General features: G+C 45.1%; 6 protein-coding genes and 1 long non-coding RNA gene across 15 annotated transcripts; 3 read left to right on the forward strand and 4 right to left on the reverse strand.

The window, feature by feature from the left end:
- The first annotated feature begins 1057 nt into the window (after nucleotides 1-1057).
- Nucleotides 1058-1519, forward strand: RNASE13 (ribonuclease A family member 13 (inactive)). Its single transcript, XM_068534892.1, has one exon. The coding sequence runs from the start codon at nucleotides 1058-1060 to the stop codon at nucleotides 1517-1519; it is 462 nt and encodes a 153-aa protein (XP_068390993.1).
- A 1688-nt stretch (nucleotides 1520-3207) lies between these two features.
- On the reverse strand, nucleotides 3208-11495 carry TPPP2 (tubulin polymerization promoting protein family member 2). 4 transcript variants are annotated; one of them, XM_068548388.1, is made up of 5 exons: nucleotides 10159-10190; nucleotides 8773-8876; nucleotides 4680-4921; nucleotides 4277-4430; nucleotides 3208-3472 (listed from the first exon to the last, which is right to left on the reverse strand). In XM_068548388.1, the coding sequence occupies exons 3-5, from the start codon at nucleotides 4850-4852 to the stop codon at nucleotides 3284-3286; spliced, it is 516 nt and encodes a 171-aa protein (XP_068404489.1). In that variant the 5' UTR covers nucleotides 4853-4921; nucleotides 8773-8876; nucleotides 10159-10190; the 3' UTR covers nucleotides 3208-3283. The 4 variants fall into 4 exon arrangements, with proteins under 4 accessions (XP_068404489.1, XP_068404480.1, XP_068404508.1 ...); XM_068548379.1 differs by having other exon boundaries at nucleotides 10104-10165; XM_068548407.1 differs by lacking the exons at nucleotides 8773-8876; nucleotides 10159-10190 and adding an exon at nucleotides 11431-11495 and having other exon boundaries at nucleotides 4680-4858.
- On the forward strand, nucleotides 9933-18683 carry NDRG2 (NDRG family member 2). 6 transcript variants are annotated; one of them, XM_068548339.1, is made up of 16 exons: nucleotides 9933-10011; nucleotides 11649-11715; nucleotides 12440-12520; nucleotides 13294-13399; nucleotides 13630-13750; nucleotides 13933-13995; nucleotides 14927-14987; nucleotides 15190-15276; nucleotides 15470-15526; nucleotides 15702-15805; nucleotides 16279-16323; nucleotides 16629-16680; nucleotides 16921-16968; nucleotides 17218-17253; nucleotides 17407-17458; nucleotides 17689-18683. In XM_068548339.1, the coding sequence occupies exons 3-16, from the start codon at nucleotides 12446-12448 to the stop codon at nucleotides 17853-17855; spliced, it is 1074 nt and encodes a 357-aa protein (XP_068404440.1). In that variant the 5' UTR covers nucleotides 9933-10011; nucleotides 11649-11715; nucleotides 12440-12445; the 3' UTR covers nucleotides 17856-18683. The 6 variants fall into 6 exon arrangements, with proteins under 6 accessions (XP_068404440.1, XP_068404458.1, XP_068404424.1 ...); XM_068548357.1 differs by lacking the exon at nucleotides 9933-10011 and adding an exon at nucleotides 10038-10161; XM_068548323.1 differs by lacking the exon at nucleotides 9933-10011 and adding an exon at nucleotides 10050-10259.
- Nucleotides 18684-24715: 6032 nt separating this feature from the next.
- SLC39A2 (solute carrier family 39 member 2) lies at nucleotides 24716-27026 on the reverse strand. The gene is made up of 4 exons (XM_068534904.1): nucleotides 26696-27026; nucleotides 26377-26507; nucleotides 26082-26129; nucleotides 24716-25634 (listed from the first exon to the last, which is right to left on the reverse strand). The coding sequence occupies exons 1-4, from the start codon at nucleotides 26808-26810 to the stop codon at nucleotides 25002-25004; spliced, it is 927 nt and encodes a 308-aa protein (XP_068391005.1). The 5' UTR covers nucleotides 26811-27026; the 3' UTR covers nucleotides 24716-25001.
- A 1014-nt stretch (nucleotides 27027-28040) lies between these two features.
- METTL17 (methyltransferase like 17) lies at nucleotides 28041-34333 on the reverse strand. The gene is made up of 14 exons (XM_068548421.1): nucleotides 34241-34333; nucleotides 33935-34088; nucleotides 33712-33846; nucleotides 32748-32826; nucleotides 32430-32511; nucleotides 32056-32129; nucleotides 31494-31588; nucleotides 31055-31125; nucleotides 30757-30864; nucleotides 30417-30485; nucleotides 29666-29716; nucleotides 29317-29409; nucleotides 28908-29092; nucleotides 28041-28832 (listed from the first exon to the last, which is right to left on the reverse strand). Exons 1-14 carry the CDS (start codon nucleotides 34319-34321, stop codon nucleotides 28727-28729), a joined length of 1383 nt encoding a protein of 460 aa, XP_068404522.1. The 5' UTR covers nucleotides 34322-34333; the 3' UTR covers nucleotides 28041-28726.
- A 170-nt stretch (nucleotides 34334-34503) lies between these two features.
- On the forward strand, nucleotides 34504-86659 carry LOC137758973 (uncharacterized). Its single transcript, XR_011073035.1, has 6 exons — nucleotides 34504-34590; nucleotides 34691-34802; nucleotides 39111-39283; nucleotides 66326-66424; nucleotides 68419-68571; nucleotides 84818-86659. It is a non-coding gene; the product is annotated as an uncharacterized lncRNA (long non-coding RNA).
- On the reverse strand, nucleotides 78684-79451 carry LOC137758963 (non-secretory ribonuclease-like). The gene is made up of 2 exons (XM_068534911.1): nucleotides 79409-79451; nucleotides 78684-79189 (listed from the first exon to the last, which is right to left on the reverse strand). The coding sequence occupies exon 2, from the start codon at nucleotides 79182-79184 to the stop codon at nucleotides 78684-78686; it is 501 nt and encodes a 166-aa protein (XP_068391012.1). The 5' UTR covers nucleotides 79185-79189; nucleotides 79409-79451.
- Nucleotides 86660-130014: the final 43355 nt, after the last annotated feature.

Here is a 130014-nt window from a genome sequence, read left to right on the forward strand (position 1 = left end):
CCAGGCTATGCTGTCTAATCCCACCTGACAAATTTGAGGCTTCGGGGTCAGCATGCATAGATTTCCAGGAGTGCTGTGACTCTGAGAGGGCCTGAGGTTACAGGTGAGAGTGTCCGTGTGATCACGATTGGAGTGAAGTTGATGGTGGGGATGGTGGGGGAGGTCCACACTGAGGTCTTTGATTCTCAGGCCAGCACTCAGGCGGGAGGCCCTTGCGTACGTGGCCTCCGGGGATCCAGTGAGTGGGATGAGAGAGCGGAAGACCCTCTGTTCTCTGAGGGTCAGGAATAAGCAGCACCTTGTTCCTCAAGAACATGACGGTGCTTTCCTTGTCACCTTTCCACAGGAGCATGGCCTATGAACCAGAGAAGACATCAAAGGAAACCCAAGAACTTCGGGACTTCTCGCAAGGAGGCTGGAACTAAGTGTTCTGATGACACCAGAGAGGAGGAGACCAGAAAGCAATGTCTCTTTCCTCCCCCTCATCCACCCCCCTCAGCACAGGGGCTCCTCAAACCCAGGGGACACTCCTTCCTCCCAGACTGGTCTTCATCCAGAAACCTTTCTAGCCTCTTCTTACCTTTGGGCTGTCCTTGGCCTCAGGAAGGAAGAATCCCACCCCTGCCCTGCTGCCCTCCAGCTCCTGTCCTTCCACTTCAGTCAGAGAAGTGTAGCTGAGCCTGTCCCTTCTGGACCCTCCGCATTTTTACCAGAAGGATTAACTGGGCCAGGGATAGAGGGGAAGCATCTCTCACCCAAGGACCAGTTGGACCTCGTATTTCGTAAGTGTTACAGCTCCCGGACTGGGTGAGGCTGAGACCCTAAGGTAGACCAAGCTAGAGGTGGCTGACCAGATGGGTGACCTTGGGCAAACGTCTCCTGTCTCTGAGGCATGAGGACTTGGGCCGGATGATCTCTGAAGGACAGTCCGGCTTTGAGGGCATAGGGGAAGGCACATGGGGAAGGCTGGGGGCACACTGGAAGCTCTGGGAAGGGGCGGACAGCCACTCGAGACCCACCTCTGCTTCCAACCACCTTAACTCTGCCAGCAGGAAGAATGGCACCACCTGTGGTCCAGCTCCTGTTCCTCCAGCTTGTTCTAGGGCCAGCTTTGGTCGAAAACATCCAGCTACAGCTTGCCATCAAGAACTTCCGTATCTTACATATCGACTATCCCAAGGTTAACTACGCAAAGGGTTTCCGGGGCTACTGTAATGGTCTGATGTCCTATGTACGGGGCAGACAACAAAGCTGGTATTGCCCAAAGATCCATTATGTCTTACATGCCCCGTGGACAGCCATCAAGAAGTTCTGCAAGTACAGCGAGAGCTTCTGTGAGAATTACAATGAATATTGTACAGTCACCCAGGACTCCTTCCCCCTCACAATCTGCTCCCTGAGCTCCAAGCAGCCACCCACCAGCTGCCACTACACCAGCACCCTAACCAACCAAAGGCTCTATCTGCTCTGCTCCCAAAAGTATGATGCTGAACCGATAGATATCATTGGCCTCTACTAGGGATGGGAGGTGTTAAGTCTGAACCAGCCCCCCTACTGCTGCTACGGACCAGCCTGTCCCCACTCCTGAAGCTCTGATCCCTGGTACAAGGCTTCCTTCCTGGCTTCAAAGGTAGGCAGGATCCCCTCCCAAGAGACCAGGGAGATAGGAAACATGTCCAGAGCTTTGGTCACCATGCAAAGTTGTACTGTCTTCTAGGCTCTTTCTAACTTGTTTATCTCCCCCCATCACTCCTGCCACATCCTCCCTCTCCCACAGACAGTTTCACCCACCCAAGAAGCTGACTGTGTCCAGTTGGCAGTGACTGTTCATCTACTGGGCCAGATCCTGTATCGTGGCTGGAGGCCCAGAGCCTCAGCTCACACCATGGTACCAGTTCCGAGTCTCAAATCCCCATCCCTGCCACCCTTCCCTTCTCAGTCTTCCCCATTTCCCTTATGATTCCCTCTACTCACTCACCCACATGGTAGGTATCTCTAGCTATAGGGACCTCCCTGAGAGTCTTAGACTCATAGTAGCTTCATTTCTCCAGGCCACGTCCCCCCTCTCCCAAGCTCTCAGTCTGCTCCTCTCTACGGAATCACTGATTTCCTCTTCATGTAACCTGTCCTTTCCATCCTCCTTCCACCATGGAGCCCAGTGCAGTCTCTCCCCTACACACCCAACCTCTTTAGTCACCCTTTATTCTTTTCTGACCTCTTTTCCTTCCATCCGTCTCAGCTTGGCTCACTGGAGTTCCAAGTTATCTTCTCTGACCTATTCCCCCCAGATTCCTGCATCCTTTTACTTCCCAACCTCCTCCTAACATCCCCCAAACTCCAGAACCTGCCTCTGACAAGGCAGGGGTGAAGTGGGCTCAGCTGTAGTCACAGAAGGTTTTAAAACCATATCTGAATTACGTAAGATATACCCATTGGATGAAACTGGGTGAAGGGTACATGGGACCTCTCTGTACTTTTTGCATCTGCCTGTGAATCACTGCAAAATAAAAAGATAAAAAAACACATCTGAATTAGTTCTGATTTCATTCCTTTTTCCTCAGTGCACCAGAACTCCTACTCTCAGAGTCCTGGAGGCCACCCACCTCTGGCCATCTTACTGGGCTACCCTTGGCAGTCAGTAGGATCTTCCATTCCATGTCTACCATGATGGAGGTGGGGTGGGGTAAAGCTCAGTTCCAGGCTGGGTGTTGAAAATGGATTCTCCCTCCCCGTCAGCTCTAGAATAAACTCATAACAGCAGTTAGGCTAAGTAGATCTTTGGCCCACCCTCTCTGGTTTCTATTTCTCCTCAACAAAACATGGATTGCAACAGATGAGGAAGGTGGAGGGGCCGGGAAGGGTCTAGTTGCTAATATCTGGGTCCTACTAGCTCAAATCAGGAATTTCTACTCCCCTTTGGCAGGTCGAAGGGGATGGATATCAGTATTATGTGAACACAAGTAGCAAATACTTTTGCCTCCACATCTAGCTTCTCTCTTATCTCCAAATATATTCCTCAGCCGTGTTCTTAGAAGCAGCTGTTGAAGGCGTTGCTACCTAATGGCGGGAGGCCAAGTAGAGTAAAGGGTGTGGTGCTGAGAACCCCCATCCTTGGGTTTCTCGGCTCCTCTCTCTGTCTCTGCACCAAGGGGCCCCTCTTCCCTCACCCTGGTGGAAGATAGAGCCCATGAGCTGCTGCACACACAGATGTTTATTGGCCCCCAAGCTCCCCGGTGTTAAAGATGCAGGGTCGAGGGCCGGCAGGCTAAGGTGAGGCTACTCCCTAGTTGCTGCCCTTCTTATCATAGGTGCCAGCACCCTTGTAGCCACTCACGTAGCCTGAGTTGTCAGTCATGTCCTCTCGTCCCGCGATGCCTTTACCCTTGCCACTCTGGTCAAAGCGCTCCTTGTGGGTGCCCGTGTACTTGCTGGTGTCCGTCAGCCGGCTCACCCCTCCCACCGTCATTGCTTTCTGCAAGCCAGAGGATGAGGCGTCTGAGCCCTCTCCCTTCCCCTCCACCATCACGCCCCTTCTCTAGAGATGGCCTTCAAGTAGTTCGACTAGTTCTCAGAGCTCTTGTTCAACCCTTGGCATGGTGCTGCTTGCTTAGGGCCCAGGTGCAGTTGTAGGCAGGAACTATAATAAGAACCATCCACTTGTGAGGAAGAAATCTGGTGTATGGGAATGAGTGGGGTGTGTGTGTGTGTGTGTGTGTGGATTTTTCTGCTTCCAGAGGAGCTATTTTGACTAGGCTGCAGCCAGAGGACTTCAACCCCAGACCTAAAACACAAAGTCTGTCCTGTTGGAAAGGCCCTATTTGAAACCTAGAATAGGAAGAACTTTTAGTAGAGAGGGGACAAGTAGGGAACAGAGGGCGGGTGAGAGGGAGGAAGTCAGATATTTCACCTTACATAAGAGCGGGAAGAGGAGCGAGGCTCAGGTACCAAGTCGTCCGCACTCAGTGTCCCCCAAAAGCCAGCAGGCCCTAGTTGCCTGGCCCAGATCCTGGACGCTTGGGAATGAGTCTAAGTTTTACTATTAACATAGCTGTGGACCTTGGGTAAGTCATTTCCTCTCACAGTTTCCTCACCTCTGAAATGACTCAATGATCTCTAAAGTCTGTTTCAATACCAACAGTGCCCAGAGGCCTCCGCCCTGTCTCCCTGCAGTGCTGCTATTGGCAGGGGTTAGGGACATCGGCATGGAGGAAGGGACACAGGAGCAGCAGGGACTCAGGGAAGTAGGGTCAGGGGTCAGGAATGAAGACTCACTCACAGTAACACCGGTGGTAGCTGGGTCTTTGCCTTCCATGAGTCTATAAATGTTCTCCAGGGCTTCATCTGGGCTTTTCCCCTTGAACTGCTTCTGGCCCAGTTCTTTCATTGCTTCCTGGAACTGTTGGAAAGTGACGGTTCGGGCATTCTTGGCTCTGATCAGTCAGACAGAAATCCAGGAACTCAGGAACATGAACTCATCACCTTCCAAGGTCTAACCCTCCCCTTACTCAGACAGGGCCTCTACACACTGAGCGCCTTGACGACAGGGACTAGCACAGTGCCAGGCACCCAGTAGGTGCTCAGGAGACACATTACAAATGTTCCACCACAGAAACCCTCCCACATCCCACCACCTTGTTAGTTCTACTCACCACCCCCCGCTCCCGTCTCTGGTCTCTTACTTGACTTTGCTGAACACGATGTCCACGTCAGTGGAGGTGACCGTCTTGTCATCCATTATGCCACAGTCTTTGCACAGCTTGGAGAAGTTCTTGTTGTTCATTTCAGTGCCACTGCTTGACGATTCTCCAAAGACAGCAAACCGCTGGAATGTTCTTTCTGCTTCTGATGCCATGGTCAACTGGAGATGGGGGAGGACAGTATGGGGGGAGACTTGCGGGTGAGGGAGGAGGGGAAGGGAGGACTGAGGAGTAATAATGATGAAGGTTAAAGTAAAATCAGAATCAGCAACAGGAACAAACCCCCTTTTCCCTCTCCCTCTCTCCCCCCTTCCCTCTGATTCCCATCTGACCTACTGTTCCCAGTACGAGGGATACTAGTGTGGATCCTACATACTGAATAATCACCACCACCACCCACTGCCCCATCACTTCTGTGTACCTGAGAGTACCCAGATGGTGTCTGACCCTTCCCAGCCTTTGTAAGTAAGTGTGTGCAGATCTGTGGGAGCCAGCTGGCTGGTGAGACTGTGTGGCAGTGGGAAGACTGGGGAGAAGAGGGAAGCTTCTATGACCTCAGCAGTGTTTATGTGACATCATTTTCAGCCCTTGTTACAGCCTTAATCTTTGGGGGTGGGGTCCTTAGGTCCCTACCTTGCATGCTGCTTTGAGCATGTTGCCAACCTCCTGATCTCTGCAGGTGATCAAGCTTCCCTCATGGTTTCAACCCTGCTTGACCCAGTCTTCTGGGTCTTTATCAAATTGCCTTATGCTCTGTCCCTCAACAAAAGCTGAGGAGAGGGCTTCCCTGGTGGCGCAGTGGTTGAGAATCTGCCTGCCAATGCAGGGGACACGGGTTCGAGCCCTGGTCTGGGAGGATCCCACATGCCGCGGAGCAACTAGGCCCGTGAGCCACAATTACTGAGCCTGTGTGTCTGGAGCCTGTGCTCCGCAACAAGAGGGGCCGCGATAGTGAGAGGCCCGCGCACCATGATGAAGAGTGGCCCCCACTTGCCGCAACTAGAGAAAGCCCTCGCACAGAAACGAAGACTTAACACAGCCATAAATAAATAAATAAATAAATAAATAAAATTAAAAAAAAAAAAAGGTGAGGAGAGCTCAGGGAAGGAGTTAATGGAAACAGGTTGACATCAGTCCAACATTGTCCTTTTTTCTAGTCTCCAGGTCCAGGTTCATAACCAACATGGAAAATCCCACTGGCTTTGGCAGACCAGGTGTAATAGGAGCTTTAAATGGCTTCCAAAGTTGGGCCCCATGTGGAAAGAGCATGGGCCTTGGAGGGTCGCACATCTGGGTGGGTCAGGGTGAGGTTGAGCCTCAGACTCTAGATAATTTTCTGTGCAGGTCAAGGATGTTCTTTGTTTGTATGTTTGTTTGTTTGTTGTTTTGGGCTGCGCCGCATGGCTTGTGGGAACTCAGTTCCCGGACCAGGGATTGAACCTGGCCCCGGCAGTGAAGGCACTGAGTAACCACTGGACCGCCAGTGAATTCCACCCCCCCCGCCCCTTTTTTTTAAAAGTAATGCTATAATTTTATTCAGTTTTTTCTAAATGTGTTGTTTCTTCTTTCAGAAGGGGTTTCTCTTTGGCCTTTTCTCTGGCTAGAAACCATACAGATGAATGAACTTCAGGGCCCCTAAAAGAGAGCAACTAGGTTGGTGACTTTCCTCTCCTTCCCATCTAATCATTCACCAATTCCTATAATTTCCCTTGTCTTACAAATCCACTCCTTTCTTTCCATTGCTATTACTCCCACACTTTATTCAAGTCCCTGTCATCTCATATCCAGTTGATTATCCTGACTTCTAAACGACCTCTTTCCTAAGTCAAATGCTTCACCCCTATCCACCCCATAATCCACCTCTTCTAAACCCCCCATCAGATTAATTTTCACAGAACAGTTATTTATCCATTGCTGCTACTCAAGAACACTCTACGGATCTTCAAACCTTTCTGAAATGCCAAACCTTTTTGCCTGTCATTCAAGGACCTTCACACTTGGCTCCAATCTACCTTACCAAACATCACCTACCTTTCATCAACATTACTCTTCATCTGCGGCCATAATGGCCTAATCATTATATGCTTCAGAAGCTACCTGAAGCCTAGTGGAGAGAGAATAACCTTGGAGTGGAATGAATCTGGGGATTTCAGTCTTAGATAAGTCATCTACTAGCTGAGTGGCCTTGGGCAAGTCACTGAACATCTCTGAGCTTTAATTTCTTCATCTGTATAGTGAGGACAATAGTACTTACCTTACATAGTATTAGGGGATAATATATGGGAATTACCTTGCACATAGTAGCTACTATTCAATTCATCAAAGTAACTTGTGTATTTCTGTCCCAAAACTTTCCTTCATGATCTCTCTCTGCCTGGATAGAATGCCCCTCCTTACCACTCAAGTACTCCATTGTTGTACTCTTCATAGGGTTTACCCTAGGAACAAAACCCTTTTCCTGGGACTTCCCTGGTGGCACAGAGGTTAAGAATCTGCTTGCCATTGCAGGGGACACAGGTTCGAGCCCTGGTCTGGGAAAATCCCACATGCCGCAGAACAGCTAAGCCCTTGCGCCACAACTACTGAGCCTGTGCTCTGGTGCCCGTGAGCCACAACTATTGAGTTCGCGAGCCACAACTACTGAAGCCCGCACGCCTAGAGCCCGTGCTCTGCAACAAGAGAAGCCACCACAATGATAAGCCCGCGCACCGCAAGAAAGAGTAGCCCCCACTCGCCACAACTAGAGAAAGCCCGTGCGCAGCAACAAAGACCCAACGCAGCCAAAAATAAATAAGTAAAAAATAAATTCATAAAAAAAGCCCAAAATGAAACAGCTTGAGCACTAGTTGCTTTAGAAGAAAACCAACCCTTTTCCTCCTCTGAATTATACTAAGATAATGGTTCCTAGCCTGTGGGCTGCAGCCTCCTGGGGCAAGGGTTTCTGAGTTATTGCAAGGACCTCTGCAATCTGTATGTACACAGAAGACTGGTCGTTGAGTAAATAATAAGCTTTGCACATGTAGGTGCATAGATGCATAGATGTTGCGATTATCAGAAGACTGAACAAATTTATTTGAAAGTATTGCTGAATTCACGGTTTGTCCCCATCAGGGGAATCTAAAACCATCATTTGGAAATGGAAATCTCTGATCTCCCATTTGAAAAGGGTGGGAAACTATTGCTATAGGACTTATTGTCTAAACAATTAATTTATATATACATCACTTCTTAATTTTTTCTATCTTTATACCTTCACTCAACTGGATCCTACGCTCTAGAGAGGGTATGACTAGACATCACACTTCTTTGAATTCCATCTATACAGTGGCTTGTATGGAGCAGGTACTTAAAACTGTGGCTTAGGGGCTTCCCTGGTGGCGCAGTGGTTAAGAATCTGCCTGCCAATGCAGGGAACACGGGTTCGAGCCCTGGTCTGGGAAGATCCCACATGCCGCGGAGCGACTAAGCCCGTGAGCCACAACTACTGAGCCTGCGCGTCTGGAGCCTGTGCTCCGCAACGGGAGAGGCCGCGACGGGGAGAGGCCTGCGCACCGCGATGAAGAGTGGCCCCCGCTCGCCGCAACTGCCGCAACTGGAGAAAGCCCTCGCACAGAAACGAAGACCCAACACAGCCAAAAATAAATATAAATTAAAAAAAAAAAACAAAAAAAACCCAAAAAACAAAAAACTGTGGCTTACTGGAAGGTATAGTTTGAAGCTGCTTCTGGCCCAAGAGAAGGAAATTAGAGACAGAAAGTATTCTTGTTGGGCCACTGACACTGGGCCAGGCTGAGACCTGCCCTGACAAGGAGGAACCCCATCTTAGATCAGAAGCAGCCTCATTACTGCCTGCGGCAGGCTGAGACCCCAAGCCTAGGAAGCAAACAGATCCCAGTGGAAATTTCCCAACTCCTGTCTGCCCTACGCCCCTGCGTCGGCCCCTTATCAGGTTCCCCCTGAGTCATCCTGACCCAGAGACGAATTTAGATGCTGGAACCTCCAGGTCCTTCCCTCCCCCACTCCAAGTAAGACTACTTTAGACACATCAGAGGAGGCTGCCGGCAGAAGCTCTCACCCTAGGCTCTCTTTCTCCCCCAGTTGCAGTCAGGCTGGGGAAATCTCTCTTCTGTCTTATGCATCTTTATCTACAGTCCCAATTCCAGCAGGCTTTTCCTTGTCCTGGAGAGTGTTAAAATGACATCAGAGGGGAGAGGGGACTAGGAGAGGAGCCAGGGTGCCCACCTGCTGTGCCAGTTTCTGGGTAAATAGTTATGAAGGGAGTGGGGGAAGGGAATGGAGGAAAACTTGGGTGCTCCAAATTGGGGGATCTAGGGAGATCCTTTAGATGTGGGGCTGCTAAAAGCTGGGCTTGATCCTGACCGGTTCTACTGTGGGTCACCTCCTCCCTCTTGGGCCCTCCTTTCCAATAGACCCTGCCAAGTGGGGATGAAAGGGGCATTGATGTTCCTTGGATGGGATTGGGTTGTGAGTGGTGAGGGTGGTGGTGGTGGGCAGTTCCCAGGCAGGAGGGGGCAGGCACTTTGGGGGTCTTGGGGGGGCAGTCTGAGCTGGTGTTGCAGTTGGCAGCTCCAGTTCCATTGGCCATTGTTCCCAACTGGCCTGGTGCCCAGCCCCCCAAATGGCAACTCGGGAGCCAGGCTGAAGGAGGATAGGGTGGGGACCTCAGCGGGGGAGGGGGCCTGGAAGGGGTGCAGGTGGGGAGAAATTCAGTCTGGTGTCCTTTTGTCTAAGACAACTTTGAATCCCTTTAGCCACATAACGATCCCCTTCTGGGTGGCATTCCTCTTAGGGGCACAGGGAGGGTGCATGTAAGTGGGGGGAGGGCAGGGCGAGTGAGGGGTCCAGGACATCAAACCCAGCCAGGCCCAGAGAGACGCAGCAGTGCCTGAGAAACCAGCGTCTGGGCAATGCGATTCTGCCGGGCCGAGCTGGCCTCACCGTCCTTCTCTGGGCCAGACTAGAAGGGGTTAGCACTGAAGCCACAGGGTCTCTTGGGTCCCAGCCCAGGACACTGCGTCCTCCCCAAGCCCCCACTCCACCTCCACAGAGTTAACTCCACCCCTGCGCCTGTTTACCCAAGAGTCAGAACCCCTGGGGGTCCCTGGCCCCTCCTCCGCCCCCCCTTGGGGCCTTGACCCGGGAGTCCCCGTTGGCCATCCTCTTCCCCCCCTCCCGCGATCTCCCTCTATTTATAGCGGCCCCCGCAATCCCCGTCCCCCCTCCCCGCCTTGTTTTCCAACTCCTCAGGGAGCGGCCGGAGAGCAGGCGTCGGGACACTGCGGAGAGAGAGGAGGTACCAAGGACCCTGGGAGCCCCGGAGCTGGAACTCCTGCGCCCTCGACGCTCCCACCTCCAGCCCCCACCGCCCAGTCCGCGCAGGCACACCTTCCCCTCCCAGCGGGCGAGACCCCCGCCTCCTCAGCAGCGATCCTCCCTTAACCTAGTAACTGTTTCCGGGCGGGTGGAGTCAAATTCGTGGGATGCCAGCGCCCTGGATTCGCCTCCCTTTTATCCGTCCCCACCTCGGAGTCTGGGGGTGAAGTAAGGAGCCCGAGTGCGACAGGCAGAGCCAGGTCACGGGTGGCGGCAGTGCTGCGGGCGGGCGTGGGGATCCCCCGCGGGACTAAGGGATCCCCGCGTACCCCACAGCCGCCCCGTTGCGGGTAGCCGGGGCCGGAGCCTGGAAGCACCCAGCAGTTTGTTTTCCTTAGAGCTCCCTTCGGGCCCCCAGCACAGCCCCTCCCAAAGCGGCAGGCAGCCTGGGGCTGGGGGAAGGGGGGCGTGTTTACAGGGGGTCTGGGGCGGATCTGCGGGGATCCGGCGGCCCGTGGGCGGGCGGGGGCGGGCCGGGGGCGGGTCTGTGGGGAGCCTGAGCCGGGGCGGGCCGGGGAGTCAAAGGCAAGTGAAGGTGGAAGTGGCCGCGGCGGCAGCAGGTAGGGGGAAGGGCGGGCGAGGGGCCGCGGGGCCTGGCTGGCGCCGGCGGGGCCGGGGTGGGGGCGGGGCCGGCTTGATCCCGCTCGCTCGGAGTTGACGGCTCGCGGGAAGGGGCCCGCCGGGAGGGCCGCTGGGCCGCCGCGCACAAAGGCGGAGGCTCCGCGGGCTGCAGGGCGTGTTTGGGGCGTGCGCGAGGTTGTGCCCGGGGTCCAGGGCGCTCCGCGCCAGTTGCGTGCGTGTCAGTCCCCACGCGGAGGCGCAGCGAAGGGACTCGTAGGGACAGGTCCCGGGGGCTGGGCCCAGTCAGTCCCTTCTGTCCTACTCATCCCTTCCCAGCCGGCGCTCGGCCTTTGCAGGTCGCCGGGGCAGGCTGGGAAGAGATTGTGGGACCAACCCCTCACTCCCCGCTCCACACCCCCCCCCCTTCCACTCGCGGGACCCACACCGAGACTGGGTGGAGGAGAGAAGAGATGGCACGAGGCTTAAAAAAAAAATTTTTTTTTAATAGTGGAGAGAAAAAGTCGTGCTCTGCTACCCCGTCTCACTCGAGGGCTGTCAAAAATCTTGGGGATCCCCTAGTCCCCACTTGTAGTTTGCAAATGAGAAATTGAGGGCAAGAGTAGTGACAGGCTGAGCCAAGGTCGCACTAGTAGCTGCAGAACCCCGGACTAGAATCCAGAGGTTCTGACACAAGCCACGCTCTCTCCTCCACATCAGCACTTCCTTCTCTCCTCTCCCCGCCCCGCCACCGCCCCCCCACCCCCGCCTGGACTGATACCTGCTGTGTTGCCCCGCAGACCCCTCCAGCCTGTACTGATTCTAGTTGAGGCCTAGAGAAGACTTGTTCACTGGACTCGGGGGTACAAATTGGGGAGAGTTAGTGACCTGGCAAGGGTTGGTGACCCAGGTAGTCCAGGTCTTGGCTTAGGCTTTCTGTCCCTAAAAGACCCAGGGTCTGTCTCCCATGTCATTCACCTCATTGCCTTGTTTTCTCAGACCCCAGAGCCAGGAGGAGTGAGAACCCTGACCCTTAACCCCACTGCATCCAGCCAATAGGAGCCCAGTAAGTGACCCCACCCCCGGGGCTGGGGGCCCTTTACTGTGCTGGTCTGCACAGGTGCTCTGCTCCTCGCCCCCGTTTCAAAGATTGAATATATGCTAATTTATTCACAGTCAGGAGGAAGAGTCTTGAGAGGAAGGGAGGCACTGAGTCAGTTGGACACAGATGTCCCTTGTGCTTCTTTTCTTGTTTCCCCCTCCCCCTCTTGGTCATGTTACTCAGGTCATTTTTAGCCCCTTTCCCTTTGCGCTGCTGACCTTGGGGCTTTAGTTGAAGGTCACAGTCCACAGTGAACTCTCATTACCCATCCTTAGTATCTTTAGAGTACCCAGTCACTGAGCCACGAGTTTCACCCCCTACCTAACTAGGAGTGTGGGGTGGCCCATAAATATAGCCTGGGACACCCGAGCTGCACTGCTGCCCCACCCTGGTATTTCCATCCAGGACAGGGGAGAGGGGTCCGGAGGTGTGGGTGTTGAGGGGTGTTGGGGATGGCCAGGCTAAAAGGAAGTGGTGTCCTGAGCCCTCCTCCACAAGCCCTCCTACCCCGCTGCCTGGATCTGGAGCTGGGGGCAGGAAAGGCCCTCTCTGTGTCCCGGAGTAGTCCTCAGCTCCTGGGGCCCTCTGCGCCCTATTGTCCAGGGCTGAGAGAGGAAGCCAGCTGTTCGAGGAGGTGCGGGGGTATGGAGCCAGCCTCCCCAGTCTCCGTGTTTCCTCACCCTGCCAGGCCACCATGGCGGAGCTGCAGGAGGTGCAGATCACGGAGGAGAAGCCGCTGTTGCCAGGGCAGACACCTGAGGTGGCCAAGGTTATCAGAGACCCTCTGACTCCCAGGCCCGAATTCCAGACCTTCAGGCAACCCCCTCACTCCTTACCTTCCCAAATTCATGATCTCCGTCTAACCACACCCCTGCTTTCTCCATGTCTACCCGCGTTTCTCTCCCCATACACCACAACTGAGAGTCCAGGCTTCTGTCCTGTAACTACGCTAACCTTCATCCTCTCCGTGTCTCTTTTTGTCAATCTCTTTCTGTCTTTGGTCTCTGTTGGTCTCTTTACCTACCTTTCTTTATCTGTATCTGTCTCTCCATCTGACTCTGCGTGGCTGTGTGTTTCCGTGTGTATCTGTCCGTGTGTGTCTTTCTCCAGGAGGCTGAGTTAGCTGCCCGAATCCTCCTGGACCAGGGACAGGTAACAGCTTGGGGCAGCCGCAGGTGGGAGGAGGGGCTGTCCTCTCCCCAGGAAGGAAAGGGCCGCTACCTGGCTCTCTCTCCTCTCTGCTTCCTCTCCTTCTAGTCCAGTCCTTTCCTGTCCCCATCTCTCCCCTTTCGTTCCTTCTCCTCCCTTCTCAGAGTTCCCTGATGCTCTGCGATCTTTCATTATTCTTTTCCACCCTCAAAATCATCTTGCAGTGTCATTTTTACATAAACTGAATTCTTGCCGATCCTGTTTCTATTTTTTGGTTCCCGTCTCCTCTCTTTGCCCCTCTCCCCTCAACTCCGTGACTTTTGTGGAGATTCCTCTCCTGCCTCTTTTCCTCTTAGCCCAACTCCTACCTGATGGTGACCTGTTTTCCTGCAGACTCACTCTGTGGAGACACCTTATGGCTCCGTCACTTTTACTGTCTATGGCACCCCCAAACCCAAACGCCCAGCGATACTCACCTACCATGATGTGGGACTCAACTGTAAGGACCTTCACTTCCCCTCCCATTTCTTTCTGGGAAGAGGCTGCGGGGAAGGGTAAAACCCTGGTCAGTGTGAGGGGAGGGGTCAGTATGGGAAGGGAGCCATGTGGCATGTCAAGGAAAAGTTCTCTCCTAGCCTGACTGTGGCATGAAAGAAAGAGGGTGGGTTGTGACTTGGGGACATTTTCCCTGTCTAATTCTACTATTGGGGTGATGGGGATTCTCTTTAGATAAATCCTGCTTCAAGCCGCTGTTTCAATTTGCGGATATGCAGGAAATCATTCAGAACTTCGTGCGGGTTCATGTGGATGCCCCTGGAATGGAAGAGGGGGCTCCCGTGTTCCCTTTGGGGTGAGAATTAGCTCCTTTCCTCCTCATCAGACTGTGAGGCACGTGGCAGGTATGGAGAAGATTGGACCGGGGAAGAAGGAAGGGAGGGCGAGTGGTGATTCTGGGAGAGGAAGAGTAGGACACTTGAGGTGGGGGCCGTAAGGGCAGGTTGCTGTTTTCCTCAACATTCCTTTCTTCCCCAGATATCAGTACCCATCTCTGGACCAGCTTGCGGACATGATCCCTTGCATCCTGCAGTACTTAAAGTGAGAGGCCTGGGGACCCCTACAAGCCAGAGTTCTCTTTCCAGCACAAGGTGGCCCTTAGAACGCCTGTGTCCACGGCTTCTGGGCGAGTTCTGTCTGGACTAGAAGTATCCTCCCTTCTCCATGCTCCAATCTGATTGCCGAGAGGAAGTGGGTGGGTGTGGAAAACTGGCTTGAGTCAGCAGAGTAGCCCTAAGGGATAGAGGAGAAGAAAAGGAAGCTGTGTGCCTGGCCCTGCCTCAGGCTGAGGAGGGGCTTCTCTGATCTGGAAGCTAGAGAAGAAAGAGGAGGGGGTGACACAGTCCCCGAGGAACCAGACAGACCTGTCTTTCCCTCCCACCCCCTCTGCCTCCTCCAGACACACACCTGGTGCCCTGGGCACCGTGTGTGTGAGGGGAGTGGGAGAAGGAAAAGAAAGCCGGGCAAGGCCTCCTTGATGCTCTGTCCTTGGCTTGGCTTTTCCTGGGCACCAGGGCCCTGGGCAGCTCTGGTTCACCCTTTGGCTCTCTTTCTCCCCATTCTTCCTGTTGTTCACTAAAGTTGTATCTTTTTTTTTAACATCTTGCTTCAAGTTCCCTTCTTCCCAGTTCCTCTAGAGGAACCAGGAACTAAAACAGAACAAGTTGAACTAGCTCCTGAAAGTTGAGAATGGACAAACAGCTACATAGGAAACAGTGTCTGGTTGGTTGGCGAACAGGTGTTTCTTTTCAAGACACTCACTCTCCCAGAGGGAGCTGGGGGAGGACTTCAGGGACTGACGCTGACCACCAGTGTCCATTTTTAGCTCCTTGGCACCTTCTTTTTCAGCATCCCCCAAAGGAAGGTCCCTTTCTGTCCTTTGTGCCCGTGGCCTTGGGAAGGAGGGTGAGGAGTTTGGAGAGTCAAAGTTTTGGACACCAGGACCCATTAGACCTACATTTCCCTTTCACAGTTTCTCCACGATAATTGGAGTCGGTGTTGGAGCTGGGGCCTACGTCCTGTCGCGATATGCCGTAAGAAATAAAAAACCCCAGACGAGGGAAAGGCAGGTCCAAGGCTCAGGCAGAGTATTGTTTATTAGTGTGTGCTTAGGGGGAGGACGTGGGTAAGAGGGTGGGGAGACAGGCCCTGTGGAGCCTGGGGTGGATGGAGCTCACTGGGGAGGGGGTAAGGCCATGTATGCCTCTGATTTCCATTCCTTCTACTGCCCCTCAGCTTACCCACCCGGATACTGTCGAGGGTCTTGTCCTCATCAACATCGATCCCAATGCCAAGGGCTGGATGGATTGGGCAGCCCACAAGGTTTGGAGGGGCCTGTGCGCTGAGATCTAGGGCGGGCTTCCCCCGTATGGGTCCATTCAGGCTCTAACAACATAACTGATTGGCCTGTGAGCTTCAAGGAGGGAGGATGGAGCAGGAAAGAAGCCATGTCACTTTGCCTAGGTCTCTTCTCCACCTAATGTCCTGAGCTTTCTTACCTGCCCTTTCCACGTAGCTAACAGGCCTCACCTCTTCCATTCCGGAGATGATCCTTGGACATCTTTTCAGCCAGGTAAGTGGTTGTGGAAGTTGGAAGAAGTAGAGGGGACCAGCAGGGACTGGAATGCTTGGGGTGACTTCCTTACTTGGAATATGATCTGGGGAGGGAAGAGGGCTTGCCTCTTCGCATCCAGTAACTGTTGACTTCCCTTCCCAGCCCTAATTATTCTCCCTCTTCTTTCCTTCAGGAAGAGCTGTCTGGAAATTCTGAGTTGATACAGAAGTATAGAAATATCATTACACATGCCCCCAACCTGGAGAACATTGAACTGTACTGGAACAGCTACAACAAGTGAGTGGGCATGTAAGAGAAATGTAGAAGCAGTAACAGGGGTCATGGGAGGCACAGAGAAGGGGAGGGGAGACTGGGAAGTAGGCCATGCAAGGCGGGCAGGATTCGGTGGTCAGCTGGGGGCAGCTGGGGCAGCTGCAGGACAGACCCAAGGGGGAGAATTATGAGGAGCCGGCCCCCTCTCTCCTGTTACTGCCTTAGATTTTTGGATTCCCAGAAGTTAGATGATCTCGTATCCTTGTGCCCTTCATCCCCTTCACTGCCCTCTGACCAGGGACCTTGGGCACAAATGACCACAGGGCTCATGCTTGAGGCCTGTCTGCCACCTTCTCCTTCAGATCCCACCTGTAATCACCAATATTTGACTCTAATCTTGGGGAGGAAGATAACTTCCTCACGGGGGAGCTGGCTTATGTCTGGATGGATAGCACTACTTGCCTAAAATTCCTACTCTTCTTTTGCACCCTCTTCAGTCGCCGAGACCTGAACTTTGAGCGTGGAAGCGATATCACCCTCAAGTAAGACTTTAAGGGATAAAGCTTTGCCTCTCTCCCTGGATCTTCCCTAGGTGCCTCCATCCTTTAGAAGGAGAGTCGTTTGCCAGGGAATTTTCTTGTCACCTGCCCCACCCCCCACCCCCCCATCCTGTTTAGCAAATCACGACCCTCTAGGTCTTACCACTTTGAACCCTGTTAGTGGGGTCAGCAAGGTTCAGAAGGATGTTTCCTCTTTGGAGCCAACATCTTCCAGCTGCTCTTCTGGGAAAAGACGGGGGAGGGAGTGCCAGGGGCTCACCGCCTACTCCCCGACACTATGCCTCTAGGTGCCCTGTGATGCTGGTGGTAGGAGACCAAGCACCCCATGAAGATGCAGTGGTCAGTAGGGAATCTTGGTGTGGGTGAGGGAGGGTGGCAGTCAGAGGGCTGTCTTGCCAAGAGGCAAGCTCTGTTTGGGACAGGGAGAGCAACTTTGGGGCGTAAGAATTTGATTCCTGGTAAGAAGGAAATGGGTAGGGGGCTGATAAGAAAGAAACTGGGTCTGGGTCCCTGGGTCCCTTGGTTGGGAGGGGCCACAGGGAGTGTGACCTCATTCATTCAGCCTCTTCCTTACTCCAGGTGGAATGTAACTCGAAACTGGACCCCACCCAGACTTCTTTCCTCAAGGTCCGTAACCCCGCGCCCAGCCTGACTCCTGGCCCCCTGTCCAGAGCCATAGCTCCTCTCTAGATTCAGCTGCTAGGCTCCCAGGGTCCTCCATGGGAGCAAGTGGGTGGGTGGAGTAAAAAAAAAAATAAAAAACACCCTAAAGGCCTGGAGCGGGGAACCTGGGGAAGAGAGACCCTCTTCTACCTCTCGGCATGGCTTTTTATTTATGTGTGTATCACTTTTTCTGGATGGCTCTCTCCTGAACAGATGGCTGACTCCGGAGGTCAGCCCCAGCTGACTCAGGTGAGTACCCCTGCCATCTGTGGGGTGGGATATTAGTGGCCCTGAACTATACCCTTCGCCACACACCCCATCTCTAACGTGCCACGGCCGTAAGCTCTAGCTCAGCTTCTAACCTCCCCTCCCTGTCTCCCTCTCCTCGTTTTACCTTTACAGCCAGGCAAGCTGACCGAGGCCTTCAAGTACTTCCTGCAAGGCATGGGCTATAGTGAGTATGTGGGTCAGAGGCTGTCATGAGGACAGGGGGTGTTGGCACAGGAGGAGGGAGGGGCACTGAGGGGAGCAACCCTTTCAGGCTAATTCGTGGATTTACCACCATCTGCCAAATCAAGCTCATTGACCCCCCGGCCCCATCTGTAATTCTCGTCTCCAGCCAAGCATCCCAGCCTCTCTTCCCCTCTCCTCTCTGACTGCCTGCTTCTCCTTCTGTCTCCACAGTGGCCTCGTCCTGCATGACTCGCCTGTCCCGGTCTCGCACAGCCTCCCTGACCAGTGCCGCATCCCTGGATGGCAACCGATCCCGCTCTCGCACCCTGTCCCAGAGCAGCGAGTCTGGGCATCTCCCTTCAGGGCCCCCAGGGCACACCATGGAGGTCTCCTGTTGAATGACCCCTGTTGCCCTGGTGTGGGACCCAGCCCTCATCTCCCCCAGCACTAACCTGGGAGGTGTGTAGGGCACTGGGCCAGAGTGAGCAAGGGAAGCGGGGCAGATCGTGTGCGGAGAGGAACTTGATCTTTGATTGCTACCCTAACCTTGACCTCTAACCTGTGATTCCCCTCAGCTCCTGGGAGAGATGTCCTAATATCTCTTAGGGACCCAGACCCCTAAATGACCCCCCTCCTTCATCATGGTGTTAAGGCAGAGAAGGCACGTATCCCCCCCTCCCCACTCTGGGTGTCTGTAGCTAAGGGATAAGAGGTTGTTGTAGTTGTCCGTGGCGCCTCCTCCGGATTCTGCCTCCTTATGCCATATTGCAAGAGTCGGGGGCTCGGGGCTGGGGCACCACACTCACCAAAGCTGATATGGCTTCTCATGAACCCTTCAGACTGCTGAAGGGTATGGGCCTAAATGAATGTGTGTCGGGAGAACTGCTGGTAGGTTAGTGGTCCTCAGGATGTGACAGAAACATTCAGTGTGGAAATGGAAGCTGGAATGGGAAGTGGTGGGCAGTGAACAAGTGTGACAGAAGGATTGGAGCTGGGCAATAGGAAGGGGGCTGGGGCCATTGGCTGCTCTAACTTTGGTAGCTGTCTAGACAGTGTGTGTCTAGAGTGGGAGGGGGGAGGGAGCCAAGCTGGGCAGGGCTGCTTGGGGCTTGGCATTGCGGTGGGAAGGGCTGCCTTGGGGCTCTGACCACGGTGCGTTATGTGTGGGGGCCACCCTCCTGTCTCCCACAACTTCTGCTGTAACAATAAACTGTAGAGGAATCCGAGTTCCATTATTCTTCCTTGTCTGAGTATGCCTGCCTCATGCCCCTTTCCTGCCCTCTCCCTGCCCAGCTCTCACATTCTCTTCTCAAAGTGACAGAAACCATGGGAGAGGGCTTATATAGCATAGACACGCCACAAAATGTGACCTCATAGTTACTGGTCCCTATTCCAATAGAATGGTATTGTCCTCGATATTGATAGTATTTTCAAGTTTGGGGTGGGAGGAGCTACTCAGATCTTAGGATACTTCATATCTGTGGAATGGACCATTGAGAAATGCCACAGGATTTCAGAGACGTCACCAACATCGTGATCTTAAAGAAGGAAGCGTAGAAAGCTGACTGAAATGTTCAAGGACATCTTGTGACTCATTTTCCAGCAGGATCCTCCCTAGGGTCACGTAGATTCTATTTTAGATGGTTCGATACAATCAGTAGACCAGGCCTCATGCAGTTGCTAGAGGGGTTGGGTTGCTCATAGTTGATCCCAATAGGAAGACTCCTTCAGGAGAGTCACAGCAAAAAAGACTTCCTCTCAGAAATCTCTCCTTTGAATCAGGGAGTTAATTAGACTATGTTTGTGATTCTCTGAGAAGTTTTCAAGTATGAACAATCATCAAGAGGACTTCAGATATTTTGTGGCTGATGCAAGCTGATTCTTGGGCTCTTGGGGCACAGGAAGTAAAAATGAGGGCTTCCCTTGTGGTGCAGTGGTTAAGAATCCACCTGCCAATGCAGGGGACACGGGTTCGAGCCTTGGTCCGGGAAGATCCCACATGCCGCGGAGCAACTAAGCCCGTGTGCCACAACTACTGAGCCCGCGCTCTAGAGCCCGTGAACCACAACTACTGAGCCCACGTGCCACAACTACTGAAGCCCGCGTGCCTAGATCCCGTGCTCCGCAACAAGAGAAGCCACCGCGATGAGAAGCCTGCGCACCACAACGAAGAGTAGCCCCCGCTCACCGCAACTAGAGAAAGCCCGTGCACAGCAACGAACACCCAACACAGCCAAAAATAAATAAAAATGAAGATAAACTTAAAAAAATAATAAAGAAGTAAAAATGAGAAGGAACCATATAGCATTATTGGCAAGAAGATTGTGGATAGACTATTACAAGGTCATTTGCCAGATTACCTTATAGAAACCCCACAGGCAATTACAGTTTCCTCAGCGGAACCGAGCTGAGGACTAATGCAGCTTGGTGTCTGGTGCCAACACACTGGCATAAAAGTGGAGCATGGAATATGTTCTTGAATCTTGAGCTTTTCCTCACTCTCTCTCACAGGACCAAGTCTATTTTAAATACAGTAGGCCAGGACCAGAAGGGGGCAGTATTAGGTGACCAGCAGAGTTATACAAGTTATAGAGCTAGTTATTGATGGTGAGGGTGTTGGCTAACCACGCACAGGGCAGGCAGCCAGCAGTGCTTAAATGCCACACTAAAGAAAAGAAACAGCATAACTGGAGTCAGTGGACCAACCAGCTCCTAGATAAACATGAGGAAAAGGCAAAGAACTCACAGCCTTGACTGGCAATAGCTGCTGTTGCTCGTTATGGAAGGGAAGGCAGGTCTTCTCAGTACCTTTGCCTAAAAAGATAACACTGTTAGCAGGGTAATCTTCGGAAGAGGGAGTAAATTACAGTTGTGTGTACATAGGAGAGAGCGTGTGTGTGTGTGTATCTGTCATGGAGGTGGTGTGTGAAATGGGTGGTGACTCTGTGTGTCTCTCTCCTACAGATGCCTCTGCATCTATAAGGAACCCGAGAGTTAGGTAGAGGGAGAGATGCTGTCTGCTGGGAGCAAGGGAGAAGGGCTTTGCTGTCCTTGACTGACCTCTCTGCTTTGTGGGTCCTGCACACTCCAGGCTAGCCCATGGGGATTCAGTGCCCCCCTGTGGTTGGCATGGTTCTTCCTAACTTTCCCCAGCTCCCAGGTCCCTTCCTGAGTCCCCCACTGTTCTTTGTGATTCTAGCAGTAGCTATGGTGGGAGGGCCTGATACCATGGTCAGCAGTGGTCTGTGGCTCCTGCCCATTCTCAAGATCGGCGCTCAGAGGCTCAGAGGAGAGGTGGGGCGACTTCACAGATGTTGAACCGCAAACTACCACCCTTTTGTCTCGGCTTCAGGCTTAGGACTCTGTTTCTCCCTTCCTCTCATTTTCAAGGAATGTTTCCCTGACTTTAGGAACAGAAGCCCAAGATAGCTAAGCAAGGGTGCTATGGGAAGGAGATTAAAACTAGAAGAACACGGTCATGAGAGCCTTGGGTTGTCAGCTTGAAAATTCTGGAACTCGTAAAGAGGTATTAAAGGGTGATTCTCTAAAGGAACACACAAAGCAGTGAAACTACAGCAGGAGGGATAGATGTTAAGCTTTAAAGAGTACTCCTCTAATAGGGAAAAGCCAGAGTGGGAGACGTGACCTTTCTAGAGATTTTAGGACTAACTGGAAAGTGAGAGTCTATTCTGACCAGAGGCCAGGGGTGTGGTCAGGGTAAACCATGCCCAGAACAAAGTAGTCATTTGCACACTCTCTCCTCACCAACATCAGAATTTTTGGCCAGTTGGATAAATATACAGTAAAAGTAGAATGCTTTCTGTTTTTGACATTCAATGAGTCTAAAGACAGTAACTCAGAATAAAACTGAAATAAAAAGGAAAGCATTGACAACTGGTGTCTTTAGATTTAGTCCTTAAGCATCCCCACAGACTGGGGATGGGCATAACCCCTGTCTGCACCCCTTTGGCTTCACCTTTGCTAGTAACCATGGGCTCTTCCTCAGGTCAGCGGGGGGAATGTGAGGGTATCTGGCCAGTCGGCACACTCACATGTACCAACCCACTCCAAATCTGGCAGCTGTTTCTTGTACTCTGTCACCCAGAGCCAGGAGCAAGGGACCGTTTCCTCTGGTGAGGGAGGCAAGACACTGGAAAGCTGTCCTTCAGGGGAGGGCGAAGTGGCATGAATTGTCTCCTAAGAATTAGTCTGGAGCTCTTTGGTTTTTGTTCCTGGGTGTATCTTGTTGACGTGTGTTCTCTAACTGGCCTCCCTCCTGGCTCTGGGGTATTCACAAAACTCTGGTTTCCCTTTGATGCTGTTCCCCGGCTCCCTTTCTTCACAAATTCTTATCTTACAACAGCAATATCCAAGCCTGATTCTCAACTTGTAAGCAAGGGAAAGGTGGAAAGCTCCAGGGGGTTGCTTCAGAAAATCATTTATTGGTGCAAAAATGGAAAGCTGGCTCAAAGCGGGAGGGCAATTGGAGGTCTCATTCTTTTGTTTTTGTTTCTGTTTAAATGTATAAAAATAGATGGGGTGGAGAACGAGGGGTGGGGAAGGGACACAGGAGTTGAGAAGACTTGAAAACTGATTCACATAAACTCTCTTGTGACTATTCCAACTAGCTTCTCCTCTTATCTACTTTCCTAACCTGTATATCTTCACTCCTATTTTTATCTTTCAACTCTCATGATTCTAATTTTCTTCAGTTACAACCTATCTCTCAAGGCTGAGAGAATCAAGGTTCACTCCTGAATCTCGCTTCTAGTCACCATGCCCCAGCTAACTCAGTTGTCCCTCCTGTCCTATGGTTCTCATGCCTGTTCTTATTCCATTCTTCCTCATTTCCAGCTCATTCAGAAATCACGTTCATCTTCTGCTCCCTTAGAGCTCTCTCTGGCTCCTTGCTGGAGATTCAGAGCTTTTGAAAATGATCACGATTTTTCCTTTTCCTGATCCCAATGTTCTCTCTCTGCAGCATTCCCTAGCTCTATTCTAGCTCTTGATACAATAGGGTTCAAACTAAAGATGATTCCAGTCCTGGTTGGTAAGGATCTTGGGAAAGGAAAAGGAAATGGTCATTGGAAGGATGGCTGAAAGCAGAGGAGGCTAAAGGGGAATCTAAAGTCTCCTGGGATGGGAGGAGGCAAGAAAATGCATGACCCACCCATGCTTGAAATCTCCAGCCTCTGTTCATTGACCTCAAATGCTGAGAGCATCAGTGACACAGAAACATGTGAAGAGCCTCGGAATCTAATGTGCTTCTCCTCAAGCCTCCTTTCTATAGCCATACAAATCCTCTGTACCAGAAATAGCTCTCTAACTTCCATATAATCATGTCCTTTCCAATTTCTCCTTCCAAAGTCTGGGCAAGATCACTGGAGCTGAAAGCAGCAGAGAATCAATGGTGTGTGGGACGTCTTCTGTTTGCCTCTCCAGACTTCTTTAGGACCTGTACCTCACAAGGCTGACCTATCTGCAGTGCATCAACAGACATTTTCGTCCTTGGCTTCTTTGGTTTGGCTTCTTTCGTTCTTCGTTTGGGTATGGCCAACAGGAGACACTGGCAGTAGGTCAAAGAGTAGAAGGAGAGTGAGGGTATTCCTCTGGTTTCCTCCTGGTCGAGTCCCTGCAGGTTGGTTGCATCCCTGCACCGAGGCCACACCTCTTATTGGATGGCCCTCTAGTTTTTGGTAACTGCTCCCTCTGTTCAGCCTAGGTAACAGCATTGTTATTATTCAGCCCCAGGGAATTACACCATCCCTTGTTGCTCTGTCTAAACCCTGCCCACACCTTTCTATATACTCCCTTTATTAAACTTGCCTCACTTATCCAATGTGTTCTCTGCTTTCTTATGAGACCCTAACAAAGAAGATGGGGAGGGAAAGGTAAGGAAGAAGAGAATCTACATCTTGAGCTTTTCTTAGAATCACAGAAACACGGGTTTGAACCCCAGCTAGCTATCAAGTTATTTCACTTTTCTAAATGCACTTCCCTAGACTTAACATAGGGATAAGATCTACCTGGCAGGGTTGGGAAGGGGAGATAATGTATGTGAAAGCAATAGCACAGTGTCAGGTGCTCAATGTAGAAATTCTATTATTACTACCTGTGAGTGTATTCCACGTGAGAACATTTAATACTGAAGGGAAAACGGAATAGGATGGTGCTTCAGGGAGATTATTTCCCATGTCAGACATTTTAATTTAGCTTTGCCTGAAGCTTGCCTTCTCGCTGACCCCTGTGTGTGTAAGCTGGGCTGCTGAGGAGGTGTGTGTATCTTAATTTATGGGGAGGGGGATGGGACGGACAGAGGACAGACTGAGACAAGAATGAAACTCGGGAGACCTGGTCCATGTTAAGGCCACTTGGGCTTCCACACCGAAAATGTGAGAAGGGGCAAAGTGGTAAGCTGTTGAGCTCAAAGGGCACACCTTCTCTTTCCCAGTTTCTCCACTAAGTCTGATATATTCCTCCATCTCGTGGGTCAGGGGCTGGGCAACAGCCATCCTGCTCCTCCTCAGTTGCACATAATGTACATGTCCTTAGCAGCTTCTAAGAGAAGCAACACATTGTGGGAGTTACTCAAACTGAAAGGCAAATTGTCCAGCAGGGAGGGGCTGGAGCCCTAGCGGCAGGTCAGGCATGCAGAAGGAAAACCGCTAAGTCGTGGCAGAGCCAAGTAATCACCCCAGGCATTTCTCTGGTGCCTTTCTCCCTCTCCAAACACACTGCTTCTTAATCCCTCAGCACAAGGCAGCTGGAGGGAGACAGAGACTCAAAGAAGAGCAAGAGTGGCCCTGAAGCCACACAGGGCTCAGCGTGAAACATAGCAACCAGATGGAAATAGGCTCCATTTAGCCTCATCTCAAGAGTCTGTTGGACACTTTGTGGGAGACTGATAATAGGCACTGGGAGTGGGGTGGGTGTGGTTAGCATAGGAAAAAAATCTAGATCCCTGTGGTTTCTGTTTTTAAACCTCTTCTCTCTAAATTCTGGGAACTCTGGCTCAGTTTCTCAACACCTGTGCATAAGGTGGTAGTAGGTCGTTGGAATTTCAGCAATGCTCCCATGTCTCGAGAGGCATGGCCTGCAACTGACAGAATGGCTGGGGGCCCAATTCCAGAAAATAAGACTGCATCCCACACTCACCCTTCCCGCTCTCCACTCCACCACACCTCCTGTACCAGGTGCCTCCTAGGCAACCCGGAGAAATGAAGTATAGCATGGCTGAAGGGGAAGGATAAAATGGACATTTTATTACACAACAGTAGGATAAACGGGACAAGAGTCAAATCTGGAGTGATGGTCTTTATATCAATCCTCCAGTTTATAGGCACTCAACTGAAACATCCTTTTCTCAGTTCTGCATAAGAAATGGCATCTCGCGTAGCGAAAAGCTGGGGTCCAGGTTACGGAATGATGCCTAGTGAATGTCACTTTGTCTCAGTGAAGAAATGTCAGAGGGCTAAGGTCATTTGGGAGGCATCTCTTGGGGGTAGGGAGGTCATCTTAGATCCATCAGAAAAGTCAGGTATCTCTCAGGCCCACAAGGCAATAAAGGCCATGAAAGCAAAACCGGCGGCAACACAGCCCCACTTGGCCAGAGGGGCTTCAGGACCTGCGAGCTCCCGGGGCAGAATTTCCAGGAAGGTGACATACAGGAAGGTGCCAGCTGCCATGCCTTCTAACACAGCCTGGGCCAAGCCTTGTCCCCCTTCAGAGACTCCCTGAGGCACAGCCAGCCCTAGGGCTAGGCCCACGGGGGACGTGAGAGCTAACGACAGTATGGAGAGCATGGCCCAATGTGATCCAGTGCCTACCTGCACCAGCCGCAGTCCTACACCAAACACTACGAGCCCCTTGTGAGCCAGGATGGCAAGACAGAGCTGCACGGTAGCTGCGACTGTTGGCTGCAGTCCCACAGCTAGACCTTCAAACACGGAGTGAAAGGAGAGAGAGAGCAAGAGGACGAGGGCTCGCAGGGGACCTCGTGATGGTGAGGGTAGAGGTCCATGGCTATGGGGTTCAAGGACATTAGCCATACCCCATTCTTGCTCCTGCACTTTTGATCTTCCAGCAGCCCCAGGACAGCACTGCAATGCCAGCGACTCCAAAAGGAAGACAAAGAAGAAGCCCAGGGAGATGATGAGCTCTCCATAGGGATACTCCATCTAGGAACAGAAAGAAGGGTTGTGAGATGGGAAAGGAAGGCAAGAAATTGCATTGGATGGACATGGGATTGGGAGACTGAAGAGAATGGGAAGTGTGGTAATAGAACGAAAAAAAGGGAAATGAAGCCAAGAGTAGACACGGACGTTCGACAACAAGAATACCAGAGGAACTAAGGGAAACAGTATCAACAGGTTTAAAAAATGGGAAAATGATATGAAGCATGTCAAAGGGTCCAGAGAAAGAATGGAAGGCTAAACAAGAGTTCTTTCTGGGGTTTCATAAGCCCAAAAGGATTGGGGGCTCCTCTTTTCCTCCGCAATGCCAGAGCTGAGGAGCAGAAGGAATTCCTGGAATTCCACACATAAATCCTCTCCAAAAGGTCTGGGCATGAAAGGCATCTCTGGCTCTCCTTACTCTCCAGGTAGGGGCTGGTGGGAGATACTTACATAAGGTGAATCAGCATCATCAGAATTCCCCTCACTGTTTGTGCTGTTCTAGGGAGAAAAAAAAGCACAAATTAGACGAGGGAAAGAGCAGCTCAGCTTCCCGTCCTGTGCCTTCGGCTCCATCACTTTCCTTCAAGGCCAGTCTGACCTGTTTCCATCATTCCGCGCAAGAGCTGTCATCTTCCCTGCTGTTCCTCCTGTGTCCTTGGCTTCATTACTTTCCCCCCTTTCTACTCCTGGTTCTGTTCATCTTTCTGGCCTCACAGCCCTGCAGCTCAGCAACTCTGCTGCTCACCTGTATCACCAACTTCTGGATCTCTGATTCAATTCCCTCCAAGGCTTCAGCAGTCATGTGCATGAAACCCGCTCCCAGGAAAATGCCAGCAGAAGTGCAACTCAGGAGGCTGAGGACCCGGCGATGACGACCTAATAAAAAGCAGGAGTTACAATCCAGCTGGCAAAGAGGAGATAGACAACGATGACTAAAGAGCCACAGGCAGCACCCCATGTCCCAAGCTTGGGGATGATGAGAGAATCAGAGCAAGATATCAGGATAGGGTGACAAGGCTGAGTCAGACTTAGGTTATGGGGACAAAGACGTGGTCGGGCTGTACCTGTGGCTGTAGCAGTCTGGAACCATTTGAAGCAGACGGGGAAAAGGCCACAGACCAGAGTGAGAACCAGCAGGGAAAACAGGCAGCCAATTTTTACTCCTAGTAGTGGCTCCATCCTTGTGGTACAGGGTAAGCAGAGGCCTCAGAAGAACAAATGGAGTTACAATCTTGGCAGCAGGAGTGGTGTCTCAGGTGGTCAAAGCTGGAGCGTCCACTCTTCTGAGTTTCAGAAGGCTATTGGGTCTTCTTTCTGGTCTGTGTGGCCTCTTCTTGCGCAGCCTTGCATAGAAAACTTGCCCAGCCCCAGCTTCCCGCCCTTCCCCTACATGGAGGCCCCTCCCCTGGCTGACGCCTTCCTGAATTTAGAAATCAGAAACTCCAAACTCCCTGCCAGGCACAGCCTGGTGCTGTGTCTTCTCCTCCTCTTCAATGCTCCAACTAACCCAAGGGCTGTGCAGTCTTAGTTCTAGCCTAGGGCTGTTCTAATCCAAAACGGGAGTCTATGGTAGCTCTCCCCAGCTGTTTTGTGTTGGGGACAATCTGGTCCTGCCTCACTCAGGACATTTGATCTAAGCCTTCTATACCCTCTCTACCCCACCTCAAGTCTTATAGGTTGCTATGCTGATACCTGAACTGCACCCTTTCAGAGGGGATTTGGGGCCACTTGGGGTAAGGAGGAGGGCCTGGGAAGTGGAGCTGCCACCATTCTGTGGGAACTAGCAGAGGAGGGGGACTCCCCTATCTTGTAACCCCAGAAAAACAGCTCCAGGCATGGAAATGTCTAGAAGGAAGATTTCTAGTACTACAACATCAATACTGCTATAACTTTTGACTATGCCTGTTTCCTGATATAAATTATAGGAGAGGGACTGAGAGTTTTAAGACAAAGAAAGTTGCTCTAGCTCTGAAACAGCAAGGCCTAAGGGAAAACTGAAGGCTCCTGCCTGGATATATGAGGGTGGAGATAGATTCAGGCCTGAGGGGAATCAACTCTTGAGAGAAATGTATGAAGTGAACTCTGAGGGGGCTGAGAAAGTTGAAAGGGAAGGAGGAAGAAAAAAATAGAAGCCAAGCAGCTGCTGATTCCCCTATTCAGGTGGCCTGCCTAACAACCCTGAGACCTGTTGAGCCAGTTCTCAGGGAGTTGGGGGTGGCTTTCCCCACTACTCCAGATTATCTCAGGACTCCCTGGGAAGTCCTGGAATCTGGTGGAAGCAGCAGGGTTCTTCCAGGACAGGGTGAGCTGGAGATTTGTGTGGGAAGCGTTGAAAATCTGAGGATTCTCTTCATTATAGGACAGGCCATGACAACAGACTTATACACCTTTTAAGAATCACAAGATCCATTTCCATTCTTTGAAAACTTTTAATTATTATTAAAACCCAAGCGAACACAGCTATATAGGGGTACTGTTGCTGAAACTCAGCCTCTGTTCACCGGTGCTGAACAGAGACGCAGAGATAGAGTTTTCGGTGAAGTATAAAAGAGTAGCTTTTATTGCTTTGCCAGGCAAAGGAGGCCACAGCAGGCTAATGCCCTAAAGACTGTGCCCTCCCTTAAGAGAGAACAGCAAGGGGTCTTATAGTTTGGAAGTGGAAAATAGGGCCATAGATAAGGATCAGGGTAGATGCAAGCTTGCATTCTTCACTTCTGGAAAATTTCAAAGCTCGTGTTAGCTGCTCTCCAGACTGGTTCTGGTGGTCCTTGAGATTACTGCACGGTGACCTTCCTTCTGGAATGAACAATGCTCACAAGGGAAGGGAGTGTTAGGGAGTGTTTCCTTGGAGGAGTAAACACCAGGTGCATAGTACAATTCTAGCTAGAAGGCAATCATCTGCAAAGTGCAATTAAACAAGAAAGAAAAGCATCTGTGAGAGGATGGCCGAGTGAGCTAAAAGAATAAGGCCTACTATAATGGAGGCTATTTTAACTAGTTTTTTGCTGTAAAAGTACCAGCACTCCCATCCTGGATACCAGGTAGCTTCAGCCTTGGCAGTCATGATAGAAGAAAACACTCGTTACACATCCTTGTCAACTCTCAGGGGGATCTTGAGCAGGTGATGGAGGAAGCTCAGATGGCGTGATCACAGGTAAACGATCTCCCCAGGAGCTGACACGGGCACAGCGATACAAATCCCTATATAAAACAGAGGGTCAATGTGGGCTGCAGGTTCTTGCTACCTTCCACTAATTTTGGTCACACCCTCTATACCTGCCATGTCTGCGGGCTGTGATCACAGCATGCTGCATATGCCCATCTGGACAGCACAGGTGACAATGCACATGGCGTGGCCGTTTAAGAACAGGCTGAGTGATTCGGGGCCAGCGATTAGCCTCCTCCAGAGACCCTCGGGCAAGGATTACCATCGAGAACTTTTCCTCCTTTGGCTTCTTGTTCTAAGTTAAGGATATAGAGATGGCTTAGAGGTAAAAGACAAGGGAAAAAAAAATTTTGAACCCCATTCCTGCAGCCCTTTTCATATTCTATAAGTCATGCACATTCAGGGCCTAAAATCTCCAAGCTATTCTCTGAATTTTCCAAATCCTCCTGCCTCTGAGTCTTTTTCATTGTGCTCTCCCAGGCTATTTTCTCCCTACCACAGCATTCCCAGAGTACATACCCAGCTGAAGGGGATGGCATGGTAGGCCTGGGAAAAGCTACAGGCCAGGGGCTTAGAGGCTGTCAACTGGGGACACGGAAGTTCATGGGGACACTGTGAACACAAACAAAAGACATGAAGTAAGACAAAAGAACAGATCATAAAACTGAAAACCTAAGAGTGAGAGTCAAGAAGGGCTAGGGATAAGGGAGCACAGGAGCAGAGGGTAGGAAAGCCAGAGGAATCACTAAGAAAGAAACTGGATAGGGACACAAAGTAGTGGAGGTGGCTTAGCTTTACTCTCTTACTTTTCCTGGCCACAGCTGAGTTCAGATCTTTGCGTGCTGGGAAAGGGAGAAGTAATACTCACCGGGGCAAAGACAAAACCAGGTCGAGGGTCCAAAGGTGACTTCTCTTTTCCCTGAAATCAAAGGAAATCAAAAAAATTAGGTTGGGCCTGAGGGATCTATTCTCATAACTCAATCTCTGCACTCAGTAAATTGAGGACTCCTCTAACATTCAATTCTGGTAATTATTAACTATGTTCTTTGAATTAAGCTGGCTGCTTCTTTAATCCTCCAAACAAAGAACTTTCTCTTTGCAGCAGGAGAAAGGCAGAAACTTGGCACATAGTATGGTGCTCTCCCTTGTCAGCAACCTCCACTCTCAAAAAGATCCCACTCTAAGACAATTAAGTTTATGATTATACACTGGCTCATACTGTCCCAAAGAGATAAGGTTCTTGGCTCAGAAATGCCCTGGATCAGGGGTCGGCAAACATGTTTTTTATAAAAGGCCCAGTGAGTAGGCAAAATCTGTTTCTTTCCTAACTATTCAACTGCTGTTTGTACTGTGAAAACAGCCACAGACAACAGACATACAGCCACAGACACACAAACAAGCACGGCTCTTATAAAAACAGGTGGCAGGCCGGATCTGACCCACAGGCCCAAGTTTGCCAACCACTACCCCATATCATAATGACTTCATATGTCTACTATCTTGAGAGTCATCCTCACCATTGTATGACAGAGTCCCTTCAGTTTTCACAGGCGTGCCAGTAACTGGTGAGAATAGGTGGGGTATGGAGGGTAAGGTGAAAAAAGGAGAAAGAACCTTACGTTAAGGACCAGGTCCCTGGCGTCCATGAGAAGGGAGTGTCCAGCTTTTGTTCCATTCTCCACCAATACCTGATTACAAAAGGGGAAAATAAGAAGCCCCAAATTACACGAAAACATAAATGTCAGTAGCTCTGTAAGAACATTCCCAGATGGAATAGGGATCCTAAAAGAAATGGGCATTATATATAAGACGTGGATGGAGACCCTAAAAGAAGGACAAAGGGATCTATGTAAGAGAAAAATGGTCAAGAATGAAGACAAGCTCCAACGGGGAGAAGGAAAGGCATGAAACCCATGAAGCTGCTTTAAAACTTGAAGGGAAAAAGGGGTTTCTACTCACCAGAAAATGACCTGTCTTGCGCCACAAGGTTTGGACTACGTCAGTCCGGTTGGCCTTGCTGGGCAGTTCACTGAGAGAAAAGGCTGATACCACCACATCGAATTGTACCTGGTGCACAGGACAAGGAACATGACAGACCTGACATCTCCCTCTTCTAAGAGTACAACAAAGGTCTATCCCACTAAATTTCTTCTGCTTTCTTTTATTTTCTAACACTTAATGCTAGGTTGCAAAGCCAAGGCCACAGTTTTCCATGTGCACACTCCACATTTAGCATACTTTAAACATCGCCACTTGCCTTGGGTGATACAGGTAGAAACTGTCTGAAAAAGACACCTGGCACATAAGGCATCCCAGATCCTGAACCACCTGTAGAGGAAAATAGAGATGTGGCAACTATGAGTGTACAGGTGTAAACTGAAGTGACATTCCGATAAGAAACATGGCCCCGAGAACAAAGAAAAACGCTAGCTGAGGGTGAGATGCAATAGAGTAAGCAACTATAAAAAAGGGCAGAGAGAATACTGGGTCACCTGTCCTGTTATTCTTACCCTGCCCATTCACAGTCCAACAAAGGTCTCCAGCATCTTCTGCTGGACTATTGTATTGGAAGATCAGACTCATTTTTAACTTTTAGCCCTCTCCTCTACTCCCCAATAAAAGACCGTCTCTTGTACTCCTTTGCTTTTTTAACTCCTTCAGCTTTGGAAAAGCCCTTCCTTATACTTTGTCCTCACCTTTCAGTAGCTTTTCTGCCAATTCCAACATGGCTGCTGAGCTGTCCACACACATATATTCACGTAGGCTCTGGCCCCAAGTACTATGAGCAGCCCTAAAATGGCAAAAAGTAAATCACCAGTTCTCATGACAGAGTCATCCCTACAAGAGACCCCTCTGTTCCCAACCCACCCTTGGAGAAACAGAGTGCTATGTTAAAATAGTTGGAAAAACTAATAGTGTTATTTTCTTATTTCATTTACAACTCCTTAAAAAAAGGCAGACTCAAAAACTATTTGTGCACAAAACAATCTTGATAATACGTAAAACCTCTACCCTAGACTAAATTCCTTTCCTTTTTTATCCTTCTAATCATGGATTTTTTTTTCACTTGACATTTCTTTATGTTCTGGCCCTAATCCATATACCTTCTCATGCCTTGTCTAATCTGAGGGAAGAAACAAAACATTCCAGTCCCCAACTTTCCTATTCTCCCTCTGGTTCTGCAGGCTCTTGATATTGACGTGGTGTAAGCATGGCTCTCTAGAGCTAGAATTGACAGAGAAAGAGAAAGATACTCACCAGGTGACAGAGCCAGTACCTGTGCCAAAGTCCATCAAGGTTTGTGGCTGGAACTCTGGAAGTCGAGCTTGGATCTAAAGAAATATACAACACCCCACAGTGGGGAAAGTAGATGCTTGGTCAACATGAATTAGGGGACCACAACAGAGAAAATGAGATACGAATGCCTTTTAAGATTCAATGTAAATGCTTTATAGAATAGAAAGCTCTTAAAACAGTGCTTCTAAACCTTTCTTGGGTCAAAAATTCCTTTCAGAGAATAGAGAACCTCCTAAAAAAAAAAAAATATGCACATGCAACGTCCCAAGTATCCTACCCCAGAAGACTACTTTATGAATAAGGGAACTGACGGTAGGAAACTGAGCGAATTTCACCTCATGGAATGCCCTGGAGACTGCTGCAAAGCCACCATCCAGTCTTGCTGCCATATACACCAGGCTCAGTCCCTCATTGTAGCTGCCAGAAAAACCAGAGAGTCATACCACTGGGAAATAACCTCTATCCCGTAGCTACCCTCTAGACTTTTAGGAAATGAAATCTTTGGAAAGGGCTCTTCCAGCTCAACACTTTCACTTCTCAACACAGAAGAGTCCTAGGGAGGCTTACAAGCCAGGTCGCTTTTTCAAACACAAAATTGTGTAACTGTACTTCCCCAAGTCTCCTTCTTCTGCAGCCCTTCTAGTCTCCCTTACCTCAACTCTTGCCAATGATAGGTAGTTGTACGCAGAGCATGCAGCACTTCTCCACAAAGTTTTTCCACCTGACATGAGTCTGGGGTGAGAACAAGGACTGGAAGTAAGGACCTAGGAAGAACAGGGCTCAGATCCAATATCTGAATAGACTGCCTGCCCATTCATCCCCAATTCCCACCTGGGAAAAGCCTCAAAGCTTAAGAGAGAAGTCAAACCTAGAGAAAAGTTTCAGGTAAGAATAACAATGACCACCACCACCACCAAAGTGTAACAGATAGTATATTTCCTCTAACAGCAGTTTATTCAACTCAACCAACTCTATCCCACAGGTGTGTTCTATATTAAAAGGAGGTGTAACAAAAATTTAAAGGCTAGGATAAACACAGTATTTTGTGGATTTCTTCACTTCCCCAAAACTTAATATTGTGACGTCTCCCATGCTCCTATAGGGAGGAAAGGGGCTTGAAAAACTAAAGTCTCATGATTGTGTTTTGTTCAATACTATCTTATCTACCGAGCACCTACTATGAACCAGATGCTATGAGAAGTTCGGGGAATACAAGATGAATAAAAGGCAGGTTCCTTAATAAGAGACAACTCATAACCATAAAAATAACCCGATAAATTATTCTCCTTTCCCTGTAGTGGGTTTTAGTACTGGAGACGAACTTTATTTTACTTGAACAAAAACTTAGATGGTCTTAATCCAGTGGACTTGGAGGACAAAACCAAAGATCTAAGTTTTGACAGGATACTGAAGCACTCACTGACCTTTACTCAAGCCCCAAGCGCAATCTCTTAAATAATCTGTCTTCTCTTAGTAAGGGATCATTGTAATAACTGCTCTCGTGAGAAAGTCAAATAAGAAATTGCAGTATCTATTTAAGAGACTGCGAAATTATTTCTTGCTCTTCATTTCCCTCTGTTTTTTCAATTTGGCCTACTCTTTATTCTTAAGCCCTACCTGCGTTTTCCAGGAATTTTTTCTCAAGATGGACAGCCCGTCTTTGCAACTCCTCTGGCTCTACAGGTAAATGCCGGCTCCAGAGATAATTGGTCAGTGCTTGCACCTTCTTCTCCATATTGGGCATCGAGCTCTCTAAGGACCAAAAATGAAAAGTGGCATCACTTGCACGCAGGCCCAGTTTCCGCTTCTTCTCGAGCCTCCATTTCTCACCGTTACTCACCCAGCAGCAGTAACTGCGCGGCGTCAACCAATACTTGCGGCAGCCGCACGCGCGACAGCTGCAGGATGCCGGGGTGCCGGCGATGGGGCCTCTTCCCCAGGAAATCAGACTTGTTATCCACCTGGGATACGCCGGGCACGAGGGCAGCGAGAGCCTGCAGGCCGGGAAAGAAAAGCTGATTGGGGGGCAGAAAGCATGGCTGCGGACGGTGGCTAAGGAAGGGGCGGCCGAGAACGCTCCTCCTCGGAGCGGAGCTGTTTCTGAGATCCACAGCCTCTTCGACAGCAGGGAAAGTAAGCCACTCACTCGGGACTGGGGAGCTATTCCAAGGCCGCGGCGCCATCTGCCTAATGTCAGCAGATACCCTGGTCCTCTAGCGGTCGCCATGGAGCCAGAGGTGAACCGGAACCGGAAATTTAGGTGCAGTGACCCTCTCACTCGCCGCGGCGAACATCCTCCGCGGAAAGTCGGCGCGGGGCAGAATCAGCCAATGAGGAGAAGGAGTGCTTGCTAGTAGCCAATAAGCAATCGATATGTAAGTCTCCTTGAAGACCGTACGTGCGCCTCAGTTCCGACGGAGCGAGCCGGAAGCGAGGTGGCCTCGACTCTGTGTTGGGATTTGTCTCCGCCTCCAGAAATCGAGAGGGCGGGAGGAGGTAGGAGCGGGCCCTTTGCTGCGGTCTCTAGAAACGCGTCAGAGACAGGCAGCGTTTCTGTTTGTATTAACTACCTGTGTTCTTTTTTTCTCTTCTGGAGAACGCTGAAGTCTTGGGATTTTTACCTCCTGTGTGAAACGGAGAGAATGCAGTATCGGAAAGGTGAAATAAGGAAAGCCAGATTTAGGCGTCCGAATTTAACAGAATAATAGGTAATACTAGATTTAATGGTTTTTTTTTTAAACATCTATTGAAGAACAATTGCTTTACAATGGTTTGCTAGCTTCTGCCCCATAACAAAGTGAATCAGTTATACATATGTTCCCATATCTCTTCCCTCTTGCATCTCTCTCCCTCCCACCCCTCTAGGTGGTCACAAAGCACCGAGCTGATCTCCCTGTGCCATGCGGCTGCTTCCCACTAGCTATCCATTTTACATTTGGTAGTGTATATATGTCCATGACACTCTCTCACCCTGTCACATCTCACCCCTCCCCCTTCCCATATCCTCAAGTCCATTCTCCAGTAGGTCTGTGTCTTTATTCCCGTCTTGCCACTAGGTTCTTCATGGCCTTTTCTTTTTTCCCCTTAGATTCCATATATATGTGTTAGCATACGGTATTTGTTTTTCTCTTTCTGACTTACTTCACTCTGTATGACAGACTCTGACTCCATCCACCTCATTACAAATACCTCCATTTCATTTCTTTTTATGAGATTTAATGTTTTTTGCATGTTAGTTTCTCTTAATATTAAACCAGTACTCTTAGGTAAATAGCCACCATGAGAACATTATGTGCCAGATAGTGTGGCAAGCACTTTTATATGGTACTACCTCATTTAGTCCCCACAATTCTATATGGTAGGTTACTTTAACCCCATTTTGCACCCAAGGAAGGTGAGTGTTCAGGTGGCTATTACGCCCAAGATCACAGAGCTTGTTAGGTGAAAACAAGATTTAAACCTTGGCAGTCTAAGTCTGATCGTCACCTTTAAACATATGCTCTACTGCATAATGTTGGCACTTAGAATGCAAGTTACCGAGTGCCAACTACAAATTGGCACTTGCCATCTACCTCTACAAGGATTAAATCATGAGCTGCTGCAGGTGCTGAACTTTAACACTCTCTGAAAGGAGTTAAGGGTGGAGATCAAGAATGAGGCACTCTGTGCTCTGGGAAGAACTGGCGGAGAAGACCTTCAGAGAGTTAGATATTTTCAGGAGATGATTTTTATGAGCCCAATTCTTGCATCTCCGCATATCTAGAAAAGCACTAAAATCTTTCATGGTGAAGTCTGCTCCTCATGACTAGAAGTAACCTTCACGAGAGTAGCAGCAACCTTCTGCAAAACTGTGTGCTTGGGACCTCCCTGGCGGTCCAGTGGTTAAGACTCTGCGCTTCCACTGTAGGTGACACGGGTTTGATCCCTGGTTGGGGAACTAAGATCCCACATGCCATGTGGCTTGGCCAAAAAAATAAATAAATAAAAAAATTTTTTTAAATGTGTGCTTGATTGCAGGTATCCCCCGCACCCCTCACCAAAATCACATATATACTGACCTAACCCCCTGCCTCTTTGGAGCAGAGCTATCTGAAATGCTGTCTCCCGGGCTATAGTCCTCATTTTGCCCCTAAATAAAACTTAATTCACAACGCTCACATTGTGCGTTTTTTTTCAGTCGACACAAGTTAACTAAGAACAATAAGCTAAATGTTCTGAAGTATTAAATTAACATGTAGCATTAAAAAGAACTTACCCACTCTAACCTCTTGATTCCTATAGCAAACACATTAGTTAGCTATGGTGTATTTGAACCTTTTGGGATAGAAATCTGGTGGCTGGATGGGTAGCAGTATTGTCTTTGGTGTAACTGCAAGCGTCCAAATATGAAAATTATGTGATAAAGTATGGGGAACTATATCAGTTGGAGAGTTAAATGTCTGGTTTGCATTTGGGTTATTAAACTTTGCTTCTAATAAAGGAGGCCTTTTCATAATCTGAATGCTCCGGAAGGAGACTTAGGGGCGCTTAAGACCGCTGTTGTAAATGCCCCACTCACTGCTCTTCTCCCTTTCAGGTTCACCTTCTCTCCTCACCACCCCACCACTTTGATTCATGCTGCCACACTTAGTCTCATTTCTTGTGACACTTTGTTTTACTTTATATTGCTGGCTCAAGTGTTAGCAAGATAAACTATATCACTGTAGGTTAGCTATAGCATAAGATTGGCTATGTTATTTTTTGACATAAGGAGGTAGCAGAACATAGGGATAAAGTGCTTGGCATCTGGAGTCTGGCAGTCTGAATTCTAGAGCAGCAAGACAATAATAGTTGCTACCTCACAGGGTTATTGGAGTGAGGATTTAATAAGATAATGTCTGGCCCAAAGTAAATGCTCAATGTGTTTATGCTATTATTATTATCATATGTATTTTGGGAACTTAAAGGGACATGATCACATTTTAATTTTTATTATGAATTCATGTCTTATTTCCAAGACAGACTTGAAAATGGGGATATTTGGGACCAAGTAAGACAAAGCACTGGAGACTGAGAAGTAATGAGCAGGAGAGCTTGGTGGTGCCTCTGAATGTCCCTCCTGCTTTTCCTTTAGAACTACCAACATAGATGTGGCTTCATGTATTTTGACACTGGCCTAATTAGGATTGTTCCCTTCCTTCGATAATACAACATCTCAAAAGCTGACATAGTTCTGAATTTATGTGTCTTTGTTCTTAAGCCAAAGTGTTGTTCATAAAAACAAAATAAAACAGAAACCTCCACAGGAGCCTCCTCAGGGATCAAGGATGTCCTTAACACATCTAAAACAGTGCACATAACTTTTTGTACATTGATAATGCTTAATCAATATTTGTTGATGATGTTAATAAAGTGACATATTTGTTTCCATGCTTGGAAAATCTCAGCAGGATAGACTAGGTTGAGGAGCTGAGTCTAGTCATTTAACCAGGTCACAATCCCATAAAGCATAGATGAGCCCATTTCATACCTAATCCATGAATTCTACCAACTTAACACTGATCATACTTTGACCTGTGTAATATTTCCAATTAGTGGCTCTACATTTAAAAAGCAGATAAAAGTGTGGAGAAACTAGACAATATTAAAGAGAAATACCACCACCACCCCCCCAATTAAGTAAAGGAAAATAAGAAAGATTCTTTGAGGAAGGTTTGGATAAGTTGGTTAGAGATGGATAATGACCAATGGAAAGAGCTAATAATTAGATCTGAGAAAGTCTCAGTAATGAAGATGTGAAGCAACTGGAATAATATCTTGGGAAGTTAAAGAAATTCTACCATCAAAGATCCCAAGTAGTACCCTTTTTATCACTTTCTTCATTTCTTTTTGTTGTTTTCCTTTTTAAAATCTTCTCTTAAGGCATTATTTGTTGAGTTTATTTGCATTTGTGTGTCTTCTAGATTAGTCTTTATCTTTTAAACAATTTTCACTTTTATTTGTAACTTTCCTGAATATGTCACCCTTTTCTCTGAATTTTTTCTAATTTTGACACATGTTCTTTCATGTCTTGTATTATTTTCTTAGCTTGTTTTGAAATCATGGATTACAGTTTTAATCTGTTTTGTGGACAGGTCTATGTTGGTTTACGTTCTTAAAGAAGCAGACATTAAGATGGAATTAGATTTATGTGAGATTTATTGGGAGAATGCCTGTGAGGGAAAGAGAGAGGAAGCCAGAAGAGGCAGGAGGAGCTGTCAGACTGTGATGCAGGTCTGACCTCTGTGAAAGAGGGAGGGAAGGAAAACAGGTTGGATAGGCACACTTCTAAAAGTTTCAGCTAGGTTACTGGATGTTAAGGTGACCATCAGAGGAGTCTTGCATCCTGAGAAATGGATCTGACTTAGTATCCCTGCTACACTCAGTCATTGTCTGAGACAGCCCACGGGAAGCGTAGCAGATTCAGAGGGTGGCAGTTGGGGCCATCGGTTAATTATGATCCCCACAGCAGGAGATCTGAGTAGTTCATTTCCACAGCTGCCCTACAGCCACACAGATCTAGTTCTCCAGATAGGTTCAAGAGACAATTCCTTCAAGCTTTGTATGGGACTCTGTTTTGGAAGAGAAACTTGGAAGATGGAGGTTAGTGGGGAAAATTATAGTCACTGTTACTGCAGTTGATCTCAGGGCTGCAACTGGCACCCATCCTCTCCCTCCTTTACTATCCATTCTCATTTCCCTTCGCCTTCAGCTATTATGTCTCATTGGCTTGTCTGGTGTTATGACCCAAACCCTTGTTCCTGAGTGGTCCAAACTCTTGATAGTCATATCTTTCTCTGGCTGACGTTGCTGCACATATACACTCACAGCTACAATGGAGCATGGGAATGCTGGGAAGCACCCAAGTGGAACACTTGGGTTCCATATGAATTCTTCTCTACTCCCATTGTGTAAAAACAGCCCTACCTCTTCCTGCTAATTAGTGTTATTTAGTCCTGATAGTATGGTAACTCCTCTTCTCATCTGCTGCTCCCTAGACCCAAGAAATCCAAAGTGTCGTGGCAGCAGCTGTAGCTTGCAGTTCAGTTAGACTCTTGATATATCCCCTGGCAAGAGTGCATCCTCTTTGGGGACCTGGACCTTCGACCCTGCAGAGCCCAGAGTTACAGAGATGAAAGCATGAAATTTCTGTGGGTCAGTAGGAGTGATGGTAAGTGAAGCCATTCCTGCTTCTACTTCTTGATTACCAGATCTGTGTATTCTTCCTTTTAGGGACACAGTATCATTTAGAGGTTTCTGGTTCAATAAATACACTGCATCCTGAAGGACCGTACCCCATCCTTTCAGAATGTTGCCTCCAAACTGTTGCTTCAGCTGTGCCTTTAGAAAGCCAGCCTGTTACCCTCCCCTCTCCTCCCCTTCCTTTCCCTTCCTTCCCCTTTTCTTCCTCTCCCTTCCTCCCTCCTTTCCTCCTTTTCTCTTATCTATCTATCTGTCTTTTTTGGACCTGGAGTGACCTTCACTTTCTCTTTTGTTTTGAAGTAAATACCAATTAACTCTTCCCATTAGTCCCTTACTTTCCTCTAGAGGTAAGTGATATTGTTGAAGTAACTTCAACAGAAGTTAGGGGAGCTCTTATGAACTGTGATTAAATAGAATGTGGTAGTTTAGCTAATTCTCCTTGGTTATAGCCCTCTGTATCTTTGATTTTACTTATCAAGCCAGCAGAGCCACCTGGTGATGACTGCACTACCTTTTCCTCTTATGATATTTGACTTCTGTCTTTCCCAGATTGGATAAATAATTTATCCTCACCTGATTCACTGATGCAGGCCACATAGGAGGTCCCAAGCAATAGTCTTGATGCCAAAGGCAGGGTCATTCTTCCCCTGGCAGTGTCTGTGGTTATGATGGTAATGAAAGTGGGCTCTCACTGTGGGTATTTAATTGCTGCAACAGAAGGATTTTCTCTTCTTAGTTCAAATATACCCCACTGAACTAGTTTGAGAAATATCCAAGGTATGTGGGTGAAACCAAGCGATGCCCTGTGGGGCTCCTGGGCACTGAGGCCTTTTTTTTTTTTTTTTTTAAATTTATTTTTGGCTGTGTTGGGTCTTCGTTGCTGCGCGTGGGCTTTCTCTAGTGTGGCGAGCGGGGGCTACTTTTTGTTGCAGTGCGAGGGCTTCTCATTGCGGTGGCTTCTCTTGTTGCGGAGTACGGGCCCTAGGCTTGCGGGCTCAGTAGTCGTGGCACACGGACTTAGTTACTCTGCGGCATGTGGGATCTTCCCGGACCAGGGCTTGAACCCGTGTCCCCTGCATTGGCAGGCGAATTCTTAACCGCTGCGCCACCAGAGAAGTCCCACGGAGGCCTTTTTTGTCCCCTGTTTCTTGTAGGCAAGACTCCAGCCTCCATGACCTTCCCTCAGTTCCAAAGGGCAGATTCGAACAGTTGCTAATCAAGGGAGGAGCAGCCAAGAAACCACCTGAAGCCAGATTAAAGGGACCAGAGGAGCTCATCCAGATTAGGGGACCGACCACCTGAGACGAGATGAAGGGAGCACAGGCCCTGCTCACCCCTGACCTTGTCAGAGACCCCGCCCTTGAACCGTTGCTATAAAACTTCTCCTCCAATCCTCCCGGGTTGGGACATAGTTTTCAAGGACAGGAGCCCACTGTGTCCCCCTTTGCCTGGCAAAGTGATAAAGCTATCCTTTTCTACTTCACCCAAAACTCTGTCTCCAAGATTTGATTCGGCACCGGCGTACAGAGCCGTTGAGCTTTTGGCATCATGGGGACAAAATTTCTAAAATGCAGGCACCTGTCTGTTTTGCTCACTATACGCACAGCACTTAGAATAGTGCTTGTCACATCAAAGACCCTCAGAAAGAAATGTCAGGGGCTTCCCTGGTGGTGCAGTGGTTAAGAATCTGCCTGCCAATGCAGCGGACAAGGGTTCAAGCCCTGGTTTGGGAAGATCCCACATGCTGCGGAGCAACTAAGCCCGTGTGCCACAACTACTGAGCCTGTGCTCTAGAGCCTGCAAACCTAGAGCCCATGCTCCGCAACAAGAAAAGCCACCGCAGTGAGAAGCCCACGCACCGCAACGAAGAGCAGCCCCCGCTCACCGCAACTAGAGAAAGCCCGCACGCAGCAAGGAAGATCCAACGCAGCCAAAAATAGATAAATTAAAAAAAAAAAAAGAAATGTCAGTTAAATAAATGTTAGTAATCTAAGAATGACTCTCTGTTGTCTTCACGTAAGAATACATAGTTAACTAAAGTATCCTTTGTTTCTTGGTGTCCACATGGTAGTTTTTATTTTTTCAGTGGAATGCCATGGATTATTATTATCTGTATTGCTCTGTTAGTGGTCTGCTTTTCCTACTTAGCAACTTTCAGAAAGTCTTTCTTTTGTTATGTTTTAGACATTCTTTTTAAAGGCAATGGTATTGTGTTGCTTCTGCCTGTGGTGGGAATCTATGAGGTCTACCTATTTCTAAAACCAGATCCCTACCTCCCGCCAAAGAATATTTCTTCTATCTTTGATTATTGATTCTGTGTCTTGTGTTTTATGTTCATTTTTGGAATCTCAGTATATTTTAAGTTAGCTCTCTGGGAATCAAGTGAGATGCATTATCATTTTTCTCCCCCCTGTGGTTAAGGACAGTATCAATATCAACTGAATTAGCACCTCATTCTAATGTTTAGATGTTTAGGTTTCTGGCATTTGACTGAGATTTGTAAACTGTACTTTCTACAGCATGGGAAGGGGGAGTTATAGAAAAAAATTAAAATACATATTTTAAAGTAGAGATTTGGGGCCCTTTCAGGTTAGTAGGTCCTGTTAATAGGTTTGGGAAGCAAGTTAGATATTCAACAAGTAGGCATGGTACATTTCTACTGGTTCGACTTCTGTGTTGCTGGAATGCAATTTAAACATGACTCTGTGCTCAGAGTGACAGTTGTCCCAGGGAGGGAAGGTGAGGCCAGGAAAATTCTCTTGCAGTGATAAAGTCTCACTAGATCGACCAAGTTGAGTCAGAATGGGTGGCTATACATCTCTCTTATGGCTTTCAAGAATTCAGCAGGCCAAGAACTACAAGAAGAAAGGATATGTGTTTTATTTTGAGTAATAAGGTTAAATGTGAAGCCCCTAGGTTCAGGATTTCAAAGTATAGGCAATCCTGAGAGAAAATATTTATGACACATACACACTCACTTGATTAATGCAGCATTTACATTTATTTCTGTCAATTAGCTAAGCAAGCAAATGTGTAGTGTAGGAAAATAGGGACAGACACACATACCAACTTGGAAACCATTAGTGTCTCCATGCCAAGCTGCTGCTGCTGCCTAGTGACTGCTGCCCATCAGTGACCTCCATCTGCAAGATTTTCTCCACAAGGAGACTGGAGTCCCTTCAAAGACTGGTGGTAATGGTCTGCAGGAAACCTGATTCAACCTTCTCCATTAGAAGTGCAGGGATATTGGTGCTCGGTGCTCAATGTTCAGAGATGGTGTGGCTGCCCAAGCTTTTATGCTAAAACGCACACCAGGGATTGAGGGCTTCTGCAGGCAGCCAGGAACCTGACCCCAGGTCCTCACCAGTTCTTCCACAAAAACAAACAAGATGGTTACATTACTTATTTCAGATACAAACACATTTTCTGCTTTAAAAAATTTCTCTCGAAGACAGGTTTAAAAGTAAGATTTACATAAACATGTTTATGAAATTTTAAAATAACAATATGTTTATAATTTGACAAAGTGAAGTGAAAACCCTTTGTCAAAACAATTCACTTCAGTGGGAAGTGAGGCATCCTTTTAAAAATACCTAAACAAATCGCACAAATCACCATATGTGTCCAGTATTAGTTGGCTGGCTTCTGTCTGATTTGTCCCATGTGCTGTAGAGCTATAAGCAGTCTCCTATTGCTACTCAATCTTTCCACCAACTTAGGACCACAGCCTGGGCTGGCCGGATTCATTCAAGGGAACTGAGTGACCATCCCCTGCTCCCTGTCATCAACCTAAAGGAAAACTTTTTTTTGTTTGTTTTGTTTCTAAATACTGTATTTTTAAAAAAATTTCTTTAAAATAATTATGACAGTAAAGATCGTACTATGTGAAAGGGGACAGGTGTGAGTGGCTTAGAGCAGAGCCTCACCAATAGGAGAAAAATAGTGCAAGGAGTGTTTCCTTCCTATGTGGGGGGATGGGGGAGAGCTGCAACATCTCTACACTGGGGGACACCACTCACTGAATCAAGCTGTGCTGTCATCTCTGAAATCTGGCAGAAAGTGGAAAAAAATGACCATTTTTATAAAATAGGTAAAGAAAAATTCTGGAACAGTACATTCATTTTGTTTTTTGCTCACCTCGAGAAAAGTTTTAGTAGAATGAAACTGTAAGTAGGCGAAGTCAAGCAAGCACATGGTAAGTCTGGGGTTGCTTTGGTCCATCCATCCTGAATTTTCAGTGTTTCATCTGTGAAATACCAACAGCCATTGAGGCTGGCCCAGATATCCCTTTTGTTTCACCAGCACTGAGGTATGTTGTTAACACTCTAAACTGAAACAAAAACCAAGGACTTTAAGGAGAACAAGTCCCCACCCTGGTGATCACGAGCACTTGAAAGAGCTCATGAGGAAAGGCCACCACCACTGAGGGCCACATTTCAGTTATCAGCTCTCAGGCTGCTGTCCTGAGTAGGGAAAATAACTGAAATACTCAGCAATAGGAGAAAGGTTAAACAAGTGATGGCACCAACGTAGGATGGCGAACTAAGCTGCCATAAATTCCTCCCTAGGAGAAAGTTTATGGGAGTGGAAAAACATTCCTTTTATATTGCTGAGCAAAAAAGCAGAACATGACACGTGCCGCAACTACTGAAGCCCGTGAGCCTAGAGCCTGTGCTCCGCAACAGAAGAAGCCTGTGCCCTGCAACGAAGAGTAACCCCCGCTCACTGCAGCTAGAGAAAGTCCGCGAGCAGCAACGAAGACCCAAAGCAGCCAAAAAAAAATTAAAAATAAAATTAAAAAGCAGAACATGAAATAATATGTATCATATCACACATTTTAGTTTTGAATATAATCAGAAAAAAATACTGGTTGGAAATTTGCAAATACAGAGAGTGGTTGGTGAGATTACAGCTGACTAGGTTTTTGTTTTTTTTTTTAAGATTTGTAACTTTTCCAAATTTCCTAACAATTCTTTATTGAATACATGTTACTTCTCTAATTAGAAACATTTTAAAAAATCTTATTTAAAATATTTGCCCCTTAAATCAGACATTCTGAGGTCTTTTCCAGCCTCACAAGATCCTCTTCTTGCTGCAGTGGGGACTGCACATTTGTCTAGAATTTTGTACTCTTCCTCCCAGTAAGTGATATTGATAGAGGGATGTTTAAAATCCCAGGGCTGCTCAGAGAATTTCTGACTACTTTTGAGGGGGTCAGTCCACTTCTTTTCCCGAGGCGCCCCTCAGAATAAATGCTTTACTCTCTTCATAACTGAAATTTTCTATTTGTTGTCTTTCAGAAGGCTGATTGGGAACACATGCCATCCAAAGACCCTCTCCTCTTTTTTTTTTTTTTTTTTTCTTCTGTGATGAGGACTTTTAAGATCTACTCTCTTAGAAACTTTCAATTATGCAATACGGCATTAACTATAGTCACCATGCTGTCATTACTTATTCATTTCATTGAATACGTAATGAAGTTTGTACCTTTTGACCCCCTGCACCCATTTTGCCCACCCCTACCCCCTGAAACCTCTACTTTTGATCCAAGAATATTTTTTCCAAGATGAATCATCATTCACTTCTCCCTTGGTCTCCTGCCATTCTATCTTATGAGGCAAAGCTTGGTGTCAGGAAGAACATACAAGCTTAGTATGAGCACACACAGAGTACCATTAAAAGCCCTGATATTTTTAAGCTGTGGTAGAACATGAGGAAAAGGCAAAGAACTCCAACCAGCAGCAGCCTTGACTGGCAACAGCTGTTATTGGGGTAATCTTCCGAAGAGGGAGTAAATTACAGCTATGTGTATATATGTGAGGGTGTTATCAGGCCCTTTCCATATTTTTGGACAGCAATACCACAGAAATGAATAATTGCTTCCACAAGACTCTTAGGCAACCAACAAGGACCTACTGTATAGCACAGGGAACTATACTCAATACTCTGTAATAACTATAAGGGAAACGAATCTGAACCTAACATGATATTATAAATCAACTATGCTTCAATTAAAAACATAGGACTTCCCTGGTGGCGCAGTGGTTAAGAATCCGCCTGACAATGCAGGGGACACAGGCTCGAGCCCTGGTCTGGGAAGATCCCACATACCGCAGAGCAACGAAACCCGTGCGCCACAACTACTGAGCCTGCGCTTCAGAGCCGGTGAGCCACAACTACTGAGCCCGCGTGCTGCAACTACCGAAGCCAGTGTGCCTAGAGCCCGTGCTCCACAACAAAAGAAGCCACCGCAATGAGAAGCCCGCACACCGCAACAAAGAGTAGCCCCCGCTCGCCACAACTAGAGAAAGCCCGAGTGCAGCAATGAAGACCCCATGCAGCCAAAAATAAATAAAATAAATAAATAAATTTATATATATATAAAAAAAGATAGCTTGTGCACAAGGGAGAAGATGGGGAAAAAAGTGCTAGCTCCCTGAGTAGAAGGGGCAAGTTGCTTTTATAACAAAATGGAGGGTTTGTCTCATGATTACCAATAATTTCCAGAAATCATCAAACTTCTTTGATCAGCAGCAGGTGGCTCCATGATGGCCAGGAATGGGGAGGCTAACGACGCACAGGGCAGGCAGCCAGCAGTGCTTAAATGCCACACTAAAGAAAAGAAACAGCATAACTGGAGTCAGTGGACCAACCAGCTCCTAGATAAACATGAGGAAAAGGCAAAGAACTCACAGCCTTGACTGGCAATAGCTGCTGTTGCTCGTTATGGAAGGGAAGGCAGGTCTTCTCAGTACCTTTGCCTAAAAAGATAACACTGTTAGCAGGGTAATCTTCGGAAGAGGGAGTAAATTACAGTTGTGTGTACATAGGAGAGAGCGTGTGTGTGTGTGTATCTGTCATGGAGGTGGTGTGTGAAATGGGTGGTGACTCTGTGTGTCTCTCTCCTACAGATGCCTCTGCATCTATAAGGAACCCGAGAGTTAGGTAGAGGGAGAGATGCTGTCTGCTGGGAGCAAGGGAGAAGGGCTTTGCTGTCCTTGACTGACCTCTCTGCTTTGTGGGTCCTGCACACTCCAGGCTAGCCCATGGGGATTCAGTGCCCCCCTGTGGTTGGCATGGTTCTTCCTAACTTTCCCCAGCTCCCAGGTCCCTTCCTAAGTCAATCCTGAATTTGGTTTCTAGTTACCACGCCCCAACTAACTCAGCTCTCCCTCCTGTCCTATGGTTCTTATTCCATTCTTCCTCATTTCCAGCTCATTCAGAAATCACTTCTGTTCATCTTCTGTTTCCTTAGGGCCCTCTCTGGCTCCTTGCTGGGGATTCAGAGCTTTCGAAAATGATCAAGATTGTTCCTTTTTCTGATCCTGATGTTCTCTCTATGAAGCATTCTCTAGCTCTGCTCCAGCTCTTGATACAATATGGTTCAAACTAAAGATGATTCCAGTCCTGGTTGGTAAGGATCTTGGCAAAAGAAAAGGAAATGGTCATTGAAAGTATGGCTGAAAGCAGAGGAGGCTAAAGGGGAATCTACAGGCCGCTGGGATGGGAGGGGGCAAAAAATGCATGACCCACCCATGCTTGAAATCTCCAGCCTCTGCTCACTGACCTCAAATGCTGATAGCATCAGTGACCCAGAAACATGTGAAGAGCCTCGGAATCTAACGTGCTTCTCCTCAAGCCTCCTTTCTATAGTCACACAAATCCTCTGTACCAGAAATAGCTCTCTAACTTCCATATAATCATGTCCCTTCCAATTTCTCCTTCCAAAGTCTGGGCAAGATCACTGGAGTTGAAAGCAGCAGAGAATTGATGGTGTGTGGGACGTCTTCTGTTTAAAGGAAGCAGGGCAGACAGATCGACCTTCTAAAGGCACAGCTGAAAAATTTTTTTGGCCCTCATTTCAGCAAAATCACTGTGTTGTTCCAGTCCAGATTTCTACATAATTTATGTTCTTTGGACAGCAATTGATGTCAAATTAGCCAGTCTTTCTTGAATCATTGTAGTTATTAGTTTTTAAAAATTAATGTAATTTGAAAATATTTTGCTCTGTTAAGTCCATAGCAACTGGTATTGTTAATACAGTTCTTAAAGCAATACTTAGATTTGGAAATGAATTGGTAGTTTTATATACCATGTTCTCACACTGTAATGGGGTTGCATATGTTGAATTAACATGATCACATTAAATGTTAAGGACTATTTTATTATATAAAGTACTATAACTTACATTGTGATTTTTACCATTTCTTAAAGCATTATCTAGATACATAGATAGTTATAAAGAATTTGTATCAAGTTCACACATATTGTCCAAGCCTACATATACAAATTTAAGAGTAAAGACATTGTTGTCTATTGCAAACTGTGCCTCAGCTGCTAAGTACAACTATTGGGGATATTGTGCTAATTTTTGAGTACCTTCAGAACTGTGCATTGGAACATGAAGGGAAAAAAGAAATAGGTGCTTTGTACCATGTTACATCATAACATAAAAATGCACTGCAGTCATGCTCTCTGAGAGGAAGAATTTGACAAATTTGTCTTTTTTTTGCTATATGCTTCTGCTGCCTAGTCCTTCCTGTATTTGGAAGCAGTGCCTGTCTCCTATCCTGGAAGAGGCACAATCTATAAGGAGTCTTGTCACTCGACATAGTCACCTTTAAGGATTTGGGCAAGAGATGTGGAAAAGTGTTTCCCCTGGATTAGAGCCATGTCAGTCCGAAAGCAGAAGCTTAGGATGATAGGTTGCACTGGATCCCAAGTAACAGAGGCACATCTGTTGTTTAGTAAATTTATTATTTATATGTCTACATTAGTTACTTGTGGGGCTTCCTCAAATGTGAGGCCCAGGGAAGGGGCTCTCCTTTCTTGGGCCTAAGGGTAGTTCTGGCTGTATCTTCAGCACTTAGGCAAAGTCAGGCATATAGTCAGAGCAGATTCCTAGTAAGCATCCGATCAAAAAAATTTTTGAGTGAGTTGGATGAGTTCCTGAAAGAGATGGTTGCTGGCTCTCTGGATGCTCTATAGTTGGTGAACTTTTAAACAAGAAGAGAATGTTTTCAGGGCAGGAAAAGGTTAGAATTGTCGGCCAGGAAGAGACTAGTTTAGAAATGTTCTCTAAACAGAATACAGATGAGCTCTCAAGTTGACTTTGTATGGACCTAAGGAGGGTAGTTTCTACTTGAGCCATGAAGGCTGGACCCAGAGTTCAGACTGAAAGAACCCTGCTTCTTCAGAGATCAAGGGATAAAGAGCTCTGGCCTAAAATGGGGACTAGCTGTACATGTGAACTTTGAAGTGCACTGCAGCAGGCTTCACAGCCTGAATGGTGGCTGAGAGTGTGGCAAGCACGTTGTGTGGCTTGAGACAGTACCCAGAAATGTTCCCTAATGCTCTCTAGTTAGCATGTACTGTGAAAAGCCATTGTCACCATGGTGACAACGCGCTTTACGTAACTATCTATCAGAGGAAACGGGAGAGGCCTCCCTCATGCCGGAGAGGTATAGGGATAGAATAGGATCTCTCAGGCCACACTTTTTGGAGAAAAAGACTTTGTCTTTCAAATTTATATCGCAACAACTTAACCAGCTGACTGCAAAGCTGGCTAAGAAGTTTTCAGTGTGGGCATGTCCTTGACCTGTGCTCTGGCAAAACCACATGCTGCCTACTCCTGCTTTCCCTCTCCATCGAGAGGTTTAAGGGAAGAAGTTCTAGAGAACAGACTTGACAAATTTCAAGGGATAGATGGGATAGATCTTTTTTTTTGCAGACTTGCACGTTTCCATAAATTTTAGGCATCTGCTGAAAACTGTCAGACTGTATTTCTTATCTGTAGCTCCCACCAAGAAAATAAAGTCTGTAACGTGGAGAATCTTACCTGTGTTGGGCCTTGTAGCAAACTTAGGTTGTACGCTGCCCTTCTGGGGCATGTTGATATGGATCTACAGAGCTTAGGAAACAAGTCCTTCATTCAACTGCAAGGTTGGGCCTGTGGCTCCTTGCTTAAGCGGAGAAAGAAATTTGGCTGTAGCCTTGGCAAGCTGTCAGAAAATGATTACTAAGATATAAAGAGACAGTTCACAGTAGAGGATTATGATTAGTGAAATAAAAATTGGGGAAACTATTTAACCTCACTAGTAAAGAAATACATGTTGAAACATTAGGATAGGGACTTCCCTGGTGGGCCAGTGGTTAAGACTCCGCACTTCCACTGCAGGGGGCACGGGTCTGATCCCTGGTCAGGGAGCTAAGAGCCCCGCACGCCGCGTGGCACAGCCAAAAATACAGCCCCCCCACCCCCCCCACCCCCCCAAAAAAAGCATTAGGACACAGTTTCTCCCATTAAAATAGCAAGGTTGCAGTGAAACTTATATTCCACAGCAGATGGCATTATAAATAGGTGTTAACGTTTTGGAGGGCAGTTTTGCAATATATCAAGAGCCGAAAGGATTGTTTGTGTTCTTTGATCCATTGATCCCAATTTTGTTATTCTGTGCACATTTATAGGGTCCCTTCCAAATGACAGATAACATTCTAGGCAGAGACATCAGAGACTGGTGTTGCATACTGTGCCCTTCAGGAACTGACGGACGGCTGGGGGAAAACATACCAATAATCAGATAATAATAATACAGAGGTGAATGGGGAAGATGGGGGCCTACCTGCAGGTCTGGTGAGGGTGCGGCAGGGGACAGGGAAGGTTTCCTGCAGGAGATGACACCACGCTGAATCTGGGAGGATAAATAATTACCCTGGAAAACCACGTGGGGAAGGATGTTCCAGGCAGAGCCAGAATAAGACCTGGAGGTGGCTGTCCATGGTTCAGCTGGGCTGGAGGAGAGGCCTGGAAGTGATTTCAGCAAGTTAGTCAACCATTCTCAAGGCTGACATTAGAAAAACTTTTTACACGTTTAGTTTCTTTCCCTTGACTCTGGTTTTTTTTTTTTTTTTAAATTTATTTTTATTTATTTATTTATTTTTGGCTGTGTTGGGTCTTCGTTTCTGTGCGAGGGCTTTCTGTAGTTGCGGCGAGCGGGGGCCACTCTTCATCGCGGTGCGCGGGCCTCTCACTATCGCAGACTCTCTCGTTGCGGAGCACAGGCTCCAGACGCGCAGGCTCAGTAATTGCGGCTCACGGGCCCAGCTGCTCCGGGCCCCGCAGCACGTGGGATCCTCCCAGACCAGGGCTCGAACCCGTGTCCCCTGCATTAGCAGGCAGATTCTCAACCACTGCGCCACCAGGGAAGCGCGACTCTGGTTTTTATTTTCTGCCTAGAGGTACATATTCATCCCTTCACTTCCCTGGGACAGACATAGGCAAATCATGCCACCTTGGCTACAAACTCCCGTGTAGTAGCAGCTGGCAAGCATGAGCTGCATTCCCTGGGTCTCTTTAACACAATGCAGGACTTCAGTGATCCCTGAGCCCCTAATAAGAAGCAGAGATGACTTCTTGGGTAGGAGAGACTGGCAGCTGGAGCCACAGGGCACAAGACAGGCAAGACCTACATGATCCTTTCCCTTTCCCATGGCAGCTCCATCTGGCATGGGGCCCCTGGTGCCTTGGCAGAGCAGAGAGTCAGGCCACAGTATAGGAGAAAGTGATGGGAACATACACTAACTGTCTCCAGAGAAGAATGGACTTAATCCTGCTCACCAGCATTGCCAAGAGTGAGATGGGAAGATTGAAAGCCTGAGAATTATAACCTAAAGGAAAAGTTAAAGGAGAGGGCCTGGGGAAGAAAAAGTTTTGCAACACTAAGAAGAGTCAACATGTAGTTTGTTTTTATATTCCATCTCCTCCAAAACAAGAACAAGCTGAATGGGGTCACAATTGCAGTACATTGGTCCCAAAGGCATTTAGACATATGAGAAAGCACTCTCTAGCAGTGATCATGTAGATGCCAGCATAGGGATCTGGGAGACCCTGGAGAGCTCTATGGATAGGAGAAGCCCTGTTATCACCCCACCATGCTGTGAATGGCTAGATGGCTGAGATGCCGGGTTTAGGGACTCAGGCACCCTCCTTTCGCCTAGGGGGTGGCTCCATTTCATTCGGTAAAGATCTGCTTAGCAAGTGCTGTGGACCATGCATCATAAGTGAACGTGTATCTATCTTTTACTTCAATTTTCCAGATGAGGGATAATGATTCTTGTCTAAGGGCCTGTGGCAGATCAGAATAGGGTCTGAAGCACAGGGCAAGCCCTGAATCCAGGAGGAAGAAGGCCAATCAGGGCTGAGTGGTCAGGCTGAAGCTGAAAGAACCAACTAATAGAAAAGCAAAGACTTGGCTGAGCAAGAGGGTGACCCAGTCTGCAGTGCATGAAGTTGATGAGGCATTTAGAGAGCTGTCCCCAAGTGTGGAGTGTGACCAAAAAAGTCTTGAGACCAAAGTTCTGGCTCTCATGATGGAAGGAGGAGAGGACTAGGGGGTTAGGATTTTTCTTCATGGAACCTGGGAGGGCATTAGAGGAGCAGCGTTACTTACACGGTCAGCACCAATTCTTTTCCTCAGATCTCAGCTCCTGCTCTTCCTGCCTTCCGTCCTCAGGTCCTCTTCCCTTCCTTCCAGCTGACTCTGAGGGACCCTTCTTCACTGGGAACCTATGAATATTCTCTTCCCCAGGCCCTTTGATTTCCTGGCTTCAAATGAGAGAGCCCCAGGGCTACTTAGGGGAGAGGACAGTCAGGGTGGAGGCTGGCTTGTTGCTCAGACTGGGTTGCATTTGGTGAAAGGATTTACGCTTTCTAGTTAGACTCTCTTCTTCCTTACCACTGCTCTTCCAGATGAAATGGAACAATTGGATTCCTTCCCCTTACAACCTGTGGCAAAAAAAGAGGCTCAAGGAGAGGAGACAATTATCTGGGGAGTCCGGGAGTTGGGGCTGCCTTCTATTTGCTTCTTTTCACCCTCCAGGCCATGCCTGGGTCTGATTTCCCCAAGGACCACTGGGCTCCTGCTATGCAGTCTCGTCACATATTGCTTGAGGTCCTATTTGAGTGTCAAGACTGAAAGTCTCAACTTTCATCCCTGGAAGATAATGGGACAGTACTCCTTACTCAGCCCCACCACACGCAGTCCCTCCCTCCCTGGGCAATAGAACAATACACCTTGGGAGGGAAAGACCCTCAACACTTCTCCAGCCACAGAATCCTCAACTCTAACTCTGCGAGATCCTCAGCCCCAGGGCCTATTAAAGGGGGCTGGGCACATGAGGTCAAGACTGTGGGAGTGAGGATTCTCACTGGAGGGGTAGCAATAGCTGTGGCGACCCTTCTGTGGTCCTGGGCAGAAGAGTGGGTAAGGGGCTGAGTGAGGTAGTTATAAATAAGGCAAAGTGAGCATGAGAGGAAGAGGAGGCTGGGGAGGCTTTCTTAGTTTGCAGCATGAGGCAGGTTTCTAATGGTGGAGAACTTTGCTTTTATTGAATTTGAAGGGCTCACCATTATTCTAGCCTGCCTCTCACTTTTTAGCTGTCTGACTTCGGGCAGGTCGCTGAAACTTTCTGAGAGTCAGTTATCTCTTTATAAAATGGGATTGTAAAAATGCTTGCCTTAACTCATAAGGCTGTGGTGAGGCTCAGATGGGAAGAAAAAAGAAAAAAAAAAAAAGCTCTGTAATCCGTAAACCACTTCACAAATGTAAGTTATGGCAATTACTGAGGAGCGGTTAGGTGAGGATCATAGATCCTTTGGGATAAGATGGGATCTCTGCACCACGTTTAGAAGGAGGTGGGATGTGGCCTCTTCTTGTGTGACAGCTCCCTCTACCTCAGTTCCTTGAAGAAATCTAGACCCCAGCACTGTGATCAGGAATGTGCTGGGCCAGTGCAGAGGGATGGGGAATAAAGGAAGGGGAAGCCCTAGAGAAGAAAAAGAAGGAGATGCGTCAAGTAGAAGAGGGTGTGGCCAAGTGAGTGTCCGGAACTGGTGCAGAAGAGGGAGTGTCAGCAAATTCCAACAGAGTGGCGAGAACTTGCAGTACTACATTTCCTGACTAGGAGGGGGGAAGATACTGCGTCTCGGGGAAGAGACATTCTCACTGCGTGCCTTTCACAGAAAACACGGTTATGACGTGGACCCTCCTCCAGTTTCTGCTGCTAGATCAGACTGTTTTTCTCCCAGGCCCAGGACTGCCACAGCGTCATCATGACTACCCCAGGTCCAGGATCCCGCGTGGGTCCAGTCAGTACCACCACGTGATGACGCAGCACAGGGGAAGGGTCTCTAGGGTCTGCAAGTCCCTCAATACCTTCCTTCGCCAGAGCTTGCAAAGGGTAAATGACGTGCAGCGCCATACCTACCAGGTGCCGGAATGAATGAGTTTTCCGCCTCTGAAAGCTCACCACCAAGTGGTATCTCTGGGGTCCTAGCCCTCTGACTGTCCTTACAGGTCGAGGATCTGGTCCTGGCACATCCGAGTGGCCTGTGTGCGGGATCAGCAGGTTCATCTGGAGGGCTGGACTCCCGGGTCACCGGGTCCTCCGTGGGCCGTCTGAGGATCTCAGCGCCCCAGCGCCTTAATTGGACCGCCTTTTGTGGTGCTTCCCCCTCGTTAGACTTCTTCCCCGAATCTGCACAGCTCACTGACCCCAGCCCACCTTCTGTCTCAGGGCGCCTCAAGTGACAGGGAGTGGGGTGAGGAGACATGGGTGTACGACGGGAGAATGGCTATGCTGTCTCCTCCGCGCGTGATTGCCCTTCCTGCCAGATGAGTGCAGGGCCCCCGTGACATCCTAGGCTGAGACTTGCCACTTGGCCGGCTTTTCCCTGGTCACCCTTTCGCCTGGGGAATCTTCGCAGGGTTCGCAGTGCGTGGGGTGGGAGCAGGGCAGCATCTACTTCGGGAAGCCTTGATCCCGCCCTAGGGTTATGCTCTCTGAGTCATGGAGGCAATTTGCTCACGAGCTGTTCTCATAAAACTGATCCTGGCTGACAGCGTTTCCTCTGGCGGCTCTACCCTCTTCTCTGGCGGAGGCGCCGCGCACCGCACCGGCAGGCAGGGGGCGCTATGCTGCTGGCTCCCCACGAGCCGAGAGCAACAGGTCGAAATTTCCCTCTTGGCTCTGCTTAGCAAGGCTGAGACCGGCTTTATTTTTTAAAAGCCTTTTTGAGCCCTGAGAGGAACAACAGAGAAACAGACACATAGGTTTAAATATCCTAAAACAGATCAGCTGCCAAAGTACAAGATTTTTACCCTTCCGCGGCGAACTGGCCCCCTGCCTTATTCTACCTGCTGCCTTGGGATAGTCACACTTTTTCAAAGACAGAAGAGCAGCAGCAGACACATCTACTGAGCATCCATTGTGTACCATGAGCCGCCAACAGTAGAGTGAAGATGGAGGAGGACCAGGGGAGGAGGGAGAGAGTATCAGCAGAGCGCTTCTCTTTTCTGCTCCAAGAGCAGGCGCTCTCTGTGAGCGTGTCTCTCTCTCTCTGTCTCTCTCACTATCATCATTTGTATCTCTGTCTCTGATAGTACGGGCATATGGTAAAAATATAACCTCAAACATTAGCGATGTGTATCCAGTGAAAAGAATATCTTCCTTTAATATTTGTCTTTTAGGCCCCAGTTTCTTTTCTAACAGCAACAGATATTTAGTTTCTTTGTATCTTTTCACAGTCGATACATAATATATATGCCTATACACCTATATATATTTATTGGTATGTATAGAGGTTTGTGTGTGTTTGTGTGTACCTCTTCCATTTACCCCACGCATAGTAGTATCATATACAGTGTTCCGCACCTTATTTTTTAACTACTATGTTTTGGCGAAGGATGTACCTCACTCTAGTTAATGGCTGCATGGTATTCTCATCTGTGGCTATTTAATCATAGATACAATCATACAGTTTGTTCCAGTCTTTTACTGCTAGAAACAAGATAGAATGTATATCCTGGAACAAAATAGCAACATCAAACCCTTTGTATTCAGCTGTTGACCAGCTCACTCCCATACATGATTAACGTTCCCAAGACCCCAGCACTGAAGCTCCTGCAAGCTGTGGGGTGGAGGGGAGTTGTGAGTTGGCAGCACCAAGTCTTCCAGATGCACCCAGTATCGTTGACCCCAAGGAAGCCTGGGAGACTATTATTTTTCAGAACATAACAACACGACCAGGGGACGTTTCCTTGTTGTGAGAGCCCAGTGACATATCTGCACATGGAAGTCAGCATTATAGTTTCAAAGTTCTGGTCTTTTAATACGAGAGAAAGCAAATACCTATTTATATGTGTTAGATAAACTAGATACAAGTAAGAACAGCTAATTTAGTTTCATATAGAGAGAATTTTAGAGCAAATTGCAAGCTCTCATTTTCAAGCAACTTCTGTGGGGTAAGCACTTTACATAAATTGACTCATTTAACCCTCATGACAACCCATGAGGTAGATACCATTCGTCTCATTTCTTTTTTTAAATTTATTTATTTTTATTTTTGGCTGCCTTGGGTCTTTGTTGCTGCGCACGGGCTTTCTCTAGTTGCGGTGAGCGGGGGCTACTCTTCATTGCGGTTCGCAGGCTTCTCATTGGGTGGCTTCTCTTGTTGCGGAGCACGGGCTCTAGGCTCACGGGCTCAGTAGTTGTGGCTCGCGGGCTCTAGAGCGCAGGATCAGTAGTTGTGGCGCACGGGCTTAGTTGCTCCGCGGCATGTGGGATCTTCCCGGACCAGGGCTCGAACCCGTGTCCCCTGCACTGGCAGGCGGATTCTCAACCACTGTGCCACCAGGGAAGTCCCCATTAGTCTCATTTTAAAGGTGATCAAACAGAGGCCCACACAGTTAACAGACAATAGCGCAGAACCAGGAGTGTCTCCCTCAAAAGCCAAGTGTTCCCATTTATTCCGGGCTGCCTCTGAAGAGGGAGCTGGGGTGCACCGTATGTTTAGGGTATCTCCTTTGGCAAAAACCGATGTTGAAGAGAGCAAGCTGGTTCCAGAGGGCTCATACATTTTAAAAAAACTGGTTGGGTAGACCCTGCCAGGGCTCCCTACAGATATAGGACAGGGGAGTAGGGGAACTCCAGTCCACATAGTGTCACAGAGCAGTGCTCCCCTCTGCATGGGATGGCATGAATGGATCCCTGACATCCTCAGAACATGAGTCTTGCTCATATAGGAGCTTCTCTAGAGGTACAAAGGATTGGACACCCACTGGGAATCTCCCGTATCTCTCCTAAGGACCTGGGACTTCGACATGGGCACCAGAGTGGCCATGGCAGTGAGAGGATGTAGAAGTCTTCCTGCTCTCAGTTCATGACTCTCTGAAGGAAACCTTAAAATTATCCCAAATGTAGTCATCTGGGCCAGGGGCCTCCACTGTTCAACAACTTACTTATTTAGCAGTTTCTATTCCAGTCTCCAGAGAGGAATCCCAAGGACACTTGGGTTCCTCATTAACTTCTCCATGCCTTCTAGAAATACCATTTCTAATATACTGCCCTGCAGCAGGAACTAATTCAGGAGAGAATTCTGGAAGGATCTGTCAGTGTTTTTGAGAACCAACATGGGCAACCTAGCTACTCAGCCCAGGAGGTTGTCTAGAAAATGAAGAAGAAATGTGAGAAGAAAGGGGTGGAAAAAGAGAGAGAAAAGAGAGAGGAGAGAAAGGTATATAATGAGAAAATATATTTATTTATGATATGGAAATTATTTTTCATTTCTAAATTAGTGGAATCCTTTACTGACTGCATCATATGTGCCAAGTCTTGTTTTAAGGGCTAAAACCAGGAGAGGAGTGGAATGTGTTATGGGAGGTGCTATCTTCTTTTTCTTGTACAAACCTTGCTCCAAATTTACATTTTTATTTTTTAAAAAGGGACATTTATTTATTTATTTATTGGCTGCATTGGGTCTTCGTTGCTGTGCGCTGGCTTTCTCTAGTTGCAGTGAGCGGGGGCTACTCTTCGTTGCGGTGCGCGGGCTTCTCATTGCGGTGGCTTCTCTTGTTGTGGAGCACGGGCTCTAGGCGCGCGGGCTTCAGTAGTTGTGGCACGTGGGCTCAGTGGTTGTGGCTCACAGGCTCTAGAGTGCAGGCTCAGTAGTTAGTTGCTCCGCGGCATGTGGGATCTGCCTGGACCCGGGCTCGAACCCGCGTGCCCTGCATTGGCAGGCGGATTCTTAACCATTGCGCCACCAGGGAAGCCCCCAAATTTCCATTTGGAACTCAGTAGGGTGCCTTTATCCAAGCTCTGAAAGTACTATGGCATCAGATATCAATAAAATCTCCTAAGATTCTACAGGCCAGTTCAGTCTTCCCCCAACCCCCTTCAACTCTTGAATCCTACTCCAGCCCACTAAAGAGCCATGTTATGTAAAAAGAGGCCCGGAATTCCCTGGTGGTCCAGTGGTTAGGACTCCGTGTTTTCACTGCTGAAGCCCCGGATTCAATCCCTGGTTGGGGAACTAAGATCCCGCAAGCCCCACGGCACGGCCAACAAAAAAAGAGTCCTAATAGTTGGAACAAATAGAGCCAGGGAAGGCTGTTTGCAAAGGAGAAACCCAGGTTCCTTTTTGTTTTTAGTAATGCCCCTTGTTTTCTCTTCACACAAACATTCTGCATCTCATCACCTCCTGATGCTGCAAACTGAGTCTTTGATTTTTTTGCTGTTCAGTTTTGCAAAGTGTTAGAACAGTTTGTTAAGTACTTCTTGAGTTTTCTTCCTCTGTTTCACTTGCATTGGATTTACTTTCTCTAATTTTCAGTCTGGACCTGATCATTGCTTCTACTCTATGTCAACTAACAACCTGAAAAAACACAAAAGTCTTTCTGTAAAATCTGTACAAGAATGAACATCTGGTGTTGTATAAAGGACTCCAGTCTAGGTTTCTAGAATCTTGGATTTATTCACATATGTGCTGTTTTCTACACAATTGTCATGTACATTCTTAGTGCTTGCATTTCACTATGTAAATTGGGAATTTTATCTTTTTTTGTAAACCACCCATTTATGGACAGTGTACTCTATTCCTGAAACTGTGTTACCCACAAGGTATATCAAGATACATGAAGTGTAGTCTAGATCCCCAAGTGGCCTGTGGAAAGTAGAGAAACTGATTTTGTGATAGAAGTAATATCACTTATATAAACATGCCTTAGTGGGAGTTCAAGGGGTGGAGGAAGTTACTTCCCCTGATGGGTCCAGGAAGGCTTCCAGGAGTAGACTCCATCAGAGCAGGGCCGTGAGGATAAGCAGGGGTTTGCTCAGCATTAGGGAAAGGCTGGGCATTCTAGGTGAAGGAATTGGTGTGGAACAATGCACAAAGGTGGAGAAGGACTGAGTCCTAAGAGATAGAGGTTAAATCACTGGTCCAGCTTCTAGGTGAGAAAAATTGGAATTAGACTCTTGAACTGGCATACTATAATCCTTCAACAAAATTAATCCACGTAATTTTTACTACCTTTCTATATTCTCATCTGAAAATGTGATCCTGTTACCACTGTTGTCCTTATATAAATATGGACACAAATGTTGACCTAGACAGGACTGAAGGCCAAGCTAATAGCACTCTATTTTGTCATATTGTTTTGTGGAATTCCTTAATTCCTTTGACTATTAAGCACGTTTTTTTTTTTTCATATATATTGTGTGTGAAGCGTTTTTATAGGTGATGAGGGTATAAAAGTGAATTAGGTATATTGTACCCCTTCTGTGATGCTTTAGTGTCTCAGTGGGCAGCAAGGCTGTACTCAAGTGTTTATAATATGAGGCAAAACCCATATACTCCAGTCATAGTCTACCTGGCTCAAGAGCTGATCCGATTGGCCTAGTCAGTGGGTTTTGTTGTTGTTGTTAACAATTTAAAATAATTTAAAAATAATTTTTGGAGTTGATGATAACCTTTCCAAACAGGGATTTTCACATAGAAAATATGGATCCCTGGTTTGCCTTAAAATAGCCTGCCAAAATGTGGCCATGTAACCATCAGCTAGAGCAGAGTAGCAACTGCCACTTCTAAAAAGCTCAAGAACTCTTCCCTGATTCCACTCCTCCCTCCTGACTCCCATCCTGTCTGTTCACTCAATGATGATACCTATCTGTCTCCTGTAGACATTTGTGTTTATGAGCCATCAGACTTGTTAAGTGTCCTGAGAGAAGTCTAGATGATACTCTACCCTATCCTTGACCATTCTCCTTTAGACTGTACTCAGAGAACATCCCCAAACACATTTTCTGATAGTTTTTTCTATAGATTCCCTCTGCACATTTTTAATTGCCCTCCATTGCCTTCAAATTAAATCCAAATGACCTAGTTGACAGGAAAGACCTTGGGCTGAGGATCTGTTTATTTGAAAAGAAATTAATACAAACCCATATTGAAAGTATACTGGATTCTCAGCATGATATTGTCTTTAGTATCAAAACGCTGCTAAATGTGAGCTTGTTCTGTTATTTCATTAGTTTAATCACCACATCAGCAGCCACTGAATTATCAGCCAATGTCGTTATGCCATTATTTGTAACCCAGGGACATTGTAAGATATAGTCTTGGGAAACAGTCTTCTGCATTGTGGTAAAAACAACTGTTGAGGACATTGGCCACAGGGTTTCTCAAAGTCATCTGATGTCTAGCGCTTGCAATTTCTTCAGCCCCAGGGTACTCTTGCGATGTGTGCCCTTAACCTGCTGAAAGGGAGATGCCAACTGTCAATACCTTTCTGCACACGGCTTTCCTAATGCAGTGGTAATAACATTTTATAATTATAAACACTGCTTGTTTAACACTGCTTGGTTTAGCCTCTCTTTTGAACAGAGTTGAGTAAATATGACCAAATCTTTGATTTGGGGCTTCATTTTTTCTAGTGTCCTTGGGTTTTTTATTCTTCTGTGAAAGCATTTTTCCAGGTAGAATTTTTCAACTTAAAACTCGAGATACAGCTGTTTATGAAAGTATGAAACGTGTATAACTGCTGAGAAGTGAGCTGACTGATGTTAAGGAGTACACAGAGAAATATTTAAGGTATTAATTGTTATGGGTTTATTTTAACGTGATGAATAATCAGTGTGTCAAATCTGTGGTTTCATATATATTATTGCTTAGAACAAAACTGTGTGAAAAACTGAGCTGATAAAAAGGAAATATTAATAATACAGATGGAATGGAGCTATGGTGCAGGATATCTGATGTCTGGGAAATCCTGAGATGAACAGTCAGGCTTACCTGGGTCTATGCCCTAATTGTCTTGTTTCTCAGTTTGAGCTATTCCACTTGTTTCTCAACAATCGTCATTACTGCTGCTAATTTTTAGTAGTTAAGGCTTTCCTTTTGATGCCATTCAGGCTAATTTTGGGCCTCTTAATTGTTAAGGTATGTTCTTTCTCCAAAGCCAGGATATTTTCCTGTGTGGAACGTTATCTCCTACTTCACCTCAGTCTCACGTGAGAGGAACAAGCTTGTTTGTCTGTTAAAGTGCATGGGCTTTAAAAAAAAAAGATCAGAGTTTGACTCACAGCTCTGCTATTCACCAACCATGTGACCTCACTCAAGGAGTCTGCCTTCCCTTTTCTACCAGGGAAACAGTAAAATTCTTTCTGGATACACAGACATCCTAAGTCTGATGGTGGGTCATGCTGGATGTTGGGCACAGGTGAAAACACTAGAAAGTGTAGGGAGTGTTACCAACTGGACAGCATTATTGTGAGGCTTAATCCCAATTGCCTTGTATGAAATAGGTGCATCAAAGAGGTGGTGGCTTTCTTGTTATTTTCAACCCTTTTTGCATTTATTTTCAACACTCCATAAGGTATAAATATCGTGAATGATGCTGAGATATTTTAGGCTGTATAGCACCCATCAAAGCTTTCCCTTAGGTTTAATAAGTTTTAGGCCTTCTGTTTTCCTATTAGACCAGAGGTTGGTGAGCCTCGCTGGAGAGTGCCAAGAACGGAACCACTCCATGAATGTTTGCTGACTGACAGGTTTCCCCAAGTGCATTAGCCAGTTAGCCAGTCTTCACATCTAGACAGCCTCAGAGGCCTAAGATCACCCTGTAGTCTTCTGTGCTGATCTTTTATCTTGCTCAATTAAACAACAGTTCTGAGGGGTAGGGATTTGCATGCTGCCTGCAATATAATAGTTAAATGTTTTTCTCGATAAGAGTAAAGCAACAATAACAATAATAAATATACATGCTCCATTAGTCAGGTTTCTCCAGAGAAACAGAACCAATGTTATTAAATATATATAAAGAGATTTGTAGTAAGGAATTGGTTCATGCAATTATGGAGGCTGGCAAATTCTAAGATCTCCAGGGTGAGTCAGCAAGCTAGAGACCCAGGAGAGCTGTTGGTGTAGTTCTAATCCAAACGCAGGCAGGCAGGCTGTAGACCCATGAAGAGCTGATGTTTCAGTTTGAGTCAAAAGGCAGGAAAAAGCCGATGTCCCAGTTTGAAGGCCATCAGGCAGGAGAATTCTGTCTTATTTGGGGGAAGGGTCAGCCTTTTTGTTCTATTCAGGCCTTCAACTGACCGGATGAGGCCCACCCACATTAGGGAGACAATCTGTTTTACTCAGTCTACCAATTTCAATATTAATGTCATCTAAAACCACCCTCACAGAAATACCCAAGATAGTGTTTGACTGAACATCTGGGCACCCCATGGCCCAGTCAAGATGACACAAAATTAACCATCACATATACATACATATATTTTATTTCAGGTAATCGAGCTATTTCTTCTGGATTTAGGTATAATCTTTAAAAAAAAATAAGATTTACATAGTAGAAAAATTCAGAAATGAGGATTGCATTTTCTGTAGACATTCCACTACACACACACACACACACACACACACACACACCCCTACTCCTTTATCAGGAATTCAGAGAATTACAAGAGTCTGAGTTGGAAGGAACTTGGACATTTGTTCCAAGTCCTTCATTTAACATCTGAGGACCAGAATGGTGGAGTGATTTATCTAGCTGACACAGAAAAGTAGACAGAGAACTGGGAAAGAAACACATGGCTCCTTGAAACAAGGATTCCGTAAGTACTACGTGGCTATTTAAAAAACAAGGTGGGTCTATGTACAACCTGCAGAGATCTCCAGGAGAACGTGCAGAGTCAAGGTAGTGGGGCAGAGAGAAGTAAGGAGGGAGGAGCTGGAACTCGATACAGAAGAGGAAGGAAAGTATGACAAAGTGAGCTTCTCAAATGAGTACTTAGACGAGAGAGGAAGAGGAGGAAGGGAGAGTCCTGAGGGCCTGGGGTCTGGAGGAGGAGGGACTGGTAACTAGGGGAAGTGAGACAGAGATGCCCTACTCTCTATCTCTCCATTCCCTCTTCTAGGACAGAGAACATGACTCAGATGCGTATCCTCTTCCTACTCACTCCTGGACAAGACAGTCTTCTTCTAGGCCAAGAACTTTGTAAATTTCCTCAATTAACTCGTCAGCGTCATTAGTAAGGGTTAGGGGGCACTCCTTGCATTTGAAGTAAGACCTCCCCACCGCAATCGGGTTGATTCTCCAGGCTCAGCAGCATCAGGCATGGTTGATGACTCCCTCCTCCTTGATGAGGCTGACCTGGCAATGGGGCTTCTTGTGACACAAACAAGGGTGAAAAGCATTATGAGATCAGTCCCATTGCCCTCAAGACAGATAGTTGTGTCAATCTGCATGTTGGGTGTGGGACACCACTGTCTCCTGGCTCTTTCATGACCCCTAATTTAAAATGCTGCAGGTAGAGAGTTCCCTGGTGGTCCAGTGGTTAGGACTCTGCACTCTGGCTGCCGAGGGCGGCTGGGTTCAGTCCCTGGTAGGGGAACTAAAATCCCACAAGCTGCCCTGGCAAATAAAAATAAATGAAATGCTACCCGTAGTTTCCCCACCCCTCCATTCTCCTTCCTGCTCTATTTCCCCCATAGAGCTCATCACCCTGTCTATATAACTTACATATTTATTATTTTTATTGTCTCCTTTTTGTCTGCTGTATTCTCTGAAGAGTCCCACATACCTCTAACGGTGTCTCACACATAGGTACTCAAGAAATGTTTGCTGAATAAGCCTCCTCAAATCAATTGCCATGACACAATCAATATTCCTGAGATGTCAAGGTCCCTGACTGATTTAGGCTCCATGCCAGCCCTTACCAGCTGCTTTTGCAACTGAAGCTCCGCACTGATCACCCACGAGGCCTAATAGGGGTCTGGTGTAGACACCTCCTTTCCTAGTAGGACAAGTGCTGGTGATCCAATCCCCTTTTGTTTGGTGAACCTCAGTCTTTCCTTCTAACGCTTCCGGTCCGGAGTCCGCACCCCTCGCTGAACCCAGCCGGCTGCCTCTCTCACAGCCTCTCCGATGGCTGAGGGCCTTTGACCGCAACGCGGAGCCATCTGTAAGTGCGCCTTCCCGCCAGCAGAGGGCAGGTGCTGCTGCGAAATTCCGTGCTGGGCTCGCGCCTTGCTCCAGCCTTGCCGGTTTTCTTGGCTAGTTCTCCCCTCTTCCCTCCTCGCCCTCTTCTTGGGCAGGATTGAAGGAAACCGGGCCCGGAGAGTCAGCAAGTTCTTGCGTGCGCGCGACTGTGGTGCTGGGACGGTGGGCATCTGCTCGGGAAAGCCATGCTCCCACCATGGGATGATGCTCTCCAGGCTCACTGACCGATCTGCGCACGGCCGCTCTAATAAAACTCCGATGGTGCTGACCCTGAGCCCCGAGTGACCGGGTCCACCGCGTTTTCCTTCGAGTCTCTTCACCCCCAAAGCCTCTGCCACCGCGGGGGCAGATCACAGGCTTCCGAGAGGGGTCTGGAGGCTCTACCCCGAGGGTCTCCGCTTCCTTCATAGAAACAAACCCCAGACTTGCAAGCACAGCCCGAGGACAAGGCGCTGCCAGGAGAGGAGGGGCCGCGGAGTAGGGGCGAGCCCACCTCTCCCCTCGCCTTTGCTCTAGCAGGCGGGTTCCCACGGCCGCCACCTTGGCCGGCAGGGGGCGCTGCGCCGCCTGGACCCCGCGGGCCGAGAGGGACCAGAACTTTTACCTCCTGGTTCTTAGAGATGGCTTCGAACTTTCAAAAGCCTCCTTCAGTCACTGAGGAAAACCGCAGGATAATAAGTGAGTAGGCTTCAGATAATGAGCGCCTGCTGTGTACCACGAACTCTCCATCACGAAGGTGGTGATGTGCGGAAGGAGGGCCGGGCGAGGAAGGAGGGATATCTGCGGCGCTCTGCTTCTCCGCCTCGAGGGGAGAGGTGGGAGTTTCGAGGTCAGCTCTATGCTGCATCACCAAGGCAATTTACGTTTTATTTCATCACTTCATTGTTTGAACTTTCTATGACCAGGGACCTTTCCTTACTCGACTGAGAAAGGGCTACAGTGAGGTAGCCTATTTGACTTTTTCCGTTCAAAATACAGATGCGTTGTACCTGCAAATGGCAGACGTAAATTCAACCGTTGAGAGCAAATCTAGTAAAAAGGATGTCTTCCTCTGGTCCTTGTCTAATAGGCCCAAATTTTATTTTCCAGACGCAATAATTTTTCAGTTGTTTTTTTTTTTTGGTATACTTTTACAGTCTTTATATAATCTACACATGTTAAACACATTTATAAGTTTGTTGACATGAGTATAGATGCGAGTGTTTCTCTCCTCTTTTTTCCCTCCCACAAATAGTAACATGTTATATTCAGTGTTCTACACCATTACCTCTTTCCCAGCGACAATATATTTTGGACATATTCCATGCCGGCAGCAAGAGTGTACCTTATACTATTTAGTGGCTGTATAGTATTCTTCTGTAAGGATATACCATTGTTTTTTATCCAGTCCCATATTCAGGATATTCTGTTTGTTTCCAAACTTTTACTAGTATAAACAAGTTGGAATGATTATAGTGGAACAAAGCAGCAACATTAAGCACCATGTGTTTACTTCAGTGCATGTGCTATTGGCAAGTCACCCCATGTACTTGTCATGGGCTTCCTAGGGCCTTTGCTGAAGCTCCTGCATGGGTGGAGGGTGGGGAATGCTGTGGTCTGACAACAGAAAAGCCTTCCAGGTGCACATGGTGTCACTGGATCTAATGAAGCCTAGGGAAAGTGAACATTTTCAGCACAACTCACAGTTATTTTTTCTTGTAACGGGAATCTGAGGAGTCAGTATCAATTGGATCAAACTTTGGTCTTTTAATACCGGAGAGGGTTAAAATAATAACCATGTTTATATATGGAGGACAAACTAAGATGCCAAGATAGATAGCTAATTTTTATATTCACACTGAACATATTCTAGAGCAAATTCAAAGTTCTCATTTGTAAAACAATTTCTTTATTTAAACTGACCCTCACAATAGCCCATAAGGCAGGTATTACTATCCCCATTTTAGAGGTTATACTGAGGCCCAAAGAGTGACGTAATAGCAGGTAGAAGCAGAGCCACAAGCGACTCCTTCAAAGCGTGATGTTATCCTTCATTGTGGGCTGCTTCTTAGAAGGAGGCAGGATGCATAGTAGGTTTAAGGTAAGTTTCATCCATTCAGGTGGCCTCTGAGTCTCTTGTCTAAGATGGGCATATCATCCAGGCTGAAATACCTGCTTCATCAGGTATGTCAGGGTTTTGTTTCCTAGGTAATAATGTTTCCTTAATAAAATGTATTTATAGAATGTGAGTCTCCATTCTAATGGTTCTCTCACCTTTCATACCCCCAAGGACCCTTGTTATTTTCCCTTCATGCAGAAGCTATGTTTATATACACAAGTAATAAAATTATTTTTTGCCATTTTAATTGATCACATATAATATATATATATATATATATATATATTATATGTATAATTGTTATGTGATACTTTTGAGTACCTGAGTTAAATGGTTTTACCATGGCATAGGTACTTTCTGTTCAGTTGTTTCATTAGCCTCTGCTATTCCTCCTTAATATAGGTAAACGTGTGTTTCTTTTTGGATATTTGCAATAACATATAGTATAATACTTGCACTCTAGTAAAGCAGTTGTCAAAATGTGGTCCAAGGACCCTGATGGCTGCAAGGAAATAAATTCTTCCAATAATCTGAATGAATTTGGGAATAGATTCTCCGTTAATCAACCCTTTAGATGAGAGTGCGGCCTGGCCAACGCTTTGATTGCAGCCTTGTGAGACCCTGAGTGGAGGACCCAGAAAAACTGTGCCTGGATTCCTGATCCACAAAAACCGTGAGATAATAATTATATGTTGTTTTTAAGCTGCTAAGTTTTCATTAATTTATTATGCAAAAATGAAAAATTGATACGATCTATGTGTCTTCATTCATTCGAAAACTTTACTTAACATCTGATTGGTACCAGGTACTGTTCTAGGCACACGGGATGTAGCAATGTACTGAGGCCTTTTATTCCATGCAATGGGTCTCAGCCAAAACCTTTGATCATTTCTCCCTTCATTCAACGGGAAAATGTCACAATGACAGGTAGGTCAGCTGTGTGCACTCAGGTGATGATTGGGTCAAGTTAACACAGGGTTTTCCTAGGATATAGGTGCACGATTAGAAGTATTTGTAGCTGGAGTTGTCTTGGGCTCCCAAGGCAAATGGTACCTCCACTTCCTCTCACCTTGGAATAGCCCCAATATCGAGACACTATCAATTTCCATCATAGGCTTCTGAAGTCAGGATCAGTTAAAGTGAGTCCCAAATGCCAGGCTGGGGACAGGTTACAACAGAAACACCTGAAGAAAGATTTGGAAGTGCTGACTCCTGAGCTCCCAAACTCTGCAGTTTTCTAAATGAACAAGGGCATAGGCAAGATTCACTTTGTGACCGAGTGGAACACAAAGATGAGGTATCGGTGATCACCACAGTGCCTTAGTTTCTTCTAAGGCGTCTTAATAAAGACCATGGAAAGTGCCCACTGAATTCAACCTCATTTGACCTCTCAGTAAAACAACCCCCATTCTGAGACTCTGCGGAGGTCATGATGAGTGACCAAATACGATGTTGTATTTGTTGGTTGGCTACGACCAATATCCGCTGCCTAGAATAATAGCTTGATACCAGAAAAACCATGGTTGGATTTCTGGCCTCACAGAATGTCAAAGGAGAGCAGCAGGGTGGGTATGAACCCAGGTTTCAGTATGGGACAACCTCACCTCGACCACACACCCCGACCTCTGCCCAATATTCCGTAGCAGCAAGACTAAAAGTTTTTGCTCTCAGTATCACTTTACACTCTAAAAGTTACTGAGAACAGCAAAGAGCTTTTGTTTATGTTGATTATACCTATTTATACTTACCTTATTAGAAATTTGAACCAAGAAATTTTAGAATGCTTAGTAATTAATTCAAAAATCATTTAATAACAATATCGAATCATTAAATGTTGATATAATATTTTTTTTTAAAACTTATTTTCTAAAACAAAAAATAGTAATAAGAAGAATGCCGTTGTTTCACATTTTCTTTAATGGCTGACTCTATACTGACAGCTGGATTCTCACATCTGCTTTTGCATTCATCCATTGTACTATGTTGTTTTGCTAAACTATGTAAAGAGAACCTGGCCTCACATAGATATGTGGTTTGAAAGGTAAGAACCTAATAGACACTGTGAAAGGGTTTGTGGGACCACCAGGTTCCTCGAACCATACTTGACCTGATCAGTGCATGCATCTCTCATTTCTCAGGTCACAGTGGTTGATTCTGAGATCAACCCTAAACACAATCAGATACGTCTGATGGGAACGTTGGCGTATGAAGACAGGGCCCTCCTCTGCTGGACTTATTCCTGAGAGGGTATATGGTTTGGCGTTGTTGCAGTCACCTTACAAAAATGTGAGAGAAATTTGCCTGAAATGTGCACCAAGGTCTAGGAGAGATGGAAATGGAGAAAGAGAGAGAAACTTTGGTTCTCTTTTCATCATCTGAGTTCTGATAAGCTGCACATTAAGCCATAACAGCCCGTTATTTCTCAGGGCAGTTTAGCTGTTCTTGCAGATTGTTAGGACATCATCAGCAAGGCCAAGTACTTGTGGAGGGAAGGGGTTTCGGCACACCGTTGTGGCCGGAGGAGCTCCTGAAACAATCAGAGCTGTGGAGGACCCAGTGGGTCACAAGCTGGTCAAAATCCACGGGGAAGTGTAGAGGATATTAAAATAGATGAATAAATGAATTAATTTAATCCTCCACTTGGTTTTGAATCTCTTTGTTTTTTAGATAACTGCTCATGATGAAAGGATTGTGGCAAATGGCTCTCGCATTTTGTTAGAAAGCAAATGAAGAATTTGTTGTTTCTCATTATTAGCTGTGTCCTAGGTTCTCGACTCCCCTCCAGACAGATTTCACCTCATAGGCGAGACTGAATTTCTGGTAAGTTCAGAAGTGCACTGACCTAATATAGGTGGGTCCTGATGTCTTTTGCCGGATTTGGTAATGTCCAGATGGTGCACCATGGGTCGTATTTTCTAACTCAGTGGGTATGTGTGAACGATTTGATCTACTTGGTGTTCCTGTTAGCCACTGTAATCACCCTGCTACTCCCATTCACTAATGTCTCTCATGTCACCAATTCTGAATCCAACATACCTTTGAAATACTGAGAATTTTGAAGTAGGCATTGTTCTCTTTTTTTTTTTAATTTTTAAATTTAATTTAATTTATTTTTTTATACAGCAGGTTCTTATTAGTCATCAACTTTATACACATCAGTGTATACATGTCAATCCCAATCGCCCAATTCATCCCACCCCCACCCCCCCGCCGCTTTCCCCCCCTTGGTGTCCATACGTTTGTTCTCTACATCTGTGTCTCTATTTCTGCCCTGCAAGCCGGTTCACCTGTACCATTTTGCTAGGTTCCACATATATGCGTTAATATACAATGTTTGTTTTTCTCTGTCTGACTTACTTCACTCTGTATGACAGTCTCTAGATCCATCCATGTCTCAACAAATGACCCAATTTCGTTCCTTTTTATGGCTGAGTAATATTCCATTGTGTATATGTACCACATCTTCTTCATCCATTCGTCTGTCGATGGGCATTTAGGCTGCTTCCATGACCTGGCTATTGTAAATAGTGCTGCAATGAACATTGGGGTGCATGTGTCTTTTTGAAATATGGTCTCCTCTGGGTATATGCCCAGTATATACCCAGATTGTATATACCCAGTGCCCAGGGATTGCTGGATCATATGGTAATTCTATTTTTAGTTTTTTAAGGAAGCCTCCATACTGTCCTCCATAGTGGCTATATCAATGTACATTCCCACCAACAGTGCAGGAGGGTTCCCTTTTCACCACACCCTCTCCAGCATTTGTTGTTTGTAGATTTTCTGATGATGCCCATTCTTACTGGTGTGAGGTGATACCTCATTGTAGTTTTGATTTACATTTCCCTAATAATTAGTGATGTGGAGCAGCTTTTCATGTGCTTCTTGGCCATCTATATGTCTTCTTTGGAGAAATGTCTATTTAGGTCTTCTGCCCATTTTAGGATTGGGTTGTTTGTTTTTTTTTTTTAATATTGAGCTGCATGAGCTGTTTATATATTTTGGAGATTAATCTGTTGTCCGTTGATTCGTTTGCAAATATTTTCTCCCATTCTGAGGGTTGTCTTTTCATTTTGTTTATGGTTTCCTTTGCTGTGCAAAAGCTTTGAAGTTTCATTAGGTCCCATTTGTTTATTTTTGTTTTTATTTCCATTACTCTAGCAGGTGGATCAAAAAAGATCTTGCTGTGATTTATGTCAAAGAGTGTTCTTCCTATGTTTTCCTCTAAGAGTTTTATAGTGTCCGGTCTTACATTTAGGTCTCGAATCCATTTTGAGTTTATTTTTGTGTATGATGTTAGGGAGTGTTCTAATTTCATTCTTTTACATGTAGCTGTCCAGTTTTCCCAGCACCACTTATTGAAGAGGCTGTCTTTTCTCCATTGTATATCCTTGCCTCCTTTGTCATAGATTAGTTGACCATAGGTGCGTGGGTTTATCTCTGGGCTTTCTATCCTGTTCCATTGATCTATGTTTCTGTTTTTGTGCCAGTACCATATTGTCTTGATTACTGTAGCTTTATAGTATAGTCTGAAATCACGGAGTCTGATTCCTCCAGCTCCGTTTTTCTCCCTCAAGACTGCTTTGGCTATTCGGGGTCTTTTGTGTCTCCATACAAATTTTAAGATTTTTTGTTCTAGTTCCGTAAAAAATGCCATTGGTAATTTGATAGGGATTGCACTGAATCTGTAGATTGCTTTGGGTAGTATAGTCATTTTCACAGTGTTGATTCTTCCAATCCAAGAACATGGTATATCTCTCCATCTGTTGGTATCATCTTTAATTTCTTTCATCAGTGTCTTATAGTTTTCTGCATACAGGTCTTTTGTCTCCCTAGGTCGGTTTATTCCTAGGTATTTTATTCTTTTTGTTGCAATGGTAAATGGGAGTGTTTCCTTAATTTCTCTTTCAGATTTTTCATCATTAGTGTGTAGGAATGCAAGAGATTTCTGTGCATTAATTTTGTATCCTGCAACTTTACCAGATTCATTGATTAGCTCTCGCAGTTTTCTGGTGGCATCTTTAGGATTCTCTATGTATAGTATCATGTCATCTGCAAACAGTGACAGTTTTACTTCTTCTTTTCCAATTTGTATTCCTTTTATTTCTTTGTCTTCTCTGATTGCAGTGGCTAGGACTTCCAAAACTATGTTGAATAATAGTGGCGAGAGTGGACAACCTTGTCTTGTTCCCGATCTTAAGGAAATGTTTTCAGCCTTTCACCATTGAGAATGATGTTTGCTGTGGGTTTGTCATATATGGCCTTTATTATGTTGAGGTAGGTTCCCTCTATGCCCACTTTCTGGGGAGTTTTTATCATAAAAGGGTGTTGAATTTTGTCAAAAGTTTTTCTGCATCTATTGAGATGATCATATGGTTTTTCTTCTTCAACTTGTTAATATGGTGTATCACATTGATTGATTTGCGTATATTGAAGAATCCTTGCATCCCTGGGATAAATCCCACTTGATCATGGTGTATGATCCTTTTAATGTGTTGTTGGATTCTGTTTTCTAGTATTTTGTTGAGGATTTTTGCATCTATATTCATCAGTGATATTGGTCTGTAATTTTCTTTTTTTGTAGTGTCTTTTTCTGGTTTTGGTATCAGGGTGGTGGTGGCCTCATAGAATGAGTTTGGGAGTGTTCCTTCCTCCGCAATTTTTGGGAAGAGTTTCAGAAGGATGGGTGTTAGATCTTCTCTAAATGTTTGAGAAGAATTCACCTGTGAAGCCATCTGATAGAATTCACCTGTGAAGCCATCTGGTCCTGGACTTTTGTTTGTTGGAAGATTTTAAATCACAGTTTCAATTTCATTACTTGTGATTGGTCTGTTCATATTTTCTATTTCTTCCTGGTTCAGTCTTGGAAGGTTATACCTTTCTAAGAGTTTGTCCATTTCTTCCAAGTTATCCATTTTATTGGCAGAGAGTTGCTTGTAGTAGTCTCTTAGGATGGTTTGTATTTCTGCGGTGTCTGTTGTAACTTCTCCTTTTTCATTTCTAATTTTATTGATTTGAGTCCTCTCCGTCTTTTTCTTGATGAGTCTGGCTAATGGTTTATCAATTTTGTTTATCTTCTCAAAGAACCAGCTTTTAGTTTTATTGATCTTTGCTATTGTTTTCTTTATTTCTATTTCATTTATTTCTTCTCTGATCTTTATGATTTCCTTCCTTCTGCTAACTTTGGGTTTTGTTTGTTCTTCTTTCTCTAGTTCCTTTAGGTGTAAGGTTAGATTGTTTATTTGAGATTTTTCTTGTTTCTTGAGGTAGGCTTGTATAGCTATAAACTTCCCTCTTAGAACTGCTTTTGCTGCATCCCATAGGTTTTGGATCGTCATGTTTTCACTCATTTGTCTCTAGGTATTTTTTGATTTCCTCTTTGATTTCTTCAGTGATCTCTTGGTTATTTAGTAACATATTGTTTAGCCTCCATGTGTCTGTGTTTTTTTTTTAATGTTTTTTCCCCTGTAATTCATTTCTAATCTCACAGTGTTGTTATCGGGAAAGACGCTTGACATGATTTCAATTTTCTTAAATTTACTGAGGATTGATTTGTGACCCAAGGTGTGATCTATCCTGGAGAATGTTCCGTGCGCACTTGGGAAGAAAGTGTAATTTGCTGTTTTTGGATGAAATGCCCTATAAATATCAATTAAATCTATCTGGTCTATTGTGTCATTTAAAGCTTGTTTTTCCTTATTTATTTTCATTTTGGATGATCTGTCCATTGGTGTAAGTGAGGTGTTAAAGTCCCCCACTATTACTGTGTTACTGTCGATTTCCTCTTTTATAGCTGTTAGCAGTTGCCTTATGTATTGAGGTGCTCCTATGTTGGGTGCATATATATTTATAATTGCTATATCTCCTTCTTGGATTGATCCCTTGATCATTATGTAGTGTCCTTCCCTGTCTCTTGTAACATTCTTTATTTTAAAGTTTATTTTATCTGATATGAGTATTGCTACTCCAGCTTTCTTATGATTTCCATTTGCATGGAATATCTTTCTCCATCCCCTCACTTTCAGTCTGAATGTGTCCCTAGGTCTGAAGTGGGTCTCTTGTAGACAGCATATATATGGGTCTTGTTTTTGTATCCATTCAGCAAGCCTGTGTCTTTTGGTTGGAGCACTTAATCCATTCACGTTTAAGGTAATTATCGATATGTATGTTCCTATGACTGTTTTCTTAATTGTTTTGGGTTTGTTTTTGTAGGTCCTTTTCTTCTCTTGTGCTTCCCACTTAGAGAAGTTCCTTTAGCATTTGGTGGTGGTTTGGTGGTGCTGAATTCTCTTAGCTTTTGCTTGTTTGTAAAGCTTTTGATTTCTCCATCGAATCTGAATGAGATCCTTGCTGGGTAGAGTAATCTTGGTTGTAGGTTCTTCCCGTTCATCACTTTAAGTATATCATGCCACTCCCTTCTGGCTTGTAGAGTTTCTGCTGAGAAATCCACTGTTAACCTTATGGGAGTTCCCTTGTATGTTATTTGTCGTTTTTCCCTTGCTGCTTTCAATAATTTTTCTTAGTCTTTAATTTTTGCCAGTTTGATTACTATGTGTCTCGGCGTGTTTCTCCTTGGGTTTATCCTGTATGGGACTCGCTGCTCTTCCTGGATTTGGGTGGCTATTTCGTTTCCCGTGTTAGGGAAATTTTAGAGTATAATCTCTTCAAATATTTTCTCGGGTCCTTTCTCTCTCTCTTCTCCTTCTGGGACCCCTATAATGCGAATGTTGTTGCGTTTAATGTTGTCCCAGAGGTCTCTTAGGCTGTCTTCATTTCTTTTCATTCTTTTTTCTTTGTTCTGTTCTGCAGCAGTGAATTCCACCCTTCTGTCTTCCAGGTCACTTATCCGTTCTTCTGCCTCAGTTATTCTGCTATTGATTCCTTCTCGTGTAGTTTTCCTTTCAGTTATTGTATTCTTCATCTCTGTTTGTTTGTTCTTTAATTCTTCTAGGTCTTTGTTAAACATTTCTTGTATCTTCTCGATCTTTGCCTCCATTTTTTAAAAAAAATAAATGTATTTATTTATTTGTTTGTTCTTATTTTTGGCTGCGTTGGGTCTTCCTTGCTGTGCGCGGGCTTTCTCTAGTTGTGAGCGGGGCCTACTCTTCGCTGTGGTGCGTGGGCTCCTCATTGTTGTGGCTTCTCTTGTTGCGGAGCACAGGCTCTAGGCACGCAGGCTTCAGTAGTTGTGGTGCGTGGGCTCCGTAGTTGTGGCTTGCGGGCTCTTGCGGCACATGGGCTTAGTTGCTCCGCGGCATGTGGGATCTTCCCAGACCAGGGCCTGAACCCGTGTCCCTTGCATTGGCAGGCAGATTCTTAACCACTGCGCCGGCAGGGAAGCCCTGCCTCCATGCCTTTCCCGAGGTCCTGGATCATCCTCACTATCGTTATTCTGAATTGTTTTTCTGGAAGGTTGCCTATCTCCACTTCATTTAGTTGTTTTTCTGGGGTTTTATCTTGTTCCTTCATCTGGTACATAGCCCCCTGCCTTTTCATCTTGTCTATCTTTTTTGTGAATGTGGTTTTTGTTCCATAGACTGCAGGATTGTAGTTCTTCTTGCTTCTGCTGTCTGCCCTCTGGTGAGGCTATCTAAGAGGCTTATGCAAGTTTCCTGATGGGAGCTACCTAGGCATTGTTCTTACGTTATTATTATAACTCGTACTTGAGACATGAATAACAGTTAACAGTGCCACATTTCTATGTGCGTTTTAGGAAGCAAATTTAATAACATAAGTAAAGTTTTAGTTTCAAAAAAAGGCTATTTTTCATAGGTAATTTGAATTGGGGATGGGAACAGAATTTCTGTGCTCCCTTCCCTACTCGTTGCCTCACTCTCTTTTTTTTCTTCCAGTTTTACTGAGATATAATTGACATACAGCACTGTATAAGTTTAAGGTGTACAGCATAACGATTTGACTTACAAACATAATGAAGTAATTAGCACCATAAATTTAGTGAACCTTCATCATCTCTTATAGATACAAAATTAAAGAATTGGAAAATATTTTTTTTCCTTGTGATGAGAGCTCTTTGGATTTATTCTCTTAACAACTTTCATATATAACATACAGCAATGTTAATTGCATTTATCATGTTGTATATCACATCCCTAGTGCTTATTTATCTTATAACTGGAAGTTTGACTCTGTTTATCCAAATCCCCCTCCCTCTCATCCCCCACCTCTGGTAACCACAAATCTGATCTCTTTTTCTATGAGTTTGTTTTGTTTGTTTGTTTGTTTGTTTGTTTTTGAAGTATAATTGACCTACAGCACTATGTTAGTTCCTGGTACGTAGCAGAGTGATTCAGTATTTCCTTACATTTCAAAATGAACACCATGACATCTGCTTATCATCTGTTACCAAAGATATGACATAATCATTGACTATATTCCCCCACACTGTAAATGTATACCTGTGACTCATTTGTTTTATAACTGGAAGTTTTTACATCTTAATCTCCCTCACCTATTTCTTTCATTCCCTTATCCTGCTCCCCTCTGGCAAACACCTGTTTGTTATCTGTACCAATGACTCTGTTTCTGTTTTGTTATGCTTGTTCATTTGTTTTGTTTTGTAGGTTCCACATATAAGTGAAATCATACAGTATTTGTCTTTCTCTGTCTGACTTATTTCACCAAGCATGATCCCCTCTAGGTCCGTCCATGTTGTCACAGTCTCACTCCCTTATGTGATTCAAATGGAAACAGTGCCTAAAATCTCAATATCAGACAAAAACAAATCAGAAGGTTTAGATCAGATTGCTCTCCTCTCACATCTCCTGACCTGACCCTGGGGCCTTCTCTCCCTGATCTGAGGGTCACTTGAGACAATCTGCTTCGTACCCACACAGAGGAATCTGCTCCTGATGTTAAAACATAAACTAGAAACAATAACAATGTGAACGGCCCTTTCACTTCATGCTGTACCTTACAAAGTGTGTTACAACCACTAACTGCTTTCACTCTTCCAAGACTTCCTTGAGATTTGGTACTATTACGAGCATTTTAGAAAGTTAGAAATGGAGGCTTAGGGAAGAGAAGTGGACTCCAAGGAACGTGTCCTTGGAACATGCTGACGTGAACAATTAACTTCTCTAATAGTGGCCACTGTAGTGCTGGCCTCAGGTTCAGTGCAGTCAGATCTTGAGTGTCTATCAGAGAGGGCGGTGGGAGCCAAGCCACGGCTTTGTCGTCACAGAGCACAGAATCCTCCTTGCTCTGCTTTGAATCCTCCTGCCTCCCGGGAGGGAGAAGCTACTTCTAAGCTTCAGGGCCACCAGCTCCCTCTGACCCCAGCCCAATCTTCAGCACAGGGACCGGGGAAGATGAGGAACAGAGGAAAAGCAGGAAGAGAGTGGGGAAGCATGGCCTCAGGGAGGGGGAACAGCATGGTGCTGCGGAGTGAGAGGATGAAGGTGCATTTTACTGACATGAGGAAATCTCTTCTGTTCCCCTCTCCCTCCGCTTCCAATCCTTCACTAAAGCCTGATGATTCGAACTTGGAAACATAATCCTAAACCTGCACTTTTTCTTCTGCCCTATTGCTATTACCTTATCCCATGCCTCTGGGATTTGGCCTGGATACCACGAGTTCCTGACTGTCCCCGCAGTCCCTGCACAGCTGCCAGACTGATCTTCAGGTCACAGTATTATCTAACATGCTCCATTTGTACCCCATAGGAAATTTACTCTTTATTTTCATCTCCATAGGTATGAAGCATCTGAGCCTCAATAACCTCTATCACTAATGCTCATGGTTAAAATGCTCTTGTCCTGCTAGACTAACTTTTATTTTTCTAACATGACTAATCTACATTCATGTTGGGCCCTTTGAATGCTCTCTCTCTGTCTCCTCTCTGTCTCTCTCAGGAAGACTATCCCCTTAGTTTCTGCATGACCAGCTGCTTCTGATATTGTTCAGAATTCATTCCTTCATTGGGCCCCTACCAACCACACTGCAGATTCACTTCTATGGACTCACTGAGACCCACGACAGATGGCCCTCTGTGTGGATGTGAAAGCCACGGATGTGGAGGGCCAACGGTATGACCCCCTTTTATATAAGGGACTTGAGCATCTGTGGATTTTGATATCTGCAGAGTCTCCTGGAACCAATCCCCTGAAGATACTGAGAGATGACTGTACATTGTTTTCCTCAGTGCAGTTTTCCTCCTGACACTTATCACCTGGAAAAATAATTTTGTAAGTTCATTTTCTTCCCAGTAGAATAGGCACCCTAGGACAGAAATGTGTCTTTGTTTACATTGCATCCTCACGAGCTTAGAAATCTGCCTAGAGCACATCTGCACATGGGTTAACTACTGCATTAATGAATGATGAGTGAACGATGGGAGAGGGGATGACGACACAAGGCAGAGAGAGATGGGGCAGCTGAGTTGGCTGATCCCTCTACCATACGGTGTTAGAGATGCTGTGTCCATGGCTGGGAAGTGACATATGATCTGCTGAGACAAGGAAGGTTCACTGCATCATGGCAAATGTGACTCCAGCCTTGCGGTATCCCACCTTCTCCTTCTGTTACTCCAAGCCTGTTGGAAGGGTAAGCTCATTTCATGCCACTCTGTATTAACCTAAAGTCAGTGGATTCTGTTGAGCCCTGGAATTGTCCAAACCTAGTATCTCCATGCAATAGCTTGAGTCAACAGACCCGCCTGGAGGAACAAATCCTCCAGTGGCTTCTCCAGAGAAGATGCTCAAGTGCAGATGCCGTATGTAGTACTACCAAGAGCAAGAATGACTGCCCATATGGAGGGTGGGAGGAATGGAAATTGCTGTATATCTGGGCCTGAAAGAGGAGCTGAAAAATAGGAGGTCAGGAATCCCAGACTCAGGGACGGAGGTACAGATTTAATGACATGCTACCTGCGTTCTACTCTGAGTCAGGTGCTGCAAAAGACCCAACATGTCCCCCGAACAGTCACTTGAATGCTGCATCTGACCACAGTTTGCAAAGAGCTTTCCCTTCCTGTTCCTCATTGATTCCTGAGTGCAGCCTTGTGATGGAGGCAGAGTAGGGGCTTTCATTATCCGCTCCCTTTTCTGTCTGTCTACATTTCTGTAATCCTGGAGCCTGTGCCCCTTCCTGACCTGAATGTGAGCAAGCCACTGATTCATCCTCGGGAGAGATCCCAATTCCATGTCTCCTTCCTTACCTTCTGCTACCAGATGACCAGCTGCTCCCTTCTCCAGGACACAGAAATCGCCAGGAAAGAGTTTCACCTCTTCTCCAGGTAGTACTGGAATCTGTCCATATACTACCTGAACAATTTGCCTCATTCCACATTAGACTCAAACTCTGGATCCACCCCTAGGATAACCATTAATATCTGAAGATTTGATACACTTATTTAAAAACAAATCTCTGGGGCTAAAATTTGCTTTTTTCTTTTGGTCTTATCACAATTATGGCATTTCCCCCTTTCTTTTTGTTTTTACACCGTATCGTTCTCTTTTATCATAAAATGTATGGTTCTTAAATCAGAATCAAATACATTTGTTTCTACTTACTGGGGGCTCTTTGCCTCCTGGTATTGAAATAGGCAGCTATGCGAGGAAGCCTCAGCTTCCTGGCCTAAAGCAGAGAGAAGGAAAAGTCTGCACAACTTCATGACACAAGGAGCCTCTTATCCTCACATCTATTTATTTCCCACAAATCTCAGATTAGAAGAAGGGGAAGAGCCTCTAGACCAGAATGTAACTACATGATAGAAGAGCACAGACAGACACACGGAGCCTTGTAGGTAATTCTGTAAAGTTTATTGTGCGTGCACAAGGAGCTTCAGCTGAGCAAAGCTTAAAGGGACCTGGAGGCTGGTGAGATGAGGACTGATGCTGATATCTGGGGTGGATGGTGGGACAGGACTGTGGCGCTTGGCAGATGAGCACGGCCCAAAGTGCTGGCCCAGAGTTTAGATGATCGCATCCAAGTGAACTGGAACCACGGGGTATGTGGCATTGTCCTGTGGTGATCTGTTGTCACACGCAACGAAGAAGATCTTCTGTGCCTGTGTCTGTGTATAACGGCAGTCCATATAACGTGGTGCATTTCTTGTGAGGTTGCAGTAGGTTACAGGCACTTGAACTGAGCTAGTATGACAATTCATCCTGCGTGATGAAGGGCAGCGTACATTTCCGGTGGTACAAACACGAGCTACTTCAGCAAACGTTGTGTGGAGAAAAGTATTTTTATCTTTGCATACCATTCTGTGACGGTTACCCATCTCCATTCTGTAATGGTTAACCACCCGCATTGCATCATTGCATTGAGGGTGGGCCATATTTATGTGCTGAATCTGAAACCACTGAGCCCAGGTTAAATTAGGAGGTTGGGCATGGCGTGAGATCACCATTCCCAAGAGCCCCAGCAGCAAAAAGAGAGGAAGCCGGGCATTCTGCTGTATTGGAGCCATGTTTCCTGTGAAAAGAAGGGTATCTTCTGCATCCCGGCCCACAGATAACGCACTCCCTCCTCACTCACCCTGCAGACACCCTGCTGTCACTGTGGTTCTAGCTCCTCTCCCCTCTGCTCCCCGAAGTCTGTCATGTGTCCTGGGCACTAACTTCAGCTCACCGCTCCCCAGTTGCTGCTTCATTGCTGTCTCTCCTGTTCCAGGTCTGGGGCTCATTGTCTTACCCAGTATCTCTGCTGTGGCTCCTGTGAGAACAGATCCAGCTGGTGGTCCTGGCGCTCAGGGGCAGCTGGTTTCCCCCCAGTTCTTGGGACTGGAGATATAGAGCAGCCCCTGTGGGTGGGGCGAGCAGAACAAGGAGGGCTCTGAATCTAGGACATGAAGAAACGCACAGATTAGGACATGGTCCACTTATGCAATGAGCCCTTTGTTTTATCATTTGCTGATCAATGCGTACCCAGGGATGAACCACTGCTGCTTCTGTTGTAACAAATCTAATTCCAGGCATCCTGTGCAGGGCAGAGCTCTGCCACTGGGTCTGGATTTCCTAAATGAAAAATATCACTGGCTGCAGAATGGCCATAGATTTTTTATTTTTATTTATTTATTTGGCTGCGTTGGGTCATTGTTGCTGCGCATGGGCTTTCTCTAGTTGCAGCGAGTGGGGGCTACTCTTCGTTGCGGTGCACGGGCTTCTCATTGCGGTGGCTTCTTTTGTTGCGGAGCATGGGCTCTAGGCACGTGGGCTTCAGTAGTTGTGGCACAAGGGCTCAAGAGTTGTGGCTCACGGGCTCTAGAGCTCAGGCTCAGTAGTTGTGGCACGTGGGCTTAGTTGCTCTGCAGCATGTGGGATCTTCCCGGACCAGGGCTCCAACCGGTGTCCCCTGCATTGGCAGGCGGATTCTTAACCACTGCGCCACTAGGGAAGTCCCAGAATGGCTATAGATTTTATAACTCAACTTGGGGGCAACACATTGAAAGACTGAAGTACATGAAGGCAGGCCTGGTACTCAGAACAAATAGAGCCAGGAGGCTTGTTTGCACCAGAGGAACCCAGGCACCCCTTTCATTTTAGTAATCACCCTGGTTCCTTCTCACCCAAATGTTCTTTATCTCCTCACTTCCCTGTGGTGGAAACTTGAGCTCTGAATTTCTCACTGCTCAAAATCCTATAAGTAAGTAGTTTGTGACAAATCTATGACTTTTTGTTATTGTTGTTGTCATTTTTTTTTTTTTCTGCTTCCTATGCATTGAATTCACTTTCTCTTGTTTTTACCCTGGCGCAGTTTTTGCCTTCACTTCCTGTGAAGTAGCATGACCTAAAAACACCCAGAAGAAAGTCTGTAAAATCTGCCAGAGAATGAACATTTGGTGTCATGTAAGGGATTCCAAGCTAGAGCTTGAATTCCTGTGTTCTTTTCAATCTGTGCTATTTTCTACAAAACAGTCTGTCCTAGAGTTGTCATTTATCTTACTAGTACATTTCATTTCTTGATGTTAACAGGAAAAAAATTTTTTAATTTATAAAATGAGCATCAATGGATAGGACACTGTATTCCTGAAATTAGGGAAGTCATAGTATGTAACTTGATGCATGAAACATACTCTTGGTTCTCAGAGAAGCAGAGGAAAATAATTGTAGACCTATAATAATTTTATTACTATGTGATAGAGGTAATAACACTGTGTGAAGATGGTTTTATGGGGACCCTGAGGATGAAGGGTCTTACTTGGCCTCATGGGATAAGAAAGGCTTCCAGAAGAAATGTCCATTTGAGCTGGCCCATAAAGGATAAGCAGAGTTTAGGGACTTTAGGGAATAAATGAGCCTTCTAGGCTAAGAAGATGGTGTGGGACACTGTACAGACAGGGAAAGTGCATCAAGGTAGGAAAGGCCTCCAGATAAGAGATATTAAATCCCTGGTCTAACCTCTTAGTTAGAAAACTGGGGCTTCCCTGATGGCGCAGTGGCGCACTCTGGCTGCAACTAGAGAAAGCCCGCGCACAGCAACGAAGACCTGACGCAGCCAATAAACAAACAAACAAATAAATAAATAAATAAAATTTTAAAAAAGGAAACTGGATTAGGTCCTCAAATGGCACTGTACAACCTTCCAAGAAAATTAATCCACATTTTTTTAAACTACCTTTTTATATTTCTGTCATGTGGAAATGCAATTATTTTACCACTGATGTCGTTATGTAAACATGGACATAATGGTGACCTGGACAGGACTCAGTGCAGTGCTAATAGGATTCGGCCTGAAATCTTGTTCTGCCTAAAAGGCATTAATATCTTTTACCATGAAGTAAGTTTTTTTTTTTTTTTCATGTATATTTTGTGGAAAGCATTTTCATGAGAGATGAGGATGTAAAAATGAATTAGGTGTAGTTTAGCCCTTCTGTGATACCGACAACCACACTGGGTAGAAGGACCTGTACTCAAGTGTCTATAATATGAACTAAAAATCATACACTGCAGTCACAGGGAGTGCATCTGGCTCAAAACCTGTTCTTGATCAGCATATAGTTTTACTTTTAATATTGGGTTTTGGAATATTAACACTTCAAGTTGGGATAGTTCACATAAAAATGTGCATTCCTGTCTTACCTTTAAAAATCGGGAGATGTTGTCGGTGCACTGAGTCTCCATTACCACAAGGGATCAACTAGAGCTGAGTAGTTCCCACCTCTGTTGAAGGTGGCAATAGTTCAGGGGTTTTCACTCACTCTACTCCTACCTACTGATCACATCCTGTCTGTTCACTCAGATACTGCCCATCACGCTTATCACAAGCATCCTGAGAAGAGACTCACCCAATATCATGCCCAATCTGCAACCATGGTCCACCTTTAAAATTGTATTCGGAGCACACCTTCTATGCTTTTCCTGATTGGTTCGTCCATAGCTTTCCTCTATGCATACTTACCTTACACTAAATCTCTTCATAGAAATTTTTGTTGGCTAATCTACATATCATTCAGTAACTGCCACTAATCACAACTAATAATTTTAGGTAATGTGCTTTTTCCTCTTGGTTGTTTTCAGACGACTAGGTTAGTCTCTCGCTACAAAGGTAACTTTTCCCTCAATATAAAGACAAGTTTTTTTCATGTTGACTGAATTTCTAAATCTTTGCTTGTCCTGCGGCCTGCCACATACCCTCTTCAAAAAGTTAAGGTCAGGTAAAGACCTTGATTTGAATCCGAGCTCTACTAAATTCTGAGAAATGAGACCCTATATGTACCACTTGGCCAAAGGGTTGGATTCTTTAAGCCCAATGGCCAGTTATGCAGAGCCATGAACACACGAAATTGTGAAACCTGTAAATAATAACACATACTTGTTAGAACTATGGTGTGAATTAAACAAGAATAGCTAAGCATAGTGAAGTTCCAAAAAAGGCAGTTCCTCTTTTCTTGGCCAATTATAAAGGATATTGAGATCTAGTTATTAGATCTCAACTCAGTTTCCTGCCAGCTGTCAGTCAGCTTTTGCTCTGTTGCCTAATCAGACAAAAGGCTTCTGAGGCCTATCTGCCAGGGAGACCTATCAAGATAAGACCTATGAAATCTACTTATATTACAACTTGTTGATTGACTGTATGTGCGCCTGCCACCACCTTCATTAGCAGGTCCCCTAACATAACTGATTTTGGAGCTCTGGACAGGCGTATGTACTATTTCTTCCCTTACCTTACTGAAATGCAGACCCACGTCTCAGGCAGCTTCTCCCATAATAAGAACATTCACAGTTTAAATTGTGAAGACAAAAAGAATGTAATCTTTACATAAAAGAGATGGATTTTTTTTTTTTTTGCCTAAATTCATTAACAACTGTTTTTAAGAAAAATTAGATTTAATTGGATTAACAGTTCTCAAATGGAAACCCAACTTGCAAACAAAATATTTCTGCTTACCTGAACATGTACAAAACAATATGTACACACAGAAAATCACACATGGACTCATACACACAAGTAATGCTTAGTTAGGGAGTGAAAGACAGAGAATGATTGAGGTGAAAAAGATCTTTAGTCTATAACCTTCACTTTAGAGTATAAGGATGAGGTGATTTGCCCACCTCCAATAATAGCAAGCTAGCGACAGTCACCAAACTGCAGGTTTTTTTCTTCATATGTGCGGTGGTGTCATAGGTACTCTGTGTGATGCTGGTAAAGACTGTGGGTGTGAAATAGTAAACATGAAATTAGCCCTACTAGGCAATCTGTTTAAGATCATTGACAGGGGCTTCCCTGGTGACGCAGTGGTTGAGAATCTGCCTGCCAATGCTGGGGACATAGGTTCGAGCCCTGGTCTGGGAAGATCCCACATGCCACGGAGCAACTGGGCCCGTGAGCCACAACTACTGAGCCTGTGCATCTGGAGCTGGTGCTCCGCTACAAGAGGGGCCGTGACAGTGAGAGGCCCTCGCACCGCGATGAAGAGTGGCCCCCGCTCGCAGCAACTAGAGAAAGCCCCCGCACAGAAACGAAGACCCAACACAGCCAAAAATAAATAAATAAATAAAATAATTAAAAAAAAAAAAAAGATCATTGACAGACCTGAGAGTTTTCCATATGGCCTTCCCTTTAAGGTCTGGGAAGAAAATATCCACAATGTAATTCCTATAGGATTAGAGGAAGGAGGGAAGGCAACGGAGGTTCCATTTCTGCTAGGAGTATCCACCACTGAAAGGGACATATCTATCTCTGTGGTTGTCATCTGCTCTGCAAAAACCCTGCCCTGGGACTCCCAGGTATTCAGTAAAAGAGTCAGAATATACACTCAGTCTTTACTCAGACTCCCTGGGCACTAGTTGGGAAGTTTCATGATGACAGGCCCTATACATAGAAGAGCCAGGAATTTTTTTAAGAATACTTACTTATTTATAAGTAAGATGCTGGGTCTTACTGCAGCATGCAGGCTCCTTAGTTGTGGCATGTGGGATCTAGTTCCCTGACCAGGGATCGAACCTGGGCCCCCTGCATTGGGAGCACAGTGTCTTCACCACTGCGCCAGCAGGGAAGCCCTGAGGAGCCAGGAATTTTTATTCTGAGGCAGAGGAATCTGTGGGGAAAACATAAGTCTACTCTCTTAGAACTGAAATGCTTCCACTTTCTTTTTAACAGCATTTAAAACAGGCATATGTACTTAAGGAAGTGGAAATATTTTCTAAGATGCGAGGCATATGGATTAGTAGTGAGCTCACCTACTGTAGAAAAGGTTTGGCAGGGACACCTGCTTCATTCATAGGCTGTGGAATCAGGTGGCTGATAGATGCAAACACTTTTTTAGGTTAACTACTCAAGTGAGGAGCAAGAATCACTTTGGAGTTTGAAAATACCTTTGTATGTCAGGCCTATAAAGGGGTGAGTGGGTGGTAGGCACCTCCTTTCTTCACAAGTCCTTCTTTTCTCTTCTCACTTCTTACCCAGAGAAAAGAAGGGGTGTGAGGTGGAAGGAGAATGTGAGAACAGTAGTTGCTGTGAGTACAAGAAGAAGTGTAGATAGGGGCCAGCGGGGACATGAAGTGTTTGGGCTGAGAGTTCTTAGAAATACACTAGGTATCTTGGGGGCAAGGGACGACAGCCTGCTCCCTGACCCCACTCTTCCTCGACCTGCTTTCACAGGGAACATGAATCTGATGTGGACCCTTCTTCTCCTCCTCCTCCTGGGGCCAATTGTCTTCACTCCAGGCCTGCCCTTCTCAAGAAGGTGTACAGACAACCCCAGGTCATGAGTCCCTGGAGGACACCACCGGTACTGTGACGTGATGATGAGGCGACGGTGGCTGATCCGGAGGGGTAGGTGCAAGCAGATCAACACCCTCATTCACGAGGATTTGGCCACCAGAGCAGATTTCTGAGAACTCCATCTGTGCCCTGTACCAGCAGAGCAGCTCCTTGCAAAGCTGCCGCAACGGTGCTCACGATGTCAGCGTCACCGACTGCTTTGCCAAAGCAGGCAGCCGGCCCCCGCACTGCCACTGCTGTAAGAAGGACTCCACCAGGCCCATCCGCGTGGGCTGTGAGGAGGGGGGCCCTGTTCACCTGGACGGCTAGTCTTCCCCCAGCCCTGACGTGGGAAGCCCAGTGACTTGCACCCTACACCTCCAGATCTTTGAAGCCCTGCCAAAGTCTTCCCTGTAAACGCTTCTTCTCTTGCATCTGGATCCCTCATTGTTCCCAGTCACGAGCATCTCTCTCACAGCCTCTCCCCTGACCCTGACTCCACGCTCCACCCCACACTCCTGCCACGGAGTCGGTTTTTTGGGTGTAGGACAAGATGCGGCTGGGGAGTTGGGGAGAAAGCCCTGCTACCTCGCAGAGGGAATCTACCTCTGGAAAAGCCTTGCTCCGCCGGAGCGGCTACACAAGCCGGGCTGGCTGGGCTGATTTGCCCATGAGCTGCTCTAATAAGAACTCCCGATGGCGCTGGCCCTGGGCAGCCCCGAGTGGCCCGCCTCGCAGGGTCCTCCTGCGGGACCTTCGGCTCCCTTCTCCCCTGCGGGCTCCTGCGGAAGGGATTTGGGACGACTCCCGTGAGGGAAACCCGCTTCCTTTATAGAAACAGACCCCTGATGCGGGGGACACAGCTCGGGAAGGAGCCGCTACCTGGAGGAGAGGTGGCATGGAGCCGGGCGACTCCCACACCAAGCGGTCCCTTCGGCGTCTCTCGCCGGCGCCGCCTCAACTGGCCCGCAGGGGGCGCTGCGCCACCTGAGACCCCGGGCCAAACAGAGACCGGAGCTGCTTTCCGGGTTCCTCTCAAGACAGGGAGAGATGGATTGGAAGCTTCTTGGTTACCGACACGGCAATGGAGGATAACAGGTGATTAAACAGAACATTCAGCCAGCATAAATACAGCCTAACTTTCAAAAAAACAGATTTCTGAGTTTACCGTAACTTTCACGCTCTCGTACTCTTTAGTATTTAACTTGCCTACAGATTTACATTCTAGCACCGCAGATATAGAGGAAGTAAGATCTGTACAGAGCACCTACTTGTGTTATAAGCTTTGCAGTTTGGCTGCACTGGAAAAAAAGAGCCTATTTCGTTCTTGGAATCCATTATATACATATATATACATATATATGTGTGTGTGTGTGTGTGTATATATATATATATGTATGTATATATATATACAATCCTCTTCTGAAGGAAGTTTTTCTACCCACAAGAAGGAGCAGCCATAGATGACCATGTTCTCTGAGACTCCATCAAAATGGTGACAGGGCTTTGAATCAAAGGAGGGCACCTGACTCTAGGGCAGCCATCCATGGACTGATTGGCTAGGTGCTCATGGAGTAGACTGGGGATTTTACCCTCCTGGAATAATGGTGACAAAACTGGATACTCTTATTTTCATCTTCTCCCCTGAAGCCAGGAGCTGTAGTTGTGTTACAGTCGTTTGTGACCTTCCACACTTAATGCTTGCTATAAAAATGTTTTCAATAAAATGTTAAAGGGCCATTGTGGTAGATGCTTTTGGTGCTGTGGATATCCGTAGACTTTCACTTTCAGGTTGGGAAAGTTTCCTTCCCTTCTACTCCTAGTTTCCACTCTTGAATGCATTGTGAATTTTATTGAAGATTTGTCTTCATCTAATGATAAAATCGTATAGTATTTCTCTCCTAATCAGTGAATGGGGTGAATTGCATTAATTGATTTTAGAATATTAAACCAACTTTGGGATAAACTCATATTGGTTATGCTAAATTTTCTTTTTTTAATCACTGTATTTAGCTTGCTAATATTTAAGGTTTTTTTTTGTCTTTTTTTGTTCTTGTTTTTTGCATTTATGTTCATGAATGAAATTGGTCTGAAATTTTTTTTTGGAACTATCTTGTTTGATTTTGGTATCCAGATTCTATGTTAGCCTTCAGAAATGAGTTGAGGAATATTCCCTCTTTCTCTATTTTCTGTAATTGGAATTATATGTTGTTTTATTATTTACAGAACTCATCTGTAAGGCTGTTTGGCCCTGATACTTTCTTTGAGACTATTTTTAACTTCTATTTCAATTTCTTTAACGGTTATAGACATGCTGAGTTTTCTAGTCCTTTTTTTTTTTTTTTTTAAACTGGAGTTCCTTTATTTATTCTTTTTTTTTTTTAGCAGATATTCATTTTAAATTATTATGTATTTATTTATTTATTTTTGGCTGTGTTGGGTCTTCGTTTCTGTGCGAGGGCTTTCTCCAGTTGCGGCAAGCGGGGGCCACTCTTCATCGCGGTGTGCGGCCCTCTCACTATCGTGGCTTCTCTTGTTGCGGAGCACAGGCTCCAGACGCGCAGGCTCAGTAGTTGTGGCTCACGGGCCTAGTTGCTCCGCGGCATGTGGGATCTTCCCAGACCAGGGCTCGAACCCGTGTCCCCTGCATTGGCAGGCAGATTCTCAACCACTGCGCCACCAGGGAAGCCCTAGTCCTTTTTTTTAAAATTGAAGTATAGTTGATTTACAATATTATATTAGTTTCAGGTGTACAACATAGTGATTCAGTATTTTTGCAGATTATACTCCATTATAGGTTATTACAAGATAATGGCTATAATTCCCTGTGCTATTGCTTACCTATTTTATACATAGTAGTTGGTATCTGTTAATCCCATACCCCTAATTTGTCCTTACTCCCTTCCCTTTCACCTTTAGTAACCACAAATTGTTTTCTATATCTGTGAGTCTGTTTCTATTTTGCATATACATTCATTCATATTATTTTTTTGGATTCCACATATAAGTGATATCCCTAGTTCTTCCGGAGATCATTTTGGCAAGTTTTTTTTTCCCCCCTAGGAATTTATCCATTTCATCTAAAGTGCTTAAATATATTGGCACAAAGTTGTTCATATTCTTTTGTTAATATTTACAGCATCTCTTTTTACATCTTATTTCTGACATTTTATTTATACCTTTTAAAATTGATAAAGCTTATGAGAGCTGTCGTTTTATTAGACTTATTAAACAAAGACTTTTTCAGACATACAAAAGCTAAAAGAATTCATTGCCTGAAGGAAGTCCTTAAGGCAGAGGAAAAATGACACCAAGTGGAAATAGAAACCTACACAGAAATGAAGGACATTGGAAACTGTAATTACATGACAGTATGTGAAACTCCTGGGAATAGTGCATGGAAATAGCTTTGGAAGTTTTGAGTTATAACTCGAAAATACTGGGTTTTGTTCTCCATGAAGTAGTATGTTTATTTTCTAAAGCAGAAGCTTTAGAAAGCGGATATCCCTGAACCAAGGAAATACAAAGGGTGCGGCTCCTACTTGGAACTAGGGGAATGAGGAACGTACAGAAAAAGAAAGAAAAATTCACGTCTCAGCAAAATATCCTGTTTGCGTATATTCTTTAATTTTCTAACTGGAAAATTTCTGTGCTCTTCCCACCCCAAGAACCAGAATAGGGAGAACAGGAAGTTATTATTATATCCTGAAGGCTGTAATATTAGATTCACCTTGAATCCCAATGTTAGATCCTGCAGTTTCTGCAAAGATAGAGGGGTCCATGCATTGGGACCCTCAGCTGTTTTCTCCTGGTCTAAATTAAAGGAGGTCTTTAGTGTGTGTGTGTGTGTGTGTGTGTTACGGGGAGCAGGGGAAGGTGAACTGAGAAAAAGGGCTGGTTTGTATGATGACTGAGCATCTTTTCCTCAGTCTCAAAGAAGTGGGAATGGGGAAGTTTCTACCGAGTGGCAACACTCCTGAGAGCCACTCTGTTGACAAAAATTAGAAGTGACTGTGCTACAGATCTTTGTTAGCAGTTGGAAAGTAAGCTAATTATATAAAATTACAGAATATTTCTATGAAAGTTGGGAATCATTTTGAAAGTAAGCACCCTTAGGATGCATCTCTTTGCTCTCACTAATTGTGGGTGATGATGAATTCAGATGCTCCTGCATTTCTCTAAAAGAGAGGTCTAGAAACTCTAATAAAAATCAGGATCTCCAGGATTAACATTCTCTAATAGTCTGGAAGTCTATTAAGCAAAAGCACAAATATGTGTGAAGGTCCACTAACAATACCCAATTACGGGGACTTCCCTGGTGGTGCAGTGGTTAAGAATCCACCTGCCAATGCAGGGTACACGGGTTCGAGCCCTGGTCCGGGAAGATTCCCACATGCCACGGAGCAACTAAGCCCGTGCGCCACAACTACTGAGCCTGCGTGCCACAACTACTGAAGCCCATGTGCCTAGAGCCCATGCTCCACAACAAAGAGTAGTCCCCGCTCACCACAACTGGAGATAGCCCACATGCAGCAACGAAGACCCAATGCAGCCAAAAAGAAAAAAGAAAAAACCAATACCCAATTACCCCCAGGTAATTGTCTCTAGGATGCTCTAGGTCAGCATGTATTGTTGCAGACGGACACACGTGCTGTAATAAAGTGTACTAAAATAGACCAGCAGGTATGGAACATCTGAAAGGAAGAAAAGAAGAAAGAGAAGGAGGAGGGAAGGGAGGGTATAAGGGAACGCGAATGAAGACTTCATGAGAAGGTGAATCTTCCAGAAGCTTCCTCATGCCTCGCCAGGCATGGAGGCAGATGAGTGGCCACATCTAGTGAGTTAAGTCCACAGGACTGGGGGCTCCCTGGGACTGGGTGTGTCTTTGAATCCCTGTTACCTGGCACAGAGTCCATGCTCAGAAATGTTTGATTGATGAATGGAGGGACATACTGTACATCTGACACAGCACATCGAGTCCGCTAAAAGTCATTAAATGTGTAAATCAGAATATTCTACCAATTATATGTTATCCTACTTTCTGTTCTATGTCTCAGTGATCATCTGTCTGTTTCCTGCTTTGAACTCTAGTTGTCCTCTAGGACTGGAGCCATGACTGGAACCCCAGAGATTCAAATGTCTCACCAGCACTCTCCCATTGAGAGCTGGCTCCTGTTGCCCAGACCCTCCAGCTGTGGAGAGGATCCTTCTCTCCACTGTTCACTGCACACATTACCATGGCTCCCACCTCACTTATAAAGCCAGTAGTACCAGCCTTCCCACTGGCTTGGTTCTTCTGGAATTTTGACATCAGCCTGAGTCAACCGGGCATCTTATTCTGGACTCCTGGCCCCTCTCCTTGGGAACTAGCTCTTTAGCCAGCCCAGCATATCCTGACAAAAACTGGTTTCTTCTTTTACTCAGTGGCCTGTCTCAGGGGTTTCTGTGGGACCAACAGTCAAATAGGGGCATGACAGAGCAAAAGCTGGCAAATGAGTTTGTATTTCAGGTATCCTAACAAATCCTCTGAAAACTGGGGCTGGGATGGAATGTTTGATTCTAACCCACATTGGAGCTCGGCTCCTATGGTTAACAAGGCTTTATAGAGGGCTATCTAAAAAGTCAGTAGAGCCAACCAGGGGAGTTAAAACGGAACCATCGCATCCATTTGGTTTGCATTTCTTTTCTTCCCCTGAATAGTGCATCTCAAAGGTCTTTGATTCCCCATTATCTTAGATGATCAGTATTGTAGGAACGAAGTTTCCACAAGGTGCCTTAAGGGATCAAACATGTTTACTGATTCACATTAGTCAGTGGTTACAGGTTAAGGCTTTGAAAAGAATAACTAAAACCATTGTTAAGGCCATTCAGAGGAGGTAAAAGTAAATAAAGCCATTTCTCCCTTCGACCTTCATTTCTTTTCCTTTTTGTTCTTCTGATAGTGACTTTTAAGGATCTCTAATCTCCTTGGATCTTAGAAGACCAGTACTGCAGAAACGCTAGCCTTACTGGATGCTTTGCTGGGGAGAAAGAGTAGTTCCTGTGGGTTGAGGAGAGTTTAAGCAATCTGCTTATCGTAGTTGGTTCCAAGATATTTACAATGCATGTTAGAAATATGAAAAGTTCTGTTATAATTCTATTTAACTTTATTTTGTTCTTTATCCCCAAATGTTTGGGCCCTGGAACCCCTTTTCCCCATGACTCCTGATACATTTTGGAGAATGCTCTTGAAATATTTTATGATCTCCTTTGGGTGCTGGGAATCTTTACCTTCGCATGTTTACTCTTGTCACTGTAATTTTCATGTCCCACTAGGCAGTGAACCTGAAAAGAGGGAGGACACACAGTTCTGAACAGAACTGATGGTGCCCATAGGTCACAGAGCCTTGCCAGATAGAAGCTTTCAAATACTGATGGAAATGTCACGCCATTTACCTTGAGGACACAAGGACCTACCAAAAAAAAAAAAAAAACCATGAAGAAACTTCCTGTAGCCTTCCTTCTCCAGGGTAAACATGAAAGCTGACTCCCACTCTTTTCCTGATAAAACTCTCATGTTTCTTCTGGGATGCAGGTTGTTGGAACGACGGGAAGAGTCTGAACTGAGGGGGCTTGTGAATGAAGATGCAGAAGGAAGAAGTTAGCCCATGTGAAAATTTGTGAAAACCTTCTTCCGTGATGTGCATCTGTTCCCTGATGCCAGTGAGCATTGCGAGTCCAGAAAGCCTCTCCTTAAGGTTCCATAGCCATAAGGGCCTCTATATGCAGACACCAGCAATCCAGGGGAGGACAGTCAAAGGGATGGCTTTCTGTAAATAGTGGTGCTTGATGCATACAAATTGTAAAACAGTGGAACCTAAAATATGATACAAATGAACTTATTTACAAAACAGATACAGACTCACAGACATAGAAAACAAACTTATGGTTACCAAAGGTGAAAGGGGGCAGGGGAGGGATAAATTAGGAGTTTGGGATTAGCAGATACAAACTACTATAAATAAAATAAACTACAAGGTCCTACTGTATAGCACAGGGAACTACATTCAATATCCTGTAATAAACCGTAATGGAAAAGAATATGAAAACGAATATATATATACATATATATATATTATATATATATGAATCACTTTGCTGTACACCAGAACCTAGCACAACATTGTAAATCAACTGTACTTCAATTAAAAAAATTGTAAAACAAATATGATTTTTAAAGTTTGGTCGTTACTTAGAAACCAACTATTTAAAATATAATTCTAATCTAGTAACATTTTAAGCATATTTATTATTAGAGGTATAAAAGAATCACTTCTCTGAAAAAATTCTTCCAGGTTTAATCAAATCAAGCTTGAGACCCATGAACTCTGCTGCAGGTTTTCATTAACTTCTGTCTCATTTTCTCTCTCCCACGTTAACGCCCACAGACCCCAGTGTGGATGGAAAATCCATTTGGCATTTTGGGAATTATCTTTACTAACAAAAGGGAAACAAAGACCTAAATTAAATGTAGCAAACACAAAGGTACATGCCAAACGCACATGTTACATGCCATGCAGCATAGCGCCGGTGTCCTGAGCTCACTGCCCCTGAGATATCTGCTGCAAGAAGCAACTTCTCAGGCGTTGAACCCAGGCATCCTTCCTTTCTTTTTTTGTTTTGGCCATGCCACGCGGCATGCAGTATCTTAATTCCCCCGACAACGGATGGAACCCCATCGTGATCTTAAAGAAGGAAGCGTAGAAAGCTGACTGAAGTGTTCAAGGACATCTTGTGACTCATTTTCCAGCAGGATCCTCCCTAGGGTCACGTAGATTCTATTTTAGATGGTTCGATACAATCAGTAGACCAGGCCTCATGCAGTTGCTAGAGGGGTTGGGTTGCTCATAGTTGATCCCAATAGGAAGACTCCTTCAGGAGAGTCACAGCAAAAAAGACTTCCTCTCAGAAATCTCTCCTTTGAATCAGGGAGTTAATTAGACTATGTTTGTGATTCTCTGAGAAGTTTTCAAGTATGAACAATCATCAAGAGGACTTCAGATATTTTGTGGCTGATGCAAGCTGATTCTTGGGCTCTTGGGGCACAGGAAGTAAAAATGAGGGCTTCCCTTGTGGTGCAGTGGTTAAGAATCCACCTGCCAATGCAGGGGACACGGGTTCGAGCCTTGGTCCGGGAAGATCCCACATGCCGCGGAGCAACTAAGCCCGTGTGCCACAACTACTGAGCCCGTGCTCTAGAGCTCGTGAACCACAACTACTGAGCCCACGTGCCACAACTACTGAAGCCCGCGTGCCTAGAGCCCGTGCTCCGCAACAAGAGAAGCCACCGCAATGAGAAGCCTGCACACCACAACGAAGAGTAGCCCCCCCTCGCCGCAACTAGAGAAAGCCCGTGCACAGCAACGAACAGCCAACACAGCCAAAAATAAACAAAAATGAAGATAATCTTAAAAAAATAATAAAGAAGTAAAAATGAGAAGGAACCATACAGCATTATTGGCAAGAGGATTGTGGATAGACTATTACAAGGTCATTTGCCAGATTACCTTATAGAAACCCCACAGGCAATTACAGTTTCCTCAGCGGAACCGAGCTGAGGACTAATGCAGCTTGGTGTCTGGTGCCAACACACTGGCATAAAAGTGGAGCATGGAATATGTTCTTGAATCTTGAGCTTTTCCTCACTCTCTCTCACAGGACCAAGTCTATTTTAAATACAGTAGGCCAGGACCAGAAGGGGGCAGTATTAGGTGACCAGCAGAGTTATACAAGTTATAGAGCTAGTTATTGATGGTGAGGGTGTTGGCTAACCACGCACAGGGCAGGCAGCCAGCAGTGCTTAAATGCCACACTAAAGAAAAGAAACAGCATAACTGGAGTCAGTGGACCAACCAGCTCCTAGATAAACATGAGGAAAAGGCAAAGAACTCACAGCCTTGACTGGCAATAGCTGCTGTTGCTCGTTATGGAAGGGAAGGCAGGTCTTCTCAGTACCTTTGCCTAAAAAGATAACACTGTTAGCAGGGTAATCTTCGGAAGAGGGAGTAAATTACAGTTGTGTGTACATAGGAGAGAGCGTGTGTGTGTATGTATCTGTCATGGAGGTGGTGTGTGAAATGGGTGGTGACTCTGTGTGTCTCTCTCCTACAGATGCCTCTGCATCTATAAGGAACCCGAGAGTTAGGTAGAGGGAGAGATGCTGTCTGCTGGGAGCAAGGGAGAAGGGCTTTGCTGTCCTTGACTGACCTCTCTGCTTTGTGGGTCCTGCACACTCCAGGCTAGCCCATGGGGATTCAGTGCCCCCCTGTGGTTGGCATGGTTCTTCCTAACTTTCCCCAGCTCCCAGGTCCCTTCCTAAGTCAATCCTGAATTTGGTTTCTAGTTACCACGCCCCAACTAACTCAGCTCTCCCTCCTGTCCTATGGTTCTTATTCCATTCTTCCTCATTTCCAGCTCATTCAGAAATCACTTCTGTTCATCTTCTGTTTCCTTAGAGCCCTCTCTGGCTCCTTGCTGGGGATTCAGAGCTTTCGAAAATGATCAAGATTGTTCCTTTTTCTGATCCTGATGTTCTCTCTATGAAGCATTCTCTAGCTCTGCTCCAGCTCTTGATACAATATGGTTCAAACTAAAGATGATTCCAGTCCTGGTTGGTAAGGATCTTGGCAAAAGAAAAGGAAATGGTCATTGAAAGTATGGCTGAAAGCAGAGGAGGCTAAAGGGGAATCTACAGGCCGCTGGGATGGGAGGGGGCAAAAAATGCATGACCCACCCATGCTTGAAATCTCCAGCCTCTGCTCACTGACCTCAAATGCTGATAGCATCAGTGACCCAGAAACATGTGAAGAGCCTCGGAATCTAACGTGCTTCTCCTCAAGCCTCCTTTCTATAGTCACACAAATCCTCTGTACCAGAAATAGCTCTCTAACTTCCATATAATCATGTCCCTTCCAATTTCTCCTTCCAAAGTCTGGGCAAGATCACTGGAGTTGAAAGCAGCAGAGGATTGATGGTGTGTGGGACGTCTTCTGTTTAAAGGAAGCAGGGCAGAGAGATCGACCTTCTAAAGGCACAGCTGAAAAATTTTTTTGGCCTTCATTTCAGCAAAATCACTGTGTTGTTCCAGTCCAGATTTCTACATAATTTATGTTCTTTGGACAGCAATTGATGTCAAATTAGCCAGTCTTTCTTGAATCATTGTAGTTATTAGTTTTTAAAAATTAATGTAATTTGAAAATATTTTGCTCTGTTAAGTCCATAGCAACTGGTATTGTTAATACAGTTCTTAAAGCAATACTTAGATTTGGAAATGAATTGGTAGTTTTATATACCATGTTCTCACACTGTAATGGGGTTGCATATGTTGAATTAACATGATCACATTAAATGTTAAGGACTATTTTATTATATAAAGTACTATAACTTACATTGTGATTTTTACCAGTTCTTAAAGCATTATCTAGATACATAGATAGTTATAAAGAATTTGTATCAAGTTCACACATATTGTCCAAGCCTACATATACAAATTTAAGAGTAAAGACATTGTTGTCTATTGCAAACTGTGCCTCAGCTGCTAAGTACAACTATTGGGGATATTGTGCTAATTTTTGAGTACCTTCAGAACTGTGCATTGGAACATGAAGGGAAAAAAGAAATAGGTGCTTTGTACCATGTTACATCATAACATAAAAATGCACTGCAGTCATGCTCTCTGAGAGGAAGAATTTGACAAATTTGTCTTTTTTTTGCTATATGCTTCTGCTGCCTAGTCCTTCCTGTATTTGGAAGCAGTGCCTGTCTCCTATCCTGGAAGAGGCACAATCTATAAGGAGTCTTGTCACTCGACATAGTCACCTTTAAGGATTTGGGCAAGAGATGTGGAAAAGTGTTTCCCCTGGATTAGAGCCATGTCAGTCCGAAAGCAGAAGCTTAGGATGATAGGTTGCACTGGATCCCAAGTAACAGAGGCACATCTGTTGTTTAGTAAATTTATTATTTATATGTCTACATTAGTTACTTGTGGGGCTTCCTCAAATGTGAGGCCCAGGGAAGGGGCTCTCCTTTCTTGGGCCTAAGGGTAGTTCTGGCTGTATCTTCAGCACTTAGGCAAAGTCAGGCATATAGTCAGAGCAGATTCCTAGTAAGCATCCGATCAAAAAAATTTTTGAGTGAGTTGGATGAGTTCCTGAAAGAGATGGTTGCTGGCTCTCTGGATGCTCTATAGTTGGTGAACTTTTAAACAAGAAGAGAATGTTTTCAGGGCAGGAAAAGGTTAGAATTGTCGGCCAGGAAGAGACTAGTTTAGAAATGTTCTCTAAACAGAATACAGATGAGCTCTCAAGTTGACTTTGTATGGACCTAAGGAGGGTAGTTTCTACTTGAGCCATGAAGGCTGGACCCAGAGTTCAGACTGAAAGAACCCTGCTTCTTCAGAGATCAAGGGATAAAGAGCTCTGGCCTAAAATGGGGACTAGCTGTACATGTGAACTTTGAAGTGCACTGCAGCAGGCTTCACAGCCTGAATGGTGGCTGAGAGTGTGGCAAGCACGTTGTGTGGCTTGAGACAGTACCCAGAAATGTTCCCTAATGCTCTCTAGTTAGCATGTACTGTGAAAAGCCATTGTCACCATGGTGACAACGCGCTTTACGTAACTATCTATCAGAGGAAACGGGAGAGGCCTCCCTCATGCCGGAGAGGTATAGGGATAGAATAGGATCTCTCAGGCCACACTTTTTGGAGAAAAAGACTTTGTCTTTCAAATTTATATCGCAACAACTTAACCAGCTGACTGCAAAGCTGGCTAAGAAGTTTTCAGTGTGGGCATGTCCTTGACCTGTGCTCTGGCAAAACCACATGCTGCCTACTCCTGCTTTCCCTCTCCATCGAGAGGTTTAAGGGAAGAAGTTCTAGAGAACAGACTTGACAAATTTCAAGGGATAGATGGGATAGATCTTTTTTTTTGCAGACTTGCACGTTTCCATAAATTTTAGGCATCTGCTGAAAACTGTCAGACTGTATTTCTTATCTGTAGCTCCCACCAAGAAAATAAAGTCTGTAACGTGGAGAATCTTACCTGTGTTGGGCCTTGTAGCAAACTTAGGTTGTACGCTGCCCTTCTGGGGCATGTTGATATGGATCTACAGAGCTTAGGAAACAAGTCCTTCATTCAACTGCAAGGTTGGGCCTGTGGCTCCTTGCTTAAGCGGAGAAAGAAATTTGGCTGTAGCCTTGGCAAGCTGTCAGAAAATGATTACTAAGATATAAAGAGACAGTTCACAGTAGAGGATTATGATTAGTGAAATAAAAATTGGGGAAACTATTTAACCTCACTAGTAAAGAAATACATGTTGAAACATTAGGATAGGGACTTCCCTGGTGGGCCAGTGGTTAAGACTCCGCACTTCCACTGCAGGGGGCACGGGTCTGATCCCTGGTCAGGGAGCTAAGAACCCCGCACGCCGCGTGGCACAGCCAAAAATACAGCCCCCCCACCCCCCCCACCCCCCCAAAAAAAGCATTAGGACACAGTTTCTCCCATTAAAATAGCAAGGTTGCAGTGAAACTTATATTCCACAGCAGATGGCATTATAAATAGGTGTTAACGTTTTGGAGGGCAGTTTTGCAATATATCAAGAGCCGAAAGGATTGTTTGTGTTCTTTGATCCATTGATCCCAATTTTGTTATTCTGTGCACATTTATAGGGTCCCTTCCAAATGACAGATAACATTCTAGGCAGAGACATCAGAGACTGGTGTTGCATACTGTGCCCTTCAGGAACTGACGGACGGCTGGGGGAAAACATACCAATAATCAGATAATAATAATACAGAGGTGAATGGGGAAGATGGGGGCCTACCTGCAGGTCTGGTGAGGGTGCGGCAGGGGACAGGGAAGGTTTCCTGCAGGAGATGACACCACGCTGAATCTGGGAGGATAAATAATTACCCTGGAAAACCACGTGGGGAAGGATGTTCCAGGCAGAGCCAGAATAAGACCTGGAGGTGGCTGTCCATGGTTCAGCTGGGCTGGAGGAGAGGCCTGGAAGTGATTTCAGCAAGTTAGTCAACCATTCTCAAGGCTGACATTAGAAAAACTTTTTACACGTTTAGTTTCTTTCCCTTGACTCTGGTTTTTTTTTTTTTTTTAAATTTATTTTTATTTATTTATTTATTTTTGGCTGTGTTGGGTCTTCGTTTCTGTGCGAGGGCTTTCTGTAGTTGCGGCGAGCGGGGGCCACTCTTCATCGCGGTGCGCGGGCCTCTCACTATCGCAGACTCTCTCGTTGCGGAGCACAGGCTCCAGACGCGCAGGCTCAGTAATTGCGGCTCACGGGCCCAGCTGCTCCGGGCCCCGCAGCACGTGGGATCCTCCCAGACCAGGGCTCGAACCCGTGTCCCCTGCATTAGCAGGCAGATTCTCAACCACTGCGCCACCAGGGAAGCGCGACTCTGGTTTTTATTTTCTGCCTAGAGGTACATATTCATCCCTTCACTTCCCTGGGACAGACATAGGCAAATCATGCCACCTTGGCTACAAACTCCCGTGTAGTAGCAGCTGGCAAGCATGAGCTGCATTCCCTGGGTCTCTTTAACACAATGCAGGACTTCAGTGATCCCTGAGCCCCTAATAAGAAGCAGAGATGACTTCTTGGGTAGGAGAGACTGGCAGCTGGAGCCACAGGGCACAAGACAGGCAAGACCTACATGATCCTTTCCCTTTCCCATGGCAGCTCCATCTGGCATGGGGCCCCTGGTGCCTTGGCAGAGCAGAGAGTCAGGCCACAGTATAGGAGAAAGTGATGGGAACATATACTAACTGTCTCCAGAGAAGAATGGACTTAATCCTGCTCACCAGCATTGCCAAGAGTGAGATGGGAAGATTGAAAGCCTGAGAATTATAACCTAAAGGAAAAGTTAAAGGAGAGGGCCTGGGGAAGAAAAAGTTTTGCAACACTAAGAAGAGTCAACATGTAGTTTGTTTTTATATTCCATCTCCTCCAAAACAAGAACAAGCTGAATGGGGTCACAATTGCAGTACATTGGTCCCAAAGGCATTTAGACATATGAGAAAGCACTCTCTAGCAGTGATCATGTAGATGCCAGCATAGGGATCTGGGAGACCCTGGAGAGCTCTATGGATAGGAGAAGCCCTGTTATCACCCCACCATGCTGTGAATGGCTAGATGGCTGAGATGCCGGGTTTAGGGACTCAGGCACCCTCCTTTCGCCTAGGGGGTGGCTCCATTTCATTCGGTAAAGATCTGCTTAGCAAGTGCTGTGGACCATGCATCATAAGTGAACGTGTATCTATCTTTTACTTCAATTTTCCAGATGAGGGATAATGATTCTTGTCTAAGGGCCTGTGGCAGATCAGAATAGGGTCTGAAGCACAGGGCAAGCCCTGAATCCAGGAGGAAGAAGGCCAATCAGGGCTGAGTGGTCAGGCTGAAGCTGAAAGAACCAACTAATAGAAAAGCAAAGACTTGGCTGAGCAAGAGGGTGACCCAGTCTGCAGTGCATGAAGTTGATGAGGCATTTAGAGAGCTGTCCCCAAGTGTGGAGTGTGACCAAAAAAGTCTTGAGACCAAAGTTCTGGCTCTCATGATGGAAGGAGGAGAGGACTAGGGGGTTAGGATTTTTCTTCATGGAACCTGGGAGGGCATTAGAGGAGCAGCGTTACTTACACGGTCAGCACCAATTCTTTTCCTCAGATCTCAGCTCCTGCTCTTCCTGCCTTCCGTCCTCAGGTCCTCTTCCCTTCCTTCCAGCTGACTCTGAGGGACCCTTCTTCACTGGGAACCTATGAATATTCTCTTCCCCAGGCCCTTTGATTTCCTGGCTTCAAATGAGAGAGCCCCAGGGCTACTTAGGGGAGAGGACAGTCAGGGTGGAGGCTGGCTTGTTGCTCAGACTGGGTTGCATTTGGTGAAAGGATTTACGCTTTCTAGTTAGACTCTCTTCTTCCTTACCACTGCTCTTCCAGATGAAATGGAACAATTGGATTCCTTCCCCTTACAACCTGTGGCAAAAAAAGAGGCTCAAGGAGAGGAGACAATTATCTGGGGAGTCCGGGAGTTGGGGCTGCCTTCTATTTGCTTCTTTTCACCCTCCAGGCCATGCCTGGGTCTGATTTCCCCAAGGACCACTGGGCTCCTGCTATGCAGTCTCGTCACATATTGCTTGAGGTCCTATTTGAGTGTCAAGACTGAAAGTCTCAACTTTCATCCCTGGAAGATAATGGGACAGTACTCCTTACTCAGCCCCACCACACGCAGTCCCTCCCTCCCTGGGCAATAGAACAATACACCTTGGGAGGGAAAGACCCTCAACACTTCTCCAGCCACAGAATCCTCAACTCTAACTCTGCGAGATCCTCAGCCCCAGGGCCTATTAAAGGGGGCTGGGCACATGAGATCAAGACTGTGGGAGTGAGGATTCTCACTGGAGGGGTAGCAATAGCTGTGGCGACCCTTCTGTGGTCCTGGGCAGAAGAGTGGGTAAGGGGCTGAGTGAGGTAGTTATAAATAAGGCAAAGTGAGCATGAGAGGAAGAGGAGGCTGGGGAGGCTTTCTTAGTTTGCAGCATGAGGCAGGTTTCTAATGGTGGAGAACTTTGCTTTTATTGAATTTGAAGGGCTCACCATTATTCTAGCCTGCCTCTCACTTTTTAGCTGTCTGACTTCGGGCAGGTCGCTGAAACTTTCTGAGAGTCAGTTATCTCTTTATAAAATGGGATTGTAAAAATGCTTGCCTTAACTCATAAGGCTGTGGTGAGGCTCAGATGGGAAGAAAAAAGAAAAAAAAAAAAAAGCTCTGTAATCCGTAAACCACTTCACAAATGTAAGTTATGGCAATTACTGAGGAGCGGTTAGGTGAGGATCATAGATCCTTTGGGATAAGATGGGATCTCTGCACCACGTTTAGAAGGAGGTGGGATGTGGCCTCTTCTTGTGTGACAGCTCCCTCTACCTCAGTTCCTTGAAGAAATCTAGACCCCAGCACTGTGATCAGGAATGTGCTGGGCCAGTGCAGAGGGATGGGGAATAAAGGAAGGGGAAGCCCTAGAGAAGAAAAAGAAGGAGATGCGTCAAGTAGAAGAGGGTGTGGCCAAGTGAGTGTCCGGAACTGGTGCAGAAGAGGGAGTGTCAGCAAATTCCAACAGAGTGGCGAGAACTTGCAGTACTACATTTCCTGACTAGGAGGGGGGAAGATACTGCGTCTCGGGGAAGAGACATTCTCACTGCGTGCCTTTCACAGAAAACACGGTTATGACATGGACCCTCCTCCAGTTTCTGCTGCTAGATCAGACTGTTTTTCTCCCAGGCCCAGGACTGCCACAGCGTCATCATGACTACCCCAGGTCCAGGATCCCGCGTGGGTCCAGTCAGTACCACCACGTGATGACGCAGCACAGGGGAAGGGTCTCTAGGGTCTGCAAGTCCCTCAATACCTTCCTTCGCCAGAGCTTGCAAAGGGTAAATGACGTGCAGCGCCATACCTACCAGGTGCCGGAATGAATGAGTTTTCCGCCTCTGAAAGCTCACCACCAAGTGGTATCTCTGGGGTCCTAGCCCTCTGACTGTCCTTACAGGTCGAGGATCTGGTCCTGGCACATCCGAGTGGCCTGTGTGCGGGATCAGCAGGTTCATCTGGAGGGCTGGACTCCCGGGTCACCGGGTCCTCCGTGGGCCGTCTGAGGATCTCAGCGCCCCAGCGCCTTAATTGGACCGCCTTTTGTGGTGCTTCCCCCTCGTTAGACTTCTTCCCCGAATCTGCACAGCTCACTGACCCCAGCCCACCTTCTGTCTCAGGGCGCCTCAAGTGACAGGGAGTGGGGTGAGGAGACATGGGTGTACGACGGGAGAATGGCTATGCTGGCTATGCTGTCTCCTCCGCGCGTGATTGCCCTTCCTGCCAGATGAGTGCAGGGCCCCCGTGACATCCTAGGCTGAGACTTGCCACTTGGCCGGCTTTTCCCTGGTCACCCTTTCGCCTGGGGAATCTTCGCAGGGTTCGCAGTGCGTGGGGTGGGAGCAGGGCAGCATCTACTTCGGGAAGCCTTGATCCCGCCCTAGGGTTATGCTCTCTGAGTCATGGAGGCAATTTGCTCACGAGCTGTTCTCATAAAACTGATCCTGGCTGACAGCGTTTCCTCTGGCGGCTCTACCCTCTTCTCTGGCGGAGGCGCCGCGCACCGCACCGGCAGGCAGGGGGCGCTATGCTGCTGGCTCCCCACGAGCCGAGAGCAACAGGTCGAAATTTCCCTCTTGGCTCTGCTTAGCAAGGCTGAGACCGGCTTTATTTTTTAAAAGCCTTTTTGAGCCCTGAGAGGAACAACAGAGAAACAGACACATAGGTTTAAATATCCTAAAACAGATCAGCTGCCAAAGTACAAGATTTTTACCCTTCCGCGGCGAACTGGCCCCCTGCCTTATTCTACCTGCTGCCTTGGGATAGTCACACTTTTTCAAAGACAGAAGAGCAGCAGCAGACACATCTACTGAGCATCCATTGTGTACCATGAGCCGCCAACAGTAGAGTGAAGATGGAGGAGGACCAGGGGAGGAGGGAGAGAGTATCAGCAGAGCGCTTCTCTTTTCTGCTCCAAGAGCAGGCGCTCTCTGTGAGCGTGTCTCTCTCTCTCTGTCTCTCTCACTATCATCATTTGTATCTCTGTCTCTGATAGTACGGGCATATGGTAAAAATATAACCTCAAACATTAGCGATGTGTATCCAGTGAAAAGAATATCTTCCTTTAATATTTGTCTTTTAGGCCCCAGTTTCTTTTCTAACAGCAACAGATATTTAGTTTCTTTGTATCTTTTCACAGTCGATACATAATATATATGCCTATACACCTATATATATTTATTGGTATGTATAGAGGTTTGTGTGTGTTTGTGTGTACCTCTTCCATTTACCCCACGCATAGTAGTATCATATACAGTGTTCCGCACCTTATTTTTTAACTACTATGTTTTGGCGAAGGATGTACCTCACTCTAGTTAATGGCTGCATGGTATTCTCATCTGTGGCTATTTAATCATAGATACAATCATACAGTTTGTTCCAGTCTTTTACTGCTAGAAACAAGATAGAATGTATATCCTGGAACAAAATAGCAACATCAAACCCTTTGTATTCAGCTGTTGACCAGCTCACTCCCATACATGATTAACGTTCCCAAGACCCCAGCACTGAAGCTCCTGCAAGCTGTGGGGTGGAGGGGAGTTGTGAGTTGGCAGCACCAAGTCTTCCAGATGCACCCAGTATCGTTGACCCCAAGGAAGCCTGGGAGACTATTATTTTTCAGAACATAACAACACGACCAGGGGACGTTTCCTTGTTGTGAGAGCCCAGTGACATATCTGCACATGGAAGTCAGCATTATAGTTTCAAAGTTCTGGTCTTTTAATACGAGAGAAAGCAAATACCTATTTATATGTGTTAGATAAACTAGATACAAGTAAGAACAGCTAATTTAGTTTCATATAGAGAGAATTTTAGAGCAAATTGCAAGCTCTCATTTTCAAGCAACTTCTGTGGGGTAAGCACTTTACATAAATTGACTCATTTAACCCTCATGACAACCCATGAGGTAGATACCATTCGTCTCATTTCTTTTTTTAAATTTATTTATTTTTATTTTTGGCTGCCTTGGGTCTTTGTTGCTGCGCACGGGCTTTCTCTAGTTGCGGTGAGCGGGGGCTACTCTTCATTGCGGTTCGCAGGCTTCTCATTGGGTGGCTTCTCTTGTTGCGGAGCACGGGCTCTAGGCTCACGGGCTCAGTAGTTGTGGCTCGCGGGCTCTAGAGCGCAGGATCAGTAGTTGTGGCGCACGGGCTTAGTTGCTCCGCGGCATGTGGGATCTTCCCGGACCAGGGCTCGAACCCGTGTCCCCTGCACTGGCAGGCGGATTCTCAACCACTGTGCCACCAGGGAAGTCCCCATTAGTCTCATTTTAAAGGTGATCAAACAGAGGCCCACACAGTTAACAGACAATAGCGCAGAACCAGGAGTGTCTCCCTCAAAAGCCAAGTGTTCCCATTTATTCCGGGCTGCCTCTGAAGAGGGAGCTGGGGTGCACCGTATGTTTAGGGTATCTCCTTTGGCAAAAACCGATGTTGAAGAGAGCAAGCTGGTTCCAGAGGGCTCATACATTTTAAAAAAACTGGTTGGGTAGACCCTGCCAGGGCTCCCTACAGATATAGGACAGGGGAGTAGGGGAACTCCAGTCCACATAGTGTCACAGAGCAGTGCTCCCCTCTGCATGGGATGGCATGAATGGATCCCTGACATCCTCAGAACATGAGTCTTGCTCATATAGGAGCTTCTCTAGAGGTACAAAGGATTGGACACCCACTGGGAATCTCCCGTATCTCTCCTAAGGACCTGGGACTTCGACATGGGCACCAGAGTGGCCATGGCAGTGAGAGGATGTAGAAGTCTTCCTGCTCTCAGTTCATGACTCTCTGAAGGAAACCTTAAAATTATCCCAAATGTAGTCATCTGGGCCAGGGGCCTCCACTGTTCAACAACTTACTTATTTAGCAGTTTCTATTCCAGTCTCCAGAGAGGAATCCCAAGGACACTTGGGTTCCTCATTAACTTCTCCATGCCTTCTAGAAATACCATTTCTAATATACTGCCCTGCAGCAGGAACTAATTCAGGAGAGAATTCTGGAAGGATCTGTCAGTGTTTTTGAGAACCAACATGGGCAACCTAGCTACTCAGCCCAGGAGGTTGTCTAGAAAATGAAGAAGAAATGTGAGAAGAAAGGGGTGGAAAAAGAGAGAGAAAAGAGAGAGGAGAGAAAGGTATATAATGAGAAAATATATTTATTTATGATATGGAAATTATTTTTCATTTCTAAATTAGTGGAATCCTTTACTGACTGCATCATATGTGCCAAGTCTTGTTTTAAGGGCTAAAACCAGGAGAGGAGTGGAATGTGTTATGGGAGGTGCTATCTTCTTTTTCTTGTACAAACCTTGCTCCAAATTTACATTTTTATTTTTTAAAAAGGGACATTTATTTATTTATTTATTGGCTGCATTGGGTCTTCGTTGCTGTGCGCTGGCTTTCTCTAGTTGCAGTGAGCGGGGGCTACTCTTCGTTGCGGTGCGCGGGCTTCTCATTGCGGTGGCTTCTCTTGTTGTGGAGCACGGGCTCTAGGCGCGCGGGCTTCAGTAGTTGTGGCACGTGGGCTCAGTGGTTGTGGCTCACAGGCTCTAGAGTGCAGGCTCAGTAGTTAGTTGCTCCGCGGCATGTGGGATCTGCCTGGACCCGGGCTCGAACCCGCGTGCCCTGCATTGGCAGGCGGATTCTTAACCATTGCGCCACCAGGGAAGCCCCCAAATTTCCATTTGGAACTCAGTAGGGTGCCTTTATCCAAGCTCTGAAAGTACTATGGCATCAGATATCAATAAAATCTCCTAAGATTCTACAGGCCAGTTCAGTCTTCCCCCAACCCCCTTCAACTCTTGAATCCTACTCCAGCCCACTAAAGAGCCATGTTATGTAAAAAGAGGCCCGGAATTCCCTGGTGGTCCAGTGGTTAGGACTCCGTGTTTTCACTGCTGAAGCCCCGGATTCAATCCCTGGTTGGGGAACTAAGATCCCGCAAGCCCCACGGCACGGCCAACAAAAAAAGAGTCCTAATAGTTGGAACAAATAGAGCCAGGGAAGGCTGTTTGCAAAGGAGAAACCCAGGTTCCTTTTTGTTTTTAGTAATGCCCCTTGTTTTCTCTTCACACAAACATTCTGCATCTCATCACCTCCTGATGCTGCAAACTGAGTCTTTGATTTTTTTGCTGTTCAGTTTTGCAAAGTGTTAGAACAGTTTGTTAAGTACTTCTTGAGTTTTCTTCCTCTGTTTCACTTGCATTGGATTTACTTTCTCTAATTTTCAGTCTGGACCTGATCATTGCTTCTACTCTATGTCAACTAACAACCTGAAAAAACACAAAAGTCTTTCTGTAAAATCTGTACAAGAATGAACATCTGGTGTTGTATAAAGGACTCCAGTCTAGGTTTCTAGAATCTTGGATTTATTCACATATGTGCTGTTTTCTACACAATTGTCATGTACATTCTTAGTGCTTGCATTTCACTATGTAAATTGGGAATTTTATCTTTTTTTGTAAACCACCCATTTATGGACAGTGTACTCTATTCCTGAAACTGTGTTACCCACAAGGTATATCAAGATACATGAAGTGTAGTCTAGATCCCCAAGTGGCCTGTGGAAAGTAGAGAAACTGATTTTGTGATAGAAGTAATATCACTTATATAAACATGCCTTAGTGGGAGTTCAAGGGGTGGAGGAAGTTACTTCCCCTGATGGGTCCAGGAAGGCTTCCAGGAGTAGACTCCATCAGAGCAGGGCCGTGAGGATAAGCAGGGGTTTGCTCAGCATTAGGGAAAGGCTGGGCATTCTAGGTGAAGGAATTGGTGTGGAACAATGCACAAAGGTGGAGAAGGACTGAGTCCTAAGAGATAGAGGTTAAATCACTGGTCCAGCTTCTAGGTGAGAAAAATTGGAATTAGACTCTTGAACTGGCATACTATAATCCTTCAACAAAATTAATCCACGTAATTTTTACTACCTTTCTATATTCTCATCTGAAAATGTGATCCTGTTACCACTGTTGTCCTTATATAAATATGGACACAAATGTTGACCTAGACAGGACTGAAGGCCAAGCTAATAGCACTCTATTTTGTCATATTGTTTTGTGGAATTCCTTAATTCCTTTGACTATTAAGCACTTTTTTTTTTTCATATATATTGTGTGTGAAGCGTTTTTATAGGTGATGAGGGTATAAAAGTGAATTAGGTATATTGTACCCCTTCTGTGATGCTTTAGTGTCTCAGTGGGCAGCAAGGCTGTACTCAAGTGTTTATAATATGAGGCAAAACCCATATACTCCAGTCATAGTCTACCTGGCTCAAGAGCTGATCCGATTGGCCTAGTCAGTGGGTTTTGTTGTTGTTGTTAACAATTTAAAATAATTTAAAAATAATTTTTGGAGTTGATGATAACCTTTCCAAACAGGGATTTTCACATAGAAAATATGGATCCCTGGTTTGCCTTAAAATAGCCTGCCAAAATGTGGCCATGTAACCATCAGCTAGAGCAGAGTAGCAACTGCCACTTCTAAAAAGCTCAAGAACTCTTCCCTGATTCCACTCCTCCCTCCTGACTCCCATCCTGTCTGTTCACTCAATGATGATACCTATCTGTCTCCTGTAGACATTTGTGTTTATGAGCCATCAGACTTGTTAAGTGTCCTGAGAGAAGTCTAGATGATACTCTACCCTATCCTTGACCATTCTCCTTTAGACTGTACTCAGAGAACATCCCCAAACACATTTTCTGATAGTTTTTTCTATAGATTCCCTCTGCACATTTTTAATTGCCCTCCATTGCCTTCAAATTAAATCCAAATGACCTAGTTGACAGGAAAGACCTTGGGCTGAGGATCTGTTTATTTGAAAAGAAATTAATACAAACCCATATTGAAAGTATACTGGATTCTCAGCATGATATTGTCTTTAGTATCAAAACGCTGCTAAATGTGAGCTTGTTCTGTTATTTCATTAGTTTAATCACCACATCAGCAGCCACTGAATTATCAGCCAATGTCATTATGCCATTATTTGTAACCCAGGGACATTGTAAGATATAGTCTTGGGAAACAGTCTTCTGCATTGTGGTAAAAACAACTGTTGAGGACATTGGCCACAGGGTTTCTCAAAGTCATCTGATGTCTAGCGCTTGCAATTTCTTCAGCCCCAGGGTACTCTTGCGATGTGTGCCCTTAACCTGCTGAAAGGGAGATGCCAACTGTCAATACCTTTCTGCACACGGCTTTCCTAATGCAGTGGTAATAACATTTTATAATTATAAACACTGCTTGTTTAACACTGCTTGGTTTAGCCTCTCTTTTGAACAGAGTTGAGTAAATATGACCAAATCTTTGATTTGGGGCTTCATTTTTTCTAGTGTCCTTGGGTTTTTTATTCTTCTGTGAAAGCATTTTTCCAGGTAGAATTTTTCAACTTAAAACTCGAGATACAGCTGTTTATGAAAGTATGAAACGTGTATAACTGCTGAGAAGTGAGCTGACTGATGTTAAGGAGTACACAGAGAAATATTTAAGGTATTAATTGTTATGGGTTTATTTTAACGTGATGAATAATCAGTGTGTCAAATCTGTGGTTTCATATATATTATTGCTTAGAACAAAACTGTGTGAAAAACTGAGCTGATAAAAAGGAAATATTAATAATACAGATGGAATGGAGCTATGGTGCAGGATATCTGATGTCTGGGAAATCCTGAGATGAACAGTCAGGCTTACCTGGGTCTATGCCCTAATTGTCTTGTTTCTCAGTTTGAGCTATTCCACTTGTTTCTCAACAATCGTCATTACTGCTGCTAATTTTTAGTAGTTAAGGCTTTCCTTTTGATGCCATTCAGGCTAATTTTGGGCCTCTTAATTGTTAAGGTATGTTCTTTCTCCAAAGCCAGGATATTTTCCTGTGTGGAACGTTATCTCCTACTTCACCTCAGTCTCACGTGAGAGGAACAAGCTTGTTTGTCTGTTAAAGTGCATGGGCTTTAAAAAAAAAAGATCAGAGTTTGACTCACAGCTCTGCTATTCACCAACCATGTGACCTCACTCAAGGAGTCTGCCTTCCCTTTTCTACCAGGGAAACAGTAAAATTCTTTCTGGATACACAGACATCCTAAGTCTGATGGTGGGTCATGCTGGATGTTGGGCACAGGTGAAAACACTAGAAAGTGTAGGGAGTGTTACCAACTGGACAGCATTATTGTGAGGCTTAATCCCAATTGCCTTGTATGAAATAGGTGCATCAAAGAGGTGGTGGCTTTCTTGTTATTTTCAACCCTTTTTGCATTTATTTTCAACACTCCATAAGGTATAAATATCGTGAATGATGCTGAGATATTTTAGGCTGTATAGCACCCATCAAAGCTTTCCCTTAGGTTTAATAAGTTTTAGGCCTTCTGTTTTCCTATTAGACCAGAGGTTGGTGAGCCTCGCTGGAGAGTGCCAAGAACGGAACCACTCCATGAATGTTTGCTGACTGACAGGTTTCCCCAAGTGCATTAGCCAGTTAGCCAGTCTTCACATCTAGACAGCCTCAGAGGCCTAAGATCACCCTGTAGTCTTCTGTGCTGATCTTTTATCTTGCTCAATTAAACAACAGTTCTGAGGGGTAGGGATTTGCATGCTGCCTGCAATATAATAGTTAAATGTTTTTCTCGATAAGAGTAAAGCAACAATAACAATAATAAATATACATGCTCCATTAGTCAGGTTTCTCCAGAGAAACAGAACCAATGTTATTAAATATATATAAAGAGATTTGTAGTAAGGAATTGGTTCATGCAATTATGGAGGCTGGCAAGTTCTAAGATCTCCAGGGTGAGTCAGCAAGCTAGAGACCCAGGAGAGCTGTTGGTGTAGTTCTAATCCAAACGCAGGCAGGCAGGCTGTAGACCCATGAAGAGCTGATGTTTCAGTTTGAGTCAAAAGGCAGGAAAAAGCCGATGTCCCAGTTTGAAGGCCATCAGGCAGGAGAATTCTGTCTTATTTGGGGGAAGGGTCAGCCTTTTTGTTCTATTCAGGCCTTCAACTGACCGGATGAGGCCCACCCACATTAGGGAGACAATCTGTTTTACTCAGTCTACCAATTTCAATATTAATGTCATCTAAAACCACCCTCACAGAAATACCCAAGATAGTGTTTGACTGAACATCTGGGCACCCCATGGCCCAGTCAAGATGACACAAAATTAACCATCACATATACATACATATATTTTATTTCAGGTAATCGAGCTATTTCTTCTGGATTTAGGTATAATCTTTAAAAAAAAATAAGATTTACATAGTAGAAAAATTCAGAAATGAGGATTGCATTTTCTGTAGACATTCCACTACACACACACACACACACACACACACACACCCCTACTCCTTTATCAGGAATTCAGAGAATTACAAGAGTCTGAGTTGGAAGGAACTTGGACATTTGTTCCAAGTCCTTCATTTAACATCTGAGGACCAGAATGGTGGAGTGATTTATCTAGCTGACACAGAAAAGTAGACAGAGAACTGGGAAAGAAACACATGGCTCCTTGAAACAAGGATTCCATAAGTACTACGTGGCTATTTAAAAAACAAGGTGGGTCTATGTACAACCTGCAGAGATCTCCAGGAGAACGTGCAGAGTCAAGGTAGTGGGGCAGAGAGAAGTAAGGAGGGAGGAGCTGGAACTCGATACAGAAGAGGAAGGAAAGTATGACAAAGTGAGCTTCTCAAATGAGTACTTAGACGAGTGAGGAAGAGGAGGAAGGGAGAGTCCTGAGGGCCTGGGGTCTGGAGGAGGAGGGACTGGTAACTAGGGGAAGTGAGACAGAGATGCCCTACTCTCTATCTCTCCATTCCCTCTTCTAGGACAGAGAACATGACTCAGATGCGTATCCTCTTCCTACTCACTCCTGGACAAGACAGTCTTCTTCTAGGCCAAGAACTTTGTAAATTTCCTCAATTAACTCGTCAGCGTCATTAGTAAGGGTTAGGGGGCACTCCTTGCATTTGAAGTAAGACCTCCCCACCGCAATCGGGTTGATTCTCCAGGCTCAGCAGCATCAGGCATGGTTGATGACTCCCTCCTCCTTGATGAGGCTGACCTGGCAATGGGGCTTCTTGTGACACAAACAAGGGTGAAAAGCATTGTGAGATCAGTCCCAATGCCCTCAAGACAGATAGTTGTGTCAATCTGCATGTTGGGTGTGGGACACCACTGTCTCCTGGCTCTTTCATGACCCCTAATTTAAAATGCTGCAGGTAGAGAGTTCCCTGGTGGTCCAGTGGTTAGGACTCTGCACTCTGGCTGCCGAGGGCGGCTGGGTTCAGTCCCTGGTAGGGGAACTAAAATCCCACAAGCTGCCCTGGCAAATAAAAATAAATGAAATGCTACCCGTAGTTTCCCCACCCCTCCATTCTCCTTCCTGCTCTATTTCCCCCATAGAGCTCATCACCCTGTCTATATAACTTACATATTTATTATTTTTATTGTCTCCTTTTTGTCTGCTGTATTCTCTGAAGAGTCCCACATACCTCTAACGGTGTCTCACACATAGGTACTCAAGAAATGTTTGCTGAATAAGCCTCCTCAAATCAATTGCCATGACACAATCAATATTCCTGAGATGTCAAGGTCCCTGACTGATTTAGGCTCCATGCCAGCCCTTACCAGCTGCTTTTGCAACTGAAGCTCCGCACTGATCACCCACGAGGCCTAATAGGGGTCTGGTGTAGACACCTCCTTTCCTAGTAGGACAAGTGCTGGTGATCCAATCCCCTTTTGTTTGGTGAACCTCAGTCTTTCCTTCTAACGCTTCCGGTCCGGAGTCCGCACCCCTCGCTGAACCCAGCCGGCTGCCTCTCTCACAGCCTCTCCGATGGCTGAGGGCCTTTGACCGCAACGCGGAGCCATCTGTAAGTGCGCCTTCCCGCCAGCAGAGGGCAGGTGCTGCTGCGAAATTCCGTGCTGGGCTCGCGCCTTGCTCCAGCCTTGCCGGTTTTCTTGGCTAGTTCTCCCCTCTTCCCTCCTCGCCCTCTTCTTGGGCAGGATTGAAGGAAACCGGGCCCGGAGAGTCAGCAAGTTCTTGCGTGCGCGCGACTGTGGTGCTGGGACGGTGGGCATCTGCTCGGGAAAGCCATGCTCCCACCATGGGATGATGCTCTCCAGGCTCACTGACCGATCTGCGCACGGCCGCTCTAATAAAACTCCGATGGTGCTGACCCTGAGCCCCGAGTGACCGGGTCCACCGCGTTTTCCTTCGAGTCTCTTCACCCCCAAAGCCTCTGCCACCGCGGGGGCAGATCACAGGCTTCCGAGAGGGGTCTGGAGGCTCTACCCCGAGGGTCTCCGCTTCCTTCATAGAAACAAACCCCAGACTTGCAAGCACAGCCCGAGGACAAGGCGCTGCCAGGAGAGGAGGGGCCGCGGAGTAGGGGCGAGCCCACCTCTCCCCTCGCCTTTGCTCTAGCAGGCGGGTTCCCACGGCCGCCACCTTGGCCGGCAGGGGGCGCTGCGCCGCCTGGACCCCGCGGGCCGAGAGGGACCAGAACTTTTACCTCCTGGTTCTTAGAGATGGCTTCGAACTTTCAAAAGCCTCCTTCAGTCACTGAGGAAAACCGCAGGATAATAAGTGAGTAGGCTTCAGATAATGAGCGCCTACTGTGTACCACGAACTCTCCATCACGAAGGTGGTGATGTGCGGAAGGAGGGCCGGGCGAGGAAGGAGGGATATCTGCGGCGCTCTGCTTCTCCGCCTCGAGGGGAGAGGTGGGAGTTTCGAGGTCAGCTCTATGCTGCATCACCAAGGCAATTTACGTTTTATTTCATCACTTCATTGTTTGAACTTTCTATGACCAGGGACCTTTCCTTACTCGACTGAGAAAGGGCTACAGTGAGGTAGCCTATTTGACTTTTTCCGTTCAAAATACAGATGCGTTGTACCTGCAAATGGCAGACGTAAATTCAACCGTTGAGAGCAAATCTAGTAAAAAGGATGTCTTCCTCTGGTCCTTGTCTAATAGGCCCAAATTTTATTTTCCAGACGCAATAATTTTTCAGTTGTTTTTTTTTTTTGGTATACTTTTACAGTCTTTATATAATCTACACATGTTAAACACATTTATAAGTTTGTTGACATGAGTATAGATGCGAGTGTTTCTCTCCTCTTTTTTCCCTCCCACAAATAGTAACATGTTATATTCAGTGTTCTACACCATTACCTCTTTCCCAGCGACAATATATTTTGGACATATTCCATGCCGGCAGCAAGAGTGTACCTTATACTATTTAGTGGCTGTATAGTATTCTTCTGTAAGGATATACCATTGTTTTTTATCCAGTCCCATATTCAGGATATTCTGTTTGTTTCCAAACTTTTACTAGTATAAACAAGTTGGAATGATTATAGTGGAACAAAGCAGCAACATTAAGCACCATGTGTTTACTTCAGTGCATGTGCTATTGGCAAGTCACCCCATGTACTTGTCATGGGCTTCCTAGGGCCTTTGCTGAAGCCCCTGCATGGGTGGAGGGTGGGGAATGCTGTGGTCTGACAACAGAAAAGCCTTCCAGGTGCACATGGTGTCACTGGATCTAATGAAGCCTAGGGAAAGTGAACATTTTCAGCACAACTCACAGTTATTTTTTCTTGTAACGGGAATCTGAGGAGTCAGTATCAATTGGATCAAACTTTGGTCTTTTAATACCGGAGAGGGTTAAAATAATAACCATGTTTATATATGGAGGACAAACTAAGATGCCAAGATAGATAGCTAATTTTTATATTCACACTGAACATATTCTAGAGCAAATTCAAAGTTCTCATTTGTAAAACAATTTCTTTATTTAAACTGACCCTCACAATAGCCCATAAGGCAGGTATTACTATCCCCATTTTAGAGGTTATACTGAGGCCCAAAGAGTGACGTAATAGCAGGTAGAAGCAGAGCCACAAGCGACTCCTTCAAAGCGTGATGTTATCCTTCATTGTGGGCTGCTTCTTAGAAGGAGGCAGGATGCATAGTAGGTTTAAGGTAAGTTTCATCCATTCAGGTGGCCTCTGAGTCTCTTGTCTAAGATGGGCATATCATCCAGGCTGAAATACCTGCTTCATCAGGTATGTCAGGGTTTTGTTTCCTAGGTAATAATGTTTCCTTAATAAAATGTATTTATAGAATGTGAGTCTCCATTCTAATGGTTCTCTCACCTTTCATACCCCCAAGGACCCTTGTTATTTTCCCTTCATGCAGAAGCTATGTTTATATACACAAGTAATAAAATTATTTTTTGCCATTTTAATTGATCACATATAATATATATATATATATATATATATATTATATGTATAATTGTTATGTGATACTTTTGAGTACCTGAGTTAAATGGTTTTACCATGGCATAGGTACTTTCTGTTCAGTTGTTTCATTAGCCTCTGCTATTCCTCCTTAATATAGGTAAACGTGTGTTTCTTTTTGGATATTTGCAATAACATATAGTATAATACTTGCACTCTAGTAAAGCAGTTGTCAAAATGTGGTCCAAGGACCCTGATGGCTGCAAGGAAATAAATTCTTCCAATAATCTGAATGAATTTGGGAATAGATTCTCCGTTAATCAACCCTTTAGATGAGAGTGCGGCCTGGCCAACGCTTTGATTGCAGCCTTGTGAGACCCTGAGTGGAGGACCCAGAAAAACTGTGCCTGGATTCCTGATCCACAAAAACCGTGAGATAATAATTATATGTTGTTTTTAAGCTGCTAAGTTTTCATTAATTTATTATGCAAAAATGAAAAATTGATACGATCTATGTGTCTTCATTCATTCGAAAACTTTACTTAACATCTGATTGGTACCAGGTACTGTTCTAGGCACACGGGATGTAGCAATGTACTGAGGCCTTTTATTCCATGCAATGGGTCTCAGCCAAAACCTTTGATCATTTCTCCCTTCATTCAACGGGAAAATGTCACAATGACAGGTAGGTCAGCTGTGTGCACTCAGGTGATGATTGGGTCAAGTTAACACAGGGTTTTCCTAGGATATAGGTGCACGATTAGAAGTATTTGTAGCTGGAGTTGTCTTGGGCTCCCAAGGCAAATGGTACCTCCACTTCCTCTCACCTTGGAATAGCCCCAATATCGAGACACTATCAATTTCCATCATAGGCTTCTGAAGTCAGGATCAGTTAAAGTGAGTCCCAAATGCCAGGCTGGGGACAGGTTACAACAGAAACACCTGAAGAAAGATTTGGAAGTGCTGACTCCTGAGCTCCCAAACTCTGCAGTTTTCTAAATGAACAAGGGCATAGGCAAGATTCACTTTGTGACCGAGTGGAACACAAAGATGAGGTATCGGTGATCACCACAGTGCCTTAGTTTCTTCTAAGGCGTCTTAATAAAGACCATGGAAAGTGCCCACTGAATTCAACCTCATTTGACCTCTCAGTAAAACAACCCCCATTCTGAGACTCTGCGGAGGTCATGATGAGTGACCAAATACGATGTTGTATTTGTTGGTTGGCTACGACCAATATCCGCTGCCTAGAATAATAGCTTGATACCAGAAAAACCATGGTTGGATTTCTGGCCTCACAGAATGTCAAAGGAGAGCAGCAGGGTGGGTATGAACCCAGGTTTCAGTATGGGACAACCTCACCTCGACCACACACCCCGACCTCTGCCCAATATTCCGTAGCAGCAAGACTAAAAGTTTTTGCTCTCAGTATCACTTTACACTCTAAAAGTTACTGAGAACAGCAAAGAGCTTTTGTTTATGTTGATTATACCTATTTATACTTACCTTATTAGAAATTTGAACCAAGAAATTTTAGAATGCTTAGTAATTAATTCAAAAATCATTTAATAACAATATCGAATCATTAAATGTTGATATAATATTTTTTTTTAAAACTTATTTTCTAAAACAAAAAATAGTAATAAGAAGAATGCCGTTGTTTCACATTTTCTTTAATGGCTGACTCTATACTGACAGCTGGATTCTCACATCTGCTTTTGCATTCATCCATTGTACTATGTTGTTTTGCTAAACTATGTAAAGAGAACCTGGCCTCACATAGATATGTGGTTTGAAAGGTAAGAACCTAATAGACACTGTGAAAGGGTTTGTGGGACCACCAGGTTCCTCGAACCATACTTGACCTGATCAGTGCATGCATCTCTCATTTCTCAGGTCACAGTGGTTGATTCTGAGATCAACCCTAAACACAATCAGATACGTCTGATGGGAACGTTGGCGTATGAAGACAGGGCCCTCCTCTGCTGGACTTATTCCTGAGAGGGTATATGGTTTGGCGTTGTTGCAGTCACCTTACAAAAATGTGAGAGAAATTTGCCTGAAATGTGCACCAAGGTCTAGGAGAGATGGAAATGGAGAAAGAGAGAGAAACTTTGGTTCTCTTTTCATCATCTGAGTTCTGATAAGCTGCACATTAAGCCATAACAGCCCGTTATTTCTCAGGGCAGTTTAGCTGTTCTTGCAGATTGTTAGGACATCATCAGCAAGGCCAAGTACTTGTGGAGGGAAGGGGTTTCGGCACACCGTTGTGGCCGGAGGAGCTCCTGAAACAATCAGAGCTGTGGAGGACCCAGTGGGTCACAAGCTGGTCAAAATCCACGGGGAAGTGTAGAGGATATTAAAATAGATGAATAAATGAATTAATTTAATCCTCCACTTGGTTTTGAATCTCTTTGTTTTTTAGATAACTGCTCATGATGAAAGGATTGTGGCAAATGGCTCTCGCATTTTGTTAGAAAGCAAATGAAGAATTTGTTGTTTCTCATTATTAGCTGTGTCCTAGGTTCTCGACTCCCCTCCAGACAGATTTCACCTCATAGGCGAGACTGAATTTCTGGTAAGTTCAGAAGTGCACTGACCTAATATAGGTGGGTCCTGATGTCTTTTGCCGGATTTGGTAATGTCCAGATGGTGCACCATGGGTCGTATTTTCTAACTCAGTGGGTATGTGTGAACGATTTGATCTACTTGGTGTTCCTGTTAGCCACTGTAATCACCCTGCTACTCCCATTCACTAATGTCTCTCTTGTCACCAATTCTGAATCCAACATACCTTTGAAATACTGAGAATTTTGAAGTAGGCATTGTTCTCTTTTTTTTTTAATTTTTAAATTTAATTTAATTTATTTTTTTATACAGCAGGTTCTTATTAGTCATCAACTTTATACACATCAGTGTATACATGTCAATCCCAATCGCCCAATTCATCCCACCCCCACCCCCCCGCCGCTTTCCCCCCCTTGGTGTCCATACGTTTGTTCTCTACATCTGTGTCTCTATTTCTGCCCTGCAAGCCGGTTCACCTGTACCATTTTGCTAGGTTCCACATATATGCGTTAATATACAATGTTTGTTTTTCTCTGTCTGACTTACTTCACTCTGTATGACAGTCTCTAGATCCATCCATGTCTCAACAAATGACCCAATTTCGTTCCTTTTTATGGCTGAGTAATATTCCATTGTGTATATGTACCACATCTTCTTCATCCATTCGTCTGTCGATGGGCATTTAGGCTGCTTCCATGACCTGGCTATTGTAAATAGTGCTGCAATGAACATTGGGGTGCATGTGTCTTTTTGAAATATGGTTTCCTCTGGGTATATGCCCAGTATATACCCAGATTGTATATACCCAGTGCCCAGGGATTGCTGCATCATATGGTAATTCTATTTTTAGTTTTTTAAGGAAGCCTCCATACTGTCCTCCATAGTGGCTATATCAATGTACATTCCCACCAACAGTGCAGGAGGGTTCCCTTTTCACCACACCCTCTCCAGCATTTGTTGTTTGTAGATTTTCTGATGATGCCCATTCTTACTGGTGTGAGGTGATACCTCATTGTAGTTTTTTTAGTTGTTTTGTTTGTTTTTTTATACTGCAGGTTCTTATTAGGCATCAATTTTATACACATCGCTGTATACATGTCAATCCCAATCGCCCAATTCAGCACACCACCATCCCCACCTCACCGCAGTTTTCCCCCCTTGGTGTCCATATGTCCATTCTCTACATCTGTGTCTCAACTTCTGCCCTGCAAACTGGCTCATCTGTACCATTTTTCTAGGTTCCACATACATGCATAAATATACGATATTTGTTTTTCTCTTTCTGACTTACTTCACTCTGTATGACAGTCTCTAGATCCATCCACGTCTCAACAAATGACTCAATTTCGTTCCTTTTTATGGCTGAGTAATATTCCATTGTATATATGTACCACAACTTCTTTATCCATTCGTCTGCTGATGGGCATTTAGGTTGCTTCCATGACCTGGCTATTGTAAATAGTGCTGCAATGAACATTCGGGTGCATGTGTCTTTTTGAATTACGGTTTTCTCTGGGTATATGCCCAGTAGTGGGATTGCTGGGTCATATGGTAATTCTATTTTTAGTTTTTTAAGGAACCTCCATATTGTTCTCCATAGTGGCTGTATCAATTTACATTCCCACCAACAGTGCAAGAGGGTTCCCTTTTCTCCACACCCTCTCCAGCATTTGTTGTTTGTAGATTTTCTGATGATGCCCATTCTAACAGGAGTGAGGTGATACCTCATTGTAGTTTTGATTTGCATTTCTCTAATAATTAGTGATGTTGAGCATCTTTTCATGTGCTTCGTGGCCGTCTGGATGTCTTCTTTGGAGAAATGTCTATTTAGGTCTTCTGCCCATTTTTGGATTGGGGTGTTTGTTTCTTTGATATTGAGCTGAATGAGCTGTTTATATATTTTGGAGATTAATCCTTTGTCCGTTGATTCGTTTGCAAATATTTTCTCCCATTCTGAGGGTTGTCTTTTCGTCTTGTTTATGGTTTCCTTTGCTGTGCAAAAGCTTTGAAGTTTCATTAGGTCCCATTTGTTTATTTTTGTTTTTATTTCCATTACTCTAGGAGGTGGATCAAAAAAGATCTTGCTGTGATTTATGTCAAAGAGTGTTCTTCCTATGTTTTCCTCTAAGAGTTTTATAGTGTCCAGTCTTATATTTAGGTCTCTAATCCATTTTGAGTTTATTTTTGTGTATGGTGTTAGGGAGTATTCTAATTTCATTCTTTTACATGTAGCTGTCCAGTTTTCCCAGCACCACTTATTGAAGAGACTGTCTTTTCTCCATTGTATATCTTTACCTCCTTTGTCGTAGATTAGTTGACCATAGATGCGTGGGTTAATCTCTGGGCTTTCTATCTTGTTCCATTGATCTATGTTTCTGTTTTTGTGCCAGTACCATATTGTCTTGATTACTGTAGCTTTGTAGTATAGTCTGAAGTCAGGGAGTCTGATTCCGCCAGCTCCATTTTTTTGCCTCAAGACTGCTTTGGCTATTCGGGGTCTTTTGTGTCTCCATACAAATTTTAAGATGATTTGTTCTAGCTCCGTAAAAAATGCCATTGGTAAGTTGATAGGGATTGCATTGAATCTGTAGATTGCTTTGGGTAGTATACTCATTTTCACAATGTTGATTCTTCCAATCCAAGAACATGGTATATCTCTCCATCTGTTGGTATCATCTTTAATTTCTTTCATCAGTGTCTTATAGTTTTCTGCATACAGGTCTTTTGTCTCCCTAGGTCGGTTTATTCCTAGGTATTTTATTCTTTTTATTGCAATGGTAAATGGGAGTGTTTCCTTAATTTCTCTTTCAGATTTTTCATCATTAGTGTATAGGAATGCAAGAGATTTCTGTGCATTAATTTTGTATCCTGCAACTTTACCATATTCATTAATTAGCTCTAGCAGTTTTCTGGTGGCAGTTTTAGGATTCTCTATGTATAGTATCATGTCATCCGCAAACAGTGACAGTTTTACTTCTTCTTTTCCAATTTGTATTCCTTTTATTTCTTTTTCTTCTCTGACTGCCGTGGCTAGGACTTCCAGAACTATGTTGAATAATAGTGGTGAGAGTGGACATCCTTGTCTCGTTCCTGATCTTAGAGGAAATGCTTTCAGTTTTTCACCATTGAGAATGATGTTTGCTGTGGGTTTGTCATATATGGCCTTTATTATGTTGAGGTAGGTTCCCTCTATGCCCACTTTCTGGAGAGTTTTTATCAGAAATGGGTGTTGAATTTTGTCAAAAGCTTTTTCTGCATCTATTGAGATGATCATATGGTTTTTATTCTTCAATTTGTTAATATGGTGTATCACATTGATTGATTTGCGTATGTTGAAGAATCCTTGCATCCCTGGGATAAATCCCACTTGATCATGGTGTATGATCCTTTTAATGTGTGGTTGGATTCTGTTTGCTAGTATTTTGTTGAGGATTTTTGCATCTATATTCATCAGTGATATTGGTCTGTAATTTTCTTTTTTTGTAGTGTCTTTGTCTGGTTTTGGTATCAGGGTGGTGGTGGCCTCATAGAATGAGTTTGGGAGTGTTCCTTCCTCCGCAATTTTTGGGAAGAGTTTCAGAAGGATGGGTGTTAGATCTTCTCTAAATGTTTGAGAAGAATTCACCTGTGAAGCCATCTGATAGAATTCACCTGTGAAGCCATCTGGTCCTGGACTTTTGTTTGTTGGAAGATTTTAAATCACAGTTTCAATTTCATTACTTGTGATTGGTCTGTTCATATTTTCTATTTCTTCCTGGTTCAGTCTTGGAAGGTTATACCTTTCTAAGAGTTTGTCCATTTCTTCCAGGTTGTCCATTTTGTTGGCAGAGAGTTGCTTGTAGTAGTCTCTTAGGATGCTTTGTATTTCTGCGGTGTCTGTTGTAACTTCTCCTTTTTCATTTCTGATTTTATTGACTTGAGTCCTCTCCCTCTTTTTCTTGATGAGTCTGGCTAATGGCTTATCAATTTTGTTTATCTTCTCAAAGAACCAACTTTTAGTTTTGTTGATCTTTGCTATTGTTTTCTTTGTTTCTATTTCATTTATTTCTGCTCTGATCTTTATGATTTCTTTCCTTCTGCTAACTTTGGGTTTTGTTTGTTCTTCTTTCTCTAGTTTCTTTAGGTGTAAGGTTAGATTGTTTACTTGAGATTTTTCTTGTTTCTTGAGGTAGGCTTGTATAGCTATAAACTTCCCTCTTAGAACCGCTTTTGCTGCATCCCATAGGTTTTGGGTCGTCGTGTTTTCATTGTCATTTGTCTCTAGGTATTTTTTTATTTCCTCTTTGATTTCTTCAGTGATCTCTTGGTTATTTAGTAACGTATTGTTTAGCCTCCATGTGTTTGTCTTTTTTACGTTTTTTTCCCTGTAATTCATTTCTAATCTCATAGCGTTGTGGTCAGAAAAGATGCTTGATATGATTTCAATTTTCTTAAATTTACTGAGGCTTGATTTGTGACCCAAGATGTGATCTATCCTGGAGAATGTTCCGTGCGCACTTGAGAAGAACGTGTAATCTGCTGTTTTTGGATGGAATGTCCTATATATATCAATTAAATCTATCTGGTCTATTGTGTCATTTAAAGCTTCTGTTTCCTTATTTATTTTCATTTTGGATGATCTGTCCATTGGTGTAAGTGAAGTGTTAAAGTCCCCCACTATTATTGTGTTACTGTCGATTTCCTCTTTTATAGCTGTTAGCAGTTGCCTTATGTATTGAGGTGCTCCTATGTTGGGTGCATATATATTTATAATTGTTATATCTTCTTCTTGGATTGATCCCTTGATCATTATGTAGTGTCCTTCCTTGTCTCTTGTCACATTCTTTATTTTAAAGTCTATTTTATCTGATATGAGTATAGCTACTCCAGCTTTCTTTTGATTTCCATTTGCATGGAATATCTTTTTCCATCCCCTGACTTTCAGTCTGTATGTGTCCCTAGGTCTAAAGTGGGTCTCTTGTAGACAGCATATATATGGGTCTTGTTTTTGTATCCATTCAGCCAGTCTATGTCTTTTGGTTGGGGCATTTAATCCATTCACGTTTAAGGTAATTATCGATATGTATGTTCCTATGACCATTTTCTTAATTGTTTTGGGTTTGTTTTTGTAGGTCCTTTTCTTCTCTTGTGTTTCCCACTTAGAGAAGTTCCTTTAGCATTTGTTGTAGAGCTGGTTTGGTGGTGCTGAATTCTCTTAGCTTTTGCTTGTCTGTAAAGCTTTTGATTTCTCCATCAAATCTAAATGAGATCCTTGCCGGGTAGAGTAATCTTGGTTGTAGGTTCTTCCCTTTCATCACTTTAAGTATATCATGCCACTCCCTTCTGGCTTGCAGAGTTTCTGCTGAGAAATCAGCTGTTAACCTTATGGGAGTTCCCTTGTATGTTATTTGTCGTTTTTCCCTTGCTGCTTTCAATAATTTTTCTTTGTCTTTAATTTTTGCCACTTTGATTACTATGTGTCTCGGCGTGTTTCTCCTTGGGTTTATTCTGTATGGGACTCTCTGCGCTTCCTGGACTTGGGTGGCTATTTCCTTTCCCATGTTAGGGAAGTTTTCGACTATAATCTCTTCAAATATTTTCTCTGGTCCTTTCTCTCTCTCTTCTCCTTCTGGGACCCCTATAATGCGAATGTTGTTGCGTTTAATGTTGTCCCAGAGGTCTCTTAGGCTGTCTTCATTTCTTTTCATCCTTTTTTCTTTAGTCTGTTCCGCAGCAGTGAATTCCACCATTCTGTCTTCCAGGTCACTTATCCGTTCTTCTGCCTCAGTTATTCTGCTATTGATTCCTTCTAGTGTAGTTTTCATTTCAGTTATCGTATTGGTCATCTCTGTTTGTTTGTTCTTTAATTCTTCTAGGTCTTTGTTAATCATTTCTTGCATCTTCTCAATCTTTGCCTCCATTCTTATTCCGAGGTCCTGGATCATCTTCACTATCATTATTCTGAATTCTTTTTCTGGAAGGTTGCCTATCTCCACTTCATTTAGTTGTTTTTCTGGGGTTTTTTCTTGTTGCTTCATCTGGTACATAGCCCTCTGCCTTTTCATCTTCTCTATCTTTCTGTAACTGTGGTTTTTGGTCCACAGGCTGCAGGATTGTAGTTTTTCTTGCTTCTGTTGTCTGCCCTCTGGTGGTTGAGGCTATCTAAGAGGCTTGATGGGAGGCTCTGGTGGTGGGTAGAGCTGACTGTTGCTGTGGCGGTCAGAGCTCAGTAAAACCTTAATCCACTTGACTGTTGATGGGTGGGGCTGGGTTCCCTCCCTGTTGCTGTGGCGGTCAGAGCTCAGTAAAACCTTAATCCACTTGACTGTTGATGGGTGGGGCTGGGTTCCCTCCCTGATGGTTGTTTTGCCTGAGGCAACCCAACACTGGAGCCTACCCGTGCTCTTTGGTGGGGTTAATGGCAGACTCTGGGAGGGCTCACGCCAAGGAGAACTTCCCAGAACCTCTGCTGCCAGTGTCCTTATCCCCACGGTGAAACAGAGCCACCACTCGCCTCTGCAGGAGACCCCCCCAACACCAGCAGGTAGGTCTGGTTCAGTCTCCCCCAGGGTCACTGCTCCTTCCCCTGGGTCCCGATGCACACATTACTTTGTGTGTGCCCTCCAAGAGTGGGGTCTCTGTTTCCCCCAGTCCTGTCAAAGTCCTGCAATCAATTCCCACTAGGCTTCAAAGTCTGATTCTCTAGGAATTCCTCCTCCCGTAGCCGGACCCCCAGGTTGGGAAGCCTGACGTGGGGCTCAGAACCTTCACTCCAGTGGGTGGACTTCTGTGGTATAAGTGTTCGCCAGTCTGTGAGCCACCCACCCAGCAGTTATGGGATTTGATTTTACTCTGATTGCGCCCCTCCTACCGTCTCACTGTGGCTTCTCCTCTGTCCTTGGACGTGGGGTGTCCTCCTTGGTGGAGTCCAGGGTCTTCCTGTCAATGATTGTCCAGCAGCCAGTTGTGATTCCGGTGCTCTCGCAAGAGGGAGCGAGAGCACGTCCTTCTACTCCGCCATCTTGGTTAATCCTCCCCGAAGTTATCCTCATTGTAGTTTTGATTTACATTTCCCTAATAATTAGTGATGTGGAGCAGCTTTTCATGTGCTTCTTGGCCATCTATATGTCTTCTTTGGAGAAATGTCTATTTAGGTCTTCTGCCCATTTTAGGATTGGGTTGTTTGTTTTTTTTTTTTAATATTGAGCTGCATGAGCTGTTTATATATTTTGGAGATTAATCTGTTGTCCGTTGATTCGTTTGCAAATATTTTCTCCCATTCTGAGGGTTGTCTTTTCATTTTGTTTATGGTTTCCTTTGCTGTGCAAAAGCTTTGAAGTTTCATTAGGTCCCATTTGTTTATTTTTGTTTTTATTTCCATTACTCTAGCAGGTGGATCAAAAAAGATCTTGCTGTGATTTATGTCAAAGAGTGTTCTTCCTATGTTTTCCTCTAAGAGTTTTATAGTGTCCGGTCTTACATTTAGGTCTCGAATCCATTTTGAGTTTATTTTTGTGTATGATGTTAGGGAGTGTTCTAATTTCATTCTTTTACATGTAGCTGTCCAGTTTTCCCAGCACCACTTATTGAAGAGGCTGTCTTTTCTCCATTGTATATCCTTGCCTCCTTTGTCATAGATTAGTTGACCATAGGTGCGTGGGTTTATCTCTGGGCTTTCTATCCTGTTCCATTGATCTATGTTTCTGTTTTTGTGCCAGTACCATATTGTCTTGATTACTGTAGCTTTATAGTATAGTCTGAAATCACGGAGTCTGATTCCTCCAGCTCCGTTTTTCTCCCTCACGACTGCTTTGGCTATTCGGGGTCTTTTGTGTCTCCATACAAATTTTAAGATTTTTTGTTCTAGTTCCGTAAAAAATGCCATTGGTAATTTGATAGGGATTGCATTGAATCTGTAGATTGCTTTGGGTAGTATAGTCATTTTCACAATGTTGATTCTTCCAATCCAAGAACATGGTATATCTCTCCATCTGTTGGTATCATCTTTAATTTCTTTCATCAGTGTCTTATAGTTTTCTGCATACAGGTCTTTTGTCTCCCTAGGTCGGTTTATTCCTAGGTATTTTATTCTTTTTGTTGCAATGGTAAATGGGAGTGTTTCCTTAATTTCTCTTTCAGATTTTTCATCATTAGTGTGTAGGAATGCAAGAGATTTCTGTGCATTAATTTTGTATCCTGCAGCTTTACCAGATTCATTGATTAGCTCTCGCAGTTTTCTGGTGGCATCTTTAGGATTCTCTATGTATAGTATCATGTCATCTGCAAACAGTGACAGTTTTACTTCTTCTTTTCCAATTTGTATTCCTTTTATTTCTTTGTCTTCTCTGATTGCAGTGGCTAGGACTTCCAAAACTATGTTGAATAATAGTGGCGAGAGTGGACAACCTTGTCTTGTTCCCGATCTTAAGGAAATGTTTTCAGCCTTTCACCATTGAGAATGATGTTTGCTGTGGGTTTGTCATATATGGCCTTTATTATGTTGAGGTAGGTTCCCTCTATGCCCACTTTCTGGGGAGTTTTTATCATAAAAGGGTGTTGAATTTTGTCAAAAGTTTTTCTGCATCTATTGAGATGATCATATGGTTTTTCTTCTTCAACTTGTTAATATGGTGTATCACATTGATTGATTTGCGTATATTGAAGAATCCTTGCATCCCTGGGATAAATCCCACTTGATCATGGTGTATGATCCTTTTAATGTGTGGTTGGATTCTGTTTTCTAGTATTTTGTTGAGGATTTTTGCATCTATATTCATCAGTGATATTGGTCTGTAATTTTCTTTTTTTGTAGTGTCTTTGTCTGGTTTTGGTATCAGGGTGGTGGTGGCCTCATAGAATGAGTTTGGGAGTGTTCCTTCCTCCGCAATTTTTGGGAAGAGTTTCAGAAGGATGGGTGTTAGATCTTCTCTAAATGTTTGAGAAGAATTCACCTGTGAAGGCATCTGGTCCTGGACTTTTGTTTGTTGGAAGATTTTAAATCACAGTTTCAATTTCATTACTTGTGATTGGTCTGTTCATATTTTCTATTTCTTCCTGGTTCAGTCTTGGAAGGTTATACCTTTCTAAGAGTTTGTCCATTTCTTCCAAGTTATCCATTTTGTTGGCAGAGAGTTGCTTGTAGTAGTCTCTTAGGATGGTTTGTATTTCTGCGGTGTCTGTTGTAACTTCTCCTTTTTCATTTCTAATTTTATTGATTTGAGTCCTCTCCGTCTTTTTCTTGATGAGTCTGGCTAATGGTTTATCAATTTTGTTTATCTTCTCAAAGAACCAGCTTTTAGTTTTATTGATCTTTGCTATTGTTTTCTTTATTTCTATTTCATTTATTTCTTCTCTGATCTTTATGATTTCCTTCCTTCTGCTAACTTTGGGTTTTGTTTGTTCTTCTTTCTCTAGTTCCTTTAGGTGTAAGGTTAGATTGTTTATTTGAGATTTTTCTTGTTTCTTGAGGTAGGCTTGTATAGCTATAAACTTCCCTCTTAGAACTGCTTTTGCTGCATCCCATAGGTTTTGGATCGTCATGTTTTCACTCATTTGTCTCTAGGTATTTTTTGATTTCCTCTTTGATTTCTTCAGTGATCTCTTGGTTATTTAGTAACATATTGTTTAGCCTCCATGTGTCTGTGTTTTTTTTTTATGTTTTTTCCCCTGTAATTCATTTCTAATCTCACAGTGTTGTTATCGGGAAAGACGCTTGACATGATTTCAATTTTCTTAAATTTACTGAGGATTGATTTGTGACCCAAGGTGTGATCTATCCTGGAGAATGTTCCGTGCGCACTTGGGAAGAAAGTGTAATCTGCTGTTTTTGGATGAAATGCCCTATAAATATCAATTAAATCTCTCTGGTCTATTGTGTCATTTAAAGCTTGTTTTTCCTTATTTATTTTCATTTTGGATGATCTGTCCATTGGTGTAAGTGAGGTGTTAAAGTCCCCCACTATTACTGTGTTACTGTCGATTTCCTCTTTTATAGCTGTTAGCAGTTGCCTTATGTATTGAGGTGCTCCTATGTTGGGTGCATATATATTTATAATTGCTATATCTCCTTCTTGGATTGATCCCTTGATCATTATGTAGTGTCCTTCCCTGTCTCTTGTAACATTCTTTATTTTAAAGTTTATTTTATCTGATATGAGTATTGCTACTCCAGCTTTCTTATGATTTCCATTTGCATGGAATATCTTTTTCCATCCCCTCACTTTCAGTCTGAATGTGTCCCTAGGTCTGAAGTGGGTCTCTTGTAGACAGCATATATATGGGTCTTGTTTTTGTATCCATTCAGCAAGCCTGTGTCTTTTGGTTGGAGCACTTAATCCATTCACGTTTAAGGTAATTATCGATATTTATGTTCCTATGACTGTTTTCTTAATTGTTTTGGGTTTGTTTTTGTAGGTCCTTTTCTTCTCTTGTGTTTCCCACTTAGAGAAGTTCCTTTAGCATTTGGTGGTGGTTTGGTGGTGCTGAATTCTCTTAGCTTTTGCTTGTTTGTAAAGCTTTTGATTTCTCCATCGAATCTGAATGAGATCCTTGCTGGGTAGAGTAATCTTGGTTGTAGGTTCTTCCCGTTCATCACGTTAAGTATATCATGCCACTCCCTTCTGGCTTGTAGAGTTTCTGCTGAGAAATCCACTGTTAACCTTATGGGAGTTCCCTTGTATGTTATTTGTCGTTTTTCCCTTGCTGCTTTCAATAATTTTTCTTAGTCTTTAATTTTTGCCAGTTTGATTACTATGTGTCTCGGCGTGTTTCTCCTTGGGTTTATCCTGTATGGGACTCGCTGCTCTTCCTGGATTTGGGTGGCTATTTCGTTTCCCGTGTTAGGGAAATTTTAGAGTATAATCTCTTCAAATATTTTCTCGGGTCCTTTCTCTCTCTCTTCTCCTTCTGGGACCCCTATAATGCGAATGTTGTTGCATTTAATGTTGTCCCAGAGGTCTCTTAGGCTGTCTTCATTTCTTTTCATTCTTTTTTCTTTGTTCTGTTCTGCAGCAGTGAATTCCACCCTTCTGTCTTCCAGGTCACTTATCCGTTCTTCTGCCTCAGTTATTCTGCTATTGATTCCTTCTCGTGTAGTTTTCCTTTCAGTTATTGTATTCTTCATCTCTGTTTGTTTGTTCTTTAATTCTTCTAGGTCTTTGTTAAACATTTCTTGTATCTTCTTGATCTTTGCCTCCATTTTTTAAAAAAAATAAATGTATTTATTTATTTGTTTGTTCTTAGTTTTGGCTGCGTTGGGTCTTCCTTGCTGTGCGCGGGCTTTCTCTAGTTGTGAGCGGGGCCTAGTCTTCGCTGTGGTGCGTGGGCTCCTCATTGTTGTGGCTTCTCTTGTTGCGGAGCACAGGCTCTAGGCACGCAGGCTTCAGTAGTTGTGGTGCGTGGGCTCCGTAGTTGTGGCTTGCGGGCTCTTGCGGCACATGGGCTTAGTTGCTCCGCGGCATGTGGGATCTTCCCAGACCAGGGCCTGAACCCGTGTCCCTTGCATTGGCAGGCAGATTCTTAACCACTGCGCCGGCAGGGAAGCCCTGCCTCCATGCCTTTCCCGAGGTCCTGGATCATCCTCACTATCGTTATTCTGAATTGTTTTTCTGGAAGGTTGCCTATCTCCACTTCATTTAGTTGTTTTTCTGGGGTTTTATCTTGTTCCTTCATCTGGTACATAGCCCCCTGCCTTTTCATCTTGTCTATCTTTTTTGTGAATGTGGTTTTTGTTCCATAGACTGCAGGATTGTAGTTCTTCTTGCTTCTGCTGTCTGCCCTCTGGTGAGGCTATCTAAGAGGCTTACGCAAGTTTCCTGATGGGAGCTACCTAGGCATTGTTCTTATGTTATTATTATAACTCGTACTTGAGACATGAATAACAGTTAACAGTGCCACATTTCTATGTGCGTTTTAGGAAGCAAATTTAATAACATAAGTAAAGTTTTAGTTTCAAAAAAAGGCTATTTTTCATAGGTAATTTGAATTGGGGATGGGAACAGAATTTCTGTGCTCCCTTCCCTACTCATTGCCTCACTCTCTTTTTTTTCTTCCAGTTTTACTGAGATATAATTGACATACAGCACTGTATAAGTTTAAGGTGTACAGCATAACGATTTGACTTACAAACATAATGAAGTAATTAGCACCATAAATTTAGTGAACCTTCATCATCTCTTATAGATACAAAATTAAAGAATTGGAAAATGTTTTTTTTCCTTGTGATGAGAGCTCTTTGGATTTATTCTCTTAACAACTTTCATATATAACATACAGCAATGTTAATTGCATTTATCATGTTGTATATCACATCCCTAGTGCTTATTTATCTTATAACTGGAAGTTTGACTCTCTTTATCCAAATCCCCCTCCCTCTCATCCCCCACCTCTGGTAACCACAAATCTGATCTCTTTTTCTATGAGTTTGTTTTGTTTGTTTGTTTGTTTGTTTGTTTTTGAAGTATAATTGACCTACAGCACTATGTTAGTTCCTGGTACGTAGCAGAGTGATTCAGTATTTCCTTACATTTCAAAATGAACACCATGACATCTGCTTATCATCTGTTACCAAAGATATGACATAATCATTGGCTATATTCCCCCACACTGTAAATGTATACCTGTGACTCATTTGTTTTATAACTGGAAGTTTTTACATCTTAATCTCCCTCACCTATTTCTTTCATTCCCTTATCCTGCTCCCCTCTGGCAAACACTTGTTTGTTATCTGTACCAATGACTCTGTTTCTGTTTTGTTATGCTTGTTCATTTGTTTTGTTTTGTAGGTTCCACATATAAGTGAAATCATACAGTATTTGTCTTTCTCTGTCTGACTTATTTCACCAAGCATGATCCCCTCTAGGTCCGTCCATGTTGTCACAGTCTCACTCCCTTATGTGATTCAAATGGAAACAGTGCCTAAAATCTCAATATCAGACAAAAACAAATCAGAAGGTTTAGATCAGATTGCTCTCCTCTCACATCTCCTGACCTGACCCTGGGGCCTTCTCTCCCTGATCTGAGGGTCACTTGAGACAATCTGCTTCGTACCCACACAGAGGAATCTGCTCCTGATGTTAAAACATAAACTAGAAACAATAACAATGTGAACGGCCCTTTCACTTCATGCTGTACCTTACAAAGTGTGTTACAACCACTAACTGCTTTCACTCTTCCAAGACTTCCTTGAGATTTGGTACTATTACGAGCATTTTAGAAAGTTAGAAATGGAGGCTTAGGGAAGAGAAGTGGACTCCAAGGAACGTGTCCTTGGAACATGCTGACGTGAACAATTAACTTCTCTAATAGTGGCCACTGTAGTGCTGGCCTCAGGTTCAGTGCAGTCAGATCTTGAGTGTCTATCAGAGAGGGCGGTGGGAGCCAAGCCACGGCTTTGTCGTCACAGAGCACAGAATCCTCCTTGCTCTGCTTTGAATCCTCCTGCCTCCCGGGAGGGAGAAGCTACTTCTAAGCTTCAGGGCCACCAGCTCCCTCTGACCCCAGCCCAATCTTCAGCACAGGGACCGGGGAAGATGAGGAACAGAGGAAAAGCAGGAAGAGAGTGGGGAAGCATGGCCTCAGGGAGGGGGAACAGCATGGTGCTGCGGAGTGAGAGGATGAAGGTGCAT

This window comes from Eschrichtius robustus, chromosome 1 (genome assembly GCF_028021215.1).
Source record: "Eschrichtius robustus isolate mEscRob2 chromosome 1, mEscRob2.pri, whole genome shotgun sequence".
NCBI classification, from domain to species: Eukaryota; Metazoa; Chordata; class Mammalia; order Artiodactyla; family Eschrichtiidae; genus Eschrichtius; species Eschrichtius robustus.

What these genes read in the sequence shown, in the direction of transcription:
- LOC137758963 (XM_068534911.1), bottom strand. Translation starts at nt 79,184, where the DNA reads ATGGCTCCAATACAGCAGAATGCCCGGCTTCCTCTCTTTTTGCTGCTG.
- METTL17 (XM_068548421.1), bottom strand. Translation starts at nt 34,321, where the DNA reads ATGGCGACCGCTAGAGGACCAGGGTATCTGCTGACATTAGGCAGATGG. An exon ending in TATCATTGGCAAGAGTTGAG is followed by an intron (nt 32,512 to 32,747) that starts GTAAGGGAGACT and finishes TTTTTCTGGCAG; the next exon opens with CTACAATGAGGGACTGAGCC. An exon ending in TTCTACCTGTATCACCCAAG is followed by an intron (nt 30,865 to 31,054) that starts GCAAGTGGCGAT and finishes CCTGTGCACCAG; the next exon opens with GTACAATTCGATGTGGTGGT.
- RNASE13 (XM_068534892.1), top strand. Translation starts at nt 1,058, where the DNA reads ATGGCACCACCTGTGGTCCAGCTCCTGTTCCTCCAGCTTGTTCTAGGG.
- SLC39A2 (XM_068534904.1), bottom strand. Translation starts at nt 26,810, where the DNA reads ATGGAGCCACTACTAGGAGTAAAAATTGGCTGCCTGTTTTCCCTGCTG. An exon ending in CCAGACTGCTACAGCCACAG is followed by an intron (nt 26,508 to 26,695) that starts GTACAGCCCGAC and finishes GCTTTTTATTAG; the next exon opens with GTCGTCATCGCCGGGTCCTC. An exon ending in TCCAGAAGTTGGTGATACAG is followed by an intron (nt 26,130 to 26,376) that starts GTGAGCAGCAGA and finishes TTTTCTCCCTAG; the next exon opens with AACAGCACAAACAGTGAGGG.
- NDRG2 (XM_068548339.1), top strand. Translation starts at nt 12,446, where the DNA reads ATGGCGGAGCTGCAGGAGGTGCAGATCACGGAGGAGAAGCCGCTGTTG. An exon ending in CCATGATGTGGGACTCAACT is followed by an intron (nt 13,400 to 13,629) that starts GTAAGGACCTTC and finishes GATTCTCTTTAG; the next exon opens with ATAAATCCTGCTTCAAGCCG. An exon ending in CACCCCATGAAGATGCAGTG is followed by an intron (nt 16,681 to 16,920) that starts GTCAGTAGGGAA and finishes TCCTTACTCCAG; the next exon opens with GTGGAATGTAACTCGAAACT.
- TPPP2 (XM_068548407.1), bottom strand. Translation starts at nt 4,852, where the DNA reads ATGGCATCAGAAGCAGAAAGAACATTCCAGCGGTTTGCTGTCTTTGGA. An exon ending in ATCGTGTTCAGCAAAGTCAA is followed by an intron (nt 4,431 to 4,679) that starts GTAAGAGACCAG and finishes CTGACTGATCAG; the next exon opens with AGCCAAGAATGCCCGAACCG. An exon ending in CAGCTACCACCGGTGTTACT is followed by an intron (nt 3,473 to 4,276) that starts GTGAGTGAGTCT and finishes TCTGGCTTGCAG; the next exon opens with AAAGCAATGACGGTGGGAGG.